At 53.6% G+C, this 113498-nt stretch overlaps 13 protein-coding genes across 34 annotated transcripts in view; 8 read left to right on the top strand and 5 right to left on the bottom strand.

Moving 5' to 3' along the window:
- Positions 1 to 7215: 7215 nt before the first annotated feature.
- On the top strand, positions 7216 to 9728 carry KLHDC9 (kelch domain containing 9). Of its 2 annotated transcripts, none has more exons than XM_059146524.1 (4): positions 7216 to 8441; positions 8743 to 8902; positions 8993 to 9191; positions 9452 to 9728. In XM_059146524.1, exons 1-4 carry the CDS (start codon positions 7924 to 7926, stop codon positions 9616 to 9618), a joined length of 1044 nt encoding a protein of 347 aa, XP_059002507.1. In that variant the 5' UTR covers positions 7216 to 7923; the 3' UTR covers positions 9619 to 9728. The 2 variants fall into 2 exon arrangements, with proteins under 2 accessions (XP_059002507.1, XP_059002506.1); XM_059146523.1 differs by having other exon boundaries at positions 8719 to 8902.
- A 192-nt stretch (positions 9729 to 9920) lies between these two features.
- PFDN2 (prefoldin subunit 2) lies at positions 9921 to 22681 on the bottom strand. Its single transcript, XM_059146534.1, has 4 exons — positions 22544 to 22681; positions 11558 to 11646; positions 11326 to 11449; positions 9921 to 10228 (listed from the first exon to the last, which is right to left on the bottom strand). The coding sequence occupies exons 1-4, from the start codon at positions 22616 to 22618 to the stop codon at positions 10052 to 10054; spliced, it is 465 nt and encodes a 154-aa protein (XP_059002517.1). The 5' UTR covers positions 22619 to 22681; the 3' UTR covers positions 9921 to 10051.
- A 3-nt stretch (positions 22682 to 22684) lies between these two features.
- Positions 22685 to 25900, top strand: NIT1 (nitrilase 1). Of its 4 annotated transcripts, none has more exons than XM_059146526.1 (7): positions 22685 to 22769; positions 23361 to 23459; positions 23701 to 23955; positions 24092 to 24195; positions 24418 to 24551; positions 24705 to 24830; positions 25356 to 25900. In XM_059146526.1, coding segments are annotated over exons 1-7 (987 nt in total). In that variant the 5' UTR covers positions 22685 to 22767; the 3' UTR covers positions 25623 to 25900. The 4 variants fall into 4 exon arrangements, with proteins under 4 accessions (XP_059002509.1, XP_059002510.1, XP_059002508.1 ...); XM_059146525.1 differs by having other exon boundaries at positions 22692 to 22800; XM_059146528.1 differs by lacking the exon at positions 22685 to 22769 and adding an exon at positions 22807 to 22955.
- Positions 25901 to 26466: 566 nt separating this feature from the next.
- Positions 26467 to 37930, bottom strand: DEDD (death effector domain containing). Of its 4 annotated transcripts, none has more exons than XM_059146531.1 (6): positions 37726 to 37930; positions 35672 to 35704; positions 28984 to 29372; positions 28709 to 28816; positions 27931 to 28077; positions 26467 to 27351 (listed from the first exon to the last, which is right to left on the bottom strand). In XM_059146531.1, exons 3-6 carry the CDS (start codon positions 29306 to 29308, stop codon positions 26975 to 26977), a joined length of 957 nt encoding a protein of 318 aa, XP_059002514.1. In that variant the 5' UTR covers positions 29309 to 29372; positions 35672 to 35704; positions 37726 to 37930; the 3' UTR covers positions 26467 to 26974. The 4 variants fall into 4 exon arrangements, with proteins under 4 accessions (XP_059002514.1, XP_059002512.1, XP_059002513.1 ...); XM_059146529.1 differs by lacking the exon at positions 37726 to 37930 and adding an exon at positions 37472 to 37681; XM_059146530.1 differs by lacking the exon at positions 37726 to 37930 and adding an exon at positions 37313 to 37418.
- Positions 37931 to 38089: 159 nt separating this feature from the next.
- UFC1 (ubiquitin-fold modifier conjugating enzyme 1) lies at positions 38090 to 55778 on the top strand. The gene is made up of 7 exons (XM_059146533.1): positions 38090 to 38213; positions 51744 to 52001; positions 54090 to 54157; positions 54381 to 54444; positions 54746 to 54822; positions 55069 to 55159; positions 55364 to 55778. The coding sequence occupies exons 2-7, from the start codon at positions 51879 to 51881 to the stop codon at positions 55442 to 55444; spliced, it is 504 nt and encodes a 167-aa protein (XP_059002516.1). The 5' UTR covers positions 38090 to 38213; positions 51744 to 51878; the 3' UTR covers positions 55445 to 55778.
- Positions 55779 to 56354: 576 nt separating this feature from the next.
- Positions 56355 to 62427, top strand: USP21 (ubiquitin specific peptidase 21). Its single transcript, XM_059146520.1, has 13 exons — positions 56355 to 56573; positions 57385 to 58005; positions 58782 to 58841; positions 58998 to 59118; positions 59329 to 59440; positions 59651 to 59806; positions 60280 to 60344; positions 60578 to 60681; positions 60869 to 60955; positions 61252 to 61330; positions 61514 to 61621; positions 61730 to 61844; positions 62048 to 62427. The coding sequence occupies exons 2-13, from the start codon at positions 57406 to 57408 to the stop codon at positions 62136 to 62138; spliced, it is 1698 nt and encodes a 565-aa protein (XP_059002503.1). The 5' UTR covers positions 56355 to 56573; positions 57385 to 57405; the 3' UTR covers positions 62139 to 62427.
- A 673-nt stretch (positions 62428 to 63100) lies between these two features.
- Positions 63101 to 66816, top strand: PPOX (protoporphyrinogen oxidase). Of its 5 annotated transcripts, none has more exons than XM_059145934.1 (13): positions 63101 to 63325; positions 63497 to 63591; positions 63736 to 63870; positions 63968 to 64116; positions 64256 to 64388; positions 64703 to 64847; positions 64956 to 65146; positions 65561 to 65621; positions 65794 to 65912; positions 65997 to 66107; positions 66186 to 66354; positions 66474 to 66516; positions 66600 to 66816. In XM_059145934.1, the coding sequence occupies exons 2-13, from the start codon at positions 63505 to 63507 to the stop codon at positions 66661 to 66663; spliced, it is 1407 nt and encodes a 468-aa protein (XP_059001917.1). In that variant the 5' UTR covers positions 63101 to 63325; positions 63497 to 63504; the 3' UTR covers positions 66664 to 66816. The 5 variants fall into 5 exon arrangements, with proteins under 5 accessions (XP_059001917.1, XP_059001914.1, XP_059001916.1 ...); XM_059145931.1 differs by having other exon boundaries at positions 63103 to 63325; positions 66205 to 66354; XM_059145933.1 differs by having other exon boundaries at positions 63104 to 63325; positions 64001 to 64116; positions 66205 to 66354.
- A 94-nt stretch (positions 66817 to 66910) lies between these two features.
- On the bottom strand, positions 66911 to 72558 carry B4GALT3 (beta-1,4-galactosyltransferase 3). Of its 9 annotated transcripts, none has more exons than XM_059145942.1 (9): positions 72417 to 72558; positions 71808 to 71990; positions 71450 to 71594; positions 70806 to 71103; positions 70056 to 70291; positions 69285 to 69475; positions 69031 to 69153; positions 67828 to 67932; positions 66911 to 67692 (listed from the first exon to the last, which is right to left on the bottom strand). In XM_059145942.1, the coding sequence occupies exons 4-9, from the start codon at positions 71065 to 71067 to the stop codon at positions 67419 to 67421; spliced, it is 1191 nt and encodes a 396-aa protein (XP_059001925.1). In that variant the 5' UTR covers positions 71068 to 71103; positions 71450 to 71594; positions 71808 to 71990; positions 72417 to 72558; the 3' UTR covers positions 66911 to 67418. The 9 variants fall into 9 exon arrangements, with proteins under 9 accessions (XP_059001925.1, XP_059001919.1, XP_059001921.1 ...); XM_059145936.1 differs by having other exon boundaries at positions 70806 to 71080; XM_059145938.1 differs by having other exon boundaries at positions 70806 to 71080; positions 71450 to 71590.
- A 9081-nt stretch (positions 72559 to 81639) lies between these two features.
- On the bottom strand, positions 81640 to 91195 carry ADAMTS4 (ADAM metallopeptidase with thrombospondin type 1 motif 4). 2 transcript variants are annotated; one of them, XM_059145066.1, is made up of 9 exons: positions 89283 to 91195; positions 87843 to 88166; positions 87484 to 87616; positions 86761 to 86931; positions 85748 to 86034; positions 85456 to 85642; positions 85024 to 85199; positions 83899 to 84076; positions 81640 to 83264 (listed from the first exon to the last, which is right to left on the bottom strand). In XM_059145066.1, the coding sequence occupies exons 1-9, from the start codon at positions 89916 to 89918 to the stop codon at positions 82630 to 82632; spliced, it is 2727 nt and encodes a 908-aa protein (XP_059001049.1). In that variant the 5' UTR covers positions 89919 to 91195; the 3' UTR covers positions 81640 to 82629. The 2 variants fall into 2 exon arrangements, with proteins under 2 accessions (XP_059001049.1, XP_059001048.1); XM_059145065.1 differs by having other exon boundaries at positions 81645 to 83427; positions 83901 to 84076; positions 89283 to 91184.
- A 2395-nt stretch (positions 91196 to 93590) lies between these two features.
- Positions 93591 to 103693, top strand: NDUFS2 (NADH:ubiquinone oxidoreductase core subunit S2). The gene is made up of 14 exons (XM_059145068.1): positions 93591 to 93724; positions 94532 to 94638; positions 97422 to 97612; positions 99265 to 99385; positions 99548 to 99660; positions 100652 to 100726; positions 100882 to 100959; positions 101108 to 101193; positions 101385 to 101504; positions 102361 to 102490; positions 102743 to 102838; positions 103000 to 103083; positions 103200 to 103257; positions 103446 to 103693. The coding sequence occupies exons 1-14, from the start codon at positions 93630 to 93632 to the stop codon at positions 103481 to 103483; spliced, it is 1392 nt and encodes a 463-aa protein (XP_059001051.1). The 5' UTR covers positions 93591 to 93629; the 3' UTR covers positions 103484 to 103693.
- Positions 103694 to 104227: 534 nt separating this feature from the next.
- On the top strand, positions 104228 to 107442 carry FCER1G (Fc epsilon receptor Ig). Its single transcript, XM_059145078.1, has 5 exons — positions 104228 to 104387; positions 106318 to 106409; positions 106540 to 106575; positions 106916 to 106936; positions 107093 to 107442. The coding sequence occupies exons 1-5, from the start codon at positions 104339 to 104341 to the stop codon at positions 107153 to 107155; spliced, it is 261 nt and encodes an 86-aa protein (XP_059001061.1). The 5' UTR covers positions 104228 to 104338; the 3' UTR covers positions 107156 to 107442.
- Positions 107443 to 109362: 1920 nt separating this feature from the next.
- Positions 109363 to 110572, bottom strand: APOA2 (apolipoprotein A2). The gene is made up of 3 exons (XM_059145077.1): positions 110499 to 110572; positions 110106 to 110238; positions 109363 to 109586 (listed from the first exon to the last, which is right to left on the bottom strand). The coding sequence occupies exons 1-3, from the start codon at positions 110548 to 110550 to the stop codon at positions 109469 to 109471; spliced, it is 303 nt and encodes a 100-aa protein (XP_059001060.1). The 5' UTR covers positions 110551 to 110572; the 3' UTR covers positions 109363 to 109468.
- A 2339-nt stretch (positions 110573 to 112911) lies between these two features.
- TOMM40L (translocase of outer mitochondrial membrane 40 like) overlaps positions 112912 to 113498 on the top strand; it is a 3870-nt gene continuing 3283 nt past the window's right edge. For both annotated transcript variants that reach the window (XM_059145075.1, XM_059145074.1), the window contains exon 1: positions 112912 to 113446. The gene's annotated coding sequence lies outside the window, so the exon portion shown is untranslated. The remainder of the gene's footprint in view (positions 113447 to 113498) is intronic.

The following is a 113498-nucleotide window of genomic DNA, read 5'->3' as shown; positions in this document are numbered from 1 at the left end:
AATACGGAGGGAAACATGAGAAAAGAAAATATAGGTTAAATCTGGGAGCAGGACCCTTTTGCCTGGCCAGAGGCGGGAAGGAGGACTCCAGAGCAAGAAGGGAACGTCATCTCGTGGGAGGGTCTCCCACACCCCACAGCCCACGCCCTCAACTCTGCCAAAATCAAATTCATCTTTCCAAACGGACCTCAAGGGCCACATCATTCACGAAGCTTTCTCAGCTCCTCCCACCCGAAATGAATCTTTCTCCCTCTGTTCTTCCCCAGTCTCTGCTAGTCCCTTTATTATAGCTTGTGTCCCCATAATTTGTGCACATCTTATCTCCTTTACTAAATGTAAGCTTTGGTTCACGAAGCATGGATTGGAGCCTGCTGCGTGCCAGGGACTCGGCAAATATGTGAAGCTTTAGGGACGGGACCAGAGCCGGGGTCTGTGAGCTGCTGGAACATCAGGCTTGTTTAATGACCTCATCTCCGTCACCCCTGCTAGGTCAGCCCGCAGCACTTGGTGGGCACTGAACACATTTTTGTCGGAGGCAAATGGTGAATTGGTGAGTGAAGGGATGTCAGTATGGAATGGGTGGTCCAGGAGGGCCAGTAAAAGGGGAGATCCCGACTCTCCTGAACCTGGGCCGTCACCCAGACTCGCACCCCCGCCTCTGGACCATGACCCCCTACTCCGGTCCAGATCCAGCTCCCGGCAGTGGCCATACTGGTGACCTCTTCTTCGAGGACTATTTCCAGCAGGTCAGGGGTGGCCTCGAGGGCCAGGCCAGATGCCCGAACTCCCCAGTTTCTCTCCGTCTCCACCTTGGCAAACCCCCTCCCCTCCTTAGGACGCAGGTCCCTGCCTGTGCCCGAGGAAGAGCCTCACCCCGATGCCGCTTTGAGATCCGCTGCAGCAGGGGTGGAGCAGGGCCAGGGGGGATGGGAGGGGGGAGCATCCTGTGTTATAATTATAATTATCACACCTTGGATCCTATCGCATGGTTTCAGAGGAGCTCCTTTCCTTCCCACGGATTCACCCCTCCTGGTCCAGGAAACCGGAGGAGAAACTGAGGCATGGGTGTGGGAGAGCAGTGAGGTCACAGGGTGGGCATCCCGCTCCTGTATCCCCCGCCACCCCTGCCTTCCCGTTCTCAGGATACCCCCACCCCTCCACAGTGCCACTGGCCAGAAGTCTGCGAGCCCCTCCGTTACTCACCCCTGCTCTGGCCATATGGAGCACTGAGGGGAGGTGGGACTTACCAAGGCCAGGATGTCCCCAGGGCAGTCAGGCCAGGCAGCCGCTCCTGGCTTTGGCTTGAGGTAGGAGTCTGGCCCCCCTCACCCAGGGATCCCCAAGTCGCTCTTCGTGCCCTGGTGCATCTCACGAGAGCCATGCTCTTGGGGGAACGGGTCCTCACACTTAGGCCTGCCCTTCCCTCCTCTGAGACGAGGCCTCGGGGAGGGCAGATTCCAGGGCTGGGGCTGGAAGAAAATCCTGGCTGGGGGAAGCCTTCTAGACCAGTGCCTGATTTCCTGGGTTCTGTTCTTTCTTCCTGATTGAAACCCTATTCCCCTCGTGCTTCACGCCCAGGCGGCTTCTTGAGCGTGTGTACCATCTGGGCGGCAACACCGTGCCTGCCTGCCTTAGTTTACCCACAGACACTCAGTGGGCACCTCTTTGCGGAAGCTCCAGGGAGGGGACAGGGACACCTCGCATGCAGTCGCTGCCCTCCAGGAGCCCTCAGGGAGGCGAGCCGGGAAACAAAGCACGGAACGCTGTACCCCGCCAACCTGTGTTCCCTTCGTGTCTCTGTGCACCTGCCGCGTCCACACTTGGGGCTGTTGCCGTCAGCACGACAGCCGACATGCACAGTCTGCGTGTGTCCAGGCGTCTGGTTACAGCTCATCTCTGTCCCCATGGCAGGCTGCACACCTAAGCCAAACCGGTCGGAGTGGGTTGTGCTGAAATTTTTTGTTTGTGTCAATGGGACGTGGATGTGAGTCAGGGAGGGACAGGGATGGGTGGGGTGGGGAGAGGAGTGAGAGTGAGGGTCAAGCCCTGCGAGGCTGGGGAGGAGCTGGTCAAGGCGGGGGAAGGGCCGGGCTGGGGGCGGTCGGGTGCGTGGGTTGGGGTAGGAGTCAATCAGAGAGCTCCTTAATGAGTAACAGCCCTAGTCCAGTGAGATCAGAGAAGAGTCGGAGGCTTGGGGGGGCGGGACGGGGGGAGACCCTCAGGCTTTGGGAGAGAGGAGAGTGGATTATAAATCAGAGTGTCCCCCCAGTGGGGACAAAAGGTCTGTGACCCATGTCTGTCTAGCTTTGTTTCTCCGTGTCGTAGGAAGCCGCCTCTGATCTGCTCATTGCCTCGGTCTCTCCGGTTTGTAGAGAAAGGGTTTGGGCGTGCTGACGGACACTGTGGTGGAAGATTGCGGACGCGGGAACTGATGCTGTGCCCCAGGACCAAGGCTGTTTCAAGCTTTAAGCTTGCTTCTCCTCCTTCCGAGGATGCCCCCCACATGCAGAGATCCCATACAGAGAACAGGTTCCGGCAGCTTTTCCTCCCCTGGAAAACACGTTTGCCCCCTGGGGCTGGCGCATCACGGTGCCCATGTTAGGACAGTGGCATCCTGTTTTCCAAGAGATTTCATCTGAAGCTTCCGTCCGACACGTGCTGCGCTGTTTCTATCTCCCCAGGCTGCAGGCTCCGTGAAGCCTAGTCCCCAGCCCCATTCCTTCCCGGCAGCCACACTTCCTGGTTGCCTCCCAACTCCCTTGGAGCTCAGGGGGCTGGAGTTGCTTGTCCCTAAAGAGGTCTACAGCTGGAGTGACCCACCGGGGGCCGTGGCTCAGCAAAAGGCACATGTGGACCCCGTTCCTTCTGGGATGGGGTGCAGAATCCCCTCCACCCGGCTCTCACTCCACGGGCTCCGCAGGCACCGGCAAATACATATGAACTCAGGGACGGGGGCCTGGAGTAAGAGAGAGATGCTTTGATTCTTTGACCCTGGGTCTCTGGATGGCCGGGCACTTTTAGAAGGCTCCAGAAATAGGTCATGGCAGGTCTAGGACAAGAGAGGGAGCCCTCATGGAAATCAGAGTCTTCCCGGCAGTGACAGCAGCGGCAGGAGATACAGCAGCAAGGAGTAGGCGCAAAGTCAGGCAGGGTCCTGGGAGCCTGGTGAGAGAACGGCTCCTAGTGAGGACCCCAAGCTGGGCTCCCCTGCGCTCTCCCGGTCTCCACCCCAACCACAGAAGGCGCCAGGCTCCTCCCGGGAAGCCCACCTGCTGGGAAACGGGGAGGCAGCCCCCAGGGGCCAGCCGGCTCGGCTCGCAGAGCCCACACTGCCAGGGGCGCCTTTGGGAAGCTCCAGGCCTTTGGCGCTTCTCCCGCTCATCCAAACCCTCTTCCAAACGCTCGGCTTGGACGCAGCGGGTCTGCTGTCTCTGCCAACCAGACAGCCTGAGCCACTTCCTGGCCACCGGCCTGCGCTCCTGTCACTCCCGCTCCTGTCACTCCCGACTCAGCCGCCCCCGCCCCCGCCCCCGCCCCCGGGGGGGAAGCAAGCCTGCCCAGGCGCTACAATCCAGCCTCAACCTGGGACCAGGCAGTGCGGGTGGCAGGGCGGCTGAGGAGTCCAGGAGGCCCAGGGCTGTGGGGAGCCTGGAAGGGCTGGGAGCTTCTCCAAGAGTGGGGAAGGCCCTGAGGGCAAAGGCGAGCGTTCCTGGCGGGGAGGCCTGAGAGGAGCAGGGCCAAGGCAGAGAGGACGGGAGGGTGAGGGCGACACCAGTGGGATGGGGGAGGAACTGGCGACTCCCGAAATTTGAGGGCAGAATTTCTTTTGAAGTGTGTTGGCGCATCTTCCTTCTGCGTGGCCCGGAATGGCCGCCTGCCGGTCTCATGAACCCAAGGTCCGTCCTGTTCTCCCCTCCAAGACCCAGACCCCGGGAAGCAGGGACCCGTTCTCCTAGTCCCCAGACACCCCCAAGGCCTCACTCCCACTGCCCTTGGATACGGGGCCGCAACCCCGCCTGTTTGCAGCCCCGCAGACAGTGAGGCTGGGAGACGTCCAGGTCTGCGGCCGAAGCAGGGGCAGGCCTCTGACTCCCCTCCGAGCAACCCCCCGCACCCAAGAGGCACCACAGGCCTCACCTTGCAGACAGCCCTAGTCCCTGCCCTCCAGCATCACCCTGAAGCCTTTCTGAGACTATTTCACTTTCAATTCTAGAAGTGGCATTTAAAAAAAAAAAAAAGGGAGGGCTAGGGAACAAGAAACAGAGTTCCTTCCTGTGATAGTTTGCAAGATCCAGAGGCACTGGTCCATGAGCCAGAAGGAAAGGGTAGAGGAGCAGAGACGGGTCTAACTCCCCCTGCCAGCTTGCTTCCCTCCTGGGCCCGGGCCTCCCTGCTCTAAGGTCTCTTGTGGGTCAGTCCTACTCCCTGGAAAGGGCCCGTACACTGTAGCTCACTCAGTCCTCGTCAGGAACCCATACCCTAAGACTGTGCCCGGGGACAGTCCACAGTCTACAACACAGCCAAAGGGGAGACGCCTGGCCACTCCTGGAAGGTTCCAAAGCAAAGTCAGACAGTTGGCTCTGTTAACCAGGACAGAGAGAGAGAGAGAGAAGGGCAGACTCAGAGAGAGAAACACAAAAGTAGAACTGGCAAGAGACAGATCTCGGGGCACAGGGATACAAGCAGACACCAAGAGAAAGAAAGGACTGGGGGAGAGGGAGACAGACGCAGAGGAATGATGAGGGTAATTCAAAGAGACAAAGAAGCTGAGACAAAGTCTGAAACGGACCTAGGAAGACTAAAGAGAAATTTCTGAATGCCTCCTTCCTCCTACTTCCCTCTTCTGCTCTCAATTTCAACCGCTCCACATGGACCCAGTGACATTTACCTATTCAGATTCGCCAAGTCCCTTAGCAATTCAGGTTTTCCCCCATTCTTAGCGCCCCTCCACTGTCCTCGAATCTCCTGATTGCCCCCACCCCCACCTCTCTGCACACCATCCCACCTTTCTCTCCACGAGCCCTCAGGACCTGGCCTCTTGTCATCTCTTTTCCTAGCCATCCCTCTGTCCTTCTGTCCATCCCTGTCCTTATTCTGGCTGAACTAAGAGCAAAGAGCTAGAATTAGGGCCAACAAGGCATGGGGCCAGGCAGTCCACTGGCCAGAATGAGCTGGGGAAAAACACAGAAAGTCAGAGGACAAGGGAGAAAGGGGCGGTTGGGGGGAACGACACAGGCAGAAGGGTTGGAGTCTGGAGAGCATCTCCCTGAACGGTGCTGAGAACCGGACACGGCTCCAGGGTCAGGGCGAAGTTCAGGGAACTAGAAAACAGAGTCGGAGTTCTGTGAAGGACTGAGGCGAGCAGGTGGTGATCTGGGGCTGGGACCGACGACGTCGGGGCCTGGGAAGCTGGGCTGTAGGCCCCCTCGCTCACCAGAAACAGCCACCTGAGGCCCAACTCAGAGGACCCTGTCGGGACGGGGAGACCGTGAGGACGATCTGCCGCCAGCCCCCTCTCCTGCGCAGAGGCTGTCCCTGTCCCTGGCCCTAGCAGGGGAAGCAGGGCCAGAGAAGGAGGGGCCCTTCTGTTCTCACACAGTCCCCTTTCAGATCTCTCCTTCACTTTATCCGAATGCTGCTTCCTTCCTGGAGCACGGACAGAGCCATTGCGGACCGCTCCAGATGCTGCTCCGGGTGTAAAGTAGACGTCCGGCAAAGGCAGCCCGACTTTTCTTTTTTTGTCTTGTTCTTCCCTCTCTCACTTTCCCCTGGGTTCTTTTCCGCCTCCTCCAAGATACGGGCTTGACTCCCGGAGAAGGCAGGGGAGGGGAGTGACGGGCAGCTCATCTCCTGGGTCTCTGTCATGGAAAAAAGGCCTCTAAGACACTAGATGGACTGGGAGTGGGGGTGGGGGGCAGCCAAAGAGTGTGTGAGGTTCAGGTTCTATGTGCAAGCCAAGTGCTAAGGGCTGAGGCCGCAGAGTCAGAGTGGAAGCCTGGAGGGGGAACAGCAGCTGTGAGGGAGAAGCTGGAAAGGCCCCTGGGGTGGGGAGTTCCCTGTTCTACTCAGTAGAGGCAGAAAATGAGTCTGTGCCCGGGCATCTGGCTGGGTCGGTCAGTGGAGCAGTAACTGTTGATCTTGGGGTTGTGGGCTTGAGCCCCAAGTTGGGTATAGAGGTTACTTTAAAAAAATAAAAGCTTTGCGGGGAAAAAGGGAAGGAAATGAGCCTGGCAACATGGGCATATAGGCCACCAAGGGCCACCCCCCAGGCAACTCGTTGCCTAAATCCTAGGAGCATGACAGATTTCAGATGGGCTGTTAGGAGGGTGGCTGACTCTCAGATTTCAGTCAGGGACATTATAAGTTGGGGGTCTGGGAGGCACCTGGGTGGCTTCGTGCGTCTGACTCCTGGTTTTGGCTCAGGTCATGATCCGGAGGTCCTGAGAGGGAGGCCTGTGTCAGGCTCTGCCTCTGCCCTCAGTTCCGACCGCCTCTCTTCCTTGCCCTCTGCCCCTTGCTCACTCGTGCTCTCTCTCTCTCTCTCAAATAATAAATAAAACTTAAAAAAAAAAAAGTTGGTGATTTTTTTAGAGATTTTGTTCCCATGATCTGGGAAAACTGAGGACCCTCTCTGTTAGACCCCGCAGACCCCGGGAAATCTGGAAATGAACGGGCAGTGACTTTCAAAGCTCTTATGGGGTCTCGGCTTCAGGGACAGGTGGGAAACAGGTACTGTGACCTTCCGGTCTCTGTCCCTTCCTGCCCATACTCTGTCCATGCTGTTTTCTCCGAGGGCCAGAAGCTAGGGTCAGAGGCCTGTGCCATCAGACCCCCGAATTCCACGTCCGCCGCACTGCAGCCCGGGAAACTCGATGCCTCCATCCTGGGGCATGATGGGGAATGAGCTGATGCACAGAAACCAAAGGTAGAAGCAGCAGCCAGCCTCCCGTCGGCAGCCCGGCGCTGGGGACACGCGTTCGGCTTCTGCCCCACACTGCTTCTGCGGAGGAGAAACCTGTCTGCAGCCAGATTTAGTCGGCTTGGCTCTGGGCCTCTCCGATCCTCACTGGGTCCTCCCGGAGGGACAGAGCTGGGAAGAGGCTCGGGGACTGGCTGGAATTAGAGGGAGACGCCAGGGAGGGGCGCCGGCCCTTCATCTCCAGTTCCAGATGCCACCGCACCTCAGTCTCCTGGCGCTGCGTGGGCCTAAGAGGCGAGCGGAGATCGGGAAAGATTCTCCCCAGGGTTAGGAGTGAGTTCTCCGAGGCGGGCGCATCCTCCCTCACCCGCCGGCCAACCCCGCGCACGCGACGTCGCGCCCCGAGAGGCGGGCTCCGGCGCCCCCTAGCGGCCAGAGCGGAGCGGCTGCTCCCGCAGCGGCGCGGGCAGGGACCAGCTTCCGAGAGACCCCGCGACACGCAGCCCACAGCACGGTGACAGTGAGAACGCGGAGGCGGCCTAGAGAGACTCACCCTGAGAGTGGGGCGCACGGCCGGGACCAGAACCCAAGTCTCCTGACTCCCAGGCCAGGGCCCGGCCGTCCGCGGCCTCGCCCTCGCCCTCCTCCCTGGGGAGCGCAGGTGCGGTTAGAAGCCGGTGTCGCTCTCGCCCCTGCAGAGCCCCGCCTGCACCTCAGATCAGCTCGCAGCTCTGATAACGCAGCAGTCCCGCGGGGGGGCGGGGGACCCGGCCGCGATCGGACCGCCGGCGGCTGACAGTCTTCCAGGATTGTCCCGGACCTCGCCCAGAGGCCGGCGCCCTCCCGCAGCGACCCGGGTCTCCGGTCTCCACGGTAACCCGTGCTTTGCGACCTTCACTTTGCAGCGGTCGCGCTGCCGGTGCGGCGGCGGTTGCTGGGCGACCAGGGAGCGGCGGGGAGCCAGGGACCCCGGCGTCCCGGGGTGGGGGTGGGGTGGGGGCGGCATGGCGCTGGCGGGGTCCCCGGGGGGTGCGGGCTGGACCTGGCGGCCGGTGGCTCGGGACGCGCTGCTGGCGAGAGCCTTCCACTCGTGCACTGAGCTGCAGGGCCGCTTCTACCTGGTGGGGGGCCTCCCGGGCGGGGGGGCGACAGAGCCAAGCGGCGACACGGTGGTCTTCGACCCGGCCGCGGGACAGGCCGTGCAGCTGGGCGCCCGGGGCTGCCCGCGGCGCAGCCACCATGACGCGGCGCCCGTGGGCGGCCGCTGGCTCTGCGTGGTGGGGGGCTGGGACGGGGCGCGCCGCCTGGCCACGGTGGCCGCCCTGGACACGGAGCGCGGAGTGTGGGAGGCGTGGAGCGCGGCCCCCGGCAGCCGGCCCCCTGCCGGCCTCAGCAGCCACACCTGCACCCGCGTCTCGGACCGAGAGCTGCGGGTGGCGGGCCGGGAGGGCGGGACCCGCACTCAGCGCCGCTACGGAAGCATCTACACGTTGAGGCTGGACCCCAGCGCCCGCACCTACTGGTACGCCCCCCGCCCAAACCCTGCCCCCAACGTGTCACCCGCCCTGCATCTCTGCTCTAGAAAAGCGAAGGCTCGGCGGGAGCGCGCACGCTCTCCACATCCTGACCTCCCTCCCCCCGCAGCCACCCTGACGGGGAGAGCGGAGCGCGCTCCCTGCGGGTGTTCCCTCCTGTCCTCTGCCCACAGCTGCGTCCCGGCCTCCTTCCCGCGCTTGCCACCAGAGAGGCCAAGGGAACAGGCAGGACAGCCCTCCTCTCTTCTGGACAACCCAACTCAGGCCCGAACTTCTGCACACCCCCAGCTATAAGGAAGAGGGCTGCCACACAGCCTCCCGCTCGGGTCACTGCGCCGCCCTGCTCCCGACCTCGGGGCACCCCCCTGCTCACCAGCTGCTTCTCTTTGGGGGCTGCAACTCCGCGGAACCAGAAGTAGCAGGGCACTGGGGTCAGGGGAAAATTAAGGTAGTATCTGCTCACATGTTGCTGAGGGTGGAGGGGGCTGAAATGGCGAGGCCCAAATCCTTCCAGCCAACCCCTTCTTTCTCCCCAAAGGAGGAACCACCTGCAGCGCCCCGTTTGATGGAACAGCTTGCCAGGCTTGTGAGCACGGGGCAGGGCTCCCGGCAGGGGCCCCGGGGCCTGCGGCATCACTCATGCTCTGTGGTGGGGCCCTTCGCTGTGCTCTTTGGTGGAGAAACTCTGACCAGGGCCAGAGACACCATCTGCAATGACCTCTACGTCTATGACACCCGTGAGGGGCGCTGGTGGAGGGGGGCAGAAGGTGGGGAGGTGGGAGCCCGGGAGAACCTGCAGGCGTGGAAAGGATGGGTGAGGTAGGGAGGAGCAAAAATGAATCGGCAAGATAAAGGAATACACAGCGTATTAAACTGTGAGGAGGCCCACAATCAAGTGAGGAGGGAAAAAAATGGGCAAACCTTCCGTCTTGTGAGGAACAGAAGCCCCACGGTGCCAAAATGCTGCGACCTCAATGAGCACTTTCTTACCCACCAGGCAAGTCCCCTTCTCTGTGGTTCCACTTCCCCAGTGCAGACCACGGGCTGAAACGTGTGGGCCATCGGACCTGCCTTTGGAACGATCAGCTTTACCTGGTTGGGGGTTTTGGTGAGGACGGGAGGACACCGAGGCCACAGGTTTGCGTCCTGGACCTATTTATCTAAAGAGCAGTGCCAAGACACAAGCCTCTGCTTTGTGGCAAACTCATAAAGCATCATCCCCAGAGCTATCTGCCTCACTTCAAATGCTTATTAAATTTCAACCTGAGAGTCAACATTTGTCTGTGAGTCTTTTTGTGGGAAGGGCAGTCAACAAGCAGCCACATCTTTATTTGCAAGGGAAAGGATAAAATATGGGACCTCCTCTTGTTTGTGAGCCTGATGGACCCAAACTCCCCAAGTCCTAGGCTTGCCATGCCTCATGCAAATCCCACCCCTAACACTGGGAGAAAGCTTCAGGCTAGAGCTGAGCATTCTGACCAAAACATTTAATTAACAAAAAAATATTACAATAGCAGAGAAAATAATAATAATAACAATAAAGAGAAATTAGGAGAAGTGGGAGTCAGGGTAGAAAAAAATGCAAAGGCCTTGGTCCCTAGGAGACCAACACTCCCGCTGAGCTGGACTTAGCTCCGGCCCCTTCCGAGCTCTCCTTGGCTGGCGGCTTCTCATCCTCCCCCACCAGACGAATGTTGTGCTTTTCCCGGAATTCATTTAATTCTCTTCCCTTTGCCTGAAGCTGCTGTGTGAGTGCCTCAATGATCTTCTGTATCTAGAGGGAAAGCGACAGGGATTACAGAACAGGATTTTAGCACTCCCTGCCCCTGGCTGGGATGGCTGGCAGTGGCTGGGGACTGACAGAAGGGTGATACCTTGGGCCTCACCCAGTATTGACAGCAGAGCCCAGACCCTGGAAGTCTGCCTCTCTCAAAAAACCAAAAGTGATTTATAGACTTTAATGTACATAAGAACCACCTGGGCTGTGGCTGTTTTTAAAACGCCACTCCATGGGGTACCTGGCTGGCTCGTTGGTAAAGCATATGACTCCTGATCTCAGGCTTGTGGGTTCAAGCCCCACGCTGGGCACAGAGATTACTTAAAAAAAAAAAAAAAAAAAAAAAAAAGCCACTCCACAGGCCCCACCTCTAACTGTCCTGAATCAGTGGGTCCAAAAATGGTATAAAAATATCATTTTTTAAAAAAGATTTTAATTTATTTATTTGAGAGAGGGAGAGAGCATGAGAAGCGAGAAAGTCAGAGGGAGAAGCAGACGCCCCGTGGAGATGGGAGCCGGATGCGTAACTCCATCCTAGGACTCCAGAATCATGACCTGAGCCGAAGGCAGTTGCTTAACCAACTGAGCCACCTGGGTGCCCCAGGAAGCTGCACTTATTTTTTTAAAGATTTTATTTATTTATTTGACAGAGATCACAAGTAGGCAGAGTGTCAGGCAGAGAGGGGGTGGGGAAGCAGGCTTCCTGATCCCCAAAGAGGCCGATGCAGGGCTCGATCCGAGGACTCTGGGACCATGACCTGAGCTGAAGGCAGAGGCTTTAACCCACTGAGCCAGGCGCCCCAGGAAGCAGCATTTTAGATGGTCGTCCAGAGGACCCGGATGCAGGCATCCACGGACTACACTGGGAGAAACACGGCTCTCGCCGCCTCCTCTCCCCCAGCTCAGCCAGGTCCCAGGGCGCAGGGCGAGAGGCTGGCAGCGTGCACTACTGCCGTCTGAGTCTAGACTTAGAGCATCCTAACAAGCACAGGCCGACAGGCTGCTTACACGGTCTTTAACAGGGGCTCCTACCTGCTCGCCTGCACCCGGCTCCCCTCCGCTCCCCTCCATGCCCCTCGGGCGGCTCCGCTCACCTGCTCCTTGTTGTTCTCCAGGGCCGGCAGCACCTCTTTGACCGTCCGCTCCACCAGTACGCCTCCCACCATGCGGTAGCACTTGCGGGCCTCATCCACCTCCTTCAGGGTGTCGATCACCAAGCTGCGGGGTGGGTGGGTGGGGGGAGCGGGCGGCTCTGAGCAGTTGGCCCACCCCGCGGCGACCGCCCGGCCCACTCTCCCGTCACTGGCTGCTCCCCCACCTCCTCACCTGTGCTCGTTCAACTCCATCTCCAGCTCAGCGGCTTTGGACGCCAGCCCCCGCTGCTCCTGCCGAAGGCGGTTGAAGCCAGCGATCACCTTAGAAGAGGAGAAAGCGAAGTGAGAGAGGAGACGGCGGACATGGCAGAGGCTCCAGCAAAACACAGAAGGGAAGCTCTGGACACTACCTCGGAAAAGGGGTAGAATCCAAGTCTGTAATTCCTGCCGTTAATCTGTCCGAATTCCACTCTCAACGCTTCCGGAGAGCCCACTGCGACTGGGAACTTGCCCGCCCCTCCTGCAGCTTCCAGGTGGTGAGGGACAGACGCAGGTGCTACAGATGGGGGGGTGCGGGGAGGAGAGCTCCCCCAGGAGCTCGGACTTGCAGGGAGAGAAGGCTGTGACCTAAGGCTCCGTAGTGAGGAACTCTCGTCGTAACCCTCGTTCGGGTCCGCCCAGGGCAACTGCCCTTCCTGAGCTCGGGGGCTGCTTGTGGGGCTACTAGTCACAGGACCCACGCTCCCTGGCCACGGGGGTGGCGACCTATCCTATACCAGAGCTTCTGTTCAGGAACTGATGGGGGAGAGACAAACAGGTTGGGAAGACAGCAGGCGCGAAGACAACTGTCGCGCACAGATGATCCTCGGTTCCTCTTCCTGAAATCCCCAAAGCTGCCCTAGTTCTTGAACTCGGTGTGACCCAGTTCTTGAACCTCTCTTTTCATTGTGTTCAATTCTCTGAAAGACCCACTAGCCTTCCGAAATACTGCTTAAAAAGAAACCCAAAAAGTTGGCCAGAGTCTGTTTCTGTAGCCTAGAAACCCTCACTAACACAGGCTCTTGGAGACGCACTGCCCTCCCTGAAGCCTGCAGGATGAGAAACGGGGGGGGGGGGGGGGGGGGGGAGAAATGGGTGCAGGGGAGGCGCAGGAAGTCGTGTATGTAAAAGCCAGAGGAATAATCACCGCCAGCTTCTTGCTCCCCAGAAAGGGAGCAGGGAATTAAAACGGCGTGGAAACCTGACCGGGCACCACGATCACCATCCCTGTGACTCTCAGTACAGGGCTCGGAGGACGGTTTGGCGAGAATATCACAGGAAGGGCAGAAAATGTAACGAGGGCAGAAAATTACAGGGGTGGGTGGGAGGGGAGCGGAAAAGAGAAGGAAAACCTGGGGCCCGGAGACAAAAGGCCAGGTTTCGGGGTCTGTCTCTGCCACGTACCAGCTCCAAGGCCTCAGATACTCTATCTTCCGGCTCTCAACCCTGGCTACTCGTCAGCATCCCCAGGGGAGTGAAAGTGTAGAAAAGTGGCGCCTCTGGACATTTACACAATCACTGGGTAAGGCCCAGGCTTCAGTTTTTCTTTCTTTTCTTTTCTTTCTTTCTTTTTTTTTTTTTTTTAAAGATTTTATTTACTTATTTTTAGAGAAAAAGAGAGAGAGAGTGCCACAAGCATGCAGGGGCGGGGCAGCGGGAAAGAGAGAATCCCCAGCTGACTGCACTGAGCCCGGAGCCTGGGGCTCCATCCCATGATCCTGAGATCCTGACCTGAGCCGAAATCAAGAGTGTGAGAAGTGGGACACTACCTGCCCCAGACCTCGGTATTTGTCAAAGCCCTCCCACATAACCGTAACGTGCACCCAGAACTGAGAACCGCGGCTTGCCCACTCTGAGCCTTAGTTCCTACATGTGAAACGCACACGGGACCTACTCTATTGAGCTCGAGTATGAAAGGACTCTGTACGCAGTAAAGTACATTCGCTACTATCACGGCCCTCTCTCCAACCCCCACCGCCCCGCTCCAGCCCCCGCCCTGGCTCCGCCGCCTGAACTGGCCTAAACTGCTGCCGGAGCCTGCTCTCCTACTCACATCATGTCCAAGCTCACCACCACTAAGGACCAACCACCTGAACCTCACTAGGATCTTCTATCTCTAGCTCTCCCTGCAAGGCTCATCTACAGCTAGTAAGATCCTAATGGCCACCCCAACATCTTCTACTGCTCAAAAAGCCAAGGAACGGGTCTGACAAGGACCCTTGCCACTCGAGTGGTGAGCTGCCCCCAATCTGTCCATCTCCCTCCCCCCGCCGTCCACTCGTTCCAACAGATGCCTTGAAAATCTAAATCCTCTATAAGCCTCTCTCCCTTCGCCTCCACTGTCTATACCAAACTATTCCATTTATAGTTAGCTTTTTCTTCGCTGTCAATATTACAGATCAAAATAATTTTACCTATGAAAATTCCATAACTAAACCAGATTCTAGGTGCTCCCCTAGCGCCCCGATGACCCACTCTTCTGGACAAATGTTGTTAAATACACCAATGAAATCAGCTGAAGAGTCTAAGATTTCTGAGGCCTGAACTTCTTTTCCTTAATAATTAGTAAGAATCGGGGTGCCTGGGCGGCTCTGCCTTCGGATTGGGTCATGATCCCAGGGTCCTGGGATCAAGCCCCAAATCGGGCTCTCTGCTCAGCAGGGAGCCTTCTTCCCCCTCTCTCTCTGCCTGCCTCTCTGCCTACTTGTGATTTCTGTCTGTCAAATAAATAAATAAAACCTTAAAAAAAAATTAGTAAGAACCTACTTCTCAACCACCAATTTAACATAACTAAAGGCAAAAGAGAGACTTTTTTTTTTAATTCCAATTTTTCTTCAAACATTCTTGCTAATTAACAACCCCTATTTCCTCCTGGTCCAGTTTATGAGCCTGTAATCAAATGTCAAACTAGAATAAATCTATTTAAATGTATGAGTTATCCACAGTTACTATGGAAAATTCCAGCCATTGGTGCCCTTAAAGAAAATGAAATCTCTTAGCAGCTGACTGTAACCTAACTGGAAATTAGATGCCAAATAAACTGGTATTAATGTGCCATCTCTGGGCTCTGCCCCATAATGAAGACAGAGGCTGTGATGCAGCCCCACATTCTTCCTGTTAAAATACAACTTTTCTTTTTTTTTAAGATTTTATTTATTTATTTGACAGAGAGAGAGAGATAACAAGTAGGCAGAGTGTAAGGGGGAAGCAAGCTCACTGCCGAGCCGAGAGCCTGATGTGGGGCTCCATCCCAGGACCCTGAGATCATGACCTGAGCCGAAGGCAGAGGCTTAACCCACTGAGCCACCCAGACGCCCCCAAATACAACTTTTCTAATGATCTTCTCCCCTAGGGCTAGAATTAAATTTCCTTCTCTTTCCCTTATTCCTGTTCTCCTGAAGTTGTCTGCTATAATCAGGGATGGCCAGGTTACTGCTGACTCTCTCCGCCCTACTAAACTCATCATCTTACATTTGTAAACCTCCCTACTGAGAAAGAATCCAATTAAATTAAAATACCAGCTGTTTATTCTATTCAAAAGTAACTTCAATCCTGGTAACTATGCAGAGCTCTTCACATTCTCCTAAATGGAATGTACAAGCATTCCTTTTTATCCCTCAGCTTTACTGAGATGTAACCGCCACATGACATTGTGTAAGTCTAAGGCATACGAGATTATGATTTGTGTACATACCGTGAAATGATTACCAAAATAAAATTAGTCAACACATCCCGTATGTTAACCCCTTCCATGTGCTCACATATAAATGCGCATCATGTCTGGACGGTTCAGTCAGTTCAATGTCTGCCTCTTGATTTGGGCCTAGGGTCATAAGGGTCACAAGATGGAGCCCCACGTCAGGTTCTGTGCTGAGCGTGGAGCCTGCTTAGGGTTCTCTCTCCCACTCGCCCTGCCCCTCTTCCTCACTCGAGTGTATGTGGGACCCGCTCTCTAAACATATATAATAATAACAATAATAATAATAATAAAAGCATATTAGGGCACCTGGGTGGCTCAGGAGGTTAAGTGTCTGCCTTCAGCTCAGGTCATAATCCCAGGGTCTTGGGATCGAGTCCTACTTCGAGCCCCACAAAGGGCGCTCTGCTTAGCGGGGAGCCTGCTCCTCTCTCTACACCTACTTGTGTTCTCTCATTCTCTGTCAAATAAATAAAATCTTTTAAAAAAAATTAAAAATATCAATCTCCCTGCTCAGCAAGGAGTCTGCTTCTCCCTCTGACCCTTCCCCTCTCATGCTCTCTCTCAAATATAAATATAATCTTTTAAAAATAAAGAAGAAAAAAAACCTAAAAATAAAATAAAACATATCAATTCCTTAAATTTTTGTTTAAAGATTTTATTTACTTATTTGAGAGAGAGAAAGTGAGAGACAGCATAAGTAGAGGTGGAGGGCTGAGGGAGAGAAGCAGACTCCCCGCTGAGCAGGGAGCCCGACACGGGACTTGATCCCAGGATCCTGGGATCACAACCTCAGCCAAAGGCAGATGCTTAACCACCTGAGCCACCCAGGCTCCCCCCCCCCTAAATTTTTCTGGTAGAAAATTTTTCCAATTCTCTTGTGTTCCTAATTTTCAACCATGCAGCCTGCCTTCAAAATAAGCTTTACTGTTAACCATTTTTGAAATTTTAAATATGCAAATACAACCTCTTTTTAAATACCTATTTTTTCCACAGTCCTACAGTAATATACCTTCCTCCCACAGTTTGTAAGTAAAAGAGCACCACTATCTGCCAAGCACTCTGCTCCTCTTTATCTCACTTAATTCTAAAATAAAAACACATTATAAGACATGTACTTCACTTTACAGATCAGCAGACCGAGGCTGGTGGGGTGTGGGTAAGAAAATAACACAGGGAGCCAGTACTTCCACCCAGGTTTGTTGAACTCTAAGAATCCATTTTCTACTGATGTATTTCTACCGGCTTGTCATATTATCACCTCTCATTAAGGTCAAACTGGGTGAGGGAAGGGGGGCGGCAGGCACTGGCCAGCTCAGTCAGCAAAGCCTAAGACTCTTGATCTCAGGGTTGTGAGTTCCAGTCCCATTCTGGATGTAGAGATTAGTGAAAAAAGAAAATCTCAAAAAAATACATCAAGGGCGCCTGGATGGCTCAGTGGGTTAAGCAGTTGACTTCAGCTCAGGTCATGACCCAGCAGGCGCCGTGCTCAGTGGGGGGTCTGTTTCCCCCACTCCCTTTGCCCTACCCCTGCTCATGCTCTCTCTCTCTCTCTCTCTAATAAATAAATAAATAAATAAAATCTTAAAAAAAAAAAAAGTCAAACTATTTTCGTTTGATTTAAATGTTCCCTTTTCTCTCTCTTTTTTTAATTTAATCAATACCATATAGTGTTGGTAACTTCAGGAAAAATCTGTAATCATTAGCTTTACCTCCAAAATGTCCTTTGGTCTGCTTACCTACATGATGTTTACTCTTATAGGGTTCAGTGAAGAACAGAACAATAGGTCAAGAATTATGACTAGATTCACATGGAAAAGCATTTTCTGGGGTGTCACTCACTAAATATCCTCTTTTCAGTTCAGTGCCCCCTTTCCTGACATACTCAACTATGAAGAAAATGTCTTTGACCAGAGGCTCCTGGGTGGCTCAGTTCAGAGTCTCCCTTTGGCTCAGGACATGATCTTGGAGTCCTGGGATCAAGCCCCACGTTCTCAGGCTCCCAGATCAGCTGGGAGTCTGCCTGTCCCTCTCGCTCTGTATATGCTTGTGTGTACCCACACACACACTCTCTCTCTAATAAAGAAATAAAATAAAATCTTTTTTTAAAAAAGAAAACATCCTTGACCTTAATACTCCAACAAATAATGGTTCTCAGCCCTTCCCTTCATCTTCTTTTAGGATTATTCCGGACTCACTGCCTCCTTTCCTCGCCTCCCATTCACTCCCAAGCCAACTCCCAAACTGCCTTCTCTCTATCACTAGCTATGAAACTATCGCTACTTAGTAAACTGTCCTCTCAAAAATCACAAATGGCCTCGTACCATATTCAACAATTTTTTTCTCAATTTTCACTCTGCCTCTCTACTCTCTTTTTAAAAGATTTTATTTATTCGACAGACAGAGATCACAAGTAGGCAGAGAGGCAGGCAGAGGAGGGGGTGGGGGGCAGGCTCCTTGTCAAGCAGAGAACCCAATGCAGGGGCTCGATCCCAGGACCCTGAGATCATGATCTGAGCCGAAGGCAGAGGCTGGCCCTCTACTCTCTTCCTTTAAGGAGCAACACGGCAGGTGGAAATAGCCCAGACTTGGGTCCGACATGGGTTCATATCCTAGTTTTCCCTGTTGTTTGGCCAGTTACTAATTTTTCTCTTGGTTTCCTCATTTTTAAAATAGATCTCATATATGGATATACCATATATCCCGCATGGTATACCATAATGTTTCTTTTTTTTTTTTTTTTTTTAAGATTTTATTTATTTATTTGACAGAGAGAGAGATCACAAGCAGGCAGAGAGGCAGGCAGAGAGAGAGGAGGAAGCAGGCTCCCTGCTGAGCAGAGAGCCCGATGCGGGGCTCGATTCCAGGACCCCGAGATCATGACCTGAGCCGAAGGCAGCGGCTTAACCACTGAGCCACCCAGGTGCCCCTACCATGATGTTTCTAAACATTAGCACTACTGATATTCTGGGCAGGAGAATAATTTCTTATGGGGGAGCTGTCCTGAGCAATGCAGGAGATTCAGCAAGCTCTCTGCTTCTACCCACTGAGAGCCAGAAGCAGTTCCTACTTGTGACAACAAAAAACGTCTCCAAGATTACCACATTTCTCCAGGCGCAAAGTCAAAGCTGAAAACCACTGCCTCAGGATAACAAGGAGAACTAAACTGAGGGAACATGTCCAGTGCACAATACAAGGAAGGTTCTCCTCTCTCTTTTATTTATTTATTTATTTATTTATTTTTAAAAAGATTTTATTTATTTGACAGACAGAGATTACAAGTAGGCAGAGAGAGTGAGAGAGAGAGAGGAGGAAGCAAGCTCCCTGCTGAGCAGAGAGCCCGACATGGGATCTCGGGATCAGGACCCTGGGATCATGACCTGAGCCAAAGGTAGGGGCTTTAACCCACTGAGCCACCCAGGCACCTCCTCTTCTCTCTTTTAGCTTCCAGGGCCCTTCAGTTCTTTTGATCTCCTACCTCTCTTAATACTCCTTCCTGGGACGCCTGGGTGGCTCAGTTGGTTGAGCTGCTGCCTTCAGCTCAGGTCGTAATCCCAGGCTTCTGGGATAGAGTCCCGTATCTGGTTCCTAGCTCGGCAGGTTGCCTGCTTCTCTCTCGGCCTTTGCCTGCCATTCTGCCTGCTTGTGTGCACGCACTGTCTCTATGATAAATAAATAAAATCTTAAAAAAACAAAAACAAAAAAACCACTCCCTTCCTCTTTCTGAAGTTCTTCCTCTCATCCCCATCATGGAGACAGGATCTAAGATTCTTTTCATAGTACTTTCTTTATGACCTAGACCATTTCAATTGGTATCTTAGCTACTTCTATAGCTTCAACAATTGCCTTTATTCTACTGCCTGCAAACCCAGGCCTTCTCAGAAATTCTAGACCCATAGTTAAATGTTAGAAGAAGGAGCCCTGAAGTCGGTCAGAAATGGCTTCACAATCTAACCATGAGCAAGTTATCTCTTATTCAAACCTGTTTCTTCACCAGTAACATGAAGACAGGGGCGCCTGGGGGACTCAGTGGGTTAAATCTCTGCTTTTCGGCTCAGGTCATGGTCTCAGGGTCCTGGGATGGAGCCCCGAACCGGGCTCTCTGCTCAGCAGAGAGCCAGCTCCCTCCCGCCACCCCACCTGCCTCTCTGCCTACTTGTGATCTCTCTCTTTCAAATAAATAAGTAAAAATCTAAAACAAACAAAAACATAAAGGAGGGGGAGAAACCTCCTTTGGAGTGTATCAAAGGATATATTCCATAAAGGTAATAGTAGTTAATTTTGGATACGAGAATCATGGGCAATTTATTTCTTATTTTGTACTTTTTCCTGTGTTCTCTACATTTCCACAAAGAACATATCTTATTTTATGTAACAGAAAAATAACAACAGTATACCAGACATCCTTCTGTGACTCCCTCACCGCTTACATTAAAAAGTTCCAAATTCTGGGGCGCCTGGGTGGCTCAGTGGGTTAAGCCGCTGCCTTCGGCTCAGGTCATGATCTCAGGGTCCTGGGATCGAGTCCCACATCGGGCTCTCTGCTCAGCAGGAGCCTGCTTCCTCCTCTCTCTCTGCCTGCCTCTCTGCCTACTTGTGATCTCTCTCTGTCAAATAAATAAAATCTTTAAAACAAACAAAAAAAAGTTCCAAATTCTTTGTCATGCAAAGATTCAGCTTGCTTTAAGGACATCTTTCTTATACCTCATGATTTAGCTAAACTAACCAGTCCCTGTACTTTGCATCAGCCTGTGCTTTCCCTAGCTCTCCTCTTATCCTATTCCCTAATATCCTATTTCCATTACCACCTGCTCAAATCTATCCAATCCTTCAGGCTTAGCTCAAACATCTCTAAAAGGATCATATATAAATGGGAAAGTATGTCTGTCTGATTCTCAAATCACTCCCTCAATTGAAAGCCCTACTCTTCCAGTTACTGACTCTGGGTAAGTTAAAGTGTCTGAAATGCAAATGTCCTTATCTAGAAAGGGAGGGCAATATAACCTACTCCAAGTAGCAGCAATTAAATAACAGATCAAAAAGCAAGTAAAGCACCGAGTACAGCGCCACTTCCTTCCACCTTGTTTACAAGGGACACGTGCAGCTCACATTTGCAGGAGTGATAAATGTGTGTGTGTGTGTGTGTATTTTTTTAAGAAGTCATCTCTAGGCCCAACATGGGGCTTGAACTCACCACCCTATGATCAAGAATCACATGCACTACCTACTGAGCCAGCCAGACACCCCAATAAATCTTTTATCTTTTACCCAGTGTTCTCTCTGGAACACAAAGGCCACAGAACATTAAGCAAAACAGCCTCAGAACTCAATTATCACAACTGCTCAATTTCTTTTGAGGGCTTCCTTTCTCCATAACCCTTAAATATTGGTCCCACCCTTCTTCTGCTTCTTTTTTCACTTTCTGTACAAAGCCTAGATGATTTTGCCCATAACCATGACTTTGTCTACCATCCATAAGCTTAAAATTCTCTAATCTGTATCTCAGACTCAGATTTCTGTAACTCAAGATTTATAAGTCAGGGGTGCCTGGGTGGCTCAGTGGGTTAAGCCTCTGCCTTCGGCTCAGGTCATGATCTCAGGATTCTGGGATCAAGCCCCGAATCCGGATCTCTTCTCAGCAGGGAGCCTGCCCCCCCCATCTGCCTGCCTCTCTTGTGCTTCTCTCTGTCAAATAAATAAATAAAATCTTAAAAAAAAAAAAAAAAAAAACCCAAACTCAAAACCCCAAACTAAACTTACTTCCCCACCCCCACCCCAACATTTCCTATCTGCCTACATTCCCTATGACACCCGCATCCATCAAAGACAGAAATCTGAGAAACGTCCTAGATTCCTATCCCTTTTTCTTCACATTGAAGGTCTGCATTCCATCCTATATTTTAAGTCTGTCTACCTGCACCCTAAACACGCCCGGCAGGTTCATGCCTCAGTGATTTTAAGTACATGAGTCCCTCTACCCAGGAAATTCTCTACTTCCTTCTTTGCTTGACTAACTTCTCTCATCCTTTAGAATTGAATTGAAGGATTATCTCTTCCAGAAAAACAAACACACTCTATTCCAGTCACCGTGCAAAAACACTTTGCATGCATTTCTTGTCTAATAATCCAAACAGTGATGAGATATGCACCATTATATTTTTACAGGAGGGCAAGGTGAGAGAAGTAACTCATGGAAGGTCATCTACACATAATAAATAGTAGATATCTGATTCAAACACAGATCTGCCAAACCTCAGAGCACTTCTTACGCTCTTAGCCACCCCACTATACCACAGCTCCCGTTTCCCACCCACTCCTCAAATCCCATAACCTCCTACTTAGTTAGACAGTCCCTTTTCTAGCTGGCATAAAGAGGGGCCTGTGCAGAATATTGTACATCTCTGCTGTTTGGTTTCTCTTTTCTCAAATGAGTCTGTGAGCGATCCTGAAAACAAGGCCTACTTCATGTATCTGCTTCCCTGTACCAAGCAGAGGGCCTAGCACATAGTAGAGCCTCAGAAAATATTAGGTTCCTTCTCCCTTCCCTTCCACCACAACTCCCCACCCCGGAGGGTAGAAACTATCCTTTCACTCCTTCACAAAATCCCACAGCACTTTGTACCTGTTAGGACACTCATCCTCTGCCCCATGTTAGCATTTTGTACGTCTTATTTTACGATGAGCTCCTTGACTGCATGTGGCAATTCGAAAAATCTTTATGTAGATGGCTTTGCCTGTAGTCACTGCTCAACAAATGACTGCTAAGTGAGCCTGTAATTAAAAGAGCCGTTCCGTTTTCCTTTCTATCATGTAGATTTCTTCCCACCTCTAGTCAACACTAGCCCCACCACTGGCAAACCATGGCTCCCACGCCACAAAAGGCTTTCTGAGTTATTTATCAAACGTCTCCCGATGCTAGACACTGGGGGAAATGCAAACTCGGGTTAGAAAAGGGTTTCTGGTCGCTAAAGAAATTCAATCTAATAATGACTTGCGAGTCAAAATAGTATGGAACGCTACACTGTTCAAGTATGTGAGTCACGTGGCTCTGCAGAGCGAGGGCGACTGTCAACGTGGTTTCAGGGTCACGTAACAGACCGCACAACCAGCCCGTTGACGAGTCCCCCGGGGTTCGTTACGAGCTGCCTGGCCCAGCCTATCCGGTTTGAGGGTGCGGGGAAGTGGGGAAAGCGACGACCCATCTCCCCTCACCACTGTGCATCCTCCCACACCCCGCATCTCCGGGCTCTGGGCCTCCCGCCGGCGCACCCAACACCCCAAGGGAGGCGTGGCCTTCACCTACCAACCCTCGGGCTCTCTCCCGGGGGGCTCGGCCGGCTCCTCCAAGGACCCTCCCCTCTCTAGGCGGCCTCGCAAAGGTGGGGCCGGGCCGAGGCCTGCACCAGCCACAGGCTCCCCCCTCTCCCCGCATCGACTCCGGAGCCGGCTCGGTTTTCCTCCTTCGCGTTCTCCGCTCCTCACCTGCTCTGCCGACACCGCCCCTTTGCCCGCGCCGCTACCGCTGCTCTTGCCGGTGCGACCGCTGCTCTCCGCCATCTTCGTCGCCTGCTGGGCTTCCGGCGTGCGCGGCCCCGCCCCGCCGTGCGTCACATCCGGCCTGGGAGTTACCGCCCACTCGCCCGGGTGCCGGTGCTTGCAGGCTGCGGTTCGGTTCGGATCCTGCGGATGGTTGTGGCCGAAGCTTCATGTAGGACCTGCTGCCTATTCCGCCGGCCGCGGTGAATTCCGCCTGCAGTGCTTTAACTTGTGCCACAGAGACACTGCCCCTGGGAGAGGCGGAAAGGACGGGTTAACTGGAGCGTGGGGACGCGGGTTGGGATCTGCGTGGGTGCCAGTGCCCTCTGCCCTCCACGGGTGGCGGGGAACCGGGAAGGTGAACTTCCGCTCCGAGATGGCGGGGTGAGGGGTGGAATACGCTTGGAGCAGCAAAGCTCTGCAGGTGCGCAGGCGAGGAGAGAGGCTGGGGAAAAAAGCGAGGAAGTTTCTTGGAGACTTGAACCGCGGATGCGTTCCGCTCGGGAACAGGGCTTCAGTCTAGTACAGATCCCTGGAGGTCCAGGTACTCGGGCGCCGAGCAAAGCCCTTTCCTCCATCTTCCCACTTTATGATCTCTTTCTGTAGCCCATAATTACTCACACTAAAGAGGGTTTTGAAGACTTGGGGGGTTTTACTGGGAGGGCCCTGATTCAGCCTCACAGTATGAAGAGAGAGGTCAGAGAATCCTAGAAATACACTGCTTGAGGGAGCGGTTGGCTTCCTGATTTCTCACCTTCCTCAGGCTGGGCTTCATCGTCAGGCCTCCTCACCAGTTCCTGTCCCTTCTTCTGTGTCCTGGACTCCGGATACCTCGACTCTCAGTACTTTGTGCACAGCCCAGGTAACATGTTTTGCTCATTCCTCAGTGCCTGTCACTTAGTAGATGCTCCAGAAATGTTTGTTAAATGAATAGAGGGTGGGAAACACGGGAGTATCAGCCATTCACAGAACATTTCATCAGTGGGTGCCCTGAGGAGAAGAAATCAAAGGGCCCTGCAGCCCTCCTGCAAGCCCATTTGGGACCCTTACTATTCCATTTCCCCATTCTGAGATATCTGAGTCCTGCCTGTGCCAACTCACAGGGCCAGAGCCATGGCTACCTCCTCCTCTTCCTGGGAACTACCGCTGGTGGCTGTGTGCCAGGTAACATCAACACCGGACAAGCAGGAGAACTTCAAAACATGCGCTGAGCTTGTTCGAGAGGCTGCGAGACTGGGTGCTTGCCTCGCCTTCCTGCCTGAGGCATTTGACTTCATTGCAAGGGACCCTGCAGAGACACTACACTTGTCTGAGCCACTGGGTGGGAACCTTTTGGGAGAATATACCCAGCTTGCCAGGTATTGGGGAAAAGGGGGAGGGAAAGATAGTTTCTCTGTTGGGCAGTGTCCCCAGATTGCTAGACAGGAGGGCAGAACATTGAGAAGAGTTGCCAGTGTTACCTCCTCCCCCTTGCCTTCCTCCCCCACCCCCCAGGGAGTGTGGACTCTGGCTGTCCTTGGGTGGTTTCCACGAGCGGGGCCAAGACTGGGAGCAGACTCAGAAAATCTACAATTGTCACGTGCTTCTGAACGACAAGGGTGAGACTTTGTAACTCTTTAGCCATCTCTTTCCTGGCTCTTCCAGCTAAACCAACATTCTGCAGAATTATTTCTCACCTCGGTCTGTTTTCCTTGGTCAAGAGTTTTAGGGGTGTTTGTGCCTCTGATCCTAGCTTATGAGCTAGCCCCCCTGGGAGGAGAGGAACTAAGCTGGGCTTCTAGAACACCAGCACTGAGTATTCCTTCTCCCTCTTCCTCCAGGGTCAGTGGTGGCCACTTACAGGAAGACCCATCTGTGTGATGTGGAGATTCCGGGACAGGGGCCTATGCATGAGAGCGACTCTACCATTCCTGGGCCCAGTCTGGAGTCTCCTGTCAGTACACCAGCAGGCAAGGTGGGAGCTGTAAAAGGATGAGGCGGGGAAGAGGAAAATAGATGTACTTCGAAGTAATAGAGGATGGCAAGCCCTAAGGAGTGGGGTAGGCGGCGGGTATGCCTAGATGCTATGACAAACGGTTCAGGGGCATTAGGCTGTTTTTCATTACAGATTGGTCTAGCTATCTGCTATGATATGCGGTTTCCAGAACTCTCTCTGGCACTGGCTCAGGCTGGAGCAGAAATACTTACCTACCCTTCAGCTTTTGGATCTGTTACAGGCCCAGCCCACTGGGAGGTAAAAGGACCCCTCTTCAAAACATAAGGGCCTTCAGGGCGCCTGGAGGGTGCAGTCAGTTGAGCATTCGAATCTTGGTTTCAGCTCAGGTCATGATCTGGGGGTTGTGGGATCGAGCCCTGCATCGGGCTCTGTACTCAGTGCAGAGTCTGCTTGGGATTCTTCCTCCCTCTGCCCCTCCTACTTGGGCTCTCTCCCTCTCTCAAATAAATAATCCAATCTTTAAAAACAAAACGAAACAAAAAAAAAACCTCACACACAAACATACGTGCCTTCTTTGAACTTCATTCTCCTCCCTTGGCCCTACCAGCTGAAGGGTTTTCTTCCCCTCTCCACCTAGTGGGAAAGTCATTCCCTAGACTGTTGCCTCTCATTATGCTGAAGAATAATTAACATAGTAAATCATTCCCAGGCAATTATCAGAATGGTCACAACGAATGGACTGGCCTGTAATGTTCCTCACCTATCAGTTACCCACTAGCTGCTGCCTACCTAAGTGAACACACATCTCCCCCCAACCCCCAGGTATTGCTGCGGGCCCGTGCCATTGAAACCCAGTGCTACGTGGTGGCGGCAGCACAGTGTGGACGCCACCATGAGAAGAGAGCAAGCTATGGCCACAGCATGGTGGTGGATCCCTGGGGAACGGTGGTGGCCCGCTGCCCTGAAGGACCAGGCCTCTGCCTTGCCCGGATCGACCTCCGTTACCTGCGGCAGTTGCGCCAACACCTGCCCGTGTTCCAGCACCGCAGGCCTGACCTCTATGGCAGTCTGGGCCACCCGCCGTCTTAAGACTTTGACTTCCGGGAGTTGAGACTCCCGTGTGAGCTGGTGTGGCTGTGACTTGAAGGCAGGACCCAGGCGTGGCTCCCCTCACCTGGAGAACCTTGCCTCTCTCCACGGGCCATAGGCTCGGCTTCTTGGGAAAGAAGAAACTTTCACCTGAGCTCAGATTTCAGTTTCAGAAAGGTGGAATTTTATATAGTCACTGTTTATTTCATGAAAACTGAGGTTCTGCTGAGGGCTGAGCAGCACTGGCATTGAAAAAAATAGAATCATCATAAAGTCTGTGTCCGGACATCTCCTTTGGGAGCTCAAGGGGGAGGTGGTGGGGCACCAGTGGGACCAGGCTCTAGCGCTAGGCCTCCTGGCTCACTCGCCATGCCTCCCTACCCACATAAAAGTGCAACACTCAGTGCATGGCCCAGCCCCGCGCTCCGAAGCTTGGGGGTGGGGGTGGGCTAGAGACCGGGGAAGGAAAGAGAAGACAGGAGGTGATTCTCAACGGCTTCGTTTGCACCTGTGATGCCCTTTGGCCCAGCCAGAAGAAAGCCAAGGGGAAAGGGCTGCAGGCTACATGATTTATTTTCACTTGAACATGGAAGGGACGTCTCACTCTCCCCCTTCCCCTTCTCAGGGGGAGTGGACTTTAATCAGCACCCCCTTCTCCGTCCACCCTGTCGGGAGGGGCAACGTGGCTGACCCAGTCCTCTTACCCAGTCCTCCCTTGAAGAGGGTTTGGCAAAGGGGACAAAGGACAAAGCCGCCCCGGGCAGAGGTCTGCAGCCCTGCAACGGAGGGCCGGGGCGGAGAGGAGCAGCACCAGAGGCCAGGAGAGCGCGGAAAGGGCCACAGCTTCATTTTTTAAAAATTCTGTAATTTGGGAGAGGGTGGTGATTCGTTTCCAAAATACACTTCAGAGTCCCACCTTCCACACAGCTCCCTTACTCACAGCCCTTTGGTTTTTTCAGACAAAACTGAAGAGCCCTCATAAAGCCAGAAGTACGGATAACCCCGCAACGCACCCAAAAGCAGTGTTCACTTCCGACCCTTACAGAGACTGACTACGTGCCGTAGCCTTGCTTCTCCCTCTGCGTTTGTCGTACGGCTCAGTGGCAAGGCGGCTGTAGAGACACACGTTAGGAGGGTACGTGGAAAAGGGAAACAAAGGGGAGGCCCAGGCATGTGGGTGCAGGGAGGGGTGGGGAACACCACTTCCATTTTCGTCTCTTCCTTTAGAAAAGAAAAAAAAAAAAAAAGGCAGGGGTGTGATTGGTCGGAAGGGCAGAGAACAAACCCCAGAACAGTATGTACGCCCCAGAGGCGGGCGGTGGGACTAGTCCCCCGAGCGGAGAGAGGGAAGGTCAGGGCAGTGCCTGCAGCATCAAGTTCCTCAGGAGCTTCTGCCGGCCCAGCTCGTAGTCCTCCTCGTCCACGTTCACCAGCAGCTTGATGGCTTCGTGGCCCACAGCCTGCTTGAGGGAGTCTGTGATAAAGACGCCTTTAAGCGCCTCTAGTAGCGAGCCGTTGATGTAGTCGCGCCAGAATGCGTCGAGGTAGGTGAGCTCGGAGAACTTGATGTCACAGATGATGGAGCCCAGGTCCCGAGACTTGAGGATGGTGTTGGCCTGGTTAAAGCGCTCAAACTGGCGCTCCAGTGGGTCCTGCTTGTTAGAGAACACGTTGCCCTGCAGAGCGGTCTCATGCTGGCAGTACTCGGCCCGGACCCGTAGTCTGATGTCTGGGCGGACAGAAGACATGTACACGGAGTTGCAGTGAGGGGGCGCGGACAACCCGCGCGCCAAAGGGGAAACTGAACACCTGGGCGGGGAAGCTGGTTGCCTCGCCTGCCCGCTTCTCTGCTTCTCCCAGGATGACTTCTTGTCTATGTACCTCCGAAATCCTTGCCTTGACACCAGAGTTTCCCTCAAACGGGCCAAGCTTGGGGCAGGTTATGGCCACCGCTCACTAGCAGCACCTTACTTCTAGGAGATCCCCCTCCTAACAGGCACCCGAGTTACTTCTAGTACTCGGTCATGCCTGGTTCACCCGACAGTAAGGATGTGGTAACGGCGTCCCTCTGCTGTGGTATTAACTAGACGGAGCCGAGAGGTACTGCCACAGAGACCGAGGAGTTCTCTCCCCAGAGACTCACTATTCCATCCCAGCAAGTCATTCAACCGCTCGACCCCAGCCTTACACCGCCCGGTACCGCAGCAGTTCTGCCTCCCCCTCAGGTTCCCTCCGCCTCTAGAGCCCTCGCAGCAGCTGCGTTTCCCTTCAAGTCTACGCCGCCTCTAGCGCCCTTCAACTTCCTCACCACATGTCTGCTTTTCCTTGGGGTCCGGCGTTACTGACTTCCGGCGTTTTCGCTGGCTCCCGAGGGTGGCTCTCCCTCGAGCTGGCCGCTTGCTACACATCTGAGGGCCCGAAGTGGGGCAGCACACCACAGGATAGTGGGGAGGCACTGACCAGAGGGCAGAAGGGAAAAAAACAGTATGGTAAAAGCAGAAACGTAAATACTTCCCTTGGAATGAGAAAAGAATCGTTTAGACTTAGCACTAAAAGCTCTATCAGTAAGGTGACCTGAAAAGAGGACAAAACATGGGGACAGTTTCGGGACCCAGGTGACGCGTTAACACTTCACCCGATTTTTATGGGGTTAGATCCTGGGGGGTAGAGGGGGTGGGCAGCCGTGAGAGATACACAGTATCTTTTCAGGCTGGCAGAGCTGGGCAAAGGATGGGCTTGGTGTCTTTTTTTTTTTTTTGGGAGAAAAAGACTGTGAGTGCAGGGAGGAGGGGCAAGAGGGAGAGTGAGAAGACAGAAAATCTCCAGCAATCTCCCCAGAGAGCAAGAAGCGCAACGCGGGGCTCAATCCCACAGCCCCGAGAGCATGACCCGAGCCTAAACCAAGAGTCGGATGCTCAACCGACCGTGCCACCCAGGTGCACCCCCTTTTCTTTAAGCCCTACACCCAACACGGGGCTCCATATCATGACCTCAAGATCGAGAGTCGTGCGCTCTACTGAGCGGGCCAGGCGCCCGGGTGTCTTCTTTCTTGGAGACGAACATTAGGAGAGTTACTGTTTTCTTACCTGTTTTGGGGGGTTGTGGAGGCCTCGGTTCTGGATCACTGAGGGCTCTGGGGGTCACATAGCGAATGGATGTCTCCTCCAGATACTTGTCTACAAGATCGGGGCACACTATAGGAGGGGAGGAAGTCATTCAGGAAAAGATCCAGCCCTCCCTCCTAACTCGTCTCCCCTCTCGTCCCAGGGAGCCCCCAGGGTCAACACCCCGTCCCGCCTGGGTTCCCCAGCTGCTCGGCCCGGCCTCCCCCAAGCCCGCGTGGCCTCCGGGCCCTGCTCACCAGCCCGCCTCCGCTTGAGGGTGACATAGGGCAGCAGGTCGTGGCGCGTGATGATGCGCAGCAGCTGCAGCACCTGGCGAAAGTTACTCTCATCACAGCGGCCCTGGCGCTCCAACGCCAGTAAGAAGTCACGTCCGTCGCGGATGAGGCCCCGCTCGTGGTCATCGATGACATCAACAAAGAGGAAAGAAAGGACGCGCACATCTCTGTGCGTCAGGTGGGTGCCCACTATGTCGAACATGCGGTGCAGGCTGTACAGCCCGTGCTCCTGCTCGCCGCGCTCTTCTGGCCACACCTGGCTCGCCTGCCGCTTCAGGCCCGCCATGCTGGGGGCTCAGGCGCGCGAGGCTTTCCAGAATCCCTGCGCAGCGGCTGCGATCCCCAGCGTACTGCAAGCACAAGGAGAGAACCTGTGAGCTACTCGAGGGCCAGAAATGGTCTCATTCACTCGTCTATCCCCAGCCCTGACACAGGGCCTGGCATGGGGTAATGCTCTGTAAGTATTGGTTGAAAAATAAAGCCTAGAGCTCGCCCATCCGACAGAGGTTGTCCTAAGTCCTAAGTCACTTTCCGTAAGAGAGAACGTTCTCTGCAATTTCCATGCAGCATATTCAGCGGGAGTTGCTATTAGATGTTCCCCCGATTGTTCTCCTGTGCCCCAAATACTCTTTTCGGTCCCTTGTGCTCTTCCTCCCACCCCCCAACTGGCTCACCTCTTAAATGTAGGCAAAACTGAAAAGAAGGAGACAGTTCACTCTAAACTAACATGGAGGTTGCAGCAGATGAACTTACAGACCAGAGGGAGACAGACAGTCTTTGGGCTGAGAACTAGTTTCAGGTCTACCTGTGTCATTAGCAAGCCGTGGAGCTGAGAGACCTTATGTGAGTCACTGCCCCCCCACACCAAAACATGAATGAAAGTACTCTCCAGACTTGTCAAGGGTCCAATTAGAAAATACATGTGAAATCGCTGTGCCAACAGAAAGAGATTTCTTTCTTTTTTTTTTTTTTTTAAAGATTTTTATTCATTTATTTGACAGACAGAGATCACAAGTAGGCAGAGAGGCAGATAGAGAGGGGGAAGCAGGCTCCCTGCTCAGCAGAGAGCCCGATGTGATCCCAGGACCCTGAGATCATGACCCGAGCCGAAGGCAGAGGCCTTAACCCACTGAGCCACCCAGGCGCCCCCAGAAAGAGATTTCATAGAGACAAGCAGCCTCGACCTCTGCGGCCCAGACCCATCCCCCACAATCCCATCCTCATTTTTCCTACAATCTAACCAAGTTCAGAAGCGTAACTGCACAGGAGGTTAATATCAGTGCTATTCACCCAAACTCATGGATTCAAATCAGCAAACATTAATAAGCTCAAAGCTCCCACATGAGCTCTTCTAATTCTCCTATGCCAGGTGTACTCCCTTGATGTCTACACACCATGTGGCTATACCCCTCCTAACCTTCCCTCCTGGTTGGCATCTGCCCATTCCCTCACAATGAATGACAGCAGCCTGACATACGTTCTATAATTTGTTTTTTTTTTTTTAAGATTTTTATTTATTTGACAGAGAGATCACAAGTAGGCAGAGAGGCAGGTTTAAAGAGAGCGGGGGAAGCAGGCTCCCTGCTGAGCAGAGAGCCCAATGCGGAGCTCAATCCCAGGACCCTGAGATCATGACCTAAGCCAAAGGCAGAGGCTCAACTCACTGAGCCACCCCTATCATTTGGTATTTGATTCACAAAGTTCCACTGTCAAGCTAGGTACTGTCAATGACCAGCCAGTAACCAAGCCTCAAGTTAGGAGGCTTCTGTGTCCACGCTGGTCATGCACGCGTGCCGCTCCACCAGACCGTGCCACCCAACGCTGCTGCGCCCTGGCCACGGCTCCAGTCACGTGATTCATCATAAGCTCCTGTTGAAGCCACTTCTGAGTATGTCTTCAATCCCCTCACCTTTCCACGGCCACTGCCCTGGTTCAGGTCCAATAATCTCTCTCCGGGACTATGGTTAATACCCTCTTCAGGGGCTCTCCTTACCAACAGTCTTAACCGACCTAAATCCATTCTCCACATCCCGCTGAATTAGCTATCTAAAACGCACAACCGAGGGGCACCTGAGTGGCACAGTCGGTCAAGCATCCGACTCTTGCTTTCTGCTCAGGTCATGATCCCAGGGTCCTGGGACAGAGCCCCGCATCAGGCTCCACGCTTAGCGCAGGGTCTGCTTGAGAGTCTTTCTCTCTCTCTCTCCCTCCATCCCTCCTGCTCGTGCTCGCTCTCTAAAACAACTAAGTAAAATCTGTAGAAAAATAAATAAAATGCACAACTGACCACATCCCTTTTCTGCTTAAGACCTATCTACAGCCTCCTCTTTACCTACAAGAACACCGGTAAACTCCTTCCACAGCACACGAAACCTCTGAGATCAGGCCCTGCCTACCCCTCCAACCTCATAACCCACTTTTTATTTTCCCCCCTTACCAGTTTGTTTATAGCTCAAATATAGCATGCGGTTCCTTTCCCTGTCCCTTTCTTCAGCTTGTTCCTTTTGCTGGAATGCCCCTCTCCCTCCACTGTCCCATGTATGCCCCATCACCACCCTTTTGCAGATGGCTAACTCCTACTCATGCTTTAAAAGTCAGCTCAGACACCATCTTCAAATTCAGTCTCCGCACCTCCATGCCAGGCTAAGTAGTCCTCTTCTGTGCTCCTACGGAACATCATGTGTACTCCCTTTAAACCCCTATCAAAGTGTACTAAAACTATCCGTGTATTCATTATCCTAGTAGACCTTAAAGAACTCATGTAGATGGACTCAGTCATACTCATCTTTACATCCCCAGTGCCTAGCAATGGCTGGAGACTGGCACTTAGTACTCACAACCTCCTGAACTGAACTTAGTCTCCAGGACATCATCACAAGCAATACTGATAAACTCCTACAAGTCCGAGAGAGGACTCTGGTAGAAACCGATACACAGAACCTCGTTACCTGCATACACTCCAGTTAGCCTCCTCCACACTGTGCAGGACTACCCACTCCCCAGCACCTCTTCAACAACAGGACAGGCTGCCCTATTTTACACACCAAGAAACTGAGGCTAGGTTAAGAAAGAGAATAAAAACAATAAGCTGCTTCAGAAGAGTCAAGCTAATGGGCTCTGTGAAAACTAAAGAGCACGTAGGACCTGGTCCTCTCTTCCTCAATAATCCTAAAACAGACACAGAGACTCCTTCCCTTAAGAAAAGGGGAGGTGCACCCTGGAATCACTTAGCCCTGTATCATGGGCTCTGATATGTGGATAAGAAAAATAGCTCGTATCTGCTTGTAAGAACCCAGATGCCCCACCCCCCACCCCGAGTGTAGGCAACAGCTGGGAAAACCGCTGCCCTACTACGGGCTGGTTTTCTCTGCCTCCTCTCCTTTCACCTGTTGTAGTTTCTGGTACGAACAGGGGGGACGGGGTGGGGGACTGAAGGAAAGGAACTCCTTGCTCATAGCAGGCAACATGAGAAAACTGAGCCTCCCTAGACCTCTCCCTGTTCCCCATCCCACCTGTTCCTTTTGGCCAGCTGCTGGCTGCAAGGAGCCCAGAAAAAGCAGATGGGAAGGTTTCACATTCGATCAATCCAAAGGGCAGGTGGCTAGAGAGCTCCCGAATTCAAAGGGTCCCGACTATAAACGCCCAGAAGGGAAGGAATATTGTCCCCACATACCTTCCCCCTGGAAAATGAGGCCAAATACAGGAAAGTGCTACGGTCCTAATCACGGATCAATGGATGCAATTCTCTAACAGGCCTCTCTCCTCTGAGGGTTAACTCTCTAGATTTGAGGGAAAAAACAGCCACCTTTAAGTTCTAGATCCCAGGCTGGATCACTCAAAGTGCCAGGAAATATCAGAGCTTCTAGGTCAGTGTTTCTCAACCAGGGAGGATTCTGCCCCCCCTTCCCCAGGGGAAGTGCAGCAATGTTGGGAGACATTTTAGACCATGACAACTGGACGGGGCAGGGGACCGGGCTACTGGCCTGCGCCAAACAGAGGCCGTGGATGCTTCTAAACATCTTATAATGCACAGGACAGCCCCCGCGACACAAAATTATCCAGCCCAAAATGTCGATAATGATGGATGCCTCGGTGGCTCGGTCAGTTAACTGTCTGCCTTCGGCTTGGGGCATGATTCCGTGGTTCTGGGATCAAACCCTGTGTTGTGGGGATCTCCCTACTCAGTGGGGAGTCTGCTTCTCCTTCTCCCTCTGCCCCTCCCCCGCCATGTTTACACACGCACACATGCGCATGCGTTGCTCTCAAATAAATAAAATCTTAAAAAAAAAAAATGCTGATGCTGAGCAACCCTATTGTAGATGGACCATGATGAAGGGTCAAAAGAAGAGAGACAGCATGTCACTTTCCACCCTAGATCTAGAGAGGGAAGCCACTGGGTCCTTCCGACCCAAACCCATCTAACAATATTCCAGAAGAAAAGCAAAGCCAGTCAGACACAGACTTATTTAACTCCCAAGTTCAAGAGCACTAAGGAGTTCCATCCCACTCCAACCCTGGCTTCTCTATCACCTGCTGTTGCCATTCAGGTGAGCAGCAAGTGGTGAGGCTATACTCTCTTCTGCCCCATCCCGGGAGGTGGAATGTGACCTAGTTCAAGCTGGACCTCTGTGAAGATAAGAGAAATGCCATCCTCTGCAAGACAAACAAAAAGGATCTGGCACTTAACCCTCGCAGCCATCTTTAAAGTCCTGAAACTCGACCAGCTGCAGACCCTTCCTTGTTCAACTGCTGATCAGACATTCTGCTTACTCAATGAAGCAAAATGTAGAAGAAGTGTAAGTTTCCCAAGGCCATGTCCTTGAAAGAAATGTCAGGAGGCTGACATGCAGGCTAAGAGGCAGCCCCCCCACCCCCGCCCAGTTACTTATCGTCTAGGATGGGGAGTTCACTCATTTGGCAATCCAGATGGGGTTCCAAGAATCTATCTAACTTCAGCATTAAAAGAACATGGCCAACTTCTTCTTCAACCAAAATATACTCAGCTTTTTGTGGCAGTGAAGCTTGGGAACACAGCTTAAAATATACAGAGATCCTAGATGAAAGATAGCAGAGTAGTAAGAAGAACGTGCCCCCTGTAAATAGATTAAAAAGAACTCCTAAGTCCTGGTGTCTGAAATATGGCCAGATATCAAGAGACAAAACACTCCAGTCAAGGATAACTTATCCCGCCGGCTGGTTTGGGTCCGTTTGAGAACCTAATATGATTCCCCCGTTACAGTTTCCCAGTTTTTTTATTATTATTTTTTTTTACCCCAAGAATAATTTTTTATTCCCAGGAATTGCTGCATTTCCTGGAGTTGTAGTTTTTTGTGTGTTTTCTTTAGGGAGGTCCAAACCAGCCAAGTGCCAACAGTATATGTATCTACAGAACAGCCTATCAGGTTTCCACTTCCAAGCAGTCTAGTCTCATCCTAACCAGGAAGGACATCTGTGGTTTTTGAGGTACTTGACTCTCTTGGAAGCCCATAGAGGACAGTCATGTGGAAGACACACAGAAAAGAGGGATGCCTGGGTGGCTCAGTTGGTTAAGCATCTGCCTTGGGCTCAGGTCATGATCTTGGAGTCCAGGGATCGGGCCCCACATTGTGCTCCCTGCTTGCTGGGAACCTGCTTCTCTTTCCTCCCTGCTCGTGCTTTCTCTCATTGCCTCTCTACAAAATAAATAAAATCTTAAAAATATATATATATAAAGAATGATCTCTTGAAATGAAGACAAAACTCTAGTTTTATCTCAACAGAGATGACATCTATATTTTCAGAAAACCAGAAGTATTTGAATCTCTCTCTGAAGCCCTTAGGGAGGAAAGTCATGTGGAAGAAGTAAAAAAGAGGGATGTCTTGAAACTTGGAATGAAAACATGGAAAAGCTTCAAAATGACTGAGAGATAGTCAGAGATTTCTTGCTGGTGGGACAGCAAAAACGTAACCAAATATCTGGAAGTCAGAATTACATAGTATGTGGGGCGCCTGGGTGGCTCAGTCAGTTTAGCGTCTGCCTTCACCTCAGGTCCTGATCCCAGGGTCCTGGGATCAAGCCCCACATCGGGCTCCCTGCTCGGTGGGGAGCCTGCTTCTCTCTCCCTTAGCCTGCTGCTCCCCCTGCTTGAGCGCGTGCTCGCTCTCTCTCTCTCTGCCAAATAAATAAATAAAATCTTTAAAAAAATTTTTTTTTAAAGAATTACATAGTATGTTTTCAATAGGAAGATTCCAGGAACCCTGAACAACTAGAAAAAAGTGTAAGCTAGAGAAAAAGCCTTCCCATGGAAGGTGCCCTCCTCACCCCCTGCAACCCTTCAAGGGTAAATTAGTAGCCGATTGTGTTAGAGTACAATGTTCCATATGTTAAACAATGTTTCTATCTGAGCTGACCAAAATGACTAGATAATAACAAACCAAAGCTGGGGGCTTGCAGCCAAACAGGTAACTTTTGCTCTGTTTTCCTTCCTACCAATCTCCAGTTACCCAGAAAGACAGTGACTGCAACAGACCTCATTCACTCTGCTGGGTAGGTGAAAACTCATTTTCCCAGCATCTAACCCATTACTGGGCTCGACCCCAATACATTTCTCACGCCACTGCCATTCATTCCCTTCCATTGTTCAAAAACAAAAAAAAGTTCCAGACTTACCTTTGCAAGAAACTTAATTTCCCAGGTCTCTTCCTAGCACAAGGGTGGAAGCCAGCAGCAAAACAAAAACAAATGGGGGGGGGGGGGAGTGAGTTTTCAAGCTTTATTTTTGAAACATCAAAGGCCCAAAGAGTTACTCTTGGTTACAAAAATACACAGACACCCTAAAGCCATTTCAATTAAAATGATCCACTCAGAGCTAAATGAAAGAACTCACCCCCAACCAACTCCCCAGGCTTCCCCTAACTCTCTACTAACAGAGTCACAAAACAGTACCAACTCCCAAGAATTTACAGCCTCAGTGGTTCATGGCAACTTATGGGCAATTCAACAACTTGTGGGAAAACCAATTATCTTCCGCTACCTTCTCACCTGACCCCTCAATTCCTTAGGAGATCCACCTATTTTGTTACAATATTAACACTGACTTTCAATTTTAGGGAGAAGGGGGGGGTCAGGGAAATGGTTACAGCTGAAGAAGGCGCTTTCTATCACTTCGCTTGTCAGAGCAGAGCTATCCTCCAAATTCTGTCTTCCGCCCTTTCCCTTAGCACACAGTACGGACAAAACAGCCACCAGGGCTGCATCCACTCATACATCTACATTTCACCAGGGAACATTTTCTATATGCGAATACTGACCCCTCCCTCTTAGCGCTTAAACAGCAAAAGAAAGGTCTGGACATTAAAGCACTCATTTAATTATCCCGGTTGCCTAGATGCCACCCTGTTTTCTGTTCCCTTTCTCAGACTGCCAGAGCCTCCACCCTGGCATACAGGGGTCCAACTCAGCTCGGCTGTTTCCCCATTCTTACCCTGCTAATTGCTAGAAACTAGAAAAGTCCTTTACTCCTTCTACACTTTGGTGGCGGTGACACTGGCTTCCCCATTTCCCCTTCTTTGGGTAACCAGGAAAAACAAGGGAGCAGTAAGTCCCGGAGCCTTTGGAAAGCAAACCCAGTTGAGCTCTCATCCAACCCCAATTCTCTTGGCCATTCCCTTCTGCCCTTCCCACCCTATTAAAAGCTAAAGGCCTGGCAATTAGAATTGGTTGCAACTGATGCCGCTTAACTCTGCTCTCTCTCTCTTCCTTGGGGGGGGGGGGGCGGGGAGGGAAACCCCTAACCTCCCTCACCCGTGCAGCTCCAATGTCCTGTCTCCCAGCCCATTCCCCTTCCTCCCAAACTTTCCTCCTAGACTCTCACTTTCCCCATTCCCTCGTCACACCGCCCCGCTCTCCATTCCCCCAAACCTCCGTGCTCTCCTTTTCCACCCAAATTCTCCCCTAGGCCCTTCCCCCTCCCACCTCCAATGTAACACTTTCAAAACCTCCCCCCAAACGCCTGAAGTCCCCTCCTCACCCCTTCCCACCTCCTCACAACACCGCTCTCCAGAGTCCAGTCCCTCCCACCACATGCCACCAGCCCCTTCCCCTTCGCACCCCCGGCCGCTCCCTCCCGCGCCCACCGCCCTCAATCCGGCGGGATCGCAGCCCCACTCCCACCTCGGCCGCGCCAACACCCCCGGCCCGGCCCGGCCCTTGTTGACGCCCCTCCCCGCGCCCACTCCCCCGCCTCGCCCCTGCTCTCTCCCACAGTTGCCACCTCCCCCGCACGCCCCCTCGGCCGCTCCCCTCCCCCACCTCGCAGCGTCCCGTCACCTCCCTCTCTCGAGGTTCTCGGGCTGGACGTCGCCTCCGCCTCCCCCTCCACTTTCCTTCCCCAAGCCCTCCGCGGCCCCGCCCGGCCCCGCCCCGTCCCGCTCGCCTCCCCCTCCCCACTCCGCCGCCCCGCCGCCTCACTCTCGGCTCAGGCTCGGCGCCGCCATGTTGGATCCATCCGCGCCGCCCTCCCGTCCCGTCGCACGCCGCCGCATCCGGGCCCCGGCCGCCGCCGCCGCCACCGCCGCCGCCGCCGCGGGCGTGGGGGAGGGGGGGCGGCCTCGTCCTGAGCAGCGCCTCCCGGAACTTGGCCGGTTAGCGGCGGCTTCGAGACCATAGTGAGGCATGAGCCGGGGTGGCCATGCTAGGTGAGGGCAGCCTGGCAGCGGCCTTACCCCGGGCGTGGATAGCTTCAGTGTGGGAAGGGAGACTGGAGACTGGCCGCCATCTTGCTTTGGGGCAAGCGGGCACCGCAGGTTCTTCCTGACGGCGGCTTCGGGGCCCTAGTGAGGAGGCAGTGAGGGTTGCGTCCTCGAGTGTGAGAACATTGGGGGCGCCAGAGCTGGCTCCGTCGACTTCAAGACCCATCGAAAGACTGGGACCAGCAGCCATGACTCATAAGGGCGGAATACTGCGAGGGGCGAACGGCCCCGCGAACTTCGGGAAAGGGTCACGATCGGGATTTGACCTTTGCCCCGAACTTCCGGTACATCCGGACGTTCGGTAAACCTCCGTCCGGAGCTGAAAGTGCTGCCTGCATGCCCCCTCGGATTTCGTTCTTTGAGCGTTTGCCTGTTAAGCGCCCGCTTCCCGGACTGGCGGGAGACGGGGCTGGGGGGCCGGGTACGTCCTGGAGCTGTCAGCGGCGTGTTGGTTAAAGGAGGTAATAAATGAGGCCCGTGAGAATGGGAGGGAGCGATTACGCAAGGCCTTGTCAGTGCGTTGATTTTACCCGAAGGGCAGCGAGTCAACGTTGAAGAGCCTTGGCAGGGAAGTGAACAACTGTATTTGCATTTTTAAAAGATCGCTGGTTGCAGTGGGGAGAATGGGTAGGACGGAACGAAGTTAGGGGCCAGAACAGTTGGGAAGCTCTTCTCCAGCGAGAGACGGCTGTGGTCTGACCCAGAGGAGGGAGACTGCGGATGGGAAGAAACATCGGAAATGGGGATGAGGCAGAGCTTAGTCCCCAGTGTATTGAGTTGGGTAACCGAAGAAAAGTGATGCCATTTTTTCTTTGGTTTGGGGAGAGAGGATGAGTTTAGGGGAGCTATTAGTTTAGATACCCACTCATGGGACAGTCGAATATGAGATACGTGGGTTGGAAGCCCCAAAGTTTGGGGCGCGTGCGCGAGCGAGCGTGTGAACATAGGTGTGGAAGCCAGGGACGTGGATAAGACGGTCTAGAGAGGAGTATCTGCATCTGGAGAATGAGATGAGGGCAGAAAACAGAGAAAGGGACACTGAAAAGGGGCAGACAGAAAGGGAAAAAATAATCCAAGAGTGAAGTACCAGGGAAACCGGTCAGAGGGTTAAAGGTAACAGGTTAGGGTTACAGTGTGTCCATTGGGTATTGCAAGAGGAAGTCCTTTGGTAATTTTGGAGAAAGTTGTTTCAGAGATACTGTGGGATAGAAACCAGAGTGAAGTAAACCGAGTGACTGGAAATGGACAATATAGAAAAAGTTTTCTGATGGTGTTGACTGTAAAAAAGAGGCTAGCCCGTAGGGTGTAGCATGAGTCAGGATTCCACAAAAAGGGGAGGACTTTTAGATCCCCTGTGGGACAGTCAGACCTATGGTACCAATGGCAATTGAATACACAGATCTGAATAAGGGAGAATTAAATGGAAATTACTAAATGGAAAGAAAAGCATGAGTAGAAGAATACAGATGGCACATTTACACAGGCATTTAACAGTTAACCATGGGGGCACCTCGGGGCTCAGTCGGTTAAGTGTCTGCTTTCCGTTCAGGTCATGATACCAGAGTCTTGCGATCCCTCTGGCTCACTCATGCCCTCGCTCAAATAAACAAGATTTTTTTTAAAGTCACCATGAAGAATGGGCCTGGGGAGGATGAAGGAAGAAGATTTCTACTTATTATTTTAGATCCATCTTCACTGTTTGAATTTGTTTTACTATGTACATATATTACTTTTATAGAAAGCTACTTTTTTAAAACTCCAGTGATGTATAGGCCAGAAATTCTGAATCACCAACATTTCAGTGGCACTTGAAGCCGTGGATTTGGGCAAACTCCAGAGAACAGCAGAGGGCTAAGAAGAGTGCTCTGGGGGAATTCCAACATTTGTAATATGTGAAGAGGAGTCCTTGGAGAATCTTTGAAAAGGAACAGCCAATGAGAAGAATAAAAATTAAGTGACGATTCTTATAGAATATGAGGAAAGAGAGTGTTTTTTTTTTCTTTAAGATTTTATTTATTTATTTGAGGGGGGGGCTAGGAAGAGGGAGAAGCAGACACCTCGCTGAACAGGGAGCCCAATGCCAGCCTGGAGGCTCCATCCAGACCCCTGGATCATGACCTGAGCTAAGGCAGATGCTTAACCAACTGAGCCACCCAGGCACCCAGGAAGAGAGCGTTTCAAGAGGATCAGAGTTGTTAAAAGTGTCACATATCCCCAGAAAGGCAGCTAATAGGAAAGGTGGCTTTAGGTCCAGACCTAATTTTCCTCGAAGCTTGGTCAAATCCAGCTCGTGAACCTTCCCCCAGATATTACGAGGGATTTGAGCCCTGTGCTGTTCTGCCCTTACGGATCATGGCTGCCAGTTCCAGTCTTTCAAGGGACCTTGAAGCCACCTCTGACCCCACCAGTGCTGCCTCTCCTGATCCTTACTATGGCACTGAAGCTGCTATCAAGATGAACCGGAGCGGGGGCGGGGTGGAGGTGCCTGGGTGGCACAGTCAGTTGAGCCCCTGCCTTTGGCTCAGGTCATGATCTCGGGTCTTGGGATTGAGTTCCACATTGGGCTCCCTACTCAGCGAGGAGCCTGCTTCTCCCTCTCCCTCCCTCCCTGCTTGTGCTCTGTCTCCCAAATAAATAAATAAAATCTTTAAAAAAAGAAAGAAAAACCTGTGTGAGGGTGCCTGGCTGGCCTAGTGGGTAGAGCATTCAGCTCTTCATCTCGAGATTGTGAGTTGAAGCCTCACATTGGGTGTAAAGGTTACTTGAAAAAATAAAATAAAAAATAAATTGGAGCTGGATTAGCTCTTTAGAAAAAAAAAAAAGGAAGAAAAAAGAAAAGACAGACCTGTGTTGCAAGAACTGATGAAGATAAGGAATTTAAAGTATAGGTTGGAGTTGAGAAGGTCAAACAGTAACTAGGGAAAAAATACATGTAAATAAAAATAAATTCATTTTAAAAAAAAGAAGAAGTAACTAGGAGTCATACAGCTTTTCCTAAAACCACCCAGAATGAGAGGAAGAGCTGGCTGAGAGGTTACTGAACAAGATGCTGATGTCCACAAGCATGAGGGCTAAAGGGTAAAGGAGCCAGTGGCATCGGCTTCAAGGAGGAATGAGTTTTGCAAGAAAATGAAAGCACAGTTGTCTGGAGATGAACAGCCTCTGCTTTCGAAGGTTGCGTCCATTAGACAAAGTCGGAATTTCTACCCCACTCATTTCCCCCTGAGCCCACCGGAACTCTGTTCCTTTGTACGCAGCCTCCTCTCCAGCCGGGTGTTCTTCACAGAATGCTCCCTGGTTTTTCCCGGAGGAAGACTCATCAGGACGCAGACAGCTGTGATGTTCCTTGACTTGAGCTCGTAGCCCTTCCTTGGAGCTTCAGCCAAGAAATCATCCCTCTGGCTTTCCGACACGGGCCGCTTCAGCTTGATCCGATTCCCCTCCTCCTCTGCTTCTCAACACTGTCCCCACAGCTGTCTCTTCTTCGGTGCCGTCTGTAACCTTTCACGTGCTCCCAGTTCCACTGTGTCCTGCCTGTTGTTCGTTCTTAACTCGCTAATGCTCAGTGATTAGAAAGCATTTTTTCTGAACTTGGGAAAATCTCTATCTTTGTCACTTCTGCTTATTGGTCCTATTTTTCCCTCTCAGCTACATGTCAGTGCTCCAGATAGCTGCTGTGTCCCCACTAAATGTTTTTTTTCCAAATCAACGATCGTACCAATTCAAATAGTAGTTGTTGTACCTTTGTTGATCTGAATGCTCTGTTAGGACTGCTTGTCCCAGTCCACGCTGTTCCCCAGCTCTGCCAAAATTAAAATCTTTACAGAACAGACATTCCCTTAAAGAAGATTCCGCTGTTGTGGCGCCTGGGTGGCTCAGTGGGTTAAGCCTCTGCCTTCTGCTCAGGGTCTTGGGATCGAGCCCCACATCGGGCTCTCTGCTCAGCAGGGAGCCTGCTTCCTCCTCTCTCTCTGCCTGCCTCTCTGCCTACTTGTGATCTCTGTCTGTCAAATAAATAAATAAAATCTTTAAAAAAAAAAAAAAAGATTCCACTGTTAACAACCCACTGTTCTAAGTATCTTCTTGACTCTTCCAGGGCCATTCTTTTTTTTTTTTTTTTAAAGATTTTATTTATTTGACAGAGATCACAAGCAGGCAGAGAGGCAGGCAGAGAGAGAGAGAGAGAGAGAGAGAGAGAGAGAAGCAGGCTCCCCACTGAGCAGAGAGCCCGATATGGGACTCGATCCCAGGACCCTGAGATCATGACCTGAGCCGAAGGCAGCGGCTTAACCCACTGAGCCACCCAGGCGCCCTTCCAGGGCCATTCTGACTCCCATATCCCTGTCCCCTTTACTCTTGAACTTCATCCTACAGCAGCTTACCTTTCTGTTCTCTCTTGTTCTTGGATCCCCATGAACTGCAGGCTGTTCCTGTTACTCATTTTCACCCAACATTTGACTAGCTCCAAACTTCATTTCAGCTTCAAACCCAACTATAAGCCAAACTCTAAGCTAGAATTCCGGTGTCTCCTCGCTCCTGGATAGAAGAAGGAGGGCCACCGTCACTGAATCGTAATGATCTTCCTAAAACGCTCCTTAACCGGCTCCCTTTTTTTGTTCCCCTGCTCTGACTTTAACCAATAAGTCTTTGGACGAGTTCCTTAATTTCTCTGAGCTTTTTTCATCTGTAAAAGGGAAAATACAACATCCACCCCATAGGTCATTATTTTAATGATTATATGAAATTAACATATGAGCTTTAGCATACAGCCCAGCCCATAGTAAGTATTCTATAAATGTTACCCAATATTTAGGTGCTACCCTTCTCCCTGGTTTCAGAAACTTCCCAGGTTCTTTTTCAGTGCTCTCTGCTGCCCCCGTGGGGACAACTTCTGAGTCACTGGTATCCGACAGGCCCTGCCGCAAAAGAGCCCTCTCTTATGCCAACCTCCCTTGCTAATTAGAGAATCAGTTCTTGGTTGGTTGGTCAAATAAAAAATGCTTTATATTCCAGCCCATTTTCTGTCTTTCTAAAAGAATGTGTCAGGGGTCGCCTGGGCAGCTTAGTCGTTAGGCATCTGCGTTCGGCTCAGGTCATGGTCCCAGTGTTCTGGGATCGAGCCCCAAGTGGGCTATCTGTTCAGTAGAGAGCCTGCTTCACCCTCTCTCTCTACCTGCCTCTCTGCCTAGTTGTGACCTCACTCTCTGTGTTAAATAAATAAATAAAATCTTTAAAAACAAAAAAGCAAAACAAAACAAAAAAAAAAAATACTGTCTGTGACATTCTCCTAGCTTTATTAATTTAGTAACACTGGCGAGGCACCTGGCTGGCATCAGTTGGTTAAGCATCTGCCTTTGGCTCAGGTCATGGCCCTGCGGTGCTGTGATCAAGCCTGGCATTGGGTTCCCTGCTCAGCTGGGCGCCTGCTTCTACCTCCCCTCCCTACACCCCCACCCCCGCCACCGGCCACTCATGCTCTGGCTCATGCTCTCGAAAACAAAATCCTTTTTTAAGAAGATTTTTAATTTATTCATTTGAGACAGAGAGAGCACAAGCAGGGCAGAGGGGCAGTGGCAGACGGAGAAGCAGGCTCCCCAGTGAGCAGGGAGCCCAATGCGGGGCTGGATCACAGCATCCCAAGATCATGACCTGAGCTGAAGGCAGATGCTTAACTGTCTGATGCCAACCAGGCATCCCAATAAATAAAATCTTAAAAAAAAAAAAAAGATTTGGAGCACTTGGGTGGTTCAGTCAGGCATCCAACTCTAGGTTTTGACTCAGGTCATAGGTTGTGGGATTGAGCCCTACAGCTGCAGCCCTTACCCCCAACTTTGCAGGCTTCCTGATCAGTGGGGATTCTGCTTGAAAGATTCCCTCCCTCTGCCCTTCCTCCCACTCATGTTCTCTCTCTTTCTCTCTCAAAGCAAATAAATTGTTCAGTTGGTTAAGCAGCTGCCTTCGGCTCAGGTTATGATCCCAGCGTCCTGGGATCGAGTCCCACATCGGGCTCCTTGCTCGGCAGGGAGTCTGCTTCTCCCTCTGCCTCTGCCTGCCATTCTGTCTGCCTGTGTTCACTCTCTCTCCCTCTGTCTCTCTCTGACAAATAAATTTTAAAAAGATCTTAAAAAAAAAAAAAAAAACCCTAGGGGCACTTGGGTGTCTCAGTCGTTAAGTGTGCTTGCTCAGTGTCCTTGCTCAGTGGGGAGCGGACTTCTCCGTCTCCTGCTCCTCCTGCTTGTATTCCCTCTCACTGTCTCTCTGTCTGTGAAATAAATGAGTAAAATCTTAAAAACAAAACTCTAGTAACACGGGCAAGGAAAGTCATTCAGTCGTTTATTTAATAAGTATGATAACCATCTACTGATGTCAGATGCTGTGATAGGCATACAGGAGGGACACACAGTGGTGAACAAAACAGACATGTCTTCATGGAGCTCACTAAGGAAAGAGAAATATTCTAAATTGAGATAGGGGCTATGAAGAAAAGGAACAGAGGCTGCAACAGGAAAATGAATGATCTGGGAAGGTCTCCTGTTGAGGTGACATGGAAACGGAGACCAGAGGGCCAAGACAGAGCCAGTATCTTGCGGAGAATGGGGAGGGGTATCCTAGGCTGAGGACACCTGCAAAAAGTCCAAAGGCAAGAGAGACCCGACACCCTGGGAGCCTGGATGACCGTGGGCATCTGGAAACCACAGCCTTCTTTCCCATTGCTCGTAGATCACTCTTTAATAACTCCTCCATAATTTTACTAAGAATCAATAATCTTTTCTTTATTTTTTATTTTTTTTTTTTTAAGATTTTATTTATTTATTTGACAGAGAGAGACCACAAGCAGGCAGAGAGGCAGGCAGAGAGAGAGGAGGAAGCAGGCTCCCTGCTGAGCAGAGAGCCCGACGTGGGACTCGATCCCAGCACCCTGAGACCATGACCTGAGCCGAAGGCAGCGGCCTAACCCACTGAGCCACCCAGGCGCCCAATAATCTTTTCTTTAATTTCCAGAATTCACCATCTAGAATTTCCCTCTTTGAAAATGTGGACATTTGCCATATTGTGAGTTCTTTAGATTATATAAAGGGGACACAATATCACTTACATAATAACTTCTGATTTCTAGAATACCATGTGTCCAGGGCCTGAACTCATTTAAAATGCTAAGAATCCTGTTACTATTTTAGTTTATCATTAATTAACTTACAACTAACAGAAATAAGTTTCCTCCTCATATTTCATCATTTCCTCATGTTCCAAGCTGTAGCTATTTATATACATTTTTATATTGCTAAAATAATAATGTAATTAGCTTTATTGCAGATGATATCTTATTTACCTAGGCAACTCGTGAGAATCCACTTTAAAATTACTACAAATAATAGTAGAATTTAGTTAAGTGGGAGGAAAGTAACATGCAGAAATAAATATCCTTTACATATATAAACAGTAAGTTAAAGATGTAATTAAAGAAAAGACTCCATAGCAACAAAACAGATAAAATGCCTAGGAATAACCTTAACAAGAATGTGCAGGATCTGTCTGAATTTTAAAATGCTACCCACATAAAAGAAAACTTGAACAAATGGAAAGTAACATCATGTTCTTGGATAGAGAGAATGAATATATAATGATGTCACTTTCCCAAAGTTGTCTATAAATTTAATATGATCTGTAGAAAAATATTGGCAGGATTTTTTAAAAGTAATTTTTAAAGATTCTATTTATTTATTTGAGAGCGAGAGAAAGAGAGTGCAAGCCGGTTGGGGTGAGGAGCAGAGGGAGAGATAAGCAGGCTCCCCACTGAACAGGGAGCCTGATGTAGGGTGTGATCCCAGGACCCTGAGACCATGGCCTAAGCTGTAGGCAGATGCTTAACCACCTGAGTCACAAAGGTGCTCCTTTGCAGAATTTTTAAAATTAGGGGTGCCTGAATGGCTCAGTGGGTTAAGCCTCTCCCTTCGGCTCAGGTCATGATCTCAGGGTCCTGGGATCGAGCCCTGCATCAGGCTCTCAGCAGAAAGCCTGTTTCCGCCTCTCTCTGCCTGCTGCTCTGCCTACTTCTGATATCTCTCTCTGTGTGTCAAATAAATAAATAAAAAATATTTTTAAAAAGGATTTTTAAAAATAAAATAAGTAGGGCGCCTGGGTGGCTCAGTGGGTTAAGCCGCTGCCTTCAGCTCAGGTCATGATCTCAGGGTCCTGGGATCGAGTCCCATATCGGGCTCTCTGCTCAGTGGGGAGCCTGCTTCTCTCTCTCTCTCTCTCTCTGCCTGCCTCTCTGCCTACTTGTGATCTCTGTCAAATAAATAAATAAAATTTTTTAAAAAAATAAAATAAGTATATTTTAAGTTCACAGGGAGAAATAAAGAAGTAACAAATAGAAGCTAGCCCAACCAGAGAGAAAAAATGTATTCCAAAGCTACAATAATTAAAACAATGGGATAACACCCTATGGACAACTTGATGGAACAGAAGTGAAAAGACCTAAATACATATAGAAATTTTATATTGATAAAGGTGTCACCTTAGATCAGTGCAAAGAATCTGTGTTAGGACAACTGAATCAACATCTAGGGAAAAAATGTTGGATCTCTACATCACACCCTTCACCAAAACTAATTCCATATACATTAATAGCCAATCACAATTAATGTAAAGTACTAGAAACTAAAACATAAGGGCACAAAATGAAAAAGTAAAAGAATGGCAAAAGACCCACCATGCAAACAGAAAACAAAAGAAAATTATGTAATGACAGATACAGTAGATTTCAAGCCAAAACCAGTACTAGAAATAAAGGGCATTTCATATCAATAAGTTCAACTTACCAGAAACCTGTAAACTTAAATGCATTTAATACTTTCAAATTATAAAAAACAAAACAAAAAAAAAAAAAACTTTCAAATTATATGGAGGAACAGAGCTACAAGGAAAAAACAATAGACAAATTACAGTCATTATAGGAGACTGAACACATCTCATGGTAAAGAGCATACCTCACTGATAGAGAATATTTCTTTTAGAATCAATAGACCAAAAAAAAAAAAAAAAAAAAAAAATCAGTACGGATACAAACAAGGAGAGCAGCAAACTGAATTCAGCAAGCATAGATAGTTCACTGTAACAGGCAATTGCGAATTATAAATTATCTTCCTTTTTGTTTGTTTCATTTTTTAAAAATTTCAGTTAATAAACATATAGTGTAATATTGGTTTCAGGAGTAGGATTTAGTGATTCATTGCCTACATATAACGCCCAACGCTTATCACAACTGCCTTCCTTAATATCCATCAGCCACTTAGCTCATCCCCAACCCTACAAATTATTTTTAAGCACACTTGGGACATTTTAAAAAACTGACATATTGTGCTATAAAGCAAATTTCAACAAATTTTGGAGGATTTAAAATATACAGTGTTTCTTGCTCTCATACAGTTCAGCTACAAATCAGTAACAAGGTAACTGAGAAAGTCTATTTAGAAATTAGGAAACAGGGCGCCTGGGTGGCTCAGTGGGTTAAGCCACTGCCTTCGGCTCAGGTCATGATCTCAGGGTCCTGGGATCAAGTCCCGCACCGGGCTCTCTGCTCAGCAGGGAGCCTGCTTCCCTCTCTCTCTGCCTGCCTCTCCATCTGCTTGTGATTTCTCTCTGTCAAATAAATAAATAAAATCTTTAAAAAAAAAAAAAAAAAGAAATTAGGAAACAATTTTAAATAACTCCCCAAATTATGACTGAAGTTAGAGAATAATTGGAACTCAATGATAATAAAAATAGTACGTGCCAAAGTTTACAGGATGGGGCTACAGCTGTGTTTTAACAAGAAAATGTGTAGTCTTAAGTGCACATATTAGGAAAAAAGAAAAGCTGAAAATGTACAAGGCTTGCATTATCTCTAGAACCAAGAATAGTAAATTAAATCCAAAGAGAGTGGAAAAAAGAAAGTGCGCACAAAAAGATGTCTGGAAGGATATATACTCAAAATGATAGCAGTTTTTAATCTCTTGGGGTAGGATTTTTTTTTTTTTAAAGATTTACTTATTGGACAGAGGGAGACCACAAGTAGGCAGAGAGGCAGGCAGAGAGAGAGAGGAGGAAGCAGGCTCCCCGCTGAGCAGGGAGCCTGATGTGGGGCTTGATCCCAGGACCCTGGGATTATGACCTGAGCCAAAGGCAGAGGCTTAACCCACTGAGCCACCCAGGTGCCTCACTTGGGGTAGAATTAATTAATTTAATTTTTCTGTATCATTTAAGTAAGGCACAAGAAACAAAGCCATTTCCGTTTTAAGGGGGAAAAGCAGTAGAGGAAAACATGGGACAATCTTTTTGTTGTTGTAACTGTTGGTGTAGTCTCTATACCCAACGTGGGGCTTGAACTCATGATCCTGAGATCAAGGGCCACTCTCTCTAAACACTGAGCCAGCCAAGTGCCCTGAGGGATAATCTAGACTATTACGGTGACATACCCGAAGCTTTAAGCAAAAAGCCTGATAAACTCAAACTCATATATGAAAAATTTATACATGGTTAAAGATATCATGAAGGGGCTCCAGGATGGCTCAGTCAGTAAAGCATCTGACATCATGGTTTTAGCTCCAGTTATGATCTCAGAGTCCTGGGATGGAGCCCTACTTCCGTCCAGCTCCCTGCCCAATGCAGAGTCTGCTTCTCCCTCTCCCTCTGCTTGTGTGCTCTATCTCAAATAAATAAATAAAATCCTTTTTATAAAAATATTTTATTTATTTACTTGACAGAGAGAGACACAGCAAGATGGGGAATGCAAGCAGAGAAGTGGGAAAGGGAGAAGCAGGCTTCCTGCTGAGTAGGGAGCCTGATGCAGGGCATGATCCCAGGACCCTGGGATCATGACCAGAGCCAAAGGCAGATGCTTAATGACTGAGCCACCCAGATACCACAATAAATAAAATCTTTAAAAATACCGTGAAGAGAAGCAAAGACTGATAATAAACTGGGAAGATTATTTACAACTCATCACAAATGTCTAATTGCTTTGATACAATAACAACAAACCCTCACACAAATCACTGAGAAAAAATGAATAGTAATTGAAAAGAGGTAAAGGATATAAGAATTTATAGAAAAGAGGAAATACAAATGAATGCTAAACCTCTCAGAAGACACTTAGCCAGGGGGCCTCACTGGCTCAACTGGTAGAGCATGTGACTCTTGATCTTGAGATCTCAAGTTCAAGCCCCACGTTGGGCACAGAGCTTACTTATTTAAAACAAAACAAAACAAAAAACGATCTTGAGATTCCACTTCAATCAAGGAATTGGCAAAAACAACTGTTACTAAAAATGCTTTGTTTTGGAGGAAACCTTGTTATTTTTTTAATTGCCAATGGTAATACGAATTGGTTTAATCTTTATAGAGGGCCATTTGGCAATATTTAACAAAATTTAAAATGCACACATCTTTTGAGGCAACAGTTCCATATCTGAGTATTTATTGCACATGTGCAAAATGGTGGGTGGACAAGGCTATTAACTACAGAACTGTTTGTAATAACATGAAACTGAACACAGTCTATCCATTCACTAGGGTCTGGTTGAATAACTTATGGTGGTAGATCCCAACAGTGGGATGTATCTACTGCAGAAGAAGAGGGGGGAAAGAGAGAAGGAAAAGAAAAATGAGATAGTGTTAAATGCATTAATATGGAACAGCCTCCAAGATATATTATTCAGTGAGAAAAGGAAAGTGCAGAAATATGTATAGTATGCTCCCATTTGTGTAAAAGTTTTAAAAGAGTATATATGTGTATAGATATTGATTAGTGCATAGAATATTTTTGGAGGGATGTACAAAAAACTAGCTGGAGGAGGGGGCCCCTGGAGAAGGGAACTAAGCAGCCAAGGAATGGGATAAGAGGGAGACTAACATTTGACTCTATATCCTTTTGTACCTTTGAATTTTGAGCAGGTGCATGGGTTAGCTATTCAAAAGCAAATATTTGGGGCCCCTAGGTGGCTCAGTTGTTGAGTGTCTACCTTCAGCTTAGGTCATGATCCAGCTCCCTGCTCAGCAGGATGTACTTCTTCCTCTCCCACTCCCCCTGCTTGTGATCCCTCATATGAAATATTTTCTCTTGCCTTCCTGCCTTACTTGTGCTGTCTTTCTAGAATGACAGATTTCCCCCACTCTCTCCTTGTCGGTGTATCCAGTATACTCATCCTAAGAGTTCTAGTTCAAATGACATCAGCCTTACCCTATTCTCTGAGGCATTGTTACTCAGAATGCATTTTGTATGTTTCCAGAACAGAGATTTTTTGTTTTATGGTGATTGTCTACAAATAAGTTTCTTCCCACCAAAGACTATGTCTTTCCATCTTTGTCAGCAACTTTCAAATATACAATACCATATTACTAACTATAGTTACCATGCTCTACATTAGGTCCTCAGAATTTATTCTTCTTATTAGATATTTTGCATCCTTTGACCTGTATTTCTCCATTGTTCCCTCACCCCATCAGCAAAGTCTTGTGACAATGAAATCAAAAGCCTCATTCCAAATCTCTGTACTCTATACCACACAACAGTGCCTACACCCGAAAGCGGACGAATTTTTATTTCACTTTGAAGAGTGGTGTCTAGTGAGATATTATAAAGTTTTGCCTTAGCTTTCTCCAATATAATTTTTTAAAAGACATTTATTTATTTATTTATTTGAGAGAGAGAGAGAGAGAGAACACAAGATGTGGAGGGAGAGGGACAAAGAGGGACAAGCCGACTTGGTGCCAGGCACTCACTGGATCCCACTGCCTGGAGACCAAGACCTGAACTGAAACCAAGAGTCGGACCCCCAACCAACTGAGGTTCCCAGGCACCCCCAACATGTAATGTTTTAGAGAAAGTAACATATAGCATTCTAATGAACACAGAAAAAGCATTTGGAAAAAATGCAACATATATTTATGATAAAAACCCTCACACCAAGATAGAAAGAACTTTCTTAACCCAATGAAGAGCATCTGAATAGCTTACAGCTCTCATCGTACTTAATGAAAAAAGATGATGCTTTCCCCCCTAAAATCAGAGTAAGACAAGGATCTGTGCTCTGAAAACGTTTATTCAACACTGTCCTGGAAGTTACAGCCATTAGAAATTAAGATATAGCATGCTTATAATTAAGATATAGCTTTGGAGATGGACTACAGAATTTGATGATTAATAGAATATCCAAAATTACTGCTACAGGCTGGATGATTAACAGAATAAACCTCTCAGCAACTTTCAAATATGTAACAGTATGTTACTAGCTATAGTTACCATGCTCTCCATTAGGTCCTCAGAATTTATTCTTTTTATTAGAAATTTTGCACCCTTTGACCTATATTTCTCCATTGAAATATAAATTAAAGCCAAAACTAATGTATTTAGGTAGAAAAAGCAACAGGAAGATACAAAATTCTGCAAAAGCATTGCCAGTACCTACTGCGCGCCGTGTACTACAATCCTCACTAGGGGATTTGATTCCGGAGTTAAAAAAAAAAAAAAAAAGTCTAGGCAGGACTAAGGCAACTTTTCCTGCGACCCCTCAACTCCTTTAGCCCTGATTAAGAATTCTCTAATTCGATACTGTTAATTCCTCAGGACCCAACCTGTCTACTATACTTTGATTCTCCAAAGTTCCCAACAATTAGCACGAGTTTAATGCCCTTCTATCGGGTGGCCTCTGAGCCACACTACACGGAAGCTAACGAACCTTCTTCAATCTGTGAACAGCGCGTTTCAGGAAGACAGCGCCTGGCACGGCGCCTCGAACAGCCGAAAATCTAACAACCCGGCCGAGTCTGGGAAGGCTTCCGAGTTTTCGGAGATCACGTCTCTGAGCATGAGCGGAAGTCACCTTTTGGGCAGTCAGTCTGCGGGTTTTTTTCAAATGTTAGGTACCATATTAAGGAGCAATCAACTTCACTCTGCTTTCCCCGTGGCACCCACAAGCAAGTGACCAGGTGACAAATTACTTTCGTTACAGGAAAATAAAGACCGCACTCAAGGAAGTCCTCAGGCAGCCCAAACCACCCCGTCTTCCCATAGTAAAGATGGCGGCCCCCGGAGCGTAGACTGCAGGCAGTACCACTTCCGCATTTTCCTTGCGCCCTCGTCCAACATGGCCGACGAGGCCACCCGGCGTGTGGTGTCCGAGATCCCGGTGCTGAAGACTAACGCCGGCCCTCGAGATCGTGAGTTGTGGGTGCAGCGACTCAAAGAGGAATATCAGTCTCTTATCCGGGTTAGTTGTGCCTCTGCGGCCGGCCGCGTCGCAGAAGGGTTGCGGGTAATCAGGTGTCCTTAAGAATAGGCTCCGTGTGGAAGTCGCTTCCGGTTATAAACTTTAACTCCCAGATTCATAGAAGGTGGACAGTTGTGGGGCTGGGGGGATCTAAGGAGGTATGGGAGGGAGGAGGCCAAAGAAACTCAGTTTAGGAGCCCCGGTGCGGCCCAAACAGCTGTTATTTTGGGGGGCACGTCCTCCCGGAAGGTGACGTGTCCTTCTGGCTTCAGGTGTTCTGTCTCCTGGAGGTAGGGGAGGTGGTCCAGAGGAATTCCTGGGGCCCTAAGTCCCAGTCGTTTCTCTCTGTTCCCTCTTTTACCGTTCCTGTGAGAGAAGCACGCTAGGCCTGAAAAGTAAAGTAAGCGTTAGTTGCAGAGAGTTGAGGAGTTGAGCTCACAGTTAGGAATGAGCCATCTTCTCGGCAAATCTCTCTTCTGTGGGAAGAGAAGACGGTCTGTCTTCCTCGCGGTGGCCTCTGCCTGTTTCAAAAGCCAGCAGCTCTCCTGACACGAGTATTTGTTTCCACTAACCCCCCCCCACCTCCCCACCCCCCCCACCCCCCCACCCCCGCCCCATGTGTACACCTAGCATCTGGGGATGGGGTCCAAAGCTGAATTGGGTGGAACCTACTGAGATAAATGAAACAAATCATTATAACATGAAGAGGAGAGAGAGGGAGGGATGGCTAGGATGTTCTGAGGGCAGAAGGTGAGATTCCTAAATCACCCTGGGTCTGGTCGGGAAAGGATTCATAAAAGAGGCAGTGCTTGAGCTTCAAGGGTAAACCTAAGTTAGCCTGATAAACAGGGTAAGAGGGGGATGTTCACGGCAAAAGGAATAGCATGAGCAAAAGCATGGAAGTTACAAATGGCATGATGTGTATAAAGAAACATAAGTAGTTCAGAGTTGCTAAAGCATCAAGCGTAGGGCAGGGAGTGGTAGACAAGGCTTGAGAGATAGGCTTGAGTACTTGAGTACTTGAATACCTCGAAGGTGCTGGGATACCTTTAAAGTATCTTAAGCTGAGGAGTGATGTGCTCAGATTGGATTTAGACCAATCACAGTGAGTAGAGAGGAACAAAGAATTAAAAGAGGTAAGATTGAAGGCAGGAAACAAATTAGGCAGCTGTCATTAAGCCAGGCAAAAGAAAGATGATGACCCCAACTGAATAGTTATTGTGAGGCTAGAAGAGGTAGATCTCAAGAACGTTCAGAAGGTAAAATCAGCAGTACATCCTGAAGGTTTGGTGGAGAGGAGAGGAGAGGGAAGGTCAAGGATGATTCCCACTCTTCGGCTTGCATTACTGAGCGAAGTGCTAATACTGTCATCTGAGATTGACGCCATAGAGAAATGGTCTGAAGAACCACGAGGAAGTCCTGAGTTTGAGGTACCTGTGAAATGCAGTTAGAAAGTTCAGTATATAATTGGATACTAGAGTCTGAAGCTCCGAGAGAAATGGTCTAGATTAAAATAAAGAGTCGGGAATCACCAGCACGCGGGTACTGGTCAAAGCCAGGATGCTCTGAGGCTCTGCAGGGAGGGAGGAGGATACCGTAAAACGAGTCGAGGGCTGAGGGCAGACACGATCAGAAGTGAGAAGACAATCCCGGAGATGTCATCTTTTGTCCTTGCTAAACCGAGTGCGACCCAACCATCCTATTCTCTTCTCGGAGCAAGTCTCCCACTTACCAGTGTAACTTTGTCTTCAGCTTTCCTCCTGTCAGAAAAGTGGGGTACAGGGGCGCCTGGGTGGCTCAGTTGTTAAGCCTCTGCCTTCAGCTCAGGTCATGATCCCAGGGTCCTGGGGTCAAACCCCGTGTGGGGCTCTCTGCTCAGTGAGAAGCCTGCCTCTCCCTCTTCCATGACCCCTGCGTGTGTCCCCTCCTCCCAGTCAAATAAATAAAATTTTTAAAAAAATTTTTTAAAAGAAAGAAAAGCTGGGTACATACTAAGGGAGAAAGTAATCACACGCTTTTCTTTTGAGGGAAGAGGGACTGCCTTTGGTCTCAACTCTCCCCCTCAAAGACCTCATTTTCTGCTTTTAGTATGTGGAGAACAACAAGAATGCGGACAATGATTGGTTCCGACTGGAGTCCAACACGGAAGGGACTCGGTAGGCAGACCCTCTTGGGAGTTTTGGGGGTGGGAATCTTAACGTGGCTTGAGCATTGTAATGTCCCAAAGCTCACGCTGGGCCTTCCCTGCCTCCTGGTAGCTGCCTCCGCTCCCACAGCTCCAGAGTTCTCTAATTCCCATCCCATGAGTTTCCCAGAAGAATGGGCAGGTTGGATTGAGGTTTGGTCTTTTTTTTTTTTTTTTTTTGGTCTTTGTTACAGATGGTTTGGAAAATGCTGGTACATCCATGACCTGCTCAAATATGAGTTTGACATTGAGTTTGATGTGAGTATGATGGAATGAGAAGTATGGAGGTTAGTGGAAGGGGAGGTGATGGTTAGCAAGCTAACCTTTCTTGAGGGGATCAAAGAAAGCTTTTAAAATGGGAGGGAAATGCTGAGGTTTGAAGCAAGCATAGATTACAGCTGCTCATCTCCATATTTAGAATTCCCGTGTGTACACACTCTTTGGTGGGGGAGGTAGTGGAGGGTGTCAAACATTTCAGCTCAACCAAGAAATGGGCATTGATTAGATTAGTTCATTTCTATCCTGCTTCTGTTTCATTAAGGCCTTATAATTTCTCCAGATTCCTATCACATATCCTACTACTGCTCCAGAAATTGCAGTCCCTGAACTGGATGGTAAAACAGCAAAGATGTACAGGTAGGCTCAACAGGAGACAGGAAAAGGCCAAAGAGGACTTAGGAGAGAACTCTGAGTCTGGAATTTTCCCACAGTTGGCCTGCCTACAGGGCCTTCTGGCCTCCCTCTGTCAAGTCTGGGCAAAGTACTTAGCTAACTTTGCGCTTGATTCTGCTCCCTACTACTTACCTTGTGCTTCCCAGAGGCTACTGTGCTTTATGGTAAACTTTACATGTCAACACCGTCTTCCTCTTGTCCCTCTCACAGGGGTGGCAAAATATGCCTGACTGATCACTTTAAGCCTTTGTGGGCCAGAAATGTGCCCAAGTTTGGACTAGCTCATCTTATGGCTCTGGGGGTAAGTTTGGGTTATTTGATGCATAAGGGGAGGGGGAGGAATTAGGCACGTAGCAATGTAAGAAAAGTAACTCAGAATAAACAAGGAGTGACAGTGTTTTCCCTGGGCATGTTCCCATAGAATCTCTCTGGGAAGGAGCTTCTGATGGAACAAGAGATGTTGACCAAGTAGTCGTAATCTGACAGGGTCTCCCTTGTATTGCAGCTGGGTCCATGGCTGGCAGTGGAAATCCCCGATCTGATTCAGAAGGGCGTGATTCAGCATAAAGAGAAATGCAGCCAATGAAAGATCAAGCCACTGAGGCAGGACAGAGGGACCTTTAATAGGCTACATTCTTGCTCTCTGTGCATCACTCTTACTCATCCAACCGCTTCCCCCCCATACCACTTCACCCATAATTGTTACTAAGTAGCTGCATCGGGCATGCTGAAAAAAAGAAACAACAGCATTGCTACAGAATTCCTAAGGCTACACAGGGAGGGGAAGGACTGGGGCAATTTGTATGCCTTCCGCAGGTGAAGCAGTGTGAGATCCAGAAAGGCTGGGAGGGCTGAAAGTGGGTGCATAGTCTTTTTGGTTTCTGGAGATAACTCTTCAATAAAAGCTGCTTCCTCTGGTAGTCCGTGGTTCTCATTGGTGGCTGTGAAGAGAGGGTGAGCTGGTTAAGACCCAAGGCACATATACAACTACATAAGTTTGGGAGGAAGGGGGAAATGGAGGATGCTGTGGTCGGGAGTTGGGAAGTGAAAGGAAATCTTGGACTGCTCTGCCTCCTGCTGAGATCTGCTTGCAGAGATCTGCTCGTGTCCTCTAGCGGGGTGCCTACTGCTTTGGTCTGCAAGATGCTTGAGGAATGGTTTTGCAGAACCAGCATTTCCCGTCCTCCAGGGATCTTCCCGTCCCTACGTGGAGTGCTGGATCCTACTCCACTGGTCTGCGAGCTGGACCCAGGCAGTGCAGCTTCCCACACTGGCACCCCTGCTCCCACGGAAGGATCTGTGCTGCAGGCCTGCGGGCCATACTACGATGATGGATCTACATCCCTATAGTTTGAAGCGACGGTTTTAAAACAGTTCAGGGCAGATCTGGGGACCGGCGGTCCTAAAGTTGGCTGCGTTTCCATGGTGTCGGCGGCAGAGCCAAGGGGGCGGGTTCACGCAAGCGCCGTGGAAGCAGGTGGGTGGATTTCGAGTGTGGGTGCGCAGGCGCTGTGAGAGGCGGTGAAGCCGGTGGCCGGTGGTCGGGCGGGACCAACAAAGATGGCGGCGGCCCCTGCGGCGGGAGAGATCTGGGCAACAGCTGCGGCTAAAGCTGCAGCCCGGCCCTCGGGGGGGCTGCACGGGGGTAGTAGGGGGTGGCCCTGAGCTGGGGCTTGGCCCCGGCTGGCCTCCCCCGCCGCCTCACCGGGGGACAGGTACGGGCCGGGGCGCTATGGCGGGGTGGGGGGGGGGGGCGCGGGAAGACTGTTCCGGACCCGAGAGGACGCCCTCCGCAAAGGCAGGGCGCCGGGGGCTCAGCAGGCCTGGGGGACCTGGGCTGGAGGGACAGCATCCATGGACCGCAGGGAATACGCCGCTGGACCCCGTAGCCAATCAGCGGCCCCGGCCTTTCTGCCCTCGAGGGGGGCGGACCCGGCTGAAGCCCTGCTGTGGTGGGAGAGGTGCGGAGATTAGGGTCGGGGCGTCGTTCGTCCTCCCTCCCCGCCACTGCCCCTGAGCCCCGACACCTCGCTGGAGCCTCAGGGGTGGGGGATGGAGTGATTCGCAAGTCATTCATTTAGTCGGCTTCATTTGCAGTCCAGAGGGACAGGGGTTTGAGGGTGGAATGCTGTCTTTGGGTTGTTTTCCTTACATCCACACCCTCATTTGTCCAGAGAGTCTAAGTGACCCAGGGCACATCCCACTTGATTAGCCAGGCGTGGGGGCCCTTGGCATGAGCGTTTAGATCTTAAAGACAGCCGAGATAGAGACTAATATTGGCTTTTCAGTAAAGCTGTATTCTGCAGGTAGGGCCTGAGGAATTTAGAAAGAATCAAAGCGGTGGGCTGCTATCATTCATTCATTTACTCGAAGGATACTAAGTATCGACTTTGTGTCACACACTGTGCTAGATAGTGGGGGTAGGTAGACGTGGTACCTGCCTGCAGTGCATGCAGAAGCTAGTGTGGTAATGTAGGTTCCCTCCTCCCTCCACACTCAAATGCTGACCCTCTCTTCTCCTCCCAGGTCCAGCCTGTGGTGTCCACAATGCCCCAGGCCTCTGAGCACCGCCTGGGCCGGACCCGAGAGCCACCTGTTAATGTCCAGCCCCGAGTGGGGTCCAAGCTACCATTTGCCCCGAGGGCCCGAAGCAAGGAGCGCCGAAACCCAGCCCCTGGGCCGAACCCCATGTTAAGACCTCTGCCTCCCCGGCCAGGTCCCCCTGAGGAACGGCTCAAGAGACTGGAGCTGGGACGGGGACGGACCTCAGGCCCTCGTCGCAGAGGACCCCTTCGGGCAGATCATGGAGTTCCCCTGCCTGGCTCACCACCCCCAACTGTGGCTCTGCCTCTCCCTTCCAGGACCAACCTAGCTCGTTCCAAGTCTGTGAGCAGTGGGGACTTGCGTCCTATGGGGATTGCCTTGGGAGGGCATCGTGGCACTGGAGAACTAGGGGCTGCACTGAGCCGCTTGGCGCTCCGGCCTGAACCTCCCACCCTGAGACGTAGCGCCTCTCTCCGCCGCCTCGGGGGCTTTCCTGGTCCCCCCACCTTGCTCAGTATACGGACGGAGCCCCCTACTTCCCATGGCTCCTTCCACGTCATATCTGCCCGGCCCTCTGAGTCTTTCTACTCCGATGACAAAATGGTGAGGACTTGCCAGCACACGTGGCCTTCCATGCTCATGTTCCTCTGTGCCTCCAGCTTTCTTGCCATCACCTGACTTTCTTTTCCCTCTTTTCCCCCAAGTTCCGATCTCAATCCCTCATTACAGCAGCTTGGACTCTCCACTCCCTCACTTAAGTACCCTCGAGCTTCCAAGACCTTTTTCGGGTTTTCTGCGACTCCCCAGTGTGGTGTGCCATTTCGATCCCCAGGGCATTAACCCAACCATTTGGAATTCTTCTCCGGGTCCCCAGGCCCTTACTCTCCCTTGCTTCACCTTCTCTCCCAGGATGCTGCCTGGGCCTAATTGATCTCTGGAGCTGAAGAGGGGCGGGCTCAGAACATCTGAGTTAGCGTGGTGGCCCATTTCTGAGCTAAGTGAGCTAGGTGGATTGCAGTTGGAGCCATCAGGAGAGGGTTCAGGAAGGGGCCACGGGGGCGGGAGGGGGCTTTGGGGGAAGCAAGGTGGGTGTGGGGAACAGCTGGGCGGCCATGCCTGTGCTCGGGGAGCTCCCCCAGGAGCTACAGCGCCGGCTGGCTGGGCAGAGGAGTAGGTGGGGAACAGGTGGGACAGCCATGGCCGAGTCCGTGGTACACTCAGCTGTGATGGGCTTACTGCTCATGGCCAGTGAGGTAGGGAGCCGCCAAGAGCCCCGTGAGGTACAGGAGGGTGGGAAAGCAGTGGGCAGCGTACTGTTGAAAGGTTCAAGTGCCGGGTGGGATATGTGGGAACCTGCTGACTCGCCTTTGACCTTCCAGGCTCATCACACGCTGCTTCTGGGCTCCGGTCATGTTGGCCTCCGAAATCTGGGGAACACGGTGAGAGCCATCCTCCTGTCTGTCAGTGAAATGGTGCGGGGGGTGTGGCGCTGACCTGGGGAAGGAGAGAGCTGAAGCTCTTCGAGGCTTCCTGTCCCTGGTCAGCAGAAATAATGGCAGTGGGTCTCCTCCCCTCCTCCCCCTCTCCCCCCCCAGTGCTTCCTGAACGCAGTGCTACAGTGTCTGAGCAGCACTCGGCCTCTGCGGGACTTCTGTCTGCGAAGGGACTTCCGGCAAGAGGTGCCTGGAGGGGGTCGAGCCCAAGAGCTCACTGAAGGTGCGGCAGCTGCTCCTGCTCCCACCTTTCCAGTCCTCTCCAGCCTCCGGGACCATCTGCCAATCATGGCAACCCCAACCCTCAAATCTGGCGGCTGTATCTGGTTGTGCTGGTGCCGCTTCCCTGGGAGGTTGTTTTCTACCCTCTGAGCCTCCCTGGGCTTGCCTCTTCCAGTCAGTGACCTCTGTTTCCCCACACCCACCCCAACAGCCTTTGCGGATGTGATCGGTGCCCTGTGGCACCCTGACTCGTGTGAAGCTGTGAATCCTACTCGATTCCGAGCGGTCTTCCAGAAATACGTCCCCTCCTTCTCTGGATACAGGTGGGAGAGCTGGAGGGTATGCTGTTTCTCTCTGGCCACGTCTGGGGCTCAGGCCAAGCAGGGGCCCTGGCAGCATGGCGCGGGACCTTCAGATGTTCTCCGTCCAGGAGAGGGGGACCAATGTCTGAGCACGAGACTGTCTTTGGACAGGGGATGTGGGGAAGGAGGGGAGGACGGGGTCCGTTGCCCACACCCTGTTTCTGGCTGTAGCCAGCAGGATGCCCAAGAGTTCCTGAAGCTTCTCATGGAGCGGCTACACCTGGAAATCAACCGGCGGGGCCGCCGGGCTCCCCCCATCCTGGCCAGCAGTCCTGCTCCCTCTCAGCCCCGCCGAGGAGGAGCTCTGCTGGAAGAACCTGAGCTGAGGTAAGGTCGCTCTTCCCGGTAGTTGCTCCTCAGCATGCCTCGCTTAGGGAACTGAGCTCGTCAAGCCTGAGGATTTGGGGTTCATAGAAACACTCAGCTTAGGAAGTAGTTTGAGAAGCAGTGCCGAAGTAGCTGGGAAAGGAGGCTGAAGGGGGGAGATGGGGTCAGGGGATAGGGTATGGATGTCCCTGGGCCAAGGGAGAGGGGATAGCAACTTTACAGCCAGGAGTATAGAGAGTTTAAAGCCCAGGGAAGTCAGCTGCTCTTTCCTTGTTCCTTCCTTTTCCTCTTCCCTTGGATTCCCCCCAAAAGTCTTCTGAAGCATCACTCCTTTGAGACTTCTCAGAAATGTCGAGTAGGAGCTAGAGTACGGGTGGGGTGCAGGACTGTGTGGGTCATTTCCGTGGTGCCTGGGGTGCCCAGGGATCCCCTTTTCTCACTGGGTGCTCTCCACGTCCCTTAATCTGTGCTAGTGATGACGACCGAGCCAACCTAATGTGGAAGCGTTACCTGGAGAGAGAAGACAGCAAGATTGTGGGTACGGAGCGGGCACGGTCAGTGTGGGAGGTCGTGGGCTTGGGAGAAGAATTGACACCTCAGGGGCGTGGGGACAGGCTAGATGTTGGAAGTGTGGACGGGGTGAGGGGTTTGTTAGGAGAGCCAGCGCTGGGAAAGGAAGGGTTGGGCTGAGGGCTGGGAAGAGATGGGAACCCAAGGAAGCATCTCGGGCACCTCACAGTGACTGTTTCTCCCGCCTCTTCACTTGTCTAGACCTGTTTGTGGGCCAGTTGAAAAGTTGTCTCAAGTGCCAGGCCTGTGGGTATCGCTCCACGACCTTCGAGGTTTTTTGTGACCTGTCCCTGCCCATCCCCAAGGTGGGATTCCAGAGGATTCCAGGGGTGGATGGGACATGGGTTCTGGGACCCTTCCCTACCCACCCCCAGAGCGTGGGAGGGAGCCCGGTGGGTCTCCGAAGTAGAACCTTAGCCTGGATTGATTGAGAAGAGTTGGAGACGGAAATTCAGAACATACTGACCTTTCATTCCCGTTTCCCTGCCTCAGAAAGGATTTGCCGGGGGCAAGGTGTCTCTGCGGGATTGTTTCAGCCTTTTCACCAAGGAAGAAGAGCTAGAGTCAGAGAATGCTCCAGTATGTGGGGTTTCACAAGGGGCGCAGTAAGGGTGGGAGACCTTGCGGGGGCGGGGGGGCGGAGGGGCTAAGGATGGAAGGGGTCACAGGATGCTTTGGTATAGGGAATCGTATTTATAGGTCTGGGCTTGTGTTGGAGTCTCAGGTATGTCCTAATACTCCTCAGGCCGAGGGGAGTAGCCCAGAGGATACAGGAGTCACGGGGAGGTCAGTGAATTTGTACGTGAGTCAGGGAGTCAGAAAAGCCAGTCGAGGAAAGGAGCAGATTAACGTGACATTATTTGACATTTCTTCAGGTGTGTGACCGATGTCGGCAGAAAACACGAAGTACCAAAAAGTTGACAGTACAAAGATTCCCCCGAATCCTTGTGCTCCGTATCCTAATCCTCAAATTCTTCTTTCTCCTATCTGTACCCCCATCCCACATGTTCCATTTGGGAGTTGACCTTTTTCCTACCACACCCGGGGTGTGTTCCCAGAGGGGAGTGGACAGGATTCAAGACCTCAGGCCTCTTCAGAGGCCCTCTGCCTCCCAAATGCTCCTTAACTAGGGCTTAGATCTTAATCGATTTTCTGCCTCCCGAGGCTCCATCAAGAAAAGTTCAGTAGGTGTGGATTTCCCGCTGCAGCGACTGAGCCTGGGGGACTTTGCCAGTGACAAAGCTGGTGAGTCTGGAAGGGAGGGACCTGAAGAGCTCCCCTGAAGGGGAGGGGGTGGGGGCCTGGGCCCTAGCACGGTGCAATTCTGCAATTCTTTGGCCTCCAAACCCCCAGGAAGCCCTGTCTATCAGCTGTATGCCCTCTGCAACCACTCGGGCAGCGTCCACTACGGCCACTACACAGCTCTGTGTCGGTGCCAGACTGGTTGGCATGTCTACAATGACTCTCGGTGAGAATAGCCTCCCACGCCATCCCCGCCCCCTTCCCACTGCAGCTCGCACACTTTGCCCTAATCTGCAGCAGCCCTGGGACAGCAGAATGCCTGGGGGCCCAGATGCTGGGGGGATGATCTGCCGGGGAGGTGGGGATCCACGGGTAAGAGGGGGTCCACGGCAGTGATCCCAACCCCCACCCCGTCTGCCTTCTCCCCAGCGTCTCCCCTGTCAGTGAAAACCAGGTGGCGTCCAGTGAGGGCTACGTTCTGTTCTACCAACTGATGCAGGAGCCACCCCGGTGCCTGTGACACCCCCCCCACCCCCGAAGCCCTGGCACCTGTGAAACCCGTTCAACACCCTTAAGCTCCAGGCTCCCCATTTACCTCAGAGACGTCTATTTTTGTGTCTTTTTAACCGGGGAGGGGGGAGGCGGTGGTTGTAGCGCCCATTATTTTTTTTATTAAAAAGTACCCTTCCACCTGGAGGCTCCCTTGTCTCCCAGCCCCGTGTACAGAGCTCCCAGGCCCCTGCCCGTGTACAGCCCCCAGCCCCTCCACAATCTCACTTTTTGTGAATAAATTTATTAAGAAAAAATGATGTCCTTTTCTGTATTTGTGCTTAGGGGGTGGATACGGAACTGGGCCCAGTTGGGGGCGCCCCCGGCGCCGGGGGGATGTGGGGGGCGTGCCGGACCCGGACGCGCGGGCGCCGACGTTTGCCGGAGCAGCGAAGGTCTGTGTCGGGGAGGGGTGGGGGGAAGAGGGAAGGCGAAGCCGGGCCTGGCGAAGCTGCGGGGAAGCCGGTGCGAGCACTGGGGCGCCGGGTTCTGCCTGGAAGGGGGCTGTCCCCGGAGGGCGAGGCACCGAGGACCCCTGTTGACAAACACGCGGCACGTTGCCGGGCGGCCCCGGCTCCCGTAGGCCCGGGCTGTTGCTAACATCAAGGAGCTGTTTACGGCGCCGCCTCCCCACGGAGCAGCCCCAGGACTCTATCTGCTCTCCCTGCACCCCGCGCTCGCGGGGCCTCCCCCAGGGCCGTCACCCTCCCCGGGCCTGGGAAGCCGGCGGCGGGGCCCGCGGACCCGGCTCCAGCCCGCGCCGCCGCAGCCCTGGGGGCGGGCAGAGGCTGGCCGGGAGCCTTCCCCCGGCTGGCGCCGAAGCAGTTAAGCTTGGCTCCCGGCCTCCGCGGGGTGGGAGGAGCCGCCGCCAGCTCTGTGCTTTCATTGGCTGGCGCGATCCGGGGACTCCTGGGGACCACCAATCCGGAGGCGGGGGATCTCGGGGACCGCGGGGCGGAGCGGACGCCAAGTCCGAGGGTCCGAAGGGGGCTGGCGGAGCGGCGGCCTCCGACCCGCGGGCCGGGGGGGGGGGGGGCCCCGTGGCACCCCGAGCCCTGCGCCCGCAGATAGCGTGGGCGGTGCCCTTATCCGCCTCCCCGGCGAGCGCCTGCCGAGGCCCCGGAGGCCTCTTTCTCCGGTTGCCTCTGCCTCTCGTGGGTGAGTCCTGGGCCCTGGGCGGGACCTCAGTGGCCCCTTCTCGTCCGCCGGCTCCGCCGTAGCTGCCCCCGAGGCGGTGAGTGGCAGGGGTGGAACGTGGGACCTGCGCGGGGGTTTTCTGCAGAGCAGAGTGCCCCCCGGTCAACCTGTCCGATCGCCGCTCTCCCCTAGGCTTCCCAATGGGCCGGACCGTGGTCGTGCTAGGCGGTGGCATCAGCGGCTTGGCCGCCAGTTACCACCTGAGCCGGGCCCCCTGTCCCCCCAAGGTGAGTGCCCCATCGCTCCAGAGGGACCCCCTTTACTACTCTTTTCCCGTTTCCGGCTGAAGGGAGGGCGCCACGTCTTCCCTTGCGTACCCTTCACCCCGCGGCTATAGGCCTTGCGGCGTGTCTCCCCCCTCCCGTCCCCAGGTGGTCCTGGTGGAGGGCAGCGAGCGTCTGGGAGGCTGGATCCGCTCGGTCCGAGGGCCAGGTGATGCTGTCTTTGAACTTGGACCTCGAGGAATTCGGCCCGCGGGAGCCGTGGGAGCCCGGACCCTGCTCCTGGTGAGAGGACGATGGAATGCCCAGGAGGGCTTGCAGAGGGGCCGTCACCAGAGGACAGACTTGGGAGGAAGTGCTGGTGGGCCAGTCCCTTCCTTAGTTTCTCCTCTTCCTGAGGGTGTATGGAGAGCAGATTTCTGAGCTTGGCTTGGACTCAGAAGTGTTGCCTGTCCGGGGAGACCACCCAGCTGCCCAGAACAGGTTCCTGTATGTAGGTGGTGCCCTGCATGCGCTGCCCTCTGGCCTCAGGTAACGCTGTCACCTCCTTGCTGCCCCTCGACCTTGGCCGCATCCTCTCACCCCTTCCACTTCCCCACCTCCCAGTCTGTCAGCCCTCCCAGCAAGAGGAGCCACACGAACGGAAATGACTGTGCCTTCCTCAGTGCAGGGGGCTCTTCCGCCCTTCACCTCCCTTCTCCAAACCTCTGTTTTGGGCTGGGCTGAAGGAGTTGACCACGCCCAGGGGCAAAGACCCTGATGAGACTGTGCACAGTTTTGCCCAGCGCCGCCTTGGACCCGAGGTAACACGGACCAGAGGCCCCCAAATCCCTCTCCTGCTAAACAGCAGCAGAGCCCCCTACTCAGACCTTCCACCTACGGACCTTTCTGTGTCATTTGGGAATATTCTCTCCTTCTCTTCACACCCAGTAGTCCCCAGAACTTAGCGCTGAGAGTGAATGCCTCCACTTCCCTCCTGTTTTTCCGTTATAGTGGGACTGCTCCCTTCCTCGCCCCCAGTCCTGTCCCACCTCCAGTCCCTACTTTGCAGGGGCAGTGGGAGGTCCTCTCTGTGGCTTCTCTTCCTTGGCCTCTCAATCCCAGTCTCGTCCTCAAGGTGGCGTCTCTAGCCATGGACAGTCTCTGCCGAGGAGTGTTTGCAGGCAACAGCCGGGAGCTCAGCATCAGGTCCTGCTTTCCCAGTCTCTTCCAAGCTGAGCAAACCCATCGTTCCGTTTTACTGGGGCTGCTGCTGGGGGCAGGTGAGTGGGGGTTGGTTCAAGGGGTGACGATATTAAGGACCACCGGAGTAAGGGACTGGAGGCCAGGGATGCTGTTTTAATGATCCTTCTTTCCCTCCTGCTCTGCAGGGCGGAGCCCCCAGCCAGACTCGGCACTCATTCGCCAGGCTCGAGCAGAGCGCTGGAGCCAGTGGTCACTGCGGGGAGGGCTGGAGACGTTGCCCCAGGCCCTTTACACCCACCTGACTAGTAGGGGCGTCACTGTTCTCAAAGGCCAGCCTGTCTGTGGGCTCAGCCTCCAGGCAGAAGGGCGCTGGAAGGTAGGAGAGCCCCCCGGTGTGTAATGTGTGTGTTTAAGTCTCCATCTTTGCCTAAATGGCCAGGGTTGTTAGGACTTGCTCGTTTTTTTGCCTTAGATCCTGTATGAACATGGGCTATCCTAGGGTCTTAGGCCTTATTAGTGGGCATTTCTCCAAGACCTGTTTGATCCAAGCCTGGGGAGGAGTGCTGTTGGAGAGCGGCTTAGACAGGGGAAGGGACAGCCCAGCTCCCCTGCACATCTCAGGGGCCACACTGGCTTCTGTGTGGCCCACTGCCTAGAGTGACAGCAGTGCGGGCTCTGGGCTGACTTCATCCTGGAGCGCACTTAGTCTCTCCTGCCAGTTTGGTGCCTGGGAATCTGAGAAAAAATTCCCATTATGTCTGTGTCTCACACACGTTTTTCATCCTGTCAGGTGTCCCTAGGGGATGGCAGTCTGGAGGCAGACCACGTGATTAGCGCTGTTCCGGCTTCAGGTAATGGGGTCGCCCCTGTCCCCAGCCAGAATGTGGCTAAGTGTAGCTTCCTGGGCCACCAGGACCACGCCGTGCCTGACGTGGTCGTCTCTGTGAGCGTCTGATCGCAGGGAGCGTCGGTGAGCCCACCGGGCGCGCCTCCTGAAACAGGCCTCTGGCTGCTCTCCCCTAGTGCTCAGCGGGCTGCTCCCTGCCCAGGCCGCACCTCTGGCCTGTGCCCTGCGTGCCATCACTGCCGTGTCCGTGGCTGTGGTGAACCTCCAGTACCGAGGAGCTCGTCTACCTGTGCAGGTACGCGTGGCACAGACCAGCGAGAGCCGCCGTGTGGGGCCACTGGGCACCTTCCTTCCTGACCGGGTCTCTTCCTTCCTCCAGGGATTTGGACATTTGGTGCCATCCTCCGAAGACCCAGGCGTCCTGGGAATCGTGTATGACTCCATTGCTTTTCCTGAGCAGGATGGGAGCCCCCCAGGCCTCCGAGTGACTGTGAGCAGTGGCAGATTTGCTTAGCAGGAGTTTCCAGAGGGCTCCCCTGGGCCCAGTAGGTAAGGCCAGGCTGGTCAGTGCCACATTCTCTCCCTAGGTGATGCTGGGAGGGTCCTGGTTACAGACGCTGGAAGCCAGGGGCTCCGTCTTATCTCAGGAGCTGTTCCAGCAGCAGGCACAGCAGGCAGCTGCCGCCCAGTTAGGACTGAAGGAGCCCCCGAGTCACTGCTTGGTCCACCTGCACAAGGTAAGCGAGGAAGTGCCGCTCAGCTCCCACTGAAGGCAGGGACGGTGTATCTGTTGCTATCTCCTCAAGCTTGGCCATCAGCAACAAAAATGTCCCTGTATCCTCTCTTCTCTCCCCAGAACTGCATCCCCCAGTATACACTAGGCCACTGGCAAAAACTGGGTGAGTTGGGAAAGCGGCTGTGCTGAGGAGGGCAAGGAAATCAGACCCCCGGTGCTAACAGTCCCGTCATCTTCTCCTTCCAGAGGCAGCGACCCAGTTCCTGGCTTCTCAGAGGCTGCCCCTGACTCTGGCTGGAGCCTCCTATGAGGGGGTTGCTGTCAATGACTGTATAGAGAGCGGACGCCAGGCAGCAGCCCGGGCCCTGGGCTCAGAACCTAACAGCTGATCCCCCCCTCCTCCTGGCCATGCTGGCGGCACCTCTTTACCCACGAAAATAAAAGTTGCTGGAGCTTGGCTGGATCTGGTTGTTCCGTCACCTCTGGGCATACGGTGGCAGGGGAAGGAGCAGGTCGCAAGGGGAGGCACGAGGTGCCTGGGAGGCAGCAAGCAGGAGCAGAGGCAAGACAAAGTCCTTTATTAGAAAATATATCAAAATCCCAGCCCCCTGAGCCAGGTCCAGAAGAGGAAGCTACTCGAGCACTGGCAGAAAGTACCCAGGGAGGGGCTTCCTTCACCAAACATACTTCCTCGGAACCATAAATAGAATAAATATTCACAGAGGTCCCGGGAAAAGCCAGATCACTCTTCTCTCCGTGGAAGAGGAAGGGACTTGGGGTCCAGCCCTGCTCTTACCCAGGGGCCAGCGACTCTCAGGAGTCATCACATAAAATCATGACACCAAGGATTCACAGTCATAAGCCCTGGCAGGTGACCCTAGAAAGAGGGACCCCCAGGTCTGAAGGAGCCCAGCTCCAGTCCAGCAGTGAGGAGAGGCCCCGGCCTCCAGCACAGCCCTGGGGTTGCGTCCCCCGCATCCCTCTAAGAGCAGTGAGGACCTGAGGGTGGGGAGAGTACAACCCGTCTGATTCGGTTTCATGATTGAGGTGGGCAGGCAGGACGAGTCAGTGTGAACCGTTGGGGGCTGTGTGGTTGGCAGTAGGTGGAGGGCCGGGCCTGGCTGGGGGCCGGCGCTGCAGCATCTCTTGACGGAAGGCCTGGGAGGAACCAGGCGGGTAACGGGGACCAGAGGGAGTCCGGGGACCCCGAGGGTCCGTTCCAATGTCTGCTGTGATGTTGGTATAGAGAGGACCCAGCTCTCGAGCCAGCAATCGGTATGTCAGCGAGTTCATCCCATCTTGTGTCCAGGAATTCTGGGTACGGACCAGGAGGTCAAATCTGAGGGTCAGAGGTTGGAGAACTAAGGCCCAGAAAGAAACAGCCAGGGACCTAGGGAGCATCAGGATGCAGCGCCTTCCCTGGGGATGCAGCTCCCTGAGCAGCCGCAGCAGCAACCAGGCTGTCCCCCCCTACCTGTGCGGGTTCTCCTCGTTGCCCTTATCACCACGATGCTTCACCATCTTGTAGTGCCCCACGGACGTGGGGGGGCGAGAGATCTTCATCCCAGCCAGGCGCACCCTGCGGGGAAAGTGGGGGCACCTTGGAGGACCCTGCGCGGAGGCAAGCGGCTCTACCTGTTTGCTCCGCCCAGCAAGGAGGCGGCAGCAGGGTTCTGTACAACAACTAGCACTAGCTAGGCAAGGAAAGGGCCACACACTGGAAGAGAGAAAGTCAAACAGAAGGAAAGGCAGGAGAATGTAAAGGCGGGATGCAGCCAAGTAAGTCTGGGCACCTTGGGGCCTCTTAACACCTGGCAGGTAGGTCTGTACCGCCCGCCTTGTTATCTCAGTGGCTCCGAGAAACCGCCCTGGCATTTGTTGGAAAGGACAGGACTAGCCCAGGAGTTACACCCCCAAGCTCAGCAATCCCCACCTAGAACAGCGGCTGCCCTGCCTCGACTTCTCACCCCGCACCACGGGCCTCAGTGTTAGGAAAAGAACAGAACCAAGTCATCAGGACCCCACCTCTGACACACAGAAGCAGAACTGAGATGGCCTGGGCACGTGCTTAAAGAACACATCCATTTAGGAGTCGCTGGGCCCTTTCCACACATACAGAGGGCAAGAATTCAGAGAGGTCATCCCGGAGGACACGAGGGGGGAGGGGAGGCCATGAGTCCAACACAGCAAGCCCAAATTCTCACTCCACTGATAGGAAACTGGGTCAGCTGAGGCTGAAGGTCAAAATGTTTCACATGCTAAAAATGAGCTGGCATCGTGCCAATGGCACAGACTTAAAACCAAAAAGTGATTCTGGGAGACATGGAGCAGAGTCCCTCCTCCCCGGCCCCATAGGAAGTGGTCTGGAGTTACGTTAGCAGAAGGCAGGACTGACTTGTCTCTAGGCCCCATTCCAGCTCTGGAATCTCATGATACTACAGCCCATTGAACTTCTCCTCTCTCCCAGAAACAGAACTCACCAGATCTAGGAGATGGAAGGGTGACAGAGTGGGGAACAGCACGATAAAGCCTGACCTGGGCAGAGAGGAAAAGCTAAGGGAGAGGAATAGGACCAAGGAGCTAAAGGCTGGTGTGAAAGCGCGAGCGCCAGGGGTGGTCTCGGGGGACAGGGATGCAGGCCCCCATGGGGGTGGGAAGCAGTGGCAGGAAGTCTGACCTGGTAGCAATGTCGTCATCCTCACCACCCCAGCCCCAGTATTCATTGGGGAAGCCATTCATCTTCAGGTACTGGTCAGGAGTGAGCGCCGAGACTCCTCCAAAGTACTGGGGGTACGGGAGGCTAGGGAGAGAAAGATCCTTGGGTTCCACGAGTCTTTTGGGGAGACATCCCTACCCCACAACCCCTTCACTCTCCTCCTTCCAATGGAGGGTGGGTGTCCCTACTTCCCGGCACCCTCTCGTGCCCTCTACCTGTATCCAAACTTGTTCATGGCAACAGCAACATGCCGGGGTCCCCGGGGGTCACACACATACAGATTGTGGTCGTTCTCAGGCAGGAGGTCCACGTCATGCAAGAACAGGCAGTCCCACTCCTCATCACGTAGGGCTTCCCGCACCCCAACGTTTAGCAGCTTGGCCCTGTTAAATGTTCCATTTCCAGCCTGGAAGGTAACGGAGAAGAACCAGACTACGTCTATAGGTAGCAGCATGGAAGAGAGGGAGCAGAAGTACCCAAGTGAGAGGAGGGGAATCGAAGGGGGGAAGAGGGGAAGGGCAGTGAAGAGAAAGCCAAACTGCCAAACTGTCATTCTTCCTGCAACAAATCGTTTCAGAGCACCGGGATGGCCTGTTTACTCATGCGCGGCTGTTTAGCACTTAAACCTAACAACCACAGCCATGGAAAACAGGGGTCTATAGGTTTTCATTCTTAGACTCTAGGGGAGTCTAAGAATCTTGTTCAAGGTCACATACGGGACAAATGGCAGAACTGATTTTAATCCAACTCTGTCCAATTCCCAAGTCAACCAAGGAAAAATCCCAGAGAGTACAGGACAGTCAGAGTACCCCGAGCAGAGGAAGGAGGACTCGGGGGCCGACAAGCCGGCAGAGGAGGACCAGGTGCTTCCCCACATTCAACAGTCTCACCCTCTTAAAATGATCGCGGGGACCCACCATCTGAGAGCGGACTGGCATTTCCTCACAGAGTCCTTACCAGAAAGCGGGGGTGGGGGGCTGGGGTACCTGGTGGATGACGTAGATGCCGTAAGCGAGCTGCTGGCGCTGTAGGAAGGGGTGCAGGTGGTAGAGCAGCAGGCGCAGGTGGTGCTCCCGGGCCCGGTGTGGCACGATGATGGCCGTGCGGGAGCGGGGCTCACACCCCGCGGGGCGGTAGCGGCCCCCCGGTTCCACCCGGGGGTTCCTCTCCGCGATCTCTGCCAGTGATGGCACCGGGCTAAAGGACACGGACACAGGACCCACTGTTGGGAGGGAAGGGCCAGGTTAACGGTTGGAAAGAGGGACCTCCAGGGCCTGGGAACGCCGCTGGCCCCAGTGGTCTGGTTCTTGGGCTCTGCTCTCCCAACAGCTTACACCGAGATCACATACACCGTGAGTTTCCCATCATTGGGACAGCTTTGCAAAGTCTGAAAGGTGCGGGTTCTTCACTTAGCCTGCCTTATTTTAGGGTTCCATAACTCCAGCCTCACTAGGTTAGAAGGTCGAGAACACAGGACTTCCAACTAACAAAACAGCGGCCCATCTACAAAGGAAGCAATCCCCGGCCCAAGGCAGGAAGAGCGTAGGAACGGCCGGGCAGTGAAAAGCTGTGGCTCAACCCAGGAGCCCAATCTAAACTCCAAATCTAGAGGCTGCTTATCTCAGCCTCTGCCCACCTCTGGTGACCTTAACCCGGGTCCTAAGCCCCACGCCTGCGCCCTAGCCCTGTCCCCACACCCTGGCCTTCCCTTTCGTTCCCCCTCCCTCTGCACTCACCTAAAAGAGGAGATCGTTCTGGACAGTAGGGTAGACCTTGAGGAGCTGGAGGGGCCCCTGGGGCAACAGGGGCCCCAGGCAGGTGACTGAGGTTACTGTAGACATCATGGGGATGAGAATAGTCAAATGTCGGCCCCTGCTCTCGGCCAAATAGGGCACTGAGGCTTCGGAAGCCCCCCAGTGACAGGTACATCATGACAGCCAGCTGGGAGCCCACCAGCAGGGCCAGTGTGCAGGGCCGCTCCAGCAGCCTCCGCAACATCCTGGGCTCAGGTCTATGGAAGGAGAGAGGAGAACTCTGGGGGCAGGCAGGTGAAGACCAAGCCAGCAGAGATCATCAGTTAAGAACCAAGGTGGTGCCAAGAGTTAAAGAGGAAAAGACGCAAAGATCGAAGTCACAGAAGGGAGCACACAGGTGTACAGTCATGCGTGGAAAAGAAACAGAATGTAACCACCAGCAGCCCTACCTACCACCTGTCATTTCCAGCCCAAGTCTCACTCTCCTCCACCTCCTCCCTGAACCACTCAGGCCAACTACTCTCGGTCCCCACCCCCAAGGATGCTTACATCATTCAGGGCCTTTTCAAAGGAGTCTCTGGAGAACCTCTCTCCCAATTTTAGAGGGGGGTGCGGGGTGGACTCACCTAGGTTCAAGCTGTCTTCTTCGGGATCATGGGGACTTCAGGGGGTCCCGGGGGGGCAGAGATGTGAGGCATTATCTAGATTGGAAATGTCACAGAGGACAGAGCAAGTCTCCATCCAGCACTCCAACAGTGATCCTGAGACTAGCTGGAACAGAAGTGGTCAAGGATAACCACCCACCCAGAGGGGCAGAGATCAAGATCAGGGTGAAACTGGTTTCCCAAGCAGGGGAAGTGAAGGAAAGTGGTTGGAAAGAAAAGGGGAGGACCCAGAGATGCTAGGTCCCTGGCCTCTCCCCCAGCTGCCCTTGAGTGTCAGGTTTACGTGTACGTAACCATTCCCCACCCTGACAGGACCAACCTGTTTGGGGACTGGGGACGGGACTGCTAATGGAGACATTTTTGCCAAGGGGTAAGGCAGGCACGACAGGATTGTGGAACGGCCTCAGGAGAACCCAGGGCAGACTAGGAAACGGGTTCCTTTCCGTTCTTCACGTGCCGAGGAGCCAGCCCCGCAGGTGCAGGGCGCTCGATCACCTGGGAGCTGCAAGCAAACAGCCCCGGAGCGCGACGGGGAGTAGGATGGGGGTGGCGTCCTCCACCTTTTCTATCCTATCCCAGTCCTAGCGGGGCGTAGGGAGGAGGGTTACCGCTAAAAGTGAGAGGGAGTGGGAGGGCCGGGCAGAGCCCGTCGGGGGTACCTGGGCTGGCTCACCTAAGGGGCGTGGTCAGCACTCTGCAGAGGGTCACAGCCCAGTTCTTTCAGAGCACCCCAACCGCCCACCCCAACCGCCCACCCCAGCCTCCTCTTGCATTTGCAATGTGAGCCCACCGGCCTCTGTCCATATTTCCACCTGGGACCCCCTCCCTGCTCCAGCTGGTCTCCAGACTTCCCCCGGAACTTCTCACCCTCCCCGTCGCCCGAACCTTTCTCCCGGGCCTCTCACCCCATCATCCCCAGCCCACATACCTGCTCTTCTGCTTCCCGTCGTCATCGCCACCCCGACAGCCTGGCAGGCATCGTCACCGCCATCTTGGAAGCGGGCGCCGCTGGGCGGGGCCTCGCGTCACGGGGCGGGGCCTCGCGTCACGGGGCGGGGCCTGGTTGGAGCCTCCCGGGCGGGCGGGGCGCGGGGAGGTGGGGGAGGCGGGAGCGCGGCAGGGTGGAGCTGGGCCGCAGGGGAAGCCGGCGCGGGCGCTCTCCGCTCCTGACGGGATGCTCTTTCCCACCCCTCCGACTGGGAGGACAGCAGCTCAAATCAGGACTCTCGCAGGGCCCGGCCTGGCCCAGAGGCCAGTGCGATAGTTTCTGGCGCGTCGCAAAACCTGTCACCGCAGGCCAGCCCGTTCCCGGGGTGTTCGGTGTATCAGAATTGTTTCTTGCTCAGGGTACATTGTTTCGACTGCTCTGGCGCATTATTGTATCCCCATGATGTCCCGCAGGCCTTGATAGAAACGATTAGTTAGTTAATAAAAAATGATGCACTGAGTGAGGAGGGAAGGGCGGCGTCTGCTTTAATGTAAAATTGTGTTTTCCCTGACATTACAGTAAAATGGACGCTCCGTTAGTTTGCAATATGTGTATCCTGTGGCTTCCACTATTGCCTTAGCACGTTGTGTTTCTTAGAAACAGATGTTCACACCCAGGAAACTTAGGATAACTCACAGCGTGTTCTTCCAAAAGGGAGGGATATAAACAATATAGTGAAATAAATATGATTGCCCAGAAATTGCAGCTCATTCACACGTAGACACTTGAGAGAGACTTCCCAGAAGTGATGGTTAATGGGGAACCAGAAGGACTCGTTCTATAGCACATCCATCTGCCTTAAGAGGTTCTGTTTCCCGGAGAGCAGTTCTGCAACTCTGTAAGGAACCGATCCACATGCAGATCTGGACGGATTGAGGTTCAATGCTCAATTGCTGCCTACATTGTGCAATAAACAAAGTAAAACAAAACATAAAACAGTTTTTGCCTCCATGTTCATGCTCAATTTTGCATCCCTGATCCGTAAATATGTGTTCCTCAGATTTCCTTTAAACTACGTATCGGATTGCATTGAACAGACAGAGGTTTCTGGGATTTGTCCTGCAAAACCCGCCACCCCACCCGCAAGTTTGCAGGCACGCTAAGGAATGTTGTTTGCGAGACATAAGTGACCCAAGGAGCCTGGTTAATTGACATTAGTGGGCCTCCAGCTCAGAACTGGCCCTTCTGGTCTGGACGACAAGAGCTATAAATTTGCCTTGCATTCCCTCCATCTCCAGGCTGGGCTGCCCCCCCTCCGTCCCCCAAGGAATCCGGGAGGGGAGGCAAACACACCTAGCCCAGGCTCCTTGAATATGTGAAGACATGATAACACAGGAATGCAGCTCCCTCCAAACTGCACGTAGGCAAACAAATGCTTAATTTCAGACCCCATCATTTGCCCTACAAATACGACCCTTACGGGGAGTCCCCGCTGAGGGGCCTCTCCATCAGCACTTCAGCCTGGCCGACTCCATGGGCCACGCCCTCCCCACCCTCACCAGGAGGTTGGATGTCTTAAGTACCCGGTTTGAGATAAGTCTGTCTTACTCTCCTTTACTGCTTATGGTTGCCTTCATCTATACTCAGATTTTCCTCTCTCTTTTTTTTTTTTTTTTCGGTTTCTATTAGATTTTTATAATATCAATAAAGTGTTTTTTTCCTCTTTGAAACTGAGAGTATAGCTGCTGTGAATCTTTTCTTTAGAACACATATCTGTCAGTTCCTGCATGAGTTACATGTTCATTTTTATCTGGGTATTGATAAAAATTCTGTTCTTGGCCAAACTTTATTTTTCGTTGTTGTTGTTAAAGATTTTATTTATTTATTTGTCAGAGAGAGAGCACAAGCAGAGGAAGAAGCAGGCAGAAGGAGAACATTATGATCAGGTTATGATCTCAGAGTCATGCTGAGCAGAGAGCCCAATTCGGGGCTCGATCCCAGGACCTGGATCATGACCGGACCTGAGCCGATGGCAGAGGTTTTAACCCACTGAGCCACCCAGATGCCCCTTGGCCAAACTTTAGACAGGCTCTGCTAAGGCTTCTTTTTGAATAAGCCTCATCCCTGGACCACTAGCCGCTTTCAGCAAGAATCCAGCTATGTCAGGTTAGCCAGAATCTCCTCATCCTTGAGGTAATTTTCCATCTACTGACCCTCTCATTCCTCTCATTGGCCATACATATTCCCACGTCCTGACTGTATTCAGAGTCAAATTCAACCTCTCTCCGGTTGGGATAGTCTACGCACAGTAGTACTAAAAAAAAGTCTTCCTTACCTCTTGAACAAGTGTCAGAATAATTATCTCTTCAGCAGTGGGAGAATCATAATTTCACCCTTTTCTGAACATTCTATTTTATACATACATATATATATATATATATATATATATATATATATAAACATTTTATTTATTTATTTGACAGATCACAAGTAGGCAGAGAGGCAGGTAGAGAGAGAGGAGGAAGCAGGCTCCCTGCTAAGCAGAGAACCCGATGTGGGGCTCCATCCCAGGACCCTGAGATCATGACCTAAGCCGAAGGCAGAGGCTTAACCCACTGAGCCACCCAGGTGCCTCTGTTTTATATATTTTTAAAGATTTTATTTATTTATTTGAGACAGAGAGAGCACGAGCAGCGGGTAGGGGCAGAGGGAGAGGGAGAAGCAGCCTTTCCACTGAGCAAGGAGCTTGATGAGGGGCTTGATGCCAGGACTCTGGAATCATGACCTTGGGCTGAAAGCAGATGCTTAAATGATGGAGTCACCCCGGGGCCCCAGAACATTGTATTTTAATAGATGGCTAGTGTTCTGGATACAAGAAACCTTAAGTGCAAAAGTCTGAAAAGGAGAAGAAGGGAGGGAGTTTGGGAAATTAAAATGGATCAGTAAGCCTAGCCGGTCCAGTGAAGGGCCTGGTGAGCCAGGAGACAGGACAGGTGAACAGGTGCGAGGCAGTAAAAGGTTCCATAAACTACATAAAAAGAGTGGGTTTTATCCTGAGGGAAGAGGAAGGCAAGAAAGTGCTTGAAACAGAGAGCGCTACTGTCAGAACTTTAGGAAGTTCACTCTGGTGGAAACATGGAGCTTCCACTGGAGTGGTCAAGACTGGACGCCGGGACTCCATTTCGGAGGTCACCACAGAAATCCAGGAGAGAGACGGAGCTCATGCAAAGGAAGGCAATATCAACTGCAGGAGGCAGGCACCTGGGTTGCTCGTGGGTTAAGCTTCTGCCTTAGGCTCTGGCCATGATCCTGGGATCCTGGGATCCAGCCCCAGTGGGGCTCCTTGCTCAGCAGGGAATCTGCTTCCCCCACTCCCTCTGCTTGAGCTCACTTTCTCCCTCTCAAATAAATAAAATCTTAAAAAAAAAAAAAAAAGGCATTATCAGTGGGACTAGAGGGAAAAGGTGGTCTTTGAGGACTTTACAAGACCAGTAGAGCTTGGCGATTGAGCAGATATGCCTACTCAGGGAGTCAGAGGATTCCCCGATTCCTAGTGTGGGCCAGTGGGTGGATGGCGGCTCCTTTCAGTATGAAACAAAACTTGGAAGACGCACATTTGGGTGAAACAGTAGAGATGACAAGTTAATCTTTGGACTTGATGAGCTCGAGATACCAGTGGAGGCCCAAAATGAGACAAAACTGCATTTCAGTATAATCAGCACTGAACCCCACTGGCTGTGTGATGTTGAACAATACATTTTCTGGGTTTCATCTGTAAAACAAACCCCATCTTAAGGGAGGTTTGTGATAATTAGGACTATGAGACAGTGCCGGCAGAAGTTAGATATTCAGTATATCTGAATTTTTTAAAAGATTTTATTTATTTATTTGAGAGAGAAAGAGAGAGTGAGAGAGAGCATGAAAGGGGAGAAGGTCAGAGGGAGAAGCAGAGTCCCCACGAAGCTGGAGCCCAATGTGGGACTCGATCCCATGACTCTGGGATCATAACCTGAGCTGAGGGCAGTCGCTTAACGAACTGAGCCACCCAGGCACCTGAATTTTGAGGACGTATATCTGAATTCTGTACATCTGAATTTTGAGGAGAAAGTGGGAGCCAAGTTAAAAAAAAAAAAAAAGCCTGTTATTTTAAGGAGCTCACTGGGTAGTAGCGAAAACAAACATAGAAAATGGAGGAGCACCTGGGTGGCTCCGTCGGCTCAGAGTCTGAGTCTGACTCTGAACTTTGGCTCAGGTTATGATCTCGGGTGGTGGGGTTGAGCCCCATGTGTCTGGCTCTGAGCTCAACAGGGAGACTACGTGAGATTCTTTCCCTCTCCCTCCCCCTCTGCCCCTCTCCCCACTCTTTCTGTCTCTAAAATAAAGAAATAAATCATTTAAAAAAATGAAAACATGGCTCTCCCCGAAGAACTCTTGTTCCTCCATGGCGTTCAGTTCTCGTAAACTGACCGTCATCATCATCCTTTTTTTTTTTTTTTCCTTAAAGATCTTATTTGTTTGTTTGTTTATAGAGAGTATGAGGGTCAGGCAGAGGGAGCGGGAGAGAGAGAATCCCAAGCAGGAGCGTGGAACCTGACTCAGGCCTGGATCGCACGACCCTAAGATCATGATCTGAGCCAAAATCAAGAGTCAGACATTTAGGGGTGCCTGGATGTCTCAGTCCTTAAGCAACTGCCTTCAACTCAGGTCATGATCCCAAGGTACTGGGATGGAGACCCGCATTGGACTCCCTGCTCAGTGGGGAGCCTGCTTCTCCCTCTCCCACTCCCCCTGCTTGTGTTCCCTCTCTCGCTGTCTCTCTCTCTCTGTCAAATAAACAAATAAAATCTTAAAAAAAAAAAAAGTCAGACGTTTAATTGACTGAGCCCCCCAGATGCCCCCTGACCTTCATCTTCTACCCCAGCTCTCCAACTGCCACGTGCTCCAATTCCCCTGCCTTCATCTGTAAGCTTCCTGTTTCCAAGAACTCGCATGCCCCCTCCACTCACCCTGGCCACTCCCGGGACTTAGTCATCACCTAGAACTGCTCCATCTCCGAAAGCTTAAATTCTAATGTGCTGGTTTTTACCCCAATATCCTATCTTTCTGTTCTGAATAAATCCTGGTGCCCCTAATGGCACCGTCACAACACGCAGTGCAATAGAAGACACCCAGTCTAGTACTCAAAACTGATGCAGAATAATTTACACTTGATCTTAGCCAAAAGGCCGAGAAGCGATGATGCAGAATAATTTAAATCTCTATTTAGTTTCTCAAGGAAACATTGGAGGTTGGGAGAAGGGAGTATGGAGCAGGAGCCCATTGAATACACAGCCCAATGTCTTTAAAATCCTCTCTCCCATTCAGCATTGTCCATTGAGATGGTGGCTTCTCTCCAAGACTCTCCCTTCCAACCCTACTTGGCTCCTTACTGTATTATCCCCCAGCTTCAAGTCCAGGCACTTCATGTGTCTTGGGTTTTGCATAACAGAGAAGAACCCTGGAGCTGGCTTAGCAAGCAGAAACTCTTTCTTCCTCTATCACCATCCTGCTCTCCTTGGGGGCCTCCCAGTCTTACAACTCACTTCTAGAAGGGGAGGCAGACACCTCCTCCAAGAATCCTTCTGTGACCCCATATTCTGGGCTACGCACCCCTCATCTATCATGGCATCTGTCACACTGGTCTCAGCCACCAGATGGTGAACTTTGAGGACAGGAACTACGTCTTCCCTTTTATCATCCCCTGAACGTAACCAAGACCTTTTAGCACAAATGTGACAAGACAGCCCATCTTAGATGGGACCTAGACTCTCCCTTGGTAGAATTATTTTCTTATGCTAATGCAGGAGTAGAAGGGGGGTGCCTGGCAAAAGAAGAGAATTGAGGGGAAGAGAATCAGCACATACTGACACTTACTAGAAGCCATACACGGAGCCAAGCATTTACGCCACTGTATTCTTATGTTCTGACAACCTCTCCATAAGGTAGGTAGTAGTAACACCCATTTTACAGATAAAGAGACCAAGGCTCACAGAGATCAAGTAACTTAAGATCATATCATCACGGGTAAGTAACAAAGCTTAGACTAAGTCTGACTCCAAAAATCCATGTCCTTTTCCAACACTGTGAGAGGAGGATTTGATTCCAGTGTATGACCCAATGGCTTTATAACTGAACAAATGCGGTAAACAGTCAATTCTCCTTGGGAAACTAGGTCAACTAACGTGTTTTCCTCTGACCCATTTTCAGGCCAACATTCTCATATTTTCAGCATTTTTAAAAAAGATTTTATTTATTTGGGGGCCTGGGTGGCTCAGTGGGTTGAGTCGCTGCCTTCGGCTCAGGTTGTGATCTCAGGGTCCTGGGATTGAGTTCCACATCGGGCTCTCTGCTCGGCTAGGGAGCCTGCTTCCTCCTCTCTCTCTGCCTGCCTCTCTGCCTACTTGTGATCTCTCTCTCTCTGTCAAATAAATAAATAAAAATTTTTAAAAAAAGATTTTATTTATTTATTTGGCAGAGAGATCACAAGTAGGCAGAGAGACAGACAGAGAGTGAGGGGGAAGCAGGCTCCCCACTAAGCAGAGAGACTGATGTGGGGCTTGACCCGAGGACCCTGAGACCATGACCTGAGGCGAGGCTTAGGGGAGAGGCTTAACCCTCTGAGCCACCCACGTGCCCCATCATATTTTCAGCTTCTTAACACTTATTACCTTATCAAGAGAATGTGCTGGTGTATGTTTGTGAAGTTGGATGGGCGTATGTCTAAGTGTGTGACTGTGTGTGGACTTGTGTATTACTGGGTTTCTAAGGTCTATTGTTGGTTTCCCAAAGACTTTGAGGGATGACTTAAATGTCCCCCCCCCCCCGCCCTTTCCTTCCTAAGGCTACCTAAGTACTCTACACCTGTCCCTATATAAGGTCCTTTCTGGGGAAATTGTTCAGTATTGTTGCTCCCAGCCCCCTCCTCGACCCCCCGCCCTGTTCCCCCAGCCTTTCTCTGAAGATTTTTAGAAGTGGTGGTTTCCCTCAACTGTCTGCTGGTTAAGTCTTGTTGCCAATGATTTTGGCTTCCCTGCTAGCAACAGTCATTGGGGAAAGTATTCAGTTGGTTCAGAAGCATTCTCTTAGCCAACTAAATATGAATTCATTAAATTTCACTCTCTTCCCCGCTTCTTTCCCTCCAAGCCCTGACCAATGAGACACTGGTACTTGTCACTTGCCATCAATCTGGTATTTCAGAAGACACACTACTGTGATACTACGTGGAGATTAAGGAAGTGGAGTTAGGGATGGGGTGGCGGTGCACATGAGTAGCTCATCCCGAAACCTGGCTTTTCCACCCCCACCACGAAAAATAGAGGTTGAGCAAATGCCCAGATTTCCTCTGCTCTACCCGCAGAGGCAGAGAATCTGAGGGGTAGAAAGAGCTTAGAGAAATCGGCTCGGCTCACTGTTATTGTCAACCTCCCCACCCCAAACACACGCACAACACTCACCACCCCGTAGAATGGTTGTCCAAACTCTGCATGAACTTCCCCAGAGACAGGCCGCTCACGGCGCCCCGCGCACTCCCTGACTGGTCTCTCTTCAGCTCACCATTGTGCCCTCTTTTCCCCTTTAAGACCAGATACTTGGACGGCCTCAGTGCCTGCTTCCTTCCTGTTGCTGAACTGGCCCAAGAAGGCAAGGGGTAGGCCGACTGGGGAGGCGGCATTCACTGTGGCTCTCGCAGGGAGGCATGAAGTCCCTCAACCCTAGCAGCAACTTGTTGGACCTCTGGGTTCAGGATATGAGGCAGCGTCTAGAGCCCGGCTATGGGGAGGCTGGTATGGGGGAGAACATTCCAGAAAGGGATTGGGCCTTGCCTGGGATGGAGGGCTGTGATGCCTGTCCCTTCTCTCTGGGGCGTTAACTCTCTCTTTCCTCCTCTCCCACACACACTCCGTCACAGACATGGCCACTCAATCCCTTTCTGGGAAAAATGTGATGCCGGTCAGAACCCTACTCAGTGAGTGAAGAGCTTCTGGTTAGAATAATACACATGAAAGTGATTTATGAGGCATGAGTTACCACCAGCCCGATGGGAAGACAGGAAGGCCATCGGGGTGACCCATTCCTCAGCCCCGCGGACACTCACCCTCCTTAACCCTCATGGCCACTAAGCCTGGGCTTGGGCTCAGCCTCTGCACGGTCCATCTGGGCCTCACCGTGCATTTCTTTGCATCATCCCACTGCTTGTCTTCGCGGGGGCGCAGCGTGCACCCTCCCCGGTGCAGCGAGGTCCTTCAGTCCCGCCTTGTCTGCGTCTGTACCTTGCATGCACCTGGCACAGAGCTCGGCTTATTGCCTGCCCCGTGAGCTCATAGTCCTTTGACCTGCAAAACACGCTCTTGGCCCAGCTTTGCTAACTAGATGAAGCAGCGGAAGAGCACTCTGACCTTGGCTCCGACTTCCAGTTACACCTCCTTCTGACCTTGGCTCCGACTCCCAGTTACACCTCCTCCAGGCTGGCGGTAGGAGGACAGGAGGGAAAGACAGGCACCAAGCAGCAGGAAGGCCCTGTTCTTGCGGCTGCAGCCAAGGGAGGAGGCACCCAGCAGGCGACGGTAAGTGTGAGGCACCGCCTGGCACAGCCCTCGGGGAGCAAAGTCCAGCCCCAGGGCACACAACCGCAACCTCCACGGCCTGCCTCGAGCCTCTGCCCCAGCTCCACAACCCAAGAATGTCTGGAGGAGCTACGGCCTCCACGTGCGGTGCCTCGAGCTCCCCAGTCTCCCCTCTTGCACCCACCCCAATGTCGTCTTTACCCACGGTTCCTCCCTCACCTCCCCATCCAGGCCCTTCTCCAACCCCCACAGTGCCCCCCAACTGACTGCTGTTGTCCCGGGGTCCACCCGCCTCCCTTTCCCAACCCCGTGGCCTTCACGAGCCACGCAGGATGGCCAACGGACGTCGCCTGCTCAGAAAGAAAGGCTGAGCTCTGTCACGTGTCCCGTCCTCCAGTCAAGTGTGCCACCTCCCGTGAACGCCCAGCTCCCCGCCACCAGAGATGCGCCCCTGAGTCGTTTTCGTGACCCGTTGGACGACCCCCGCCCCCGCCCACCTGGGTCCTGCTCTTCTATATTAAATCCCGCTCTAACCTCACAGCTGCAGAGAAGCGAGCTGTGTTGACACTGGTGGATTCCGGGTGCCCGTCCCAATCACTCAGTAGTCATAAGGGTAACCTCTCACGTGGTTCAGCCTTTACTATTTTGAAAATACTGTATCATTTGTTCCCAGAACAAACTGGTGGGGACAGGCATCAGTAGCCCCTTACACATACGAGCCCCCCACAGCTCAGCATCAGTGACTCCCCCAACACCATGGCCAGTCAGACACTGAGCCCCAGCTCAGACTCAGACTCACGGGCTCCCTTGTCCAGCACTCCCCCTCCGAGGATGATGACGGCCTCAGGGTCCCCCCAAGAGCTTTCATTACTAAGTGTCCGGTGGCTTGGACAGAGCCAGTCCTGTTTTCTTTGTGCCTCCTTGTTCTGGTCAGCTGTGCTTAGAGCCAAGGGTCTATGACATTCTGTTGGTGGGAAGTCTCCGGTGATCAGGGACGCGACTGTCCTGTCTCCGATCCTTCCTGAGAATCCAGGACAGCAGTCTGCCAACCAGAGAAATTTGGCCTGGGGGCGAGGGCAGGTATGACTGGCAAGAGCTTTTCACCTTTGGGGCGCGGCAAACCCCACAGGCAGCAACGTGGGCCCCGCGCTAACCAAGGGCGGCCGCCCCGCATTGGGCACTGACCCAGGGCCCGGCATCATGCAGTTCTTTAATGACATCTTTATTGACATTATTCAGGCCTCACAACACATTTCCACGGGAGGTATTGTTATTGGCAAACGAGGAAACTAATGTTCAGAGACGGAGAGCCACGGTGCAATCCACCTCTGTCCGAGTCCAAAAGGAGCACATAAATAGCAGAAGTCAATAGACATTTTAAAAATATGATAATCCCTTACTCCCTGAAGGTCTATCATACCCTTGACTCTTCCTTTCCCAGAAAGCAGAATTCAGGGAGAGGAAAGCAAGGGCGGGATGTACTTCATACCTGAACCCACCCCCCCACACGCGCGCGCGCACACACAGATCAGTCCTGCCTATGGCCACCACCCTGGATTTCCTAGCCAGGGTGTGGGCTGTGAGGGGTGGAGGTCGTTTTTCCCAGGACCCTAGTCCTCATCCCCTTCCCTGCTGCTAAATAAAAGTGAATAAATACTAAATAAATACAACGGCTCCCCGGCCCCCGGCCCCACTGGCTTCCCCCTCCCTCCCGTGACCAGCAGGGCAGAGAGGGCAGTGTAGATGTGGACAGTGTCCCAGCCCCTTCCATCCACCACCCGTCCCTGCCGTCCAGGGCAGGAAATCAGGGCAGGGCCAGCCTGCGCGTCGGGGGCGGGGAGGAGCGCGGGCCCCATGCTCTCCGCCCCTCCCCGCGGTGTCTGCGTGTCCGCGGGTCCGCGGGAGGCAGCCGCGGAGGCCCCATCTTTCTGCCAACCAGTCCGAGGCCCCGGTGCCCAGCAAGGCAGCGGGGAGGATGAGGTTATTTCCTGCCCGCCCAGGGGCGCCGCCGGAGGATCTCCAGAATTTGAGCCTTGCGGTGCAGCCAGTCCTGCGGAGGGGGGCGCGGTGTGGACGGCGCTGGCCGGGGCACGAAGAAGCTGTAGCGCAGGCGAGCGTTCTGGGGGTTGCCGGCCACCAGGACCTGCAGCGTGAGCGGCTGGGCCAGCGGCCCATGGCCGGCCAGCGTCTCCGAGGCTGCCGTGGCGCCGCTGTAGCGGAGGCTGACGCCCCCGGGCAGGACCACGTCCGTGGGCGAGGGCATTAGCGTGTACTCTCCGTTGAGGGCGTAGGAGCCATCTGGAAGCTTCAGGGCCAGATAGAGACTGCGGACCCCAGGGGACCCCTGCTGCCGGACCAGGATATGTGTGGCCCCCGCAGGGATAGTGACCACGTTGTTGTATCCATACCTGAGCGGAAAGAGAAGGGGGGGGTGGGCTTGCTCAGCATCTTCCCGAATCTCCTCAGCCTTTCTGAGCCGCTTGTCCGATTGTGTGTGAGTCTGTGTGTGCAGAGGCGGTCTCCCCAAACCTACATGAGGGATGCGGCCTGGATCTGAGCTCCTTGCCAATGCGCCCTCCTCCCTCTCGCGTCGAGACCCCTGACTGAGGTGCCCTTCTGAGCCCACCTCTTCCCAGCGGTCCAGTTCCCACTCTCCCTCCAGGAGCAAGTCACCCCCCTCCCCAGGAATCACTCCCTCAGGCCCACCAGGGCCCTCGCAGCAGCCCCAAGCTGCCTGTTGAACACATGGGACACTGTGCTCGAACTCCTTACTCATCCGTCTCCCTCACTGGACTGTCAGCTCTCTGAGAAGGCAGACAATGTCAAGTTCACCTCTGTACCCCAAAAGGACCAGGAAGGAGGAAATCAATAGTGAATGAACCTGAATTTTCTGAAGGAGCCAGACTGTTTACTGCAGCTGGAACCATCCCCACCGCACACCATGCACTTGTCAAACTTCTTTTTGGAGCCAATGACACGGTCACAGCCTGCATGGATACAGCGGCCCTGGACACAGACCGACGAGCTGTCCGGGGAACAGGGAGTCCCATCTACCACCTGCCAAGAGAAGGAGCGATGCAAAGGGTTCTTCCTTAGTCAGGAGGGGTTCGTGAGCCAGACCAGACCCACATCCCACCCAGGAGGGGACGTCAGAAAGGCTGGGTGGGAGGGAACGAAGATGGGGTGTGGGGGGAGTCCCAGCCCTGTGAAGGGGGACTAATCCTAATGATACTAATTCTAAAAGCCACCATTTCCAGAAGACTCCCTCGTAATCGGGCAGTGCCTTATAAACTAGAATATAGTTTATATTCTAAGTGCCTTATAAACTAGAATATAGATCTCCCACACTGTTGGAGGTTTCTAGACACAGAACACTGGTTTAGAAAGATGAAGAGACTCTCCCAAAGATGAGCCCGCTGGCAAGCAAAGGGGCCACGAGGGAAATGGGCAGGTCTGAGTCTCAGCACCAGCCGGGAACCTTGATGGTAGCGACTCGGGCGGCCGCTAGAGGGCGGCCGACGAGCAAGAATGCTGCCCAGGGGAGAGCCCAAACCTCTTCGAGGGCGCGTTCTTTGGGCTTTCACAAGCCGCCCTCTCCCAGAGAAGGGGTGCAGGGATGCCACAGTCTCCAAGACCCCTGTCCAGTGAGCGTCCGGCCTCCCATGAGCCGGACGAGGCCACCCATGTAAGTGACAGAGGAGGCCCACAGAAAGGGGGTCAAAGACTTGCCCAGAAGGCCACATCTGTTCTCAGGCAATAGAGAGATGGGACCTGGGAGACAGAAGAGAGAGAAAAAGAACCCAAAGGAAAGGGGACGGGCTGGAGCTGCCTGACTGGGAACCGATCCAGAGTCTGGGGCCTGGTTTCTAAATATCTGCGGATGGGAAAGTGTGAGTGGACCCTGGGCGGGCCTGGAACGGCCGCGGGAGGGTCTTGGCCATCAGAGAGCAGGGGGCTTCGGGACAGTGAGCACAGCCGGGGCCCCGGGGGCACCTGGTCCTCACCCGTGGTTCCAACACGTAGTAATAGCCCAGGGCCCGGGCCTGGCAGGTAAGCTTGCACTGGTCCCGGGGGGCTACCCCCGTGTAGCGAGGGACCCAGTCCATGGGCCCCGGGAAGCTCTTGAAGAGGTCAGTGCGGTGGTTGAAAGCGGCACACTGCTCGTCACGGAAGGTCAGTGCTGTAGGGGGTGAAACCGGCAGTCAGGGTCCTCTTTGCTCACGACATTCCCCGTGAGCCCCTCCACCTAAGCCCCTCAGAGCTCTAGACAGCCTGGCACCTCTCTCCCCTGCAGACCGCCAGAGAAGGTTCCCGAAGGATGAAGTTACTCCCCTCAACAGCAGGGACTGTCCCCCCACTCCGCCCCGCTCCAGGGACCATAAGTCCTGCTCTACCAGCATCCCCTCCTAATGGCTTCTGCCCCTCCCGCTCCTCACCTGAGCCCGTTGGGCAGTCCTGGGTGTTGCAGGAACGGAAGCGGGTGCGGCGACCCTCGCAGTACTTGCCGCCATTCCGGGGGACCGGCCGCGTGCAGTCCCGGGACGAGAACTGGACGCCACCACCGCAGCTCCGAGAGCAGTCGCCCCATGACCCCCAGGGGCCCCAGCCACCAGCCTGGGGGATCTGCAGAAGCACAGAATGGAGGGGCGGGATCAATACCCTCTCTCTGGGTCGGGGCCGGCCCCAGTCCTTCAGACCCTCTGCTGCGTCCCTGGCGCGGGATCTCACATTGAAGTCCTGCAGCTGGTCCGCGTGGAGGCAGCGGCCCCCCATGCAGGCCTGCGCCGGCCCGCAGGGGGTGCCGTCAGCCCAGGGTGAGTGCTTGGTCTGGCACATGGCATGGCCGTTGAGATGGCCGGAGCACCAGAGAGCAGCACAGGGCGGTGGCAGCTGGGGACAATGGCGTGAGTCGGGCCCAAAGGTCAGCTGGCACTGGCGATCGGCGTCATAGTCCTTGCCAGGGAAAGTCACAGGCAGATGCAGGGGAGCCGCTGGCTTGTCTAAGAGACAGTGCCCTGGGGAGGAGATGGGGCAGGAAGTTAGCAATGGGTTGAGGGAACATTCTAGACTGCTAGCTGAAAATGGGGACTCCCTGAGGCCTGATGGATCCTAGAATTCAAATCCTTGCACTGGAAAAGGTTGTGAATAGCTGATACAACGTATTGAGTACTTATTACGTAATGAGCGTTAGCTAAATGCCTGACCAGCCTTCCTCATTAACCACGGAGAGCAGCTCCAAGGTGGTGATCGTTTCACGCTGGCTTTACCGACCAGCCACACGAAGCTCACACTCACACATCTACACTTGTCTAGGAACAGAATCAGACTGGGAACCCGAAGCGCTAAGTCTTCCGACCTCTTCTAACCGACCACAGACCTCCTGAGTTGGCTTAGTCTCCGCAGCCCTGCCCAGAAGTGGCCACGCTGCCAGGCTTGCACACCTCCAGCGACGGGCAATTACTCCTTTCCCAGCCAGCTTGTTCTCGTGTGAAAGGTTCTGACCCTTAAAAGGTCAGATCTCATTCTATAGCACCAAAAGTTGCCTCTCTTGGCTGTACTATTTAAGCTAGAGGAAGTGGGAACCACACAAAGACAGAGCATTTCTCACCCCATCCCTCACTGCAGAGGAAACCCACTGGAGGCAGGCAGTCTGGCCCTAGCAGAATGTGGCAGAAGAGAAAACACAGTGCAGGGAGCAGGGACGGGGTGCTGCCCGGGGCGGGGGGCTGCCATCTGCTTACCGTAGCCATTGTCCAGGAAGTCAGTGATGAAGCGGGCACTGCAGGGCGACCAGGGCTCCTCGGGGTCCACGTGGGCCATCACAGGAGCCATGACGTGGCGGGAGGTGCTCCCAGGCCCATTCAGACCGACGCATGGTTTTGAGTTGTCATGGAGCATGTTGAAGACGTGACCTGTGACAGCAGAGGCCTTGCTAGGGTTGTAGGGTCCCATCTCTGTGCCCTCAGGGGGCTCCAAGCCCAGAATAACCTGGGTGCAGCTGTGGATGGTCAGATCTATTCCCTACCCCACCCACACTGCCCCCCATCTCCTTCTGGGGCTCCAGTCTGGAGCTCCCACAGCTGTCTCCCCTTCCCCCAAAAACATATGCAGGGCACCTCCCGACCCTCTTTTCCTTTGTAGCCAGCGTTCCTAACCCCGAACCCAGCCACTCCGTCACTGACCCTCCTCAATAACATCTCTTTCGATAGGGGGCCCTCCCCAGACATGCGGGTGCACACACAGCGCTCACGGTAAGTTTCCGCGCACTATCTCATTCAATCAAAAAAAATCTAAATGTCTACACCCACAGCAGAAAAAGTTAATGGCCATGGAGCTAGGCCTGGGCAGGAGGAAGAATCACTCTGTGACCCCTTCCGCCCTCCAGTGAGCTAACTGTCCCCTTCCCCTGCCCTGACGGCTGTCCCAGGCCGCCCTGTTGCCCCGCAGCCCCACTCCCACGTTACCCAGTTCGTGAGCAGCAGTGAAGGCCGACTGGAGCCCGTCGTCCTCCACGATAGCACAGCTCCGAGCCGGGTCACACACAGTGCCCACGTCAGCCATGCCCAGAGTGTCGCAGGTGGAGACCCCACACAGGTCCTGTGGGGAGGTAGCATAGAAGGTGCATGAGGAACCGAGAACCCCGGTCCGCTGGGACGAGATCTAGCTTCATGGGGGACCTGGGCCCCGAGTAGCCAGCGCCGTTGGGACCCGGATGGCATACGGGCAGTGTGGCCGGGGCCGGGTGCCCCATGGAACCCCTCCAGGGGCACCGTTTCCAGCACAGCGGACACAAGGGGCTTCTTGGAGCGGACTGGGACCTCACCTGCCGGGTGAACAGGATGGCCGTGTCAAAGTGGTCAGGGTCCGAGTCCTCGGGGGTGTTGAGTCCCCGCTGCCAGGCGCAGAAGCTGCGCAGGGTCTGGGCGGCACTGGGTCCCACCTGAGGCCCTTCCTCGCCCGGCCCCAGAATCACGAGCCGCGTCACCACCAAGCTGACTGGGTTGCGGATGCTGGGGTGCTTGAAGGCCTTGGCGGCGGCGGCCATGACCGTCAGCAGGTAACGCTTCAGCCCTGCGCCGTGAAACGCTGCCATCTTGTCGTCCGCCACGACCAGGGTCTCCACAAATCTACTCAGCGAAGCGAAGCGCTAGATGGGGAGAGCGGAGGGGAGCATCCTGAGAGAGCCTCCCAGACCCGCGGCTCCTCTCCCCCGCCCCTGCTTTCTGGGTCTGCAACTCAGCAGAGCCAGCCGGGCCCCACACACCCCCGGGGATTCCTGACGGGTCTTGGTTGGCCCTCCCCACCCCCACCCCAAGTTCCAGGGCTTTTGTGGTAACTCAAAGAAATCAGCTGTTGGTTCCAAGGAGGGGAGGGGAAGGGGGATGCCACGTCCCAGGGCAGGGCCGCATGGGAGCCCCAGAGGTGAAAAGCAGCAGGGACTGCCTCTGGGAGGGGCTCCGGGGTCCCCCAGGCCGGAGTGCTCGGGCCCGCAGGCCTGGAGCTAGAGGGCCGGGCTGCAACGTGTCTGCCCTGTGTGGTTGGAGGAACAATTCAGTCAGCAGCTAGGGCCGGGGCCAGATCTCGGCGTGGCGGGTGTGGAGGGAGAGCGGCTGGTCTGGATTAAAGCGAGAGAGGGAGGGAGGGAGGGAAGAAGGGGGAGGCCGGCAGCGGGAGGGGGGAAGGATGGAGCTCAGCGGCCGCAGCCCTGCAGCCAGTGCGCAGCGTGGGAAGGGGACGGGGCAGGGCGCGCGGGCTGTCTTTCCTCCCCGTCTGCTTTTGCCCTACTTTGCAGTTTGCCAGAACTATTTGGAAGACAGCGCCAGAAGCCAGAGGCCAGTCCCTGGGGCTTCAAACCTCAGTCCTTTAGCCGGCAGTGGGGGCGAAAATCAAATTTGGGGCACGGAAAAGAGTCAAGGCCCAGGGGGCTGTTGGGAGAGCTTTCTGGCAGGAGATGGCTCCAGGAGAGTGCCTTGGCCAAGCAGGGCTGGAGTGGGCAGAGGGGTGCCCCTTCCCAGCAGAGAGTCTCTGACCCACCTCTGGGAGCCCTCCTGGGTGTCAGCAGCCTGGCCAGGAGAAGGGCTGGGGCAGGGAGCATCCAGAGCCTTCCCGAGAGAGGAGGCTAGCGGAGAGAGGAGAGGCAGGCAGAAGGCAGGGAAGGAGCAGCAGGGCCAGCAGTGGAAGTGGGTGGGGAGAGGGTGAATAGGGGTCAGTAGGACAGACATGGCGGGAGTGGCTGCAGGACACAGACTCCACGGCTGCCTACCTTGGCTCTTCGAGGGCTGGGGCTGGGATTCCCGGGAGGAGCCTTGACGTTGCACATGGGGCCCTGGCTGCTAGCAGGACTCTTCCGGCGGAGGATGTGAGCCCCAGGGCCCCCGGCAGAGTTAAGGGTGCCTCCCTCCAGGGGCTGGATGTGGAGTTCGGTCCCCCGATACTGCAGCACCCCTAACAGGGCTCCCCCGTCCCAGTGCAGAGATGCCACCGACTCCGGATCTCCGTTGACAGTGCCGGTGAGGTAGGTGCCTGGCTCGGCCCCTCCCAGCAGCTCCGGTGCTTGGCCCAGGTACTGCACCGTCAGCCCCTCGACCCGCACGCCAGGGTCCTGCTCCAGCTCTAGAAGCAGCGTCTCCCCAAAGGCTGGCAAGCGGTACAGAAGCCTGGCAGGAGCACCCGAACCGGGCAGGACGCTACCATTGAGCTTCTCTGGAAACACGATCTCCTCCTCCCTGGGGAGGGGGCTGGCCGGCCGGGCCGAGGGCAGGAGGGAGGCCAGCAGCAGCAGCAGCAGTTGTCCCACTGGCCGACAGTTGGGCACAGTGGGGAGCATTGGGCGAGTGTGGACCCCCCACAGCCAGCACCGCGCCAAGCTCCTCCTGGGATGCCAGTCTGTCCGGGACATGGCACTGGTGCCGCAGCTGCGAGGGATTGAGGCCGTCTGGGCACCCAGTCCTCCCTGCCCTGGCTTTGGAAAGCTCCTCTCTACAGCCTGGGGGCTTGGACTTGTGCCAGGCTCAGAGGCAGAGTTTTCAGAGGGGCTGGGGACCTTCAGAGGAGATGGCGAAAACTTGGCCCCCAGGCTCAGGAGAGGCGCCGAGTGGCCTGGCTCTTCCAAACTCTCCTCTCCTGGGTCTTTGTCGCTCCCTGCCCCTGTCTTCTGCAGCTTCTCTGGCCTCTCCTTCTGGGCTTCCTCAAACTGTCTGGCTTTGCCTCTGTGCCTGTCCTGTCTCTGGCTCCTTCTGCTGTGCCTTTGTCTCTGTCTCTCTCCTCCTCTCGCGCTCGCCCGTGTCTATGTGTCTGGGGGTCTCCCCGTGGGCTCTTCCCAGCCTCTCTCCGCGCGGGCTCTTTTAAGCGTCCTGAGCTTCTGCGATTGGCTGAGCTATAAGCCATTCAGCCAGGAGCTCTGTTGGTAGGACTCAGATGGGTGTTTCATTGCTTCCCAAAAATCCTAGTTTTTGTTTTCCTTAAAAAAAAAAAAAAAAAAATGGGACTTGCCCAGGGGAGGGGAATCTCTAGCAGCCGGATGGATCCCAGGCACAGGGCCAGCTGATGACGTAGCCTTTCCCCAAACCCCACGGTCGGCTCTCAGCTGTCTCTTTCCCTTTTTGGTGGGACAGAGCCCCAAGAGGGGTAGGAAGTAAGGGAAAAGGGCCTGGTCAACACGCACAGAAAGGCCACGGTCCCGGGAGAATTCTCTCTTCCATTCTCTAACCTGGCATGGCCTCCCTTTTCTCAGGGCTTCCTCGAGCTGCCCTCTGCCCCTAGAGGCTGGTTTCCAGAGCTGAGGCAGCTGAGTGAGCTGCCAGGGAAAGACCGTGGGGAACAGGTAAGGAAGCAGCAAGAGGGCAGAACAAAGGAAGGAGGTGGCTGGACTTGGCTCAGGACGGGACTGAGCACTGAGAGAGAGAAAAGCCTGCAGGGACGTGGGACAGGCGCGGAGACAGTGATCAGCGCGGAGACAGTGATCAGGGACTTTACTGCCGAAAGGTAGGACGGGTCTGCTTAGAATGGGCACACGAGCTGGCAGAGCGGAAGGCAGGAGGGGTTAATGACTTTTCCTTTTATAGAAGGAGGATCCAGGGTAGCACCTCCCCTCCTTTCACACTCCTCTCCTTCAAGCTCCCTGCTCCTGAGTTACCACGACCCACCCCCTCCAAAGCCCAGAACAGCCAATCCGACTCCATTCCCCCCAGGGCTCCCCCTCCCCACTTCCTGACTCCCCATTTCCCTGGCCCAGCTCCCAGTAGCTTCCCCCAGGCTCTTGGCCCTGTTCCTACCCACTCCCAACTGCCCTAAATCCTCCCCCAACCTCAAGTCAGCTAGCCCCCAGCACAGAAAGACTTGTTCTCTTAGGAACCCCGCTGCAAGGAAAGTCAGTCCATCCTAGGGAATCCCCACCTGGCTCCCTCCTTTGGCCCCACCTTGCCCTGAGAACACAGTCGTTCCTGGAATATCTAGTGATTTTTTATTTCTCATTCCCCACGGGACGCGGCGAAGGTGGAGGCTGCCCTGTGTATTCAGGGAAATCAGAGTCCTGAAAAATGGGAACCCAGTGCCCGAGGTGGGGAGAGTGTCTAGGAAGGCAGAGACAGTGGTGGGAGAAGGAAGCCAGAGGATTCCCTTGGTTGGGTTCTGGATGGGAGAGAACTCAGCAGAGAGGTCTTGGGGGTAGACGCTCGAGATAAAGAAGTTAAGGGTACAGAAGTAGAGGCAATTTCTGCCCACTCCATGCCACGGCCACTCCTTTCCCCAGGATATCCCCAGGAAAGAGAATGCAGTCAGCGGTTCCTTTCCTTTCCCAGAGGCACATCACCTGCCCCTACCCCCATGCCTCTACCCATTCTCTGCCTTGTCACCTCCTGTCTCCCAGATCATATCCGCCGGAATGCTTCCTTTCCCCCTCCCTTCCTGCTCAGGTCGTGACTACCTGCCCCCGATGCCCACCACTTCCTGAACTGCCCACCATGGCCAGACCACCTCTTGACCCACCATGTGCCCTGACTCTGGTCCTAACCCTGGAGGGGGCTGGGGCTGCGGGAGTCAGACAAAGGACAGGAGACCAGGAGGGGCAGGGCCAAGAGGAGCTATCACCAGAGGACTCTCACTGCCCCTTTCCAACCCCCCATCTGAGATGAGGACAAAGCGGGTGACTAAGCAGTGAAAGACAAAGGGCCTTAGAGTCACAGCAGCAGTGTGTGGGGGTGTCGGCCACAGGGAGAAGGCACAAAAGATGCAGTGTCCTAGGTAGCCTCCCAGGAGCCCTCACCCCAGTATCCCAGCTCAAGTTGCCTCCAGGGCCAAGCAGCTCAGGCTCTATCCTGACTTCTCCGAGGCTGCATTAGGGCAAATAAATGCAGTTCCCTCACCTCCAGCATCGCCCTGCCCCCTCATCCCGTTCACTGCTTCACTGCGTTCCAGCTACAAAGGGAGAGCAGGCTCAGGGAAAGGGTGGGGGGAGTGAGGGAGACAGGGAGGCAGAGCCTCTGCCTGGCTGTGGGGGCTGCCCAGTCCATCCCGGGTCCCAGTCGGTTCCCACAGCCAGGGATGTGGCCCCACCCTTTGGGACGGTTCCCATTAGGTCAACTCCCAGGCTCGAAGTCTGGCTTTCCCCTCTTTCTTCACAACTAAGAATTCCCTGTCTCTGCCACTCTCCTGGTCTGTCTGCCCCACCCTGCAGCACTGCTGGTGGGCTGTCTCAGGGACCCCGTTGGTGGTGGTGGTGGTGGTGGGGGGGGGGATCTGGGGACCGGCCTCTTTCTAGGCTCAGAGTGGGAGGCCTGTGCAAACTCAACGGGTGGCCCAGCTGGAGCTGGGCTGGAAGGCGCAGGGAGCGAGCTGGAACTAGCCTCCAAAGCTGCAAAACTCGAGGTCTCTTCCATGCAGAATTGGGATCAGATTCCTGGAGGCACGGCGTTCCCATGCGATGCCACTGGCCAGGGTCAGAAAGACAGGAGGGAAAAGAGGACTTGACCCAGGCCGGAAGTAGGGAATGAAACATCTCTAAGGGCGCTTCTGTAGCTTCTGGAAACCTGGCAGACATCAGGGTCACCCAGAGGGGACCTCCTCTCCCCAGCTGGGCTGAGGCGGCTGCTCCGCACCCAGCAGCCCGCTCCAATGCTGGTGGCCTTGGCGTGCTCCTCTTTCGTTTTGGTTTGGCGGGCGCTCTCAGACCCGCCCCGCCGCGCTCGGGTCCCCGTTCGCGAGCCCGTTCGGGCCATCTGGAAATGAGCTGGCTCTGTCCGCTCCCAATCTTTTGGCAAAGCCTGGGGCTGGCTGTCCCGGGAGGGCCGGGCTCCGACGCCGCCACCCGGAGCGCGGCTCGGGCAGGGGGCGGGGAGCCGAGCGCCGGGCCCCCGCGGGAGCCGCGACTTGCTCCGGCTCCCGCCTCGGCGAGTCCGCCTCGAGCGGCGAGCACCGTGCGCGGCCGCCGCTCCGAGAGCGAGAGCGAGAGCGGAGCCTCGGCGCGGACGCCGGACGCTGTCGGCTCGTGGCGGCCGCGGCCCCGCCAGCTGCCAGGACGGCGGCCCCGTGCGCCCATCCGCGGGAAGCCGCCAGGGGGCGCGCGGGAGGCACTTCCGCCCGTTCTCCTTCCCGCAGTCCGCGGCGGGGCAAGATGGCGGCGCTGAGGGCTCTGCGCAGCCTCCGGGGCGTCGCGGCCCAGGCGCTGCGGCCCGGAGCCGGGGGCCGGCTGCCGCTGCAGCCCAGCAGGTGAGACTCCCGGCGGCCCTCGACGCGTAGCCCCCGACGCCAGGATTTCTGGGGTCCGGCGCCTCCGCGGGCCTTGTGACCCCCCTAGGAAAGAATGACCCAGGCCTGTGACCCCTCGCCCACGCCTGCTGTCCGGGGCTCCAGCATGCAGTGGCGTCCGCTCCGGCCGAGGGAGGGAAGAGGGGTGAAATCAGCTGGCGGGGGGGGGGGGTCCTGCTCCCGAACGTTAGTGATAGTGTCACCTTCCCCTTGTGCCCTGCTGCTCCCGAATGTCGTCATGAGTGGCGTGTAGCTGGTGAAGTCTCCTTAAACGAGAAGAGGGAAGCACTCCTGGAGTTCAAGGAGGAACACAAACGCAGATACCTTCCCCACGTGCCCCCCCCCCCCCAACGCTGGTCCCCAGAACGACACTCAGGTCTCACCCGGGCTGAGCCAAGGAGTCATGCCCCTCCCCCCGCCCCTGCACCGGCACCGCACACCTCTTCGTCTTGGGTTGCCCTTGAATACACACCTTGCTTGCATTTATAATGCCCCCGGTGGAAATAAGAATGCGGTGAGAAGTTGAAGGAGCTGGGACCCCCAGCCTTGCATGCGTGGGGGTGATGGGTGTAGGGATCCCAATAAGTTGTTAGTAGGAATGGAGATTCTGGAGTTCCAGCTTGTTCTGCTAAAGCTACACTGTGTGCCAGTGACTTGGCATTGGGGCATCCGGGGGACCCTTCCCTGGGTCCACCAGAGAGTGAACGGGAACACAGAAACCAACCACCGTTGAGGCCCTGTGTCTAGGATCTGTCTTTAACTCCACAGAGGTGCTCGGCAGTGGCAGCCAGATGTGGAGTGGGCAGAGCAGTTTGGGGGAGCTGTCATGTACCCCACCAAAGAAACCGCCCACTGGAAGCCTCCACCTTGGAATGGTGAGTTCCCAGAGCCCCTGCCCCGACTCCCACCCAGCCTTGCCCTAAGCTGATTTCTGAGTGCTCTTGAACTCGATGGCAAGGCCAGTTTGGGCCCTCGTCCTTTTTGCTTCTTCCACCAGCACTTCAACACACAGTAACACCGATAATAGGGCAGGTGTTTGTCAGTAGAGAAGGAAAAGAAGAACGTTCCAGGAGAAAAAGAGTAGGTCCTCGTCAGCTTTTGGAGGTCCCTACCAGACTGATATTTTTAGCTTCAGCTTTTTCCAGAGGTTCAGTATATTTCCATCTTCCTTTGGTAGAAAACGTGTTTTTTCCCAGTGGTACCCAAATGCAATCTTCCAGACTACGAAGTATTTTTCCCCATCAAAAGTAGTTCTTCCTTGTGACTTTTTGATTTTGATCAGTGGTACCCACATTTTCCTTAATTTCTCAGGAATGAAACATTTTATTTAGTTACCTTTGGCTCTTTTTTTCTCTCTTGTCCTCCTTAAGTCCAAGAAGTCACCAAACCATGCAGATTCTTTTATAATGTTCCACATCGGACCATCTTGTCCTTTCTTGGTCAGATCTGTTTTGTACTAGACCTTAGTTAGTTACTCAGGCGTCTCCTCACTGGGTTCCTGCCCCTGATCTGGTCCCCCGCCAGCTTTGCAGCACAGTGTAATCACCCCCATCTTCCCCAAACACCATTTTACCATGGCCTTCATTCTCTTGCTCAGAAACCTTCAGAAGAGTTTCCATTACTTTTCAAAAATCTAATAGTAACAGTGGCCGGGTGTTTAACCACGTATCAGGCGTTTGATAGGCATTATTTCACCTAGTTCTCTCAACAACTCCGTGAGAGTGAGACTAGTGTTATGCTACTCTTGAGAAAATCGTGGTGCAGGGAGATCAAAACTTGATCAAGAACACATACATGGCGGGACGCCTGGGTGGCTCAGTTGGTTAAGCAGCTGCCTTCGGCTCAGGTCATGATCCCAGTGTCCTGGGATCGAGTCCCACATCGGGCTCCTTGCTCCGCAGGGAGCCTGCTTCTCCCTCTGACTCTGCCTGTGCTCACTCTCGCTCGCTCTCTCTCTGACAAATAAATAAAGAAAATCTTTAAAAAAAAAAAAAAAAAGAACACATACATGGCTTTGTACTTGGGTCCGTCTGACTCCACTTCACTCCCTGGTGAAGAATTTTGGTTGAAAAGTTAAACTCTGGTATCAGTTCTCTGCTCTCCCGTTTACCGGCGAATGAAGTGCCTGTTTCGTAGCATCACTGTAAGGGTTAAATGGGATCATAACCATCAGAACCAGTTAGTGTAGTGACCGGCCCATGGGAAGTCTGCTGTACGTGTGGTTATTGATACCGATAATTGAAACACTGGCCCCTCCTGTCTGCCCACACTCATCTTCTGCTGATTGGCACAGAAGGAGTTCCGCAGAGATGTCCCTGTTCCCCAGGTTTGACCTTTGTTGATTGCATAGCGTGGGAAGGCTCTCCTGTCTACCTGTTTGAGTCATTCCCAGGCCCTGTTTTTAAAGAACCTCCTCTCATCCCGCCTCCAAGTCTTCACAGCGTTCCTCTCTTCCTTTAAATTCTTGACAGCTGAGCCACTTATTTGGTAACTTGTACATTTGGCCTCTGTTGCCCGTTCCTCCCACGGACTTATTTCCCAATTCAACTGTATGCTTTTTGAGGGTAAACGTTGCCATTCAGTAGTAGTCAGAATTAAGTGCACATTTCCTGATTGGTTGGGCATTCATCAGATAGATTTGGAGTGGATCGTTAGGGTTAAGAATGTGGACTGTGGAGCTGAACACGTTGAGATCAGTCCTGACTCGGCCACTTGCCTGCTCTCTGAGAAGTCATTTACTCTCTGGCTTCAGTTTCACCAATAAAATGAGGATAATAATAGTACCTACTACTCGTGTGGTTGTTAGGGGAATTAAGTTAATTAAAATCAGTGAAGGGCTTAGAGTAGTGCTTGGGACATAGTAAGGACTATATGAATGTTATTAGTACTGTCATCTTTATTTTCTTTTAAAGACTTATTTATTTGCATGCGTGCACACGTGTGTGGGGGACGGGCAGAGGAAGAAAGAGAATTTTTTTTTTTTTTAAAGATTTTATTTACTTATTGGACAGACAGAGATCACAAGTAGGCAGGCAGGCAGGCAGAGAGAGGAGGAAACAGGCTCCCTGCTGAGCAGAGAGCCTGACGTGAGGCTCGATCCCAGGACCTTGGGATCATGACCCGAGCCGAAGGCAGAGGCTTTAACCCACTGAGCCACCCAGGCACCCCGAGAGACAGAATCCTTACACAGACTCTGCAGAGTGCAGGCCCAACTCAGGGCTTGATCCCAGGACCCTGAGATCATGACCTGAGCCAAAAGCAAGAGTTAGCTGCTTGGGGCGCCTGGGTGGCTCAGTGGGTTAAAGCCTCTGCCTTTGGCTCAGGCTCCTGGGATCGAGCCCCGCATGGGGTTCTTTACTCAGCAGGGAACCTGCTCCCCCCTCTCTTTCTTCCTGCCTCTCTGCCTACTTGTGATCTGTCAAATAAATAAATAAAATCTTAAAAAAAAAAAAAAGAGTTAGCTGCTTAACCAACTGGGGTACCCAGGGGCCCCAGTATTACCGTATTTAAAAAGGTATCTGGGAGACACGGAAAGAGGAAGATTCATGCGTGGTCCCTCTTGTCAGGAAATTTAGATCTTCCTCCCCTTTTTCCTGCTGTCTCTTGGGGGCTCTCTAGGGAATTACCATTTGGCTCTGAACTCTTTCCCACTTCTCAGATGTGGACCCTCCAAAGGACACAATGGTGACAAACCTGACCCTGAACTTTGGGCCGCAGCACCCAGCCGCCCACGGAGTCCTGCGGCTCGTGATGGAGCTGAGCGGGGAGATGGTGCGGAAGTGCGACCCCCACATCGGCCTGCTGCACCGAGGCACCGAGAAGCTCATTGAATACAAGACCTATCTGCAGGTGTGGGGGTGCGCGCGGGCCTGCTGACGGGCCCTGGGGATGCCTGGCGCTTTGCCAGTTCGTTGCCCCCAAAGCCCCAGGGGCGGAGGGCGTTGAGGACATGAGGACGGTCTTGGTTGGGAGATGGGGATGTGCCAAGGGCGTGTGACCACAGTTCATCAGTCCATCCAGATGTTGTTTTTTTTTTTTTTTTTTTTAAGATTTTATTTATTTATTTGACAGAGATCACAAGTAGGCAGAGAGGCAGGCAGAGAGAGAGGAGGAAGCAGGCTCCCTGCTGAGCAGAGAGCCCGATGCGGGACTCGATCCCAGGACCCTGAGATCATGACCCGAGCAGAAGGCAGCGGCTCAACCCACCAAGCCACCCAGGCGCCCATCCAGATGTAGTTTACCCAGCAGGAGTGTTTGGCAGCTGGAACACCCACAGCTTTGCTCCAGATGGCTTTTGGCTGGCCCCTTTACCCTTTCTGTGGTGCCTCAGTTTCCCTGCTCTTACATCGAGCTAGTACGTCAAAGCCGGTGTCCCCAGGGACAGGGGAAGTGGCAAGAGACGTCAGCTCCTTAGGAGTAACAGCCGATTCTTGTATCTTCCGGCTGTCCCTGGTCTGTTTTCCAAACACTCCGTGAGTCACAGTGACCGGGAGGGAGTTTGTGGCAGCGTGCCGTTTTGAGGAGAGCTCTGTGACCCGAGTGGTGAGGGTCAGATGGGAAGGAATTGGAGCAGGGACAGGCATCTGAAGTTTTTTCTTACTGTCACGAAGAAAGGTCTTGCTCACAGAGGGTGACGAGGGTAGGGTAGACGCGGCTGACGCGGACGTGATGGCCGCAGAGAGTCCAGGCAGGACTGGTGTCTGGTCCCGGAGTATGGAGCCGCAGGCTGCGGCGTTAACCCATGTCACAGTGACATCAGGGCAAGAACTGGCTGTCCCAAAGACGGGAGACCCAGCCCCGCCTCCTTCCTGGAAGCTGAAGCCTGTTGGGCAGGCGGCTTGAGTAGCTTTCTTGGCATTCTGAGAAAGCACCATTTTCTCCCTGACCAGAAGCCAATGCAGCCCTTCTCGGGGCTCTGTCTTCCGTCAGTCCCTCGCTCCCACCCGGTTACTGCTCAGACTGGTCACCTCTCTCCCTCACTGCGTCACAGGGGCCGTCTCGTGTGAGACGGACGCGGCCGAGGTGCTCCGGAGCAGCTCCCGCCGGCCCGCAAGGGCGGGTGTGGGGATTTGTGACAGCCGTGATCACAAGTTGTAAATTATATGAGCTCACTATTTAATAAATTCTGTCAAGGGCCGAGGTAGGAAGTCCTCAGAGCTTATCCCTTTCTTACTTCCATTTGCTGTGCTCTGGGTCCGCTTCGCAGAAGTACCGTCCGGTGCCGTGTTCAGTTCGCGGCTGAAAGCGGGCCCCGCCGCGTGGATCTTCCCCGTGGAAACCGGCACACGCGGCACATCACGGTTCCCTCCCGCCCCTTCAGAGAGCTCGTTTGTAAACACTCCCCGCGTGTACAGCTGGCCGGAGCATGCTGCCTGCTTCGCTCCGGGGCCTGGAAGGCCTTAGGCAGCACGGACTCCGGAGCCAGCGGACAGCAGTGCGCTCGCAGGCTGCTGGGGGCTCCTGGCCCCACACGGGTGACCCCGGTTCTTGCCTCTTCCCAGGCCCTTCCGTACTTTGACCGGCTGGACTATGTGTCCATGATGTGCAACGAGCAGGCCTACTCACTGGCCGTGGAGAAGCTGCTCAACATCCAGCCTCCGCCCCGGGCGCAGTGGATCCGAGGTAAAGCCGCAGCCCTGCCCGTGGCCCTCCCCGGCCATTGCCTGGCTTGGGAGCATCAACCCCAAGCTTAGTACGCAGACCCCAGACGCTGCGCACAACCGTGTCGGCGTCGTTCCTCGGCTTCTATATCCTTCTCTCCTTGTGGTCCCTCCCTGTGCGCAGTGCTGTTTGGAGAAATCACGCGGCTTTTGAACCACATTATGGCTGTGACAACCCATGCTCTGGACATTGGGGCCATGACCCCTTTCTTCTGGATGTTTGAAGAGAGGGAGAAGGTAAGAGAAGGAGAGGATAGGCATGGGGGTACAAGAAATGGAGAAGGTTCTTGAAGGAGACAAAATTAAAAGGAGAGAGAACATAGAATAGTGAGAGGAAGGAGGTCTTCTTAACTTGGGTTGTGGTTCTTTCTTTCTTTCTTTTTTTTAAGCAGGCTCCTAGCTGAGCAGAGAGCCTTATTCCGGGCTCGATCCCAATACCCTGGGACCATGACCTGAGCTGAAGGCAGAGGCCTTAACCCACTGAGCCACCCAGGCACCCCTCTTTTTTTTTTAATTTTTATTGTTTTAAGATTTTTATTTATTGGAGCTCCTGGGCAGCTCAGTAGGTTAAGCCTCTACCTTTGACTCAGGTTATGGTCCCAGGCTCCTGGGATTGAGCCCCTCGTCGGGCTCTCTGCTCAGTGGGGAGCCTGCTTTCCCCTCTTTCTCTGTCTGCCTCTCTGTCTACTTGTGATCTCTCTCTCTGTCAAATAAATAAAATCGTTTTGTTTTTTTTTTTAAGATTTTGTTTATTTATTTGAACAGAGAGTGAGATCACAAGTAGGTAGAGAGGCAGGCAGAGGCAGAGGGGGAGGCAGGCTCCCTGCTGAGCAGAGAGCCCAATGTGGGGCTTGATCCCAGGACCATGAGACCGTGACCCGAGCCAAAGGCAGAAGCTTAACCTACTGAGCCACTCGGGCACTCCTAAATAAATAAAATCTTAAAAAAAAAGATTTTATTTGTTTGTCAGAGAGCACAAGTAGGGGAAGCGACAGGCAGAGGAAGCGGAGCTTAATCCCTGAACCCTGAGATCATGACCTGAGCTGAAGGCAGATGTGCAATTGACTGAGCCACCCAGGGGCCCCAAACTGGGGTTCTGTTCTTAAGGAACCCAGTGTTGTGAGGGCTTGGGTGGGCACCAGAAGGCAGGGGGCAGGGGGGTGGACCAGCACATTGTTGGACTTGGGGCCCAGGACTTTGTCACTAATTCCCAGTGTGTCCTATCAAGATGTTTGAATTCTACGAGCGCGTGTCTGGGGCCCGGATGCATGCCGCCTACGTCCGCCCAGGAGGCGTGCACCAGGTGAGCCTGAGCCCCTGCCTTCCCTAACCTCCAGCCAGCGCCTATATCCCCTGTGGCCACTGGAGGGCAGCGCGGGCTGATGGAACCGCTGACCCTGTACGTTGGGCGCGCAGAGGCCGAGTCCCGCTCACTACTCTTCTCCATTTGGCTCTTAGGACCTACCCCTTGGGCTTCTGGATGACATTTATGAGTTTTCTAAGAATTTCTCTCTTCGGGTTGATGAGTTGGAAGAGGTAAGATAGGAGCCAGGAGCTGGAGGGGAAAATCCCTCTTTTCCCCTCAAGAAAGGTTCATGGGGTTTTAGTCCTGGTTGTAAAGACGCCAGCGACCTCTGGACGGGTTTGAGGGCGAGCGTTCATGTCCGGTTTCCCCGACCAACAGATGCTGACGAACAACAGGATCTGGCGGAATCGGACAGTGGACATTGGGGTTGTGACTGCCGAAGATGCGCTTAATTATGGGTTTAGGTGAGAGGAATGTGACTTCTGCGCTTGGGGGGGTCCAGCCTGATACCTTGGTTTGGGGAAGGTGTGGCGCCGTCCGTGCCTTGCTCTGAGCCCAGACCCCGCGCCTGGAGGGAAAGGGGAGACTGGGGAAGAGAGAGCGCCTCCTTTCCTGGTTCGAGGAAAGGGACCCTTGTTCCCGTGTCATTCTCCAGCGGAGTGATGCTCCGCGGCTCGGGCATCCAGTGGGACCTGCGGAAGACCCAGCCCTACGATGTTTATGACCAGGTGGACTTCGATGTCCCTATTGGCTCTCGAGGGGACTGCTATGATAGGTAAGGCCAGATCTTCTCCGCTCGTCTTCCAGCTGTTTTCTCCTGTATGGCTTTTTTCTTGGCTACTTTCTGTATTTCTGAATTTTCCAAAAGCTATTGGAGCTGTTGTGTCAAGCTAGGTGATTTTCTAAAGCCATCTTCTTTTACTCTCACTTAGCCTCATCTCTTAGATGGAACTAGTCTGGGCTGCATTTTTGTAGCTGAGAAAGCTGAGGCCTAGATGTTCGAGATCAGCCTGGGGTCTTCCTGTTCGTGGTGGTTGAGACCAGAGTCCTCCCGACCCCGTGCTCTTTCTACTAAGCTCTAAGCTTCACATTCCATTCCTGAATAAGATTGGCTTCTGTTTTCTTTCTTTGTTTTGTTTTTTTTTTTTTTTTAAGATTTTATTTATTTATTTGACAGAGATCACAAGTAGGCAGAGAGGCAGGCAGAGAGAGAGGGGAAGCAGGCTCCCCACTGAGCAGAGAGCCCCATGCGGGGCTCGATCCCAGGACCCTGAGACCATGACCTGAGCTGAAGGCAGAGGTTTAACTCACCGAGCCACCCAGGTGTCCCTTCTGTTTTCTTTTTGAGTCGATTTGACTCTCCCCCGTTCTAGAGTGCAAGAAGTGTCTAAGAGGGGAGGACCGCGGGACATGGGCCGAGAAGATCGGGAGGGCACTTGGGGCAGGAGCCACACCAGAGCCAGAAGACGAGAGGTTTTACCTGGGTGGCCAAGCCGGGCAGAGATGCCGCCCTAGGAGGAAAGAGGGAGGGAGCAAGTCAGCCAGTGCTCTGCGCCGGGGAAGGGGCGCCTTGCCTCCTTCTCTGCCTCACGGCGGCTCCGACAGCCCCTCTCCGGCTCCGACCCCTTCAGGTACCTGTGTCGGGTGGAGGAGATGCGCCAGTCCCTTCGCATCATCTCGCAGTGTCTGAACAAGATGCCTCCCGGAGAGATCAAGGTCGATGACGCCAAAGTTTCTCCGCCTAAGCGAGCAGAGATGAAGGTTGGCTCGGGGGCTGAGAGGAGGGAGAGGGGCCCTCAGCGAGGGGGCAGTGTCCTCCGTTACACCCCGCTTCTCGGTTTTCCTTTTTGAAAGAATTCACTGCGGGAGTCTTCGCCTCTGGAGCTACCTCCGTTCACGGCGTGGGTTTTAGTCTCCCCCCGGGGCGGGGGGGGGGGGGATTTCCCGCGCTGCGGGAGGGGCTGGGAGACACCGGGATCTGGCTCACTGCTGCTCGCTTCCCCCTCTTCCCAGACTTCCATGGAGTCACTGATCCATCACTTCAAGCTGTACACGGAGGGCTACCAAGTCCCCCCGGGGGCCACGTACACTGCCATCGAGGCTCCTAAGGTGAGGAGAGCTGGGGACGGAACGGGCAGCCGGGGCTCTGGGGGCTGGAGACAGGTGAGCCGTCGTCGGCGAGAGGGAGGACCTGCGGGAGAAGAGAGAGGCTTTGTTGGCAGAGAAAAGTCTTCCTGTTAACGGAGGCAGCCGACCTTCTTCTCGGACAGGGAGAGTTTGGGGTGTACCTCGTGTCCGATGGCAGCAGCCGCCCTTACCGGTGCAAGATCAAGGCTCCAGGTTTTGCCCACCTGGTAAGAACCAACCCCAGGGGTTCTCTCTCCACTAAATGAATCAGTCATTAGGGACCTCGGGTGGGATTCTGATGACCTTCTGCTCATCGCACCGGACCCTGTCCCTATCCCTCCAGGCCGGTTTGGACAAGATGTCGAAGGGACACATGCTGGCGGATGTTGTTGCCATCATAGGTACGAGGCCTGTTGTGCGGCCGAGAGGCTGCAGATGAGGGGGTTGGGGGCTCTAACGGGGGCAGAGACTGAACACTTCTGGTCAGAGACAGTGTGCACAGACTCAGATCCTCGGTCTGCCGGGCACAGGAGTGAGTTCTGGATTTTTGGTGATACCACTTTTTTTTCTCCTCCTGCTGATCTCTTAGGTACCCAAGATATTGTGTTTGGAGAAGTGGATCGGTGAGCCGGGGAACAGCGTCCGGGACCCCTGCCTGTCTGCTTCCTCCTCGGAGCCCAGCCGTCCCTGGAAAGGGGCTCTGTGTGTGCGTGTGTGCGTGTGTGTGCGCGCGTGCGCGTGTGTGCGCACACCTGCAGACACTCAGCCGTCAGGCTTTCTGTGCATGTACTAGAAAAGGAGGAATTAGAATAAAGTAGCCGCCTTCTGGCCCCTCTGCCCAAACCTCTGATGTGTCTTTCTCGGGATCTTCCCGTCTTTCGCTTTGTTGGAGAAGTTGAGAACGTGCGTTAACCTACAGCTCTCTATGAGTCTCCTCCGTTCTTGCCAGCTTTTCCTGTTCATCTCCACCCCCTTGTCTGACTCTTGGCCTTCCCACTTCTCCATTCCCCATTTCCTCTTTTCCCCACAGTTCCCCCCGCCCAGATTCGGCCGCCTCCACAAACTGGCAAATGTCTCCCATCAAGACGGGGGCACAGTTCCATGCGGCCGGGGAAAGGCTCTGGTGGGGTCTCAGGGACATTGAAGGGACAGTTCTTCCAGATGTGCCGGACATGGGGTGTCGGCCAGTTTAGATGGCCTTTCTCAGGCAGGGGTGTTCCCCGCCCCCCGCCCCAGCAACCCTTTCCCTGGTGCCTGGGCCTTGGTCACCCAAGGACTGCGGCAGGAGAGCCCAGATCTAACTCCCTTAGTTGGCCCTTCCGGGAGCCGCCTGGGCTCTGGTGCAGGAAGGGGAAGGGGCCAAAGCTGGGGGAAGGCGGGGCAGGAAGGGGGGGAACTCTGTGGTCAGGGAGCCGCTGAGCACAGCTGCGCAGTGCCAGAGCGTTCGATCGCCGGCTCGCGGCCCTTCAGCCCCCGCCCAAGATGGTCCCCGCAGTGGTCTTGCTCCTGCTCCTCCTGGTTGAACAAGCAGGTGAGAGTGTGGGCTGTGGGCCCACGGGCTGGGCCTAGGGTGAGAGCCAAGGGCTTGCGTCTGAGGGCCGAGGCAGGGGAAGACGGGAAAAGGCTGGCAGGTGGGCGCCGGGCTCAGACGGACCCTGAGACCTTGAGGATGGTCCCCTCTGGTCCCTGTCAGGGCACAAGAGTCCTAGTTCCCTGCTTTCACGTCTCCTCACTTTTTCAGGGTTGATCACGGGGAAGGCTTCAGTTGGGCAGGGGAGGTATGACATGAAAAGCCAGCCTGGGGAGAAGCTTCTTTTCCCATGATCAGCGTTTCCTGTGTGGTGCCTTTGGGCTGGCCCGCTGGGAGCTGATCTCAGGCTGGGCGACGAATTCATAAAGCCCCCCTAGGAAAGCGGGAGCCTGTTGTGTCCGGCTTGGCAGTGAGGCAAGGATGGTCAAAGTGGACCTGGTACCTGCTTCCAGGGGCCGCCACCAGCCCAGGCCACTCTGCCAACAGCTGCTGTGAGGGCCGGGGAGGCAGCTTGCAGTGCCCGGTTCTAGAGGCCTGAGCGCCAGCCAAGAAATGGAGGCAGACCCGGGCAGGTCTCAGAGGCTCTGAGGCTCCAGGCACTCGGTTTCTACACTGTTGCTTCTGGCTGCCTGGGGCCTGGCTGTGTGTTTGCATTTTGACGGGGGTTGCAGCTGGGGGCTGGGGAGATGGGGGGTTCGTGAACATCCAGGGAGGTGGGAAATGGAAAGAGACTGGCGGGGGAGTCCGGCAGCCCAGCTGTGAGGTGGAGGGCAGGACTGGCAGGACTGGAGGTGCCAGCCTGCTGCCACCAGGGGAGGAGAAGAGCGGGGGCACCGAGGCAGAAAGGTCCGGACAGAAGCGCCGGAAGCAGAAAACCTGGTTTTGAGCTCCAGCTCTGTCCCTTAGCCTTCTGGCCCTAAAGGAATTACTTAGCTTTTCCGAGCCTGCCGTTCATCCTTGGTAAAATGGTGATAATGATGTTTCCCCCCCACCGACCCGCACCCGGTAGTTTTTCGATTTATGCAATATTGTGGGAAAGAGCGTCGGGACCAGAAGTACCACCCAGCGTCGGCCACGTGCCGGTGAGCCCTTCAGAAAGGGACTCAGGGCAGACTGCAGCTGGGGCTCACACCCTATTTGATTTTTTAAGTTGCATAAAACTTCCTCTCCGGCCCAGAGTGAGTGAGTAACAGGGCAGAGTGCCTGGGGCTGGGATCGGGCTTGTGGTCATCCCCCTCCCCCGACGCCCCGGGGCCCGGGCGTCGGGCAGAGCCTCTCCCCCAGCCGTGCGCCGTCCGGCCGCCGGGATCCGTGAGGCCCAGGGAAGCAGACCCCTGTCCATTTCTGCGCCCACTCTAGCGGGCCAGAGATGCGGACGGAGGCTCAGAGATGACCGATAACCGGGTCCTTGCCTCCCCCCTCCTCGGTTCACATCCTTCCTGTCCAGCCCTCAGCCACAGGTCACAGGACCTAGCAGAGACACTCCTGTGGTTTCTTCAGTGAAATTTGTCGCTGCCTGTCCTTCACCCTACCCCTCTGGGCTGAGGTTTTGCTCTTCGCAGAGTGAACTCAAATGAGTCCCTTGAGGGCTGTGAAGTGCTCACTGGGGCCTGAGGAACCGACAGGGTGGAAAGCAGAGGCCTGGGGGCCCCGGGCGGGGGCGGGGAGGGCTGAGGGGGGCTCCCTCCTCAGCTCTCAGCGCCTGTAGGTTCCATCGCAGCAGGCAGAACACCCCACACTTCCTGTCCCAGCCCTGCCCCAGGGTGAGAGAGAAGGGGGAAAGCCCAGAAAAATAGGATCCAGAGAGGAAGACCCAGTGTGTCTCCTGGGAGATTCCCCGCCAGGCCCGGTCCCACCTGCCGGTTCGGTCCTCCGAGCGCCGGAACCTCCCCGATGCCCCTGACCCTGAGGGCACCCTCTGTCCCCTCAGCCGCCCTGGGAGAGCCTCAGCTCTGCTATATCCTGGATGCCATCCTGTTTTTGTACGGTATCGTCCTCACCCTTCTCTACTGCCGACTTAAGGTAAGGCCGGGGGACGGGGCTGGCTTGGCTTTGAGGTGAGGGAATAACTGGGGATCCCCGTGAAGTTGGGGAGAGATGGGGCTGGGCCTCTACCTTTGCCCTTACCGATGATCTCTCTCCCCTGCTCCAGATCCAGGTGCGGAAGGCAGCCACAGCCAGCCACGAGGTATGGCCCCTTCCACGCCTGGGTGTCACTGCTACAGACTCCCACTGTCCAAGGTCGCCCCCCCGCCCCCTGCGCACCCTGCCACCTAGCCAAGCCCCAAGTAAAATACTCAGCAGGTGATGAGGGAGAGCGGAGAGTGACCCTGAGTATGCGGTGTGTATGCGCATTTGTAGCCCTACGGGCAAACGGGCATTCGTGCCCCAGAGTCCTCACATGAGCGCCCTCTGGCCCCAGTGTCTGGCCAGTCCCAGCCACACACCTCGCTGGGTGGGGAAGAAGAGGCCGAGGAACCCTGAAGGAGGCATGCGTGTCTAATGCCTTGTCCCTTTTGCTTCTGCAGAAATCTGACGGCATTTACACGGTGAGTGAACCTGCCTTCCCCCACCCCAGTCTGGGGAAGTCAACAGGAGAGAGTGGGTTTTCGTGTGATCTTTGAAAGACATAGGGTCTATAGGGGGCCCGACAGGGGGCCTGCAGGGTGCACAAGCCCTGACCATCCTCTGACCTTCACCTCCAGGGCCTGAGCACCCGGAACCAGGAGATGTACGAGACCCTGAAGCATGAGAAACCATCCCAGTAACTTGAGAATAGATGTCCCTGGCCACATCCTTCCCCTCCTCGCTCTCTTCCTAACCCCCATGGTTGACATGACATACGTCCCCCGTTAGTGCCCGCCGACCTTACCTCTGAAATGATGCTACGTCCCCCGTTATTGGACACCGGTGGGTCTTGCTCCCCACCAGACTTCTGCTCAGACGCTAACCATGAACGTGTATATTCTGATCTCACTGCCGTTCCCCACCCCTCTCCTGTCTCCCACTCAACAGTGGAAAGAGAGCATCACCAATAAAGCCGTCAGAACCTGGACTCTATTCGTCTATTTATTGTATCTTTATCACATCATATCTTTATTCAGCCTCTACGAGGCGCTAGGCCGGGGACTGACCACGCCGTTTGGAGTAACGAGCTCCTGACCTCACAGAGCTTACGGTCTGGTAGACTTCAGGGCGAGGCTGCTTGGTCGAGGAGTGAAAGCTGCCTGTGGCTGGGCCAGGGATGACACCGTCGGCCCCGGGTCCAGTGGCATGGAGCTGGAACAGGGGGCGCGTGTCAGGTGTCCAGGCACGTTCAGAAACCGCGGAACCTAAGAAATGACGTCTGCACCCAGCTTGGCTTTCCGTGTGTGGCAACTGGACTGAGGTTGGGCCGTGGAGTAGCCTGGCTGTCCCACCCCAAACAGTGACCAATTCGGACCAGAGGGAGGGTCAGGGAACAGCGTGGGGACAGCGCACAGTAGGCACGCATCTGGACATTAGCGTAGCTGAGAGCAGATGGCGTCTTGAAGCCTTGTGTGATGCTCCTGATGGAAGGTTTTATGGGAACTTGAGTTTTCAGTGGTTTCTGCGGGCAGGAGGAACCTTAGAGGGCCCGATGAGGGCTGGACGTGGGAAAGGCAAAGGGGAACAAAAGGCCTCTGGATGGGAGACGAGCTCCACGTGCCAGGGTGGGCGGCTAAGGAATCGCCCCGGGTCAGGTCCATGCCTGTCCTATTTCCTGCTCGGCCAGGAGCCGGGATTTCCTGTGGTATCTGCATCGCATCAGATGCCGCAGGTTCTACCTCCCAATTCTGCAGCTGCGGCAGAACGGGTCCTGAGTACCCACCCGAGCTGGGTAAGACTTAGCCCTGCACAGCGACTGAAACCCTCCACTATGTTTCCCGCCTCTCTTGCACGGTTGTATCTGCTCGCCAACCCCGGGAGGAAGATCTGGCTCTTTGAAATTAATTAACCTGTTCAAGGGCATCTTGCAAGGGACAGACTGAGCTCTTTGTCCCCACACATCTTTCCGCATGAGAGAAAAACAGAAACTGGGGAAGAAAGGGAAGAATGTCACTATGCATGGTGAGGCCCTTGAAGGCCAGACGAAGACTGATACACGGAGGAAATTGGGAGCCCTGTCCGGTGCCTGGGAAGCAGTGATTTCAGATGAGCTCTGAGTGATGAGCCAGGGTCCAGGGGTAACTGCTTCAAGTGTGGAGTGGGAACCAAGTTACTGGAAAATGCCTCGTCTTCTTCGCGCCCCACGTTGGTATTGTGAGTCTCCCACATCAACCCAGCCTGATTTCCATCCCATTTTGATTTAGTCCGGGAGACCCGTCTGGCCCCGAGCTAACCGTCATGTCTGTGAGTTTCAGATCTGATCACCTGGCTGGTTCTATAAGGGGGTGAGGTTCGAAATGGGTGTTCCCTAGCCAGGGGGTCTAGGTGAGAGATTTTAAATGGAAGGAGGGTTTGAGCACTTTTGGGGGAAGAAAAGCAAATTCTATCTTTTCTGTAGGATGGGGGGAAGCATGGTATTCCCCTGGCTCAGAAGGGAAGCCAGGGTCTCAGGTGACACCTCTGGGCTCATTTATGGGAAGCCTTTTCCTCTTCATAGAATGATCGAGAGGAAGTTCTGGAGGTGGGGGTGCCCTCCTTTTCTGTGATCTCCAGTAGTCTAGGGACTCGGTTTATGAAACTTTCCTGCCTTTCACTGTCCCTTGTGCAGTGCACAGGCTAAGCCTCTGTGCCAAGCAGATAGATCCCATGCTCGGGAAAGATGATTTGGGCATGAAGAAGAATCATAGACACCACTCCTCTATGGTTTCCACCAGCTGTCGCTTCATCCCTCCCTTCATTCCGCACACCAAACCCCTCTCCTAGCAGGGGCAGGCCTCTTGGTCCTGCCCTCACTGATACCCGTTCCTCTCTCAGTCCTCCCAAGCACCAGGTTCACACCTGACTCCTTCAATATTTATTGTAGAAAACAAGGAGCGTGTAGGGGAGAGCACTCTAGACTGGACCGGTGGGTGTTCTAGTGGCCAGCTGGGATAGATGACGATGGTCTGGATGCCTCACTGGGTGGCAGGCTGTTTTTTGAAGTCCATGAAATTGCTCAAGAAGTTGATCAGGTCAACTCCGACCTTCTGGACCAGGGGCATTAGCTGCTCCTGTGTGTTCTCAAAATAAGCCCTGTGTAATCGAAGGATTAGCGGTCAGTGGGAGAGACCCTAGGCACTGGCAGGGGACTCACTGGTGCTGGGAGGTGAGACCCAGCTCCCCAGACTCTAGGGCCTGGGCCATCCTGTTAGGGTAACAGGAGGAGAGGCAAGCCCTCCATCTAGTAGAGGAACAGACCCTAGAGATTAAAAATTTGAAGCCTGGTTCCCGCAGGCCCTATCTGTCCAAGAGGTCTGTGGATCTACGACATGGTGCAGGAATTCATCTCTCCAACTTAAACCTGATCCTCTCCAACCCCCACCCTCGAGCTCCAGCAATCTCCCAGCTTCCCTGCTTTCTCTCTAAAGCTCCCTGGGCCGCGATCCCCTTTCTTTCTTTTCTCTTCTCTTTTCTTTTTTTAAAGATTTTATTTTTTAGCAATCTCTGCACCCAGTGTGGGGCCCAAACTCACAACCCGGAGATCAAGAGTCACACGCTCCACTGGCCACACCAGATGGGTGTGCTCCCCGAGCCCCTTTCACTGAGACTTACTTGGCCTGGGCCTGCAACTCTGGGTCCTTGACCTTCTCCACCAGGTTCTTGCCATAGGTGGCCACCATCTCGAAGTACTGAGAGATTAGGCTCTGCAGATCTGGCTCCTCCGCCTGTCTCCTAACAAGAGCCCCTGCGCATACATGCACACAACACACACAGCTCATCAGCTGGGTCCCCAACAGGGACCTGGCAGAAGGCCAGGTCTCTGTTGGTAGCCAGCCCCCACTACGAGCCCCCTCTCCAAACAGGTTCCCAGCTCCAGGTCTTTGGAGGAGCTCTCTGAACCTTTGAGAGGGAGTGATCTTGCTCTTGCTAGGAGCACTGACAGATGGGAAGCCAGGAACCCTAGAACCTTCTCCTTCTTGGGACCCCTTTCCCTACGACACCCACCTTCAAGGTTACAGACGGCGAGGAGCAGCAGAGTCAGAGCAAGCAGCTTCATGGTGGTAACAGTGGGGATGGTGGCCTGGAAGCAGTTGGGAGTGGGGGAGGAATGAGTTTCAGCCCCTCTCCAGAGACTCCTACCTAGGTGCCCACTCCGACCCGTTTCACTCCCTTCCCACAGTTAAAACCGTGTCCTCTCTGGATCCTGGCCACCCCACTCACTTCCTTACCCTACCTGGTCAGCGTCTCGGTCCTTGCTGTGTCTGGCCTGGCTGGGGAGATGGGGCTATATACATTTCTGCTTCCCCACCCCCCTGTCAGGTGATAGGACTGTGGAAAGGCCCCATGGGACAGGGCCACGTTGGAGTAAACCAGTTGAAGAAATGGGGGAGGAGACGACAAGATTGTGGGAGATCATGGTGATGGAGGCGGGAGGCGTGGGTGTGGGTCTCAGTGGGCGGAGGCCAAGGGGGCATTCTTCGGGCTTACTGACACTCGCTCCTTCGGGGTCTGGGGCTGGCACTCTTTGGATTTGAATGCTGCAGGAAGCAGGATTCCTAGTTTTCTTCCAGAAAGCCCTGACATGTCAAACCCTCAGCCCTTGGTAACTTTGTCCCACTGTGGCCAGATTTCATCTCCCAGCCCTACCCCCTTCACTGCAGCTTGGCAGAGAGGTATTGGCGAACAGAACAAAGGGGAAAGGAATGAAATCGGGGTCAGGGGGCAGGCGAATGAGGATTAGGAGAATGTTGGAGGCCATGGCACCGCACGGTTGGAGTCGTAGATCAAACCAGGCCCTGACTTGTGTCTCCTTTAAAGTCCAGCCGCCTTGATAAGGGGTTAAGGACAGGAAAGTTGAGTAACACTGAGAAAGGGTCTGTGCTGTGTGTCGCGCGCTCGCCTACGTGACTTTCCACACGCTCTCCCTATCGAAGGGAACAAATGTGGTCCGGGTCCTGAATTCTTCATTGGTCCTTGTTGTTCCTGTACTTCCCATGATCCACTCCATGGTTGACTGTAACTTCTTGTAGCTAATGGCATTAGCTGTGATTACCTGGCATCACGAGATTTGTTTGTAGTTAATGTAAGACTTGTTATAGGAACTTGCGGTTGTCTGACTAGATACTGATGTATTATTCCTTCCATTGTGATCTGCCTTATAAATGCTCGTAAGATGTGGAGTAAAATCAGCACTTGGACATCCTCCTCAGAGCTCCTCCTGCCCCCATCTCTTTGTCTCTTAATTTCTTTTCACCATCCTCTTACCCTCACGAATTGTCGTGCCCCAGGCGACAGGAGAATAAGGGTTAGGGTCAGAGGGCAAGTGTGATTGAATCTGTCCTGCTTTCAGTTAATGTGTAATGAGATGAGGGAGAAAACACGAGAGCCCAGAATAACCCTCTTGAGTGCTGATAAACGTGTAGACCCTACCTCCAATAAAACAAATTCAGAAAGTAGCCTCTGCCTTCCCCTTCCCAAATGGCGGGCCCTGGCAAGAAAGGAAGTGAATGAGAGTCTTCTACCAAGGGTAAACGCTGAAGTTCCCTGGTCACTGGATTACCTGGTCATTCTAAGGTGATGGTCAGCCAGTGTGAGTCAACGGGGCCAGAGCATCCCTCTGACCGAGGCCCCAGCCCCAGCGCCAGCTCTGCCTGTGAGGGACGACAAAGGTACATCCCCTAAGCACAAGGCATTTGCGTGAAATCACCTAAACAGATACCTGAAGCATTTGTATCTTTTACCCTTTTGCCCTCAAATTGTACATAGAACATTTTTTTTAAACAATTTTATTTATTTGACAGAGAAAGAGACCCCCATGTAGGAAGAGAGCAGGCAGAAGCAGGCCTCCTGCTGAGCAGAGAGCCTGATGTGGGGCTCAATCCCAGGACCCTGGGACCATGACCTGAGCCAAAGGTAGAGGCTTAACCCACTGAGTCACCCAAGCACTCCATACACAGAACATTCTTGAGAAACGGAGATGGGGGTGTGAGGGCTAGTGAGGGAAGTGACCCTGGGCCAAAAAAATCTTACTCCATCTTCAGTTATTCCTCTGGAGTGCTTAGTATTTGAAGGACACCCCCATTGACTGTCCCTGGTTCTGGAATGGAGTGCGTTTGGGAGGCAGAGTCCATATTCCCAGATTTTATTTGCCTGAGCAATGACGGAAGGGTTCGTCAATGGGGGCAGTTGCTTCACCGAATCATCCTGCTAGAACTAAGGCTGCAAGTCCTGCTCCTCTACCCCAAACTCTCACCCACTCCCAATCCACCAAGAAACTAGAAGGTGAATTTGGAGAGGTGTAGACCTCCGCGTCTCCATGGGGAGGGCTGTACTTGCGAGTAGTACCCATCTGGAGGTTGTGTGCTGTGTACTGTGGGGGGGCTGTGAGGAGTCCCTAAGGGGTTCGAGGTAGGGGCACCTAGGAGCCATAAGAACCAGGGTTCCAACGCAGTATTCACAATCATTCCCTCTGCCACCCTTCACAAAACGGAGGCCTCCAGGCTGTCCCGCGAAAGGACTTGCAGCAGCCCAAGCTCCAAGACGCTCCCTCTGGCGTCTAGGACGTTCCCAGCGTCTTCCCGACCTTCTTGAGGCCGGGCGACCTCAGGCCATCTACCAATCAAGCCCCGCCCGCCTCTGCAGTGCCTGGGTTGGAGCTCTCTGGACCCGACTCTGCCACTCCTTTGCTTCCTTCTCTCCCATTGGCCCCTGGGAGACGGAGGCAGGTTTTCTTTCTTTCTTTTTTTTTTTTTTTAAATCTTCTGGGCAGGGCCCAATCAAGGGAGGGTCGGGTCTTTGATGTCTTTTTTTTTTGCCCGGTTCCAAGATGGCGCTCATGACCACGCTGAGAATGCAGCGTGAAGCCGCAGTCCTGCCATTACTCAAGATGACTGCCCCCATCAAGATGACCGGGGTGTGCCGGGGAAAAAGGGGCAGCATGATAGTCTGAGACGGTAAGGACTATTGCTTCATTGCCAGTCTCGCCTTGGGGTCTAGGAATGAAGA

This window comes from Mustela lutreola, chromosome 14 (assembly GCF_030435805.1).
Source record: "Mustela lutreola isolate mMusLut2 chromosome 14, mMusLut2.pri, whole genome shotgun sequence".
Lineage (NCBI taxonomy): Eukaryota > Metazoa > Chordata > Mammalia > Carnivora > Mustelidae > Mustela > Mustela lutreola.
This window is presented reverse-complemented; position numbering and strand designations above follow the sequence as displayed.

Bases quoted from the DNA above. Each gene is read 5' to 3' on its own strand.
- KLHDC9 (XM_059146523.1), top strand. From the start codon at position 7,924: ATGGCGCTGGCGGGGTCCCCGGGGGGTGCGGGCTGGACCTGGCGGCCG. The intron at 8,442-8,718 runs GTACGCCCCCCG...AACCCAACTCAG, and splicing joins CCCAGCGCCCGCACCTACTG to GCCCGAACTTCTGCACACCC. The intron at 9,192-9,451 runs GTGAGGGGCGCT...CTTACCCACCAG, and splicing joins CCTCTACGTCTATGACACCC to GCAAGTCCCCTTCTCTGTGG.
- PFDN2 (XM_059146534.1), bottom strand. From the start codon at position 22,618: ATGGCGGAGAGCAGCGGTCGCACCGGCAAGAGCAGCGGTAGCGGCGCG. The intron at 11,450-11,557 runs GTGAGGAGGTGG...CCCACCCCGCAG, and splicing joins ATGGAGTTGAACGAGCACAG to CTTGGTGATCGACACCCTGA. The intron at 10,229-11,325 runs GTGAGCGGAGCC...CTTTCCCTCTAG, and splicing joins TGGAGAACAACAAGGAGCAG to ATACAGAAGATCATTGAGGC.
- NIT1 (XM_059146525.1), top strand. From the start codon at position 22,748: ATGGTTGTGGCCGAAGCTTCATGTAGGACCTGCTGCCTATTCCGCCGG. The intron at 22,801-23,360 runs GTGAATTCCGCC...CACCTTCCTCAG, and splicing joins TGCCTATTCCGCCGGCCGCG to GCTGGGCTTCATCGTCAGGC. The intron at 23,460-23,700 runs GTAACATGTTTT...GCCAACTCACAG, and splicing joins GTACTTTGTGCACAGCCCAG to GGCCAGAGCCATGGCTACCT.
- DEDD (XM_059146531.1), bottom strand. From the start codon at position 29,308: ATGGCGGGCCTGAAGCGGCAGGCGAGCCAGGTGTGGCCAGAAGAGCGC. The intron at 28,817-28,983 runs GTGAGCAGGGCC...CCCCTCCTATAG, and splicing joins CCTCAAGCGGAGGCGGGCTG to TGTGCCCCGATCTTGTAGAC. The intron at 28,078-28,708 runs GTAAGAAAACAG...CCCTCTGGTCAG, and splicing joins TCCACAACCCCCCAAAACAG to TGCCTCCCCACTATCCTGTG.
- UFC1 (XM_059146533.1), top strand. From the start codon at position 51,879: ATGGCCGACGAGGCCACCCGGCGTGTGGTGTCCGAGATCCCGGTGCTG. The intron at 54,158-54,380 runs GTAGGCAGACCC...TCTTTGTTACAG, and splicing joins TCCAACACGGAAGGGACTCG to ATGGTTTGGAAAATGCTGGT. The intron at 55,160-55,363 runs GTAAGTTTGGGT...CTTGTATTGCAG, and splicing joins CTCATCTTATGGCTCTGGGG to CTGGGTCCATGGCTGGCAGT.
- USP21 (XM_059146520.1), top strand. From the start codon at position 57,406: ATGCCCCAGGCCTCTGAGCACCGCCTGGGCCGGACCCGAGAGCCACCT. The intron at 58,842-58,997 runs GTGAGAGCCATC...CTCCCCCCCCAG, and splicing joins TCCGAAATCTGGGGAACACG to TGCTTCCTGAACGCAGTGCT. The intron at 59,807-60,279 runs GTAAGGTCGCTC...AATCTGTGCTAG, and splicing joins CTGGAAGAACCTGAGCTGAG to TGATGACGACCGAGCCAACC.
- PPOX (XM_059145931.1), top strand. From the start codon at position 63,505: ATGGGCCGGACCGTGGTCGTGCTAGGCGGTGGCATCAGCGGCTTGGCC. The intron at 64,117-64,255 runs GTAACGCTGTCA...TCCTCAGTGCAG, and splicing joins GCGCTGCCCTCTGGCCTCAG to GGGGCTCTTCCGCCCTTCAC. The intron at 64,389-64,702 runs GTAACACGGACC...CTCGTCCTCAAG, and splicing joins AGCGCCGCCTTGGACCCGAG to GTGGCGTCTCTAGCCATGGA.
- B4GALT3 (XM_059145942.1), bottom strand. From the start codon at position 71,067: ATGTTGCGGAGGCTGCTGGAGCGGCCCTGCACACTGGCCCTGCTGGTG. The intron at 70,292-70,805 runs GTGAGTGCAGAG...CCCTCCCAACAG, and splicing joins AGAACGATCTCCTCTTTTAG to TGGGTCCTGTGTCCGTGTCC. The intron at 69,154-69,284 runs GTAGAGGGCACG...TTCTCTCCCTAG, and splicing joins ATGAACAAGTTTGGATACAG to CCTCCCGTACCCCCAGTACT.
- ADAMTS4 (XM_059145066.1), bottom strand. From the start codon at position 89,918: ATGTCCCGGACAGACTGGCATCCCAGGAGGAGCTTGGCGCGGTGCTGG. The intron at 84,077-85,023 runs GTGAGGACCAGG...TTCTCTTGGCAG, and splicing joins ACTACGTGTTGGAACCACGG to GTGGTAGATGGGACTCCCTG. The intron at 83,265-83,898 runs TCATTCACTATT...TCGCCCACGGAC, and splicing joins CTCCTTCAGAAAATTCAGGT to GTGGTCCTGCCCGGGGGCGT.
- NDUFS2 (XM_059145068.1), top strand. From the start codon at position 93,630: ATGGCGGCGCTGAGGGCTCTGCGCAGCCTCCGGGGCGTCGCGGCCCAG. The intron at 97,613-99,264 runs GTGTGGGGGTGC...GCCTCTTCCCAG, and splicing joins AATACAAGACCTATCTGCAG to GCCCTTCCGTACTTTGACCG. The intron at 100,960-101,107 runs GTAAGATAGGAG...CCCGACCAACAG, and splicing joins GGGTTGATGAGTTGGAAGAG to ATGCTGACGAACAACAGGAT.
- FCER1G (XM_059145078.1), top strand. From the start codon at position 104,339: ATGGTCCCCGCAGTGGTCTTGCTCCTGCTCCTCCTGGTTGAACAAGCA. The intron at 106,410-106,539 runs GTAAGGCCGGGG...CCCCTGCTCCAG, and splicing joins TTCTCTACTGCCGACTTAAG to ATCCAGGTGCGGAAGGCAGC. The intron at 106,576-106,915 runs GTATGGCCCCTT...TTGCTTCTGCAG, and splicing joins CAGCCACAGCCAGCCACGAG to AAATCTGACGGCATTTACAC.
- APOA2 (XM_059145077.1), bottom strand. From the start codon at position 110,550: ATGAAGCTGCTTGCTCTGACTCTGCTGCTCCTCGCCGTCTGTAACCTT. The intron at 110,239-110,498 runs GTGGGTGTCGTA...ATGTATGCGCAG, and splicing joins CGCCGTCTGTAACCTTGAAG to GGGCTCTTGTTAGGAGACAG. The intron at 109,587-110,105 runs GTAAGTCTCAGT...TCGATTACACAG, and splicing joins GAGTTGCAGGCCCAGGCCAA to GGCTTATTTTGAGAACACAC.